Source organism: Labrus mixtus, chromosome 3 (genome assembly GCF_963584025.1).
Source record: "Labrus mixtus chromosome 3, fLabMix1.1, whole genome shotgun sequence".
Classification (NCBI taxonomy): domain Eukaryota; kingdom Metazoa; phylum Chordata; class Actinopteri; order Labriformes; family Labridae; genus Labrus; species Labrus mixtus.
In genome coordinates this window covers 13973413-14117591 of record NC_083614.1, presented here as the reverse complement: position 1 = coordinate 14117591, position 144179 = coordinate 13973413, and the positions used below count along the sequence as shown (strand labels likewise).

Genomic DNA, 144179 nt, shown 5'->3' with positions numbered 1-144179 from the left:
ACCTGAGAGAGAGCTGGAAAGAGCAAGTGAGGAGAGAGGGAGAGAGAGAGAGAGAGAGAGAGAGAGAGAGACCAACTTATTTGTATTCTGGCCCGGCACATAAGTCTCCATTTGAACATGCAGCCGTGGTGATCAATATGATTTAAGCAACAGAATTAGACTTGGAGAGTTTGCTTTACCTAATTGGCCTCACTGAAAAATGAGCTCCTGTGGTTTTCTTAGAGCGAGGATCTTGGACCTAAGGAGGGTATGCTTGTGTTGGTCACTGTGCGTGCTTTGTGTGTGTGTGTGTGTGTTTATTTGAGATAAAGTAAAGGGTTGCAAGTTTGAGGGATGCTCTTGTTTTCTGAACAGTGTCCCATCAATCAAGCTTTACAGACTGTTTGCAGGTTACTCTGATTTGAGTGTGAGAGTCCTCGGTCTCTGATCAAACATCCATGCTGTTCCTCTTTGCTCACACATCCAGGGAAACACACACACACACACACACATAGACACACAGCAGTCGACATATATCTATAATACGCCTGCAAGTCATTATAGAGCTGAGGTCTAAAGGTTATGAGTTCTGAATCCTCTCACATTATTTATTTAGTAAGAAACAGATTGAAGTGTGTGTTAACTAACGGTTTGAACTAAAACCCTGTGAAGACATCATACTTCATGTCATTAATCTAACTGAAATGAATCAATGCTGTTGAATGCTAAGTCATGCCTTCAAACTTTTGCAGTTGCAGTTCAAAGTATGCTGCTTGTGAGTAATCTTGTGCTTGTATTTGCAGGGCCGGGCTCTCCTGCACTGGGCCTGTGACAGAGGACATAAAGAGCTGGTGTCGGTATTACTGCAGCACAAAGCAGACATCAACAGTCAGGTAGCATTTCTCTCTCTTTTTGTCCCTTGAATTTGTCCTCCTTAGGCCAATTTTCATCCAACAACTGCTGTGGAAAATCTAATTTGGGCAACCGAAGATTAAAACAACAATTGTGTTTTCATATTGAACAACTACAACTTGAGTAAGAGTTTGGTATGTGTGATATGGATTTGAAACAACAAAATTATGTTTCAGCTTTTACAAAAACTTCAAGAAAGTAGCGCATGGAAAAAAATTATTGTTAAAACAAGGTAAAATGGAGCAGGCTTAAATCTCTGTTACGTCAGATTCCAACTCTAATTGCTTAAATTGGTAAACTTCAGAGTTGAAGTCAGGGACAGTTTTTTTCCAATGAGATGGAAGAACATAAACACACTTTTTAACTCAGTCTAAATACTTTGCCCCCCCTGGAAAGATATTCAGGTTCTCATTTTAGTTGAATGCGTGTGAGACTTTTTCCTACATCAGGGCAGTGGTGGACTATCTGCTATTTATTTGTAAGTCTGTACAGCAAGTGGAGGTGTGTGTTTGAGTGTATAAAAGATGGAATTTAGAAGAGGATGAGAGAAAAGTCACTGCTCTGCACACACATGAACCCAAAGCAAATAGTGACATCTCCGACATCCCCATAGCACTCCTGTCTTCTGCCTCCATCCCTTCCAGAAGGTCACCTTTAATTCACTTTGTGCCGCAGACAAATCCCTCAGGGCTTTAGCAGACTGAGTTAGCTGGTAGCTTGCCTGGTGTTTAGTCTCCCTGAGGTTTCAGCAGCATCCAGGAGGCTTTAGCTTTGGCGGTAAGCTGGCTCAGCTGCACATCGGAGAAATTACTCCTCTCCTCTGCCCAGCAGCACGACACGGTGCAGTTCAGTGCGCCGCACACTGAGGCTTTAACTGTAAGGCCGAATCAATTGGAAGTAATCAGGCAAATTGTTTTATGTTGCACAACCCACATAATCAGGACATTTCACAAATGACTTTCTCTTTTGTGGTCATGCGTGGCCTCTTTTGTTTTGAATGTTGGGGGGGATTGTTCATAAAAGACTTAACAGTGGGATAACTACGAAACACTTCACTAATGAGTTAGAGCCATATCCAGATAATGACAGCGCAGGAGGATTGTTGTGTGGATGGAGGCCTTTGTCCTTTTGCAAGATGCATCATATTTGCAGTGATGTATCTATCCTTAAAATATAAAGTGATATCAGCATGTGCATTTCTTAGGTCAAAGAAGGAAACATGACATCTTTGGACAGGTAGTGATAATGGAAGTCTGGGCAAGTGCAGACTTTTAGTTATTGACCTGACCTTGTCCTGACTTTTTTCTGACTTTAAAACTTCTGTACACAGAGAGGAAAATGTGTTTTTATTAAACCATTTGTAATCGAGCTAACACAGAGATGATCATGGTAATCTGGAGATTTAGGATTTAAATTGTTTAAAATTGTGTTTTCTTTAAAACTGTAATGTTTGATCAAATTTGTGTACGCCACAAAATGTAATCATACGATAATGTTTCAGTTTAAAATGTTTCAAATCAAAAGTGCAGACATTCATGCATTGAGGGCATCTGGATGTTCACCTGCTTGTCTCTCAGGTGTCAGAGGAAGCATGCCGTGGACGGGAGTGAATGTTACAGACACTGGATCTGTGCAGCATAGCTACTGGGAGCAGATTTATGAGGTGGCCAAGAGGTGGCTAGGAGAAAAATATAGTCAGCTAAATCATACCACTCTGTCGCAATGCCAAATTATCTCACTTTGCAAAGCTTACAGAGCGATATGCTTCTCATTAGAACCTGCTCGAACATCCTTTTGTTTTGTCTGCTGCTCCGGGGTGAGGTCAGCGAGGAAAGGGAGAAAAGAAGCAAAGGAAAGGAGATGAGTTTTTTTGTTGCACTGCAGAAGAAAAAAAATCCTGTGCCTCATAAAACAAAGAGTCAGGGAGGTTGTGTGTGTTCATGAGAGGAATGTTTGGGATGTTTGCAGGCTATTAGAGCGCCCAGTAATCTCTCTTGACCTCCACCAACTGCCAGCAACCAGTAAATAAAGATCAAACATGATTAATGCTTAATTTGTTGATTAAAAAGGGGAGGGGGATTTGAGAGTTTAAACAAAAGGTATTATTATTTGCCTTGCAGTGGAGGAAAATCGTTTGATATTAATCAACTGATTGTTTTAGTGAATTGTTCCCCAACCCATGGTAACCTGCATTAAGGGCTCGTTTGATAGTTAATCCTGGATGAAGGCTGCGAGGGACTACAATAGGTAGAGCTCTGTGTGTGTGTGTGTTTGTGTGTGTGTGCGTGAATACACAGATCACAGCTGTGCCACCTGCCAATTGTAGCTCAGGCCCTTATGATATATCAGCTAATACACAAAGAGAAAGTAGGACACAGCAGAACTGTGGGAAAGATGACAGCAATGGTGGAAATGAAGGCTTAAACAGTGGACTTACAGTCTGTGTGCCAGAATGTGTTTAAGAGCATTAATGAGGCATTAGCTTAAGTTGAGCACATTCCATCATATCACAACAGCACCAATGACAGATCACAGTGTGCCAATTTAACACTAGTTAGGGCTTAGATTTCTTTTGGCAACTACATGTATGAGTTTAATTATTTGAGTCAATAAGACGAGATAGACTTTTAAATTGTGCGTACCTGAGCACTGAACGCTCGCCTTGGCCTGATAGAAGTTTGGCTTTTGCTTTAAAAAGATGAAGATTTAAAAAGACTTAAATCCTTATTTATAAGAGTTCCACACCTACATTATATATACTGCATCCAAAAGTCTCCTTTAAAATGCAGAAATTGTTACATCTAACAGACTTGTATGAGTGAGTAAATGTTTTTTTTAAAAACTCTGTCAATGGGAAAAATGACAGAATATGGAAGGCGAGTGAGAAAATGATGAATAATAGTATCATGTACAATCATTTACAATCCAGACACAGATGAATGCAAACACAAAGACCAGTAGAATATAAAGTTAATGCATTTAGAAAGGTTTGGTAGTGACGATTTCATGACACTCATACTTTCAGGAAAAGCAGTACAGTCTCCTATAAAGATAAATAATAAAATTCAAATAAAATAACTGTATCTGGCTAAAAATAAACTCACTCGTATGTTTTAAAGAAAAAAGGAATTCAAAAACGAACAAACAAAAATAAACACAACTTGTTCACACATAAAATACACCCAATATCTGAAATGTATCTCTTGTGTACCTCTTGTATTTATGTGCTGGGTTATTTATTGGCAAGAAAGGGATGCCAGGCAACAGGTGAAGTAACCACAACAATATAACTCTCAACCAAAACATAATGGCTGTAGCTTCATATATTTACCGTAAATTAAGAGTGTAACCAATCCTCAAATCTAAATTATTCCTCTAAGTAAAATAAACAGGTATATGATCCAAAAAGTGAACTGTTCCTATAGAAAGATTTAATCCACACAGAATGAGATGACCTGAAAGTTGTAGTTTTTAAATGATAAATAGTCTTCAAATGGACCCTTTTAGAGGTTTAGTCGTGTGTTTGTGTGTGTCCACTCTCCCTGTGGTCCTTCTCTGTCCAGACGCTGTAATCCCACACCTTCAGCTAATCCTCATCCCACACACATACAACTTTTACTTTCATCCCAAACCTTCCTCTTCCCCTCCCAACAAGCTGTAGTGTTACCATGGAGATATACATTCACAGAGAGGATAGCTTCGTTCAGGAGAAATTGGAGTCGAAGAGGAAAGGTTTTGTTGTTGAGAGGGTCTGCAGACTACAACAAAGGTCAAGAATGGCCCACAGTACGATGTCTGACACTGGGTGATTACTGAGCGGGTGAGAGACAGGGGTGGGATTAGACTGACAAAGAGGAAGGACAGGTGAGACACAGGTTACCACAACACAAACACAAAGCCAGGAAGGAAACATTGTGTGGGTTTAAGGAGGTGAATTTGGGAAAAAGCATCGCGGCTTTTAAGCACATTGTAGTTTCTCACTAAACTCATGCCTATTTTTTTTTCATTCTGTCTCCCCATTTTTACCCTCTCCTCATCCCTCTCCACTTCCCCCTCCAACCCTCGTCCCCCTTCACTCCATCCCTCCCTCAGCTCTCCAGCGCCTCTACTTTGTATTAAAACAACATGATCCATGAGGCGGGGAGAGCGACTCGCAGCACCAGTAATTCTAATTAATCCAGCGTGGTAGCACAGACGCAGCAGGCCCTAGGCGCTCCCAGTCTATCAGATAGAAATTCATAACTTAATTGAGGTCAGAGCCTCGAGCCGGCTGAACAAAAGTCTCCAGCCAGGACCAGCTAGATCAATAGTAATAAATATCTGACTGGGCGGCCCACAATTGGTAGCAAGAGAGCACACAACAAGTCTGGTACATGTTGTGTGTAGAAGCTGCAGGGACGTCCATATGCAGTGTGAGGCTTTCTGTTTGTGTTGAAGAGGTAAGCCTTCAGGACTCACAGACCGGCATGTCTCTTTAAGATATACACAATTTAACTTTTCTTAAAGGTACTGTTCTTATATTTAAGGCAAGTTTTAGACTTTTACACGGTTCTCTCTCAGTTGTTTTTATTTTGTATGTATGAATGTTAGTAGTGTGGATGGACTCACACTGTGGATTGAATGATATGAGGGAGTAAAACACGTTGCACTGTAGGTAATCAACTCGAATAATACAGGCTCAAAGTTATAAAGAACTTAGGAAATCAGAGATAAGCGATATACAGATAAGTGATTACGTTATGTTCCGTGTATAGTGAAACTCAAGTCCTAGTCCAGTAGGCAGAGCCCTTATGTCCTCCATTCTTTTAAGATGTCAGTGTTAGAAGACATTGTGGGTGATAAGTTATAAGACGTTGTAGTACAGGATGAGTAGACATTCAAAGTTAAATTTAATCTTTAATATAAAGTTTGTTCAAAGGAGCATCAACAACATATCTTTATTACCGTTTTCACACTAGCAGAAATCTCCTGAAAAACTCAGGATAATACCTGGAGGAGCTGTAGGCTATATGTGAACGTAAACAGCCAAATGTTTTTGCTCAGACTTTACCCGGAGTTTCTCCTAGCAGACCCCTAGTAATTTTTTCTGCAGCAAGTCTGAGTAGGCTGATGTGAGAACGCCGCAGGATATTCTCCGGAAATTCAGCTCGAGCCCATAAGAAGGGGAGTGACATTTATATTTTGTTACTGCTGCGCGTGAGTGTCTGCACACGACCACTACGATCTCAGTGCACGTAGTTAAACGGCTGCATTACATTTTCTGTTTGCCAGTTTGTTGTTCTCAGCTCTTTTGTGGATGTTGTCATTCCGTTGGAGTATTGATATAGCATTGATGTAAAGGCAAATATTGTCATTATAGCGTCGTGTAGTGGACTCTGTTGCTTTGTCTGCTGCTTCCGTTGTTTATTTACGTCACGTCTTGCCTCAGGAGCATAGACGGATTATGAGATAATGGGCACGTGGACTCTACAGTCCCCCCCTTACTCCTCTAGACAGAGATGGGCTACTGTGTTCATGTTGTTTTGCTTTGCACTTGTATTACTCCCCTAATTGAGGGGCCCATGATAAGAGGCTTATATTCAGGCTATTCCTTTAGTATTTTTGGTAGGAATTTTGGACCCTGCTATTGACATGAATTACTGAGCCCTTTGACTATGCAACATTGAAAGTAACATGGACTTCACACAGAAGCTGTTTTGTCTGACAGGAATAGTTTCCAGCTGTGAGGAGCATATGTGAACAGCCAGGTCGGAAGAATCTCCAGAGCAGTCCTCCTGTAAATATCTAGATATTATCCGGAGTCAGAGTGCATATGTGAAAACAGTTTATACGTATCATCCAACACTGCACTGTGTTTGTCACAACTCCTTGGTACCCTGATATTAAATTCAGGTAAATCCATGCTTCTGAGGCCAGTATGCAAGGCATACACCAGGCTGAAAACCAGATTTAGTTTCATTATTGATTCATCTATGAGCTGGTTCAGTGCGATATTGGGTTTATAACCTAAAACACTCTGAGCTATTGAGAGAACAAGGTGTGCATACACCTTTGGAAGCTCTTGGCTCACGTTGTTTTTTTTCTTTCTGCAAACGCATATGACGTCACGATCCCAGGGGAATTCAGCGATTTTTTTAATCTGCAATAAAAAAAATTGTGAATCGATACTTTTATACTCCCAGTTTGGAGGTGTTCACATGATAGAGTTCACCTTCTTTATTCGTTAAATAATCCAGTGCTATGACAAAGTTGCAGATGTATTGTAAGTTAAACTGGAAAGGCTGCTGTATAAATGTGGACTACTTTAATAATCAAATAACACAAGGCTGTCTCTTTTTCCTCCCAGGGAAACATGTTTGGGACAGGGTCCTAAATGAAGGTTTTTAGGTTTGTGCCAAATCTCTGCCTCACAAATCAGCAAACAAGGCATCGAAGGAAATTTATTATTTTCAAACTGAACTGAATTGTGAGCATTAGCATCCGTTCATGCACATTTTTCATCAAAAGCATAGTAAAACTGTGTCATTATTTATAACCTTTCAAACTGAGGAGGCAAGCGAAAAAAAATCAATCATTCAGCAAAAACGAAGCATTACCACCTTCTTTTGTGCAGCTCTACTGTGAGAGTTTTAAAGCTTGTCCTGCTGTAGCAAACAAAGAACACTGAACCCTTTCATCTGTGTCCTCTACTGTGGTGTCAACTACTTGTGTGAAAAAATTGGTAATCACATACAGGCACACACACACACACACACACACACTCAATGGTGGTTGATTGAAATTCTTCTGGTGAAGGCATTATTACACGTTCGTAACCCTCCCCTTTCCCAGCACAGCCTCCTATAACTAATGGCTCAGTCAGGCCAGTCATAACAAATATCCAGCCAGATTCGTCATAATTGTGTGCGCCCATGTATGTTTACGCGCTTGTGTGCGGTTGTAATTGTGCATTCTATCCCCCAGAATGTATAGGGTCTTAAAAAAAGAGTAGGCAGCAAGGTGGGAATATAAGACGGCAGAATTTATCGAATAATCAAGGAATGAAAATGAAGAAGAAAACAGGATGGAGAAGAAATGGAGCAAAAACACATTATTAATTTGTTTGAGATAATCCCGGACTTTTCATACCACAGCTTGTGTCTCTTTCACCTCTCTGTGTGTATTAAGGCATTGTTGACTGTGTTGCATATAAAATAACATACACTGTGTTACAGAATGTATTCATATAGCTCAAGAGACGAGTAGAGAGAGGGCAAGAAGACAGCATGATTATATACATGCATGTGTCCTCAACTTGCAATATGAGAGTGGGTCCTATTTAGCTGTCAAGTAGAGGGGGGAGGGCAAGGTTTCTTTGCGCTTTCCTTCAGAAGTTTATTGTTTTTAAAGATGAACACATGTTCAATGGATAGAGGAGAATCTGTCAAAGAAAAGGTTGTATAAAAGTTTACAATTTCCAAGCAGGAAGGATTCAGAGCACACATAAAAGCCAAACACACACCTTGACATTTTACAAGCCTTACTCTTATGGGACGGGTATTTAGTACTCTCTGCACATTAGCTCGTCCTGCTGAAATGAAAGCCGTTGCAGTGCGGTGTTAAAAGGGCCTATCGCACACAGATACAGTTATGAATCTATAATACGAGCACTCAGAAAAGAGCCAGCGACTTGACAGTAATAGTGCGGCCTAAAGAGCCATTCCAGCAGGTAACAGTCCTCTTTGCCATCATCAGCTGTTGTTTCTTTCTTATTGGCCACTCTCTGGGCCTTGCCTACACTCAACTATTTGATTTCCATCGTTCTTAACCATCCACATAAATTGTCAGGAGCATTAAAGCTGTCCTCAACCGTTTCAGACAGAGAGGGGGGGGGGGGGGTATGAGAGTGAGAGAGTGAGAGTTGGATACAGACAGTGAGGGAAGGGGTGGGGACGGGGGGTGAGGAGAGAGAATAAACAAAGTAAGTGTTTTGCCTTCCATCAGTCTCCCCCGCAGTACTCAGCTTTATGAGTCCCTCACTCCAAATGCCTCAGCCGCAGCCCCTGAGCTGCCTGCCCATTGATTTTCATATTACACTCTTTTATGTATTTATTTATTTCATATATTTCTTTTTAAACATCATCGATGAGCCGCAGGAGGACAGACAGAGGGGCCCTCTGGCAATGTGGAGTCTCAGTCTTAACCTTACCCTCCTCCCTGATGGCTTTAATGGAGGCTAAGGTGTCCCACGGGAACAAGCAAGCAAGACGACATTGGGAAGGGGGGAGGAGGAGGAAGATGTGCAGGAAGAAGGCAAGGGTTTAAGGGAATGGAGATTAAGAGAAAAGAAGACCTTTCTTTGGTATGGTGTGATGGAGGCAGACATGAAAATCAGCCTTTTGTGGTTAAAGATACGTTTCAAATTTTTAAGGAGCTTATCACATGTAGGACATGGATGGAGTTGTACATATAGCAGTCTCAGTAAAATACAGGATCAGGTACTGACCAGTTCACGAGTCTATGATCTGATTCAGCATCATCATTTTCCTCCTATGAAAAGATTCAGCAGTATTGTTCTTCCTTTGCTACCACATCCTACACTCTAAGAAGCACTGTGCTACCAGCATTGCTGTATTAAGGCTAGCACCAGTAACTACTAATGTATAGCAGCAAATAAGAACTGCTTTAGGTAATTTTACAACCACAATGTAGTATCGAGGACAATTACATTTCAATCCTGGTAGGGCTAAAAGCTTAGCTGCTACCCTTAGCTCTTCTTGTTTGAAGTCACTTTACTTGTTTATGGTCTGGTTTAATTTTTTTACCAATCATTATTCCTGAGGTTTGGTATTTGCCTAACTCTGTGTGTAACATTTGGTCTGTAAGCCATTTCCCAATATTTAGCAATTGATCTTTCGGCGTGAAGAAGACCCACATTTATCATTATTCCTAGATGTGTTCATTTGTATGTTTCTTGGTTATAACAAACTTTAAAGATCATCATTTCTCATTTCTTCTCTAAGTCAAGGGAGTGGAAGTTAAGTTTCAGCCAATATGCAAATTCTGTATCAGAAATGGTGTCAGAAAAACAATGGCAACCTGAAAACCAAGTTTCAGACAAACTGAACTTGTTTTTGACTGATTGTCCTCTTCTGACGTAAGGTACGTCACTCTTTGTGGCCGCCAGACAACTCTTACACAATACGTAGCTATAATCCCTGTCATCCTCCAGGACCTCCGTCAGCTCCGGACCTGTAAACCCCCGACTGTATAGTTGCTGATGGAAGCTTGAGGAGTGTGTGAGTGTGTGGGGGGGGGGGGGATCACAGGGGCACCTGAAGGACACTCAGGAGGTGTGAAGGGCAGTGAGTTTTGTGTCGGGCTAATTTGACCGGGTGGCAGTGCTCACGCGCTGAGTGGCAAGGTTACCTCTCCCTACGTAGAGAGGAGACCCAGATTCAATTAGGGACGCCCTCGGTCTGCAGATCCTTTTAACATGGTGGGCCTTCCCAATGCACGCACATAAAAACACACACACACACACACATCTGAGGGAAACAAACACAGCACACACAGGGCAAACTCATATTCATGCACAGGCCTCTACACACATTTTAAATCACATCTTACTGTATCAATGGATTTCAGAGAAGATTCTACGATACTATTCATTACTAATATTATTTTTTCTTCATTACAACAATGTATATCCCAGGTGGCTTTACGTCCCACCTTTAAGATAGATTTATTGAGATGAATACATCACAGTACACATTCTCTACTATGAAGTCATCATGGCGAGTGATTATCTCTATGAATACAGAATCAGTAGGCAATGCACAAGATTTTCTGAATTGCAAATGTTCCAGCAGGAGTTTGTAATAAAGGGTGTTACTGATCTCGATTAAGCGGGCTTTGTGTGCATGCAGGTAAAAAAGTCTGTGAGGAGAGCAAAAGAGGCAGACCGCATTGTGGATATGCAGTGTTTACACGGCTGTCTCCTGACGAAGATGAAGCTTTTAATACTCTTTTTTAATTTATCTTCATAACTATGCAGTATGCGTCGTGTCTCAACTCAAACTAGATTCTTGTATCTAAAGTTGCTATTTCGACTGTAAAGAATGACCAGAAGAAATTTCATTGATGTCTGTTCCAGCTCACTTTGGAATTCTGAGATGTTAGATCATTTTCATAGCAAGAACAAGGTAGAATAGCTTTCACATCCTATTAATAAAACTGTCTTTTTTAGTGTACCTACATCAGGCAGGTTCCCAACATCCCACAAATTGACTCAATAAAACATGTCATACACCTTACCAAAGTCAAAACCAAGGGAGGTATTATTAACAGAAAAGTGCATTTAGCGCTGATGTTGGTTCTGTTTGGTCCATGACAATGGCACTGCAGTAGCTGCTCTTCTTACAAATGGACCCGGTGGCGGAGGCTCCTCCTCCTCCATCTCAGATCTGTGTTCTTCTCTCTGATTAATGGCACCTGCCCATCATAATGATATCTGCTTGAATCTGCATACCAATGATCCCAGTCGCCTATCGATTCCCCCCTCATCTTTACCACACACACCCTGGAGACTGATATACATACACACACACATCCCCCCCTCTGTTCTCCTCCCCCTCTCCCAACCACTGTCATTATAAAAGTCAGCAGCTGCTGCATGCATTGATCATAAATCATAATTGCTTGTCCATTTTTCCCCACTTGTTTAATGTTGCTGTCAGGGACAGTAGGGGGGGAGAAAAGGGGGGAGGCAGGGACAGGGAGAGAAGAAGAAAAGGGAGTAGAAGTTTACTGAGATACAGAAAGAAACGATAGGAACAGGGGATGGTGGATAAGTAGAGAGAGAAAGGTGGAAAAGGAGGATATGAAATTATATTTAAGGATAGTCTTAATGTGTACTTCCATCATAGACTGTGTAAAAGGAGCCCACAAAGGACGCTTCACATCGTCTCAACATGGTTTGTAAACCATTTCTGAAGCAGCAAGTTTGTCATTTTTGTTGTCACCATCTCATATTTGGAAACGGAAGTGGCCAATTTCTGTGTTGTACTCTTCAATTTGGAGGGTGAACGTGCAAAACGAAGGAGTAGGGCTAAGTGGTGAAATGGGACTGAGCTGAAGTATCTTGTTTTGTGACAGACTCAATATGGTTGCTAATCTTGGCAAAGGTCTTTAATTTATTATTTTATTGTTGCTACATTTAGAATGGAAAAAGTCGTACTTTGAAAGGGCATGCACAATATATTTACTCTTTTGAAAGTGGAAAAAATTAAAAAAAGTGAAAAGTGAAGGAAAAACTAAAAATCCTCATAGCTGCCTCTAGATCACCCATACTTTCTGCAATATTAAAACACGCACACACAAACAGGCACACACACTTGGATTTCTTCAGTCCCATATGCTGTACCAACTACACAGCTGGCAGTGGTTTTGTCTGACCTTTCCCCTCTACCCACAATCCCTCTTCGAATCTCCAAACAGACAAACATGAAATGCAGACAGACTCAAATCTAGTTTCAAGTAGTGATGGACTCACTTGTTGTGTGTTCTATTTTTATCTCTGCCTGTGTTAAGTTTCTGCCTCTGCTTTGCCCTTGATCCTCTCACTTAATGCTGGTAAAAAAAAAAACAGCTGTGTTAAATGTTTGAAGTATTCTTGTCCTCTAGAGCCCGGTCTGTAACAGCAGACGGAGAGAACAAATTAAAAACTGTCTGGAAAGAGCACAACATCTGTGACAGTATCTGTGCGTTCTCTGCATATAAACAGAGTTACAGACAAGGTTTTTTATATCCTAGTTGGTCTGTCATCGTCAGGTCATTCCTCCTGACCTGACCTCACAGAGGATAAGCTGTCTGAAAAAGACACAAATATTAACAAACAGTCCCATGTCCTCTGTCTACATTTCTTTTTCTTATTTTCTTTTTTTACTTTTGAGACATAAAAGAAACACGACTGTGCTCTTATGTCTTTCCACTATTTGACTTGCCATCCTTCTTTTTCATCCATCTTGCTTCACATCATTCATGTGGTAAAAATGATAGATTGGTGTAACTTAAATTCAGCAAAAAAAACCTGCAGTTGTACTAATAGATCAATCCCTATCCATACTGCTCCTAAGCATATTGCTGCACCCCATTAGGGTGATACGCTCCACAGTGCTGGGTCTGGTATTGTGCAAGCAGCTGCTTTTATTGAGCACTCTGCTGACATCCAGCCTGGCATTTCTGCACCGCAAGGGGAAACTTTGGATGACATGTAAAAGCAGGGGGTTCAGCGCGACATGCCTCCGTAATGGGATGGGAACAGGGGTGCACCAGAGAGAGCAAGGGGGAGGGGGGAGGTGTACTACGGTAGGCTTACTGCAGGTACATGAGGGCAGTGGTGGGATTGGGAGGGTAGGGGGAGGGAGTGTCTCATCCAGGCTGCTTCAAAAGCAAATGGAAGACAATCCAATTTCCTGTGATTCCATCAAGCTGCATCCTGGATGCAGGGGCATTAGGGAAGGCTGAGAGGACAGGCCGCTGACCCCTCACATGAACATGCAGGAAGCATGTACGCTGCACACACACACACACACACACACACACACACTGGTATGCTTGATGTATATTCCTCACAACATGCAGGTATCTGCACTGTATATCTGTTTTTGCTTTATACTGTTAGTCTCCCTTAGTGTTTCCCTTTCTCTTTATTACTCCCCTCTCTTTTAATGACTGGCCTTTAGATTGCTTTAAAATGCATTGTTACAGTAGAAAGCGGTGCTGTTCTTCTCAGCTCATGAAAAATTTCATTTTTAGAGGCCAATGTTTCACCCTGCACAGTGACACTGTTGGTTTTCATATTGCTATCTGGCAATATAAAAAGTATTAAGGCAGCTGTTATAATAATCCAAATGCATTCAAATATATTAGTGGAAGTATTTTATTGCACAATGAATACTTTAAATACTTTGGTCTTTACTTATGTCAAGATCAGAATACTACTTCTTCCTCCACTAGGATATTGATGTGATTGATCACAGTATGACTCTTTTCATACACCTGTAGTCTAATAGTTTGACTTATATTGTGAAATTTACTCAGGTCCCCTACTCTTCAAACAATACAACAGATAGTTCTTAAATGCATCATTTGGCTTCAGCTACACTCTCTCTCCTCCTTAATATTTTTTTGTTTGTGAAATATCAGCCATTCATTCATTGTGTTGCTTTTGAACAACAAACAGCAGTCTGGCGCTGGTGTGTTTATGCTCACCAAAGTCTTTTACTTTGCCTTGACTGTAAACATCACACCACAAGAGTGGCTCTTTCGTTGTGCAATGTGTGTATGCTTTTTTCAGTGTTTATGTGTGTGCAGCTTGCTGTAAAACGGGGAATTCAGTTAAAAATATCAACAATTCTGAAATATCAACATCATCGTGAGAGACAGACACAATGTCCGTAATCCATCACAGGTTGGGATTTGACTCGCAGACAGACAGCATTGTTGTCCTGGGTTAACTATGGCACGCTTTCCACGCTGGTGGTGATTTGCATCTGTGCTCTGTGATCCGCCCAGAGGGAATAGAAAGCTCTAATCCAATCAGCAGGTCCCTGAAGTGCTGCCCGAGAGAGAGAGAGCGAGAGAGAGAGAGAGAGAGAGAGAGAGAGAGAGAGAGAACATCAGTCTGTACTGGACCCAGCTAGAGAGGGAAGAGCGGAAAAAGGAGAAGGAATGGAAAGGAGGGATGAACAGGATTAAGATTGAGGAGGAGACTGAAAGGGAAAGAAGGGAAGGTGGGGCTTGAGTGACCAGGGGAGAGGTAATGAAAGAAAAGAGATCAGTGAGGTGTTGTTTGGAGGGAGACAGAAGAGAGAGGGAGAGAGAGAGAGTGAGAAGAGGAGGAGGAGGAGGAAGAATCGGGAGAGAATGGGTGAAGGCTATGGAGGTAACCGAAACGGGAAGGTGTATGAGCGGATGTGCTGTTAGAAGGGCAGAGGTGGAGACACTAATGAATAATTTCATCAGGACAGTTTTAGTCATTTGGAAGTATTTCCCCTGCCGTGACATTTTTGGACACAGCAGGAAATGTCAGTGTGTCTGCTGGCTTTTAATCTGTCTCCGAGTGTTTGAAACTATTGTACTTGGCTCTTGTTCTGAGACTGGAGGCAACAGTTTGACCATTTATCATCATTATGAGCTGCAAAGGCAGGCTGCAACAGTGATTAAGAACTGAATCTTCTGTTGATGAGGCCTGTCATATATTGTGTCTTATTATACCTACACACACACATGCACACACACGCACACACACACACACACACACACACACACACACACATTCACAGACACACTTTCCCATCTTTGTGCCCAATCCACAGTTCTTAGAAGAGTTATTTCTCTACCATTGACCCTCTGACCCAAAGTATCATTTTTACTGTTCAAAAGACACACGCCCACAAATCCACACACACACACACACACAATGCGCCAGACACACGACCACACACTCTTCACACTCCCACACCCTCACACACCACCACTGATTTTCTGGTCACCCTTTGACACTCATTCCCCCTCATCTCTCCCTTGTCCCTGAGCTGCTGTGTGTCAGGGTCAAAAGCGTCCATGTTTGATTTGTTTAAAGGACAAGGCTGTAAATATGTGTATTTCTTTTAAACGTTAAAAAAAAAAACAGCATCGACTTGCTCTGCTAACAAATTTTAAGGTAAAGCCTACTCCTCTCTGACATTGACCTCTATTAAAAAAACATGTGAGTGATGACATCATAATAATAGATGACACATTCACTGTCCTGCATCTGTGAAATCTCACTAAAAATAACTGGAATATCAGAATCAGCTTCATTTTCCATGTATCACACATAAGGAATATGACTCTGGTTTACTTTTCTCTCTATGTAAAGCATTAAACATTTTAAACAAATATTTACAAGACTGCTCAAGACAATAGTCCTGTGGTGGTTAGTGCAAAAAATGCTGAAATATAAAAAAATGTAATCAAGCAACAGACGGTTTCATTTTGATGATGTAGTAAGTTGTTTCTTTTTTTACAGTACTTATTATATAGTATAAAAAACAGTGTTTTCATGTCAGATGATGGGATGTTAACATGATTAAATGTGTGTCAATAAAATGAACATGGATCATTTATTTAAAGGCACAGTGGGTGTTATTCATCTTCAATAATGTTTGTTCAATACAATAATACACGTCACAAGTGTTTGAGAAAATAATTGAGTCTCTTTAAAATAAGAAATAGTACATTTCTAAGACTTTCATAGTATGAGTGTCACAGTAAGGGATAATAAATCCAGAGACTGACGAATGCTGTACTCATGTTATATTGCTCTGATCATCATTACAGCGTCAAGCTGGAAAAGCTGCTTTATTCAGCCTTCAAATAGTGATTTCATTTGGAAATATATGACAACTTCAAAATCTGCCACTTAGCTCAAAGAAAAGTAGAAGTGTGAGCAAACTCTGAAACGTGTCTGCAACGCCACATGTCTGAAGTTTGATATCAACACTAAAGAGTTGTACATTTTATATCTTTTTAGTCACCAAATAATTACATTTGCACAACAGTGAAAGTAGTTGAGTTGTACTGTTTTCAAAAAGGCATGAACACTCCCAAGTCACATTATTAAAATCATACCAGACTTATTATTTAAGACTTCTTGTTTTACGGGCGCCGGTGGACCAGTGGTTAGTCCAAGTGCCCAATTTGTCATTCCCCACTATCTCTCTCCCCAGTTCCCAACTCGATCATCTGTCTTGTCTCTGAAATAAAGGCTAAAAGCCCCAAAAAACATCTTAAGTAAATCTTTTGTAAAAATACTTCAAAATCATGTGTGTTAGCAGGTTACTGGGTCTCCATCCATTTTTCAGGAGAAACCTGCTCAGTAATATGTTGAGGTTCAGGTGAATGCACACCTGCATGTTAAAACATTTGCAGATCAAGTGTTTATAAAAATATCAATACCTCATCTTCTCATTTAACCCCTTTGATACAATTACAACATGTTGCCCTGTGTCCTCAGACAATTGCTAGGAGGTAATTGGAAATTTTACTGTTTAATTTGCAGTTTCACTTGCCCCAGCTGCTGGTGATTTACATTTTGTTCTTTTTTTCCAGCTGATATTATTCTTTGAATTTGCTCCCTCTGGGGTGTTGTATTCTTCCCTGAAGGCTTGTTTTTCTCTTACAGGACAATGAAGGACAGACAGCACTACATTATGGTAAGAACAGTCCAGAATGTTGTACTAACACTTGAAAATGAAACTCTCTGAGATTCTGTTTGTGTTGTTTTGCTTAATAGCTATTTATGTTTGTCTGTTTTTGAAAGTTGGAGACACACCTTCTCTTTCCACCTGCTAGAATTTGTTGTCTGTTTCTCCTCTTTTCCTAATTTTTCATCACTTTGATACCTGTCTGCTTTTTGTTCTGTGTGTGTGTGTGTGTGTGTGTGTGTGTGCGCATGGGTGTGTGTTTGTGTGTGCACGTGGGTGTGTGTCTGTGTGTGTGTGTAATAATCAGCCCTAATAGTAAGCCCTCCCAAAGGAAATCAGCACTGGTCCTCAGACTCCCCTGACCCTCGCATGCCCCAACACACACGTCCCAGAAGGGCGGTTCCCGTGTGTGTGTGTGTGTGTGTGTGTGTGTGTGTGTGTGTGTGTGTGTGTGTGTGTGTGTGTGTGTGTGTGTGTGTGTGTGTGTGTGTGTGTGTGTGTGTGTGTGTGTGTGTGTGTGTGTGTGTGTGTGTGTGTGTGTGTGTGTGTGTGTGTGTGTGTGTGTGTGTGTGTGTGTGTGTGTGTGTGTGTTGCACCATCTGTCCCCCAGCTTCGTGGCGTTGTGGTGGGCATGTTGCATCACCCACTATAGGTGTGCACACACACAAAAACAGAGTGAGTGGAGGAAGCCCTGAGGATGGGGCATAAAAAGATGACTAATAAACATAAGCGATGAACTCCTGGAGACAAATAGCAGAGAATGAAAATTCATTCCCACCTCTCTTTGCACAGGGCCACAGCGGCTGGCAAGTGATTAATTGAGGGTTTACTGCTCACCATAAATTGTTCTCCTCCTCTACAGCTCCCCTGAGGGCTGGCCACTTTTTACAGCTCAAGGCCCAGGCGAGACACCTACCACGCGCACACAAACTCACACACACACACACACACACACACACACACACACACACACACACACACACACGCACAGGGCTGGCTAAATAAAATACTGTTTAGAGCAACAAGAGGAGGACTGCAAGTGTAGCTGGAAAAATAAGCCAAGCTTTGTTATTCTGATTTGGCTGAAAGATAAGTGGTTCTTGAAGCATGTGACACCTACACACCACATACTACTCATAAACACATCTTGAGTGTGCACATACACTTTCACACGTGCTCACATGCATTCCAATGTATCATCTTATCTCATGCACACACACACCTGCCAGCCTGCCTGCCGGCCAGCCACCCCTGTGCTGGAGGTTAAAAGGCCTGGCTGTCAATCACTGCGGCTGCTGACATCAGCGATCACAGGCTCAGCACAGAGTCTGCTCTTTAAGAGGAGCGAGCCATTGACACCGACAGAGAAGAGCACTCAGAACAAGAGAGGGAGAGCGAGGGAGAGTGCGGGGGTGAGGTGCCAGAGGGGGGTGAGAGGTACATCAGGAAAGAGGGGAACCCACTAACTTGGTTAGAAGAGTGCACCCCACCCTCCTCCCCCCTTGTAGCGGGAGGGAGAGAAGACCCTTTTAGTGGGGCAGAAATTGCCAATGGGGCAGAAATGAAGTGTTTGAGAAGAGCACAGGTCCAACCCGGTGTCAGTGCTGGACCTGCAGATGGGCTTTTCATTAACTCCAGCTCTGTACATAGTGTATTAAAGTACACTGAGCAAGAAAGGAAAGACTCATATTTATCTAAACCTGCCTCACAACATCATAACAGATGCGAGTGAGCTGCAGTGATTCTTAAAATTCCCCATGATGATAATTGTCCATGTTAGGATCTCCCCTTATTTCATGCTCAAGCAAAGCTGTGCTGCTAAGCTAATTGTTCGCTCTATGGCAATGTGAACACCTTGATGTTCGATTGGTGTAAGTTTACAATTTTTACTCTTCCAAAGTTGAGGCTTGAGTCCTAAAGGAGACAATACTTTTGCTATCAGGGACCCTCTGCTTAGGAACAATCTGCCTGAGGAGATCAGGCATGCAAAATCAGAGACATCTTTTAAAGCACGTCTTTTAAAACTCACCTCTGTGGACTTGCTTTTGTCTGATGTCATGTGATGGGATGAGACCGATCCAGTGAAATATCCACAGGATGTCAAGCAATCACAAGTCACAGAGACTTTACTGGAATTCTTCCTCTGAGGGCCATGAATGAATACAAGATTGACCTTAATATTTGCATTTCTTCTTCTGCTTATTTCATGTCTCTTCTTCGCTGCATCATTTTCTTCCTAACACCACCCATTATTTTCCTCTATTTTCTTAGCATCGGCGTGCGAGTTTGCAGAAATTGTGGAGCTCCTGCTGAACGCTGGAGCCGACCCGTCCATCAAAGACATGGAGGGCTCTCTTCCTGAGGAGGTCACTGAATCCAGTGCCATCTCCTCTCTCTTGCGTCAGTACAACGCTCCAAAAGGCTAGACCACCCACCTGCCACCACCCGCTCCCCACCCCCATCCATGTCTCCCTCTGTTCATCCCCAGCAGTTAGTAAACCTGGATTTCAAAGGTTTTATTCAACTTTATTTCCAAATACATGAGGTGAGTTTGATTTTGTTCGGTTAGCTCTTTTGAGGCGCGTGGTGTAAAATGAGCCCTTTCATTTGATAAACCACATGAAATGAAGCACACCACATGTGTTTTTATTGATATAAATACTCTATATTGACTTTATTGGCCTAGCAAGGTTGAGTGATATGGAAATCAAAGAGATGTTTCCACTGGTTGAGATTTGTCTGAGGTAGCTGGACCTGAAATACCTCGTGTTGAATTACATTATTGCAGAAAATGTTTCAAATCTATCAGCAGGACTGCTTATCGGCAATAGTGCAGTAAGAGCATTACCATATCAACAGTTACGAGTATCTGAATGTGTAAGGAAATCAATTCACTGGTGGAACCAAAAACTGACATTCCCACCCACTTATTTAATTTAACAATGGTTTCTTGTTTGTTTAAAGTCTTGTTGCAAGCACCTTATGTGGTCATTGCAATTTAAGACTGCGTACTGTAATAGAAGACTTTAAACATACCACCCACTCCTGACAACCAGCCAGGCCTTCAGGTCTGGGTCAGCCCTCTCCGACCGTTTGTTCATGAATCAGTTGTGTTAAGGAATGCTTTAATCATCTGTTCTTATCACATTAAAGTCTTCAACAAATCCAGTCCCTGTGCTTGTTTTCTGTGTAACGTGGAGTTAGAAAAGTTCAAATGCTCATGAATGAATCAAGTAATGGTTGGAGCTTTAATACAAAGACATACTGCAAGCATACTATGTGTACATCATTTCTCTCCCTTATGTTCCCACATTAAACCTAAATCTAGTTCAAAGTTTGAACTAACTTAGTCAATTTACTGATGTGCCACCAGTTTGGTAATTCAATACTGTAAATATGGATAATTTATGATAAACTTCATCTGAATAAATTTAGCATTTTGTTCAGGTGTAATATAATTTCAAAAAAACAATGATAAAAAAGTGAAGACATGCTAGCATCCCCTACAAAGCAGACAACGGTACAAAAAGAACCTAACCACATTTTAAGCAGGAAAAACAAACAACTGTGGGAGGAAAACAAACAAAAGGTCTGTTACTTCATCAGACTATATAGAGACCAACTAAACTAAATATAGAGTCATATCTGTTCCAACTAAGAGTCACCAATATCACAAATGTATGGTGGCCAACAAAGGAACTGCAATGGCCCAGAAGATTCCCATGAGGAGAAACAGGCTGCAAATTCATACACTATAGAAAGCTCCATAAACACATGGTAAAGTCCATAACATATATACCATCGCTGACAGGATTCATAAAGAAACAAGTGCTACACAAAAACAGAAAAGAATACACACAAAGAAATTAAAGTAAAAAGAAACACAGCAAACAAAAGCAACAGAAACAAATCTGCAAATCCAGTCATCACAAGAGAAGTGCTACCATCACAATGATCGCAGACTGCCAGTAAATGCTGCAAGATATGGAAACACGATAAGACTGGCCAAAAATATTCAATTAAGATTTTGTGTACATGGCATGCATACAAACACTCTTATTCTTAGTGGAGCTAGTTGGTGTTAACCAACCCAACTCGACTCCATCAACCACACACAATACGCTCAGTTTTCTTTACATACTACCCTGGTCTATACAATAACCGACACATGGTCGGAGTCCAAATCTGCTTTACTCATGCTCGAGCCCCTCTGATCAGCACATTCTCTCTGCCCCAGACCACACACACATATACACATACACACACATACACAATCCATTAGATGAAAAACTAAATCTGGATCCTGGATCTTAACCACAGCTTCATGAAGATGCACATTTTGTACACAACAAAGCTTAATCGGTTGATCTCTGACATGCTCCCTCTCTCCACGCCTGTCCTCATCCCCCGGTGTTTGACTTAAATCCGCCCCAACACAAGGCGTTAGATAACCGTCTCAACATGTCTGCTCGCAGCCTGTCACTCACTCACAGAGCTTTGACGGCTGTGGACTGTATACACAGCATTGGTAGTCGTCACAAGAGACACCACTTCAATCTTTGTCCTGACAGCTGTTGTACAGTGGCTTGAGTGAATTGAAATGCTACTGAGCGAAGCTGAACTTGAGCTGAATTAAAATCTCTCAACATAATGTTGATATCTGCACCCATGTCTTGTCCTCCCTTTAAGAATAGTAAAACTAAAGAGGCCTAAAAGTCTCATCTTTCACTTTGGTAGAGTCCATCCATAGAGCCTCCCTCCATGTCTGCACGTCCCCTCATGAATTCTGAGGGGGACCTCTACTCGAGCTGAGAAGAAACCTTTTGAGTATTCAACTTGAGTCTGAGACACGACGCGCTACTATCCCACAAAGAGACAAGCAGCGGCCATCTGTTTGTTATGAATTCCATCCACATGCAGCTATTAGGCCGTCGGTATGTCTCTAAAGCTTGTTTGGGGCCCGCTCTTGTCTCCTCGTTGGTTTTGTAACCCCGTTATGCTGCCTTGAGGTAAGAGAGGGTGACGGCAGGCTTGCTTCGCCCCCAGATCGTCTGCGAGACTCTGACACTAAGCCCATTATGCTTCCATTATGGGGCTTCAATTTTCCTCTGTGCGTTTCACTTTTGACACTGCAAGCTGCTCCCCCTTCCAAACCGCAGACTCACACACACACAGCCCCAATACTGTTAAGCTGTTCTGAATATTTATACATTTTTTGGAGGTGAAAGTAATACGCTCAAGAAGTTATCAGAAGTACAGTTCTTAGGTACCAGCACTTTGCTATAGTACTTTTACTCCCCTATATTTGAAAATATGTAATAACTGTTTATTGTCTGACAACTTTCTACGGTGACACCGAGACATGGAACACAGAGAAGCAAATAAAGCATCCAGCACATTTCTGATGACAAATGAACACAAACGTATACGATGTGAGATCACAACACACTCCTTGATTTCCTTATAATTTCAAGTTTCTTAGTTTCTTTTCTTGTATTGAAACCATTTCTACAGGATTCACTCCAAATAATTTTAGGAACCAATTCCCGGTTAAGTTCAGGGTTCAGTCTCATCCTTGAGGACATTTAACAGTAAGTCTGTTTATTATAAGTTCAATCAGTATTAATTAAGGGTGGACTAGGGAATACTTTTCATGTGTACAAGTCATTTGGTTATGATAAGGTGTTTCACCTAATTCTGGTTTCAGAAACAACACTCATCCTGGTTTTGAGTAACCTGGACGTGCTAGATAGAGTACATCATCTCAGTACAGTGGTATGTAGTTACATTTAAACTCTTCGACTTGGTTCCTGATCACTCTCTTCCAAATCCATTCATTTATGGGATGAGGATAACAGATCCCCAATAATAGTCAATTTGTCATCTGATTCCACATGCTTCAGACTTTGCTCAGTGTTTGATGGGTAATCTATCTATGATGGATGTGTTTGTGTTTATGTGTGTCTTAATTGATTCCTTTGATTCTCGTTCTCATCCCTCTCATCACTCCTCTTTCCATCATTTTCTCAGCCCCATTCTGCACACTAGCTCTTCCCTCGTTTACCTCTCTACTCCTCTTCTACTCTGTAAAAGCAATAACATGTTGTTGCTTGGCCTGCAGTTCTTAAAGCAACCATTTACCAGCACCACACCCTATCCCACCCCTGCTTCCATCTTCACACACACACACACACACACACACACACACACACACACACACACACACACACACACACACACCTACACACCCACATTTAGCAGGGTGGCTGGGAACCCAACAGTAAGCAGAAATCCCTCACTGAAACGCTTTACACTCAGAGGCTCATTCACTGCTGTCCAGGACTAGATATGCTTGTGTGTAAGTCATTGTGTAGTTTTTAACTATAGTGTTACTACTATATTATTTAACACTGGAGACCTGAGCTGTCAGATTGAAGATGAACCAACAAATAGTAAGGTGTCTGGTCGGCACTCTGAAAGCATCGACTGTATGTCATATGAACGTAAACCAGTAGAAAACTACAGTGAAGATAAAGACCGTAAATCCAGCCAACCTCAATAAATCCATTTTTTTAAAAATGTATACACACAGCCCCAAATCATTAAAGTCATTTCATGACACTACAAATATAGCAGGTCTAGACTGCATTCTTCATTATATTATTTAAAGAGAACCAACATTAATCCCCCATGAGCTGAGCAGGAGCTGGACCAAAAAGCAGAAACCTGAGCAGAACCAGAGCCATTGGTGAACGGCCGTCTGCAGATAAAAGAGAGATAGATTAAAAAAAGACAAAAGAGAGAAATGGATGAACAAACAGGGGCAGGTACATGCTGCAACAAACATAACCATTTATTTCAGATGATCAACTATTATTTGCTTTGCGACTCCGTCAAATAAACATGCCTAATATTAGCAAAAACAACTATTGATGATGTTATAGAAGCTTGACTGATAAGAATAATTGTAGAAGTGAAAGTTTAGCATTTCCAAAGATAAATCATCACAGCAGTATTTGTCACGGTTCCCTCTGGCTCATGGACCCTCCTCCTCTGGTTACCTGTCCAATATGAGCGGCAGGATAATTATAAAGAGGAAAAGACCTGGTTTCACATTAAAACAGCATTGAGCTCACAACCTTGAGGGTGTCATTGAGAGGCCTCTGTTTGACTCCAGCCCCGCTTTAAGACTCACTCAGTCATCCTGTGGATCATTGTTCAGTGCAGGCCCGATGGAGTCGTTTGGGGAGAAAAATGCCCTGTCTCCAAGCTGCAAGATTGACTTTCAGCGCAAAACAAATCCCGTCTATTTTGCATGTTAATTTATTCTGTTTTGCTCCAGACGAGTGAACAAAAAACAGTTTCCTTCAGGAAGTTTGTAATAAAAGCCTGGCGATCAATGATAATGGCATTTGTGCTTGTGTTTGTCATCTTCGCAAAAGCAACAGTGGTGGAGTTTCCACAGATTTATTTGTATACTAGTGCTGTAAGTGGCGTGTAAATTATCCTAACTGTCCATGTGGCTTTTTATCTTTGTAAGGCAGTACTATTAGAGCCTATCCATTATTGCCCATAGCCCAGCCAATCAATGCTTATATAAAAATCGGCTCAATTTGTAGCATTTTATGCAAACGTGCAAACTCCAACGAGGCTGACTCTCTGCTTTTTGTTTTTATAATGAAACAGGAATAGCTAAAACAGAAAGGAATCGATAACACTTAAGTTTGGGTAACATTTGCGTGCTCTTAGACAAGTGCTGCACGTTGCTGCATACAAATGAGTTTGATACAAATGTACTCTGTGGTGTAATTTCATTATAATTCTATGCATAGTTAGCCAACACAATAGTTAAAGGGAATAAATCCACTGTAACCTGAGAGGTTTTTTCAATAAAGACACAGCATTCAGAACAATATCTATTTATGGAGCTGGGTTCTTGTGATGTCAAGGTTCATTATATTGGTCAGATTTTTTGTATGGGTTCTTTTGCTCCTTTTTTGTTGTTGTTGTTGATTGGCTTCTTTTGTGTTTGGGTTCTCATGTATACCACCACATGTCTGTCAAAGCACTTTGTGAACCCCTATCTTTAAATGTTCTATACAAATAAAGCTATTATTATTATTTGACGCACACATTTGATCAGAGCCATAGCTGGAATTTAGACCGATGAGGTCAAACCTTTTGTTACACTCACTAATTCTAGACTTTTGAGGATTTTGCAGGTAAGATATTTAGTTTCACTAATGTCTTTGAATTATTTGAGTGTTGTTTGCCTTTATTGAAAAGACAACAATAGAGAGAAGGCAGAAAATAAGGAGATAGAGAAATGCAACTAAGGCGCCCAGCTGTGATATTGAGGTTCATGGTCTGTGCTTCTAACTCTTATCCCATCTGTTCAACTGTATTTCTGAAGCCCTGGTACTGGTGTAATGTAATCGATTGTCTGCTTGTTGGTCAGCCCACCACTTTGTGACCAGCACAAAAATACAAAAAATCTAAATCACCATGAAGTCTGGTATAGTTTCTAATGATATCTTTAGACATGCACAAGCATGGCTATAGACTCATGTTTAGATTGAGTCTTATCCACAACCATAAGAATGTAATACAAATATAATGTCAACTCTGACCTAATTGACACCAGAAAAATAAATCCAGGGCCACAGGTTGCCTTAAACCCATCCACTATGCAGAACGAAATCTCTAGAAAGAAAATATTGCTTGTGAAGAAAAGTTCTTAATTCTGTAGTGTGTATTAGGGAAATGTGACCTATGATCTCAGTGGTTTCAAGTCTTGGCTACAACCCTGATTATAGACCACCCAGATATATTGACATATAAGCTAACTGTTGGCATATGGGCCATATTCCCTCTCTGCCTAACCACAAAGCATATTTGACCATATTTCACAAAGCACTCCACAATTAGTTAACAGAACAGGGATTAAGGAGAGATTTGACAGCACAGCGCTGCAATCTGCTGCTGTGTGTCTTTAGCACTGAGAGGATCAGTGAATCCAGGCGGAATCTGTTTCTCCTCTTGTTTTTCTCTGTTTCTCCTCCCTGCTCATGCATCTCTCTTGTCACCCCCCACTCTGAGAGCGAGAGAGGAAAGCAGCATCAATCACTGTTAACTGACTGACCACTGTCTGTTGGTGGTACTAAATGGATCTCCACAATTGAATAGAGGTCTAAGTGTGTGGTAAATGCTCTGAATGGGTAAATTAATTTGAGGGTTAACTCGCTTTAAGAGCGCTTCGATAAGGCAAAATAATAAAAACACCTAAAGAGGATATTTTTCTTTTGATATATTGATAACAAAGCTCAGCTGAAAATCTTAACTCTCACATTCATCACTGCAGGCCCAGGCTATTAAAGAGAAAAGCACTCGAGGGTAACCCAAAGACAATTCAGCTTTATTTTCCTCATATAGATTTGACTGTACACGGTTCATACCATTACACAGAAGGCATAAATGAATAAAGTCAGTGCTCTCTTTTACATCTTTTTCAAAGACACATGGCAATAATAAATAGCACTCATGAAACAAGACGATCAACATGTTTTCAAACTGTACAAAATTTACAACAATTAAGATGCAAACTTCTGAGGCAACACAGACTTAACATAATCATCCTGCTCGTGTGTTCGTGTATGATCTTCACCTAACACTTCAGATAAAAGCCCACAAATGACACGGTATTTATTTTGTGCAAAGGAGGTATAAATCAAAATATCTGCTGCATTGTGAGTATGTATACTCTCAGTACTTTTTAAATGACTTTACACACTACATAATTTAAACCCTTTTAGAGTACCTTCATTTTAAAAATACACTCTACCACAACTAATTCTTTGCATTATCAACACTGTTACCCTAATTATAAATGTGTTGTCGTTTATTAATTAAACTTAATGTAATCCATGATTACTACAAAGATATTTAGTCATTCAAAAATGTGTAATTTAAAGAATGAGAGTGGGAAATCCTTCTTAAACACATACCTGCTTGGATTTAATCTGAACATGAGTGATGGTAGATATTAAGTGGATAGTTATGCTGAAATTTGTAGGCTTTAATCTAAAGTATTACCTGATTTTCATTATGATATCACTTTCTGATTTTGGACTCTTAAGTAGAATGCGCAATTAAAAAGGACTTGACAAATTTCAGAAGAATAGATGACCACATGGATGAGATTTGTTTTTCTTAAATTGACTGGTTTGACATGCTCAACAGGTAAACCTATCATCTGAAAGAGAGGTTGCATTTCCACAGAAACAGAAACAACAGTAGTTCTCTCAGTGTCAGACGAGCTTTAAGATGAAACTGTTGAGGCCTGAACAGTAAGTTCAGCTCAGCAGTCACGCCTGCAGTGAAGCTACAGCAGAGAATCAGCTCTGATAGTGGGGGGCTCTGTGGTAATCCCTCTGACATGGAGGCCAGGCAGGGGAGAGAACAGACTGACAATACATCTGGGGTCAGTAAGTAGGTTGATCGCAAGCAAATCTGGAACTCTGCTGGACTGAGTAGATTACTAAGAGAAGCTCTGATCAGACTGCAAAGCTAACACAAAGCACATCTTTATCAGTGCTCCTGCTAATACTCGTTGGTGGATTGAATGTGTGTGACCAATATTACTGTGACACCAATCTGTGACAATCTCTAAAATGTGCATTAAAAAAAATAAATTAATCATTTAGATGTGTGATATATTACGGGAAAAACCAAAGTTACATTTCTCCAAACCCTCAATTTCTTGACTCTCCTCCAACACATTATCTTTGATCCCTTTTGAGTCCAGACAGAGATAACTCAATACTGACAGATGTCTGCTCAGACAGCTTTTTAAACAGACAAGAACAAGTCAAGCAACTATAAATATAGAAGAGACCAGCTGTGTGCGCTTCATTCAAACAGAGGAGACATCAGTTACTACTGACAGAGGGACGGACAGACCACCTACTTCCTAATAACGTGTAAGCTTCTGCAATTCATAAAAAAACATCAGCATGGTTCAAAAATCACACTTGTGCCACTCTTCTTGTAAATTTCTCTCCCAATGAAACACTGTGATTTTGCCTTGTGCATATGTCTCTCCTCTTTCTTGCTCCTCCTCTCTCTGCATTTCTGTCCAAACGTGTAGAAAAAGAGGAGGAGAGTAAAGTGCATCGCCAATGTAAAGGCTCTGATATGGACGGACTGCAGTCTTACTCATCAACAATCAGAAGCATGCAGGTGCCTCCTGGTTCTCATAGGGACGGAGATCAAGATTGTAACCCTAAAGTCGTAGCCGTTAGACAATGAGGGTGTATTATGGGGCCTCCCTGTAAGAAAAATCCTTTGACTGATTTGAAATCCAGTCTCTATTTCAGAGCAAGTGAACAAAATAAAGTCAGCTGATGACAGAAGATTGTATGATACAGGTTTGAGATTGAACATTCAGCCGTGTGGAGGGGTTTTACACGGCTTTTGTCCAGACTACACATCCCGACCAGTCTCGCTGGTTGATAGAAAGAAAAGTCAAGAGCGATGTGGGTCTGTTTTGTTGTATCCTCACAGCGATCTTCTTCCAGGTTAAACACTCAAAATTGGGAATGGTCCATCTCGTCCAGCCATGAGGCGGGGCTGGTGGGAAAGTCGGGATATCCTGTACTGCTGCCTGTGGAGAGGTCCGAGGTAGGGCCCCCCACCATGGCCCTCAGCGCCTGTCCCACACCACCCGGGCCGCCCTGCACTACCAGACTGTCCATGCTGAAGCCCAGGTTGTTGAGGAGGGGGGTGTGGCCGGGCAGAGAGGTGATGGAGGAGGGCGACTGAGGGAGGCCGTAGGGACTTCCTGCTCTGATGTCGTGGTACGGCTGTCCCGCCGCGTCGACGGAGAAGCCGCCGTTCAACACCCCGCTGTTGGTCACGTCACCAACACTCCCGTAAAGGCCGTTGGTGTGTCCGAGATCTGACAGGACCTGGTCATCTGTGGAGGAGAGATCATCACTAAGCATGAAGGGGAGTAAAAACTTAAACACATCTTCAGTGCTGTCAGCTGCAGGAGCATTATATAGCTGTTATATTTCAATACAGTTAAGTGCTTTTATGAGGGAGATTTAATGTGACAACATCATGTGGATTAAAAGAAGGAACAGTAAGCGGACCACTGTGCTGCAGAAATATTTAACAAGCATTTGTCAGTGAGAAATGATGCATTCCTCTCAGAAAAGGAGGTCTATGTATGTGCAATTACTGCAGCACCAAACATTTGTTTCCATCCCTTCCTGAGTAGATTCAATAACAACAAAGCCTCACAGTACTTTCTCTCTAATTGGCTAAAAGCCTCACAGGCTTTATAGAGTTTCTGTCACCATGTTTTCATTTCTCATAAAAATGGTCTTCTTTTTAAAAGTGGCTTGAAGACTTTTATGACGATCCAAAACGGGCTCTGTGAACATTAAATAACATAGGGATGTCTAAAACGTCGTTTGCATCCCACTAAGGGCCCTCTCTCTTTTCCAATAAGCTCCATCACAGCGACAAACTGAGGCAGCAGGATGCGTCACACGGTGGATGTGTGAGGGGAATGTAAATTGAGAATGCCCTTTTAAATAACTGAAAGGGAACACAAAAGCAGCTTAAATGACACAAAACACATTCAAGTGCTGCTGCGTTTATAACTGTGTCATACAGCTGCTTGTAGGCTCCTTTAATTCCATTAGCACCACAGCAAGACTGACAACACCCTTTCAGAAATCTCTTTCATCCATAACCGTAAGGTTGGTTGAAGTACCCCACCCCAGTGCGTACCTCTGAAGCTCAGCTCGCTGTCACTGAGTCCTGCGTCGTCGGCCGAGCTTTCCTTCTCCACTTTCGTCCCTCCTCGGTTGCGTTTAACACTTTTATAAAACTGAGTCCAGCGATGTCGCCCTGCGTCTTTTTTTAGACGCTTCTCTTTCGCTCGCCGGTTCTGGAACCAAACCTGACAGAGACAAGACAATTTAGCATCCCTACAAATTAGAATGAATGTTGTCATTATTAGAAACAACTAAATATTACTTTAGATAATCACCATAAACAACAACCTTTTTTTTCTTTAATCTAGTTTATTCAATATTAATATTTCAGATGCTAAGCCTTTCAAATCATTTTGTTTGAAAACTGTTTCCTAAATTGTTTGCACTTTAACAAATAGGGTTGAATTCACATCCTCTGACATGCAAGTATAAAACGTACATAAAGAGCATGACCATCTTGGTCTACTTGTCCTTATAATGTTTATTATCATTATATAGTCAAAAAGACTGTTCAAACTTGTTTGCAAAAAGGTTCACTATTCAGTAATAATTCAAATTTCAAAAAGAAAGAAAGGTTAGGCTGACGATATAAAGACCTTCCAGTAAAGTCAATATATAAACAAGTTTTAAATGGTGAGTTACTGTTTCCTCTTTTCAATTTAAGAATTCTTCTCCAAAATCTGAAAATGCTGATAATACAGGCCTGAGCGCTTGCTTAACAATAATGAGGAAGCTTAATAATTAAAAGCTCATTTTAAAGATGCAGAGATCAGCATTGAACTTCTGTATTTAAAACATGTTTAGGTTCAAAGGCACTTGCAGTCACCTGAGCTAAGAAAAAGAAAAAAACTCTGTACCTGCACCACTCTCATGTCCAGCCCCGTCTCCGAGGACAGCTGCTCTCTGACATGGCGCGCCGGCTTGGGGGAGTTTTTGTAGGCACTTTTGAGGGTCTCTAGCTGCTTGGCCGTGATTGTGGTCCTTGGCCGTTTGGTCCCCGCCTCGGAGTCGTCTGCAAACACCAATAAAAGAGTGAGTGACTCCTTCTTACATTTGTCACAGTGCCTTAACAGGTAGTGCCCCCTTGGCCTATATGTGTGTTAAATGAAGTGAATGGTCATGTATGGAAGCGTATTATTGTCCTTGTGCATCTGTCCCGCTCCCACAGCAGAGGACATAAATCTACCCAGTCAGAGTGCCAGAGGAGCGGAGTTATTGGGGACGCATAGTATAAGAGCATTGCTCCGCTTTACATAATCAATCAGAGATGCATGGAAATCTCAATAGACAGGGGGGAGAGAGGCAGCATCACTACCCAGATGACAAACAACATAGATCTACAGTCAGGAGTCATTTCTCTACATTATGCAGTTCAGAGAGCTGTGGATCTGATGGAGCTAGAGATCACCCAGCCGGCCTCTGACTGCATGGATGAAACAAGTCATGATTATTCAAAAAAACCTTCTTCTTTTATGTTAAATCAACAAAAAAGCAAGAAATATTTAGGCTGATCGACTTTAAGGTACTGAAAGACAATAACGTCCTTCCATTAAAGTACATATATAAATTGGTTTAAAGAGGTATTTGTTGCAATCTTGAGCACCTTTATTAACGTTAAATAAAATTTCAAGAAAAAGCATAGCACACAATCACACTACCATGGATGTATGCATGGACAAAGACGATCATTTTTGTTGGAGCAGATATTTCCAGTACAGTTTTAACATGTGTTTTTCTTTGTAAACAGATTGTTTTCTTTCTGATTTATTTTTCCTTTCAAACTGACTGGGTTTTACAGATTTTACAGGCACACAGACATACCGTTTTGTTTGGCCGTCTCATAATCCACCTTGCACACCAGCCTCCCGTCCTCCATGAGGTAAAACTCGTCCCCTGTGGCCAGCTGTCGGCTGCACATTATGCAGGCAAAACAATGCAGGTGATACACAAAGTCCTGTGCCTTCCGCACAACCTGCGTGGGAGGGATCCCCTGCTGGCACGACGCACATTTTGTTCCAAAACGTCTGCAGGAGAAAAAGAGGACAAGAGCTGCCATTAGAACGTTTAATGCTAACACCAGCAACACCAGACTGACATCCCTCTCCTCTATATACCCATTTTACAGGCTGATGGAGATGATGACACCAGCTGAGATTAAAATTTCACAGGCTAGACAGCTATTTCTTCAGCTGCAGCCAAGAATGATGGCCCAGTGTCTGCATTAATAGTCTCAGCTCCAGCTGTTGTAGCGGGTAAAATCAGCACTGGAATGCATTTCTGTTAATGATGGACCTGTCTGAGGCTGATGGATAGAAAGGATCAATGCACTGGGTGTGTGTGCACATCTGTGAGTATGTGAGCATGTTTGCATGTTTATGTGTTTGCAGATGAAGTACTGAGAACTAAAAAGGAGGAGGAAGAGAAAGAGGAAGAGGAGGAGGAGGGGTGCCCGCAGTAAACACACCCTGAGGAGATCCAATAAAACACTGACTCAGGAGGGGCTTTAAATCACACAACCAACCCACTGAAATAAAAAAAGAGCAAGGTGAGGCCTTCAAATCGCTGCTGGTAAGCACACCACTGTGTCTGTGTGTCTGTCTGTTTCTATGTTGAAGCATGTGTTTGTTCCAGACATACTGGTCCCCCACCACAGTTTAAACAGACACTCCCCTTCCCACTCCCCATCTGTCCCCTGGGTCACCTAACACAGTTAGACCCCAGTGAGACTACAGACCTCTTTAGGTCCCATTCAAGCTTTGAGCATTAAAACCTTTCAAACATGATTTAAGAAAAAGCCCAGATCTGCTGATCCTGTTTTTGGATAAAAGTCAAACTCAATTTTCTTCTGTAATGCCTGAGAACCAAATTTAAGAAAGAGAGAAAGAAGGAGTTACAAAATGGTAGAAAAGAAAACGGTACAATGGATCAAAATGTTGATTTATTTAAAAAAGAAAAAGGTATTAAAAGCATTTTTTTCCTCATATGTCAGTGAGATGTGAAGAGTGAAACGTGAATAATTATTATGAATAGCAATTCAGTATATTAATTCAAAAATAAATAAACAAATCTAGCTTGAAAAGGAAATGTGAAATGTGTTAACAATTGACAAAATGATTGATAAATGCAATCCAAACAATCATTACTCGTCTTACTATTAATTGACTAACTCGCATATCTTAACACAAACAGAACTACCGACGACTTTCATCAACCTTTCATAAAATACAAAGGGAACTGTAAAAACTCTGGACAAAGATAATAATAAAAAAGATCAAATTAAATAAATACCAAGCAGAAACGCTTGACTTGTGCTGAATACAAATTCGAAATGATTCAGCTGAAGAACTATTTCAGCATCACGTTGTTTGCAAATTTTACCAGATGGAATTATGAACTATAGCCTTATTAGCTTTTTTAAAATAGAAAACGTCGATTGTACAATGGCTTTAAGATATTCCCGCCTCACAGACCCTACATTAGAGAGTAAATGGAACAAAATGTCGATGTATTTTTGATGGTATCGAACAAAACGTGGGACATTACTCATTTTCCCTGTTCGCTCTGAAAACGGTGAAATAACAAACGCAGTAAAACATTTTTTAAAAAGACAGACAGAGAGAACAGAGGATGAAAGGATATTGAACTGTTGATAAAACGGGTCAGTAGGACAAGAGAAATTAGAAGGCGAAGCAGAAAATGTGCACTAACTTGAAGAAATCCTCCTTGCAGTAGACGTTTCCGGCTCGGGAGAAACATTTGTCCGCCAGTGGAGTCTGACAGTCGGCGCACTTGAGGCACTTGGAGTGCCAGTGTCTGTCCAGCACCTTCAGGATGAACTTGTCCAGGATGTGCTGACTGCAGCCGGCACACTGAGGGATCTCTGCTGGGACAGACAGAGGAGCACCAGGTCAAACATGAGTCATTAACAAGCCTGATAACCATGGATATACGAGTTTCAATCTCGGGTTCACTCTTGATCAACGTTTAAAAATAACAAAGAAGAAAACATACATTAGCCTACTACAGTTGTTAAGGGAATGTGTTGGATCACACTTTGTGTGCATGAGCTTGTTCCAGACACAAAAACAAAGATGTTAAACAACATCACGCAACAGTTTGCAGGTCTATCTAAAAAAGAACAACATACCAGAGCAGAAAGGATGGCAACACGTTTTCTTTGTTGTACGCTATCTGAATGATATTAGTTAATTTATTATTCAACTTTAAGCCATTTAAAGGTACGAGATGATGCTGTAGAAATGGCTACCAGTAGCTTAATCTGCAGGCTATTCCTTCAGCTGCCTCTAAAGCACTTTGACTTATTTCATCGAAGTCCAATTTGTGTTTAAATATTTTTACCCTGTTCCTTTTTTTATTTCATCATTTTATGATTCAGTTATCCAGAGTCAATCCAGAGTATTTTTTTTATTTTTTTTAGCTTTGCTATATTTATGAAGGGTAAAACATACAAAACCATGTTTAAATAAGTAGCCTACCTTGAAGTCTACTTTTGTGTAAGAGGCGCTTTTGTGTTTCCGTCACTGTCCGTGGTGCTGAACTGAGATGTTTACAGAGTTTTACTGACAGTCACTATGATTGTTCTTTTTCTTTATTTTAGTTGTTGTGTTTCTCTGAAGCCCTCTAAAAAAATAAATAGCTTATTTTTTTCCAATAACAAACACTACAGTAAAATGCAGATGAAAAAACAATCATGAATCAACGAGAAAAAAAAACTGTCGGTATAGAGTTTGACCTTTAATAACCCAAAATCTGATTATTCAAACTCTTATAATTAATTGTGTGCAAAATCTGCGTTATTGAGATGTAAAAGGTTGTTCCTTAACATAGAACTGATGCGTGATCAATGTTAAATGAAATGTCTCGTCCTAGCATCTAAAAACCAACAAAACGTGTGATTGTTTTTGGATTTAATCTTCCACAAATATTCTGTAAATGTGGGGCAATTTTACTCAATTTTCTTTGGCAGCGTCTCTTCATCAAACATACACATGATATCCGATAATGAAAAATCAATATATAAGAGACGTGGATGGAGCAAAACACTACACACGTGTGCGCACACACACACACACACACACACACACACACTACAAATACTATCTATAGTGATGCTAAATTAAAATAGAAAAAGAATAATCCTTCAAGAAGCAACCAAAGGCGTAAGAGCCTAAAAAACACAGCTTCCGGTGTATTCTACATCGAAGTCAGTGCAGACTCTGAACACAACGTAGTCACGCTGCTTACAATTTTGAAACAAACGATTCAATTTAAAAAATGTTGGCGATGTGAAATCATACATCCATTGAGTTTCATTCGCGTGAAATTAAATACGTTTAACACACCAATAATGTCAGAGAAATGTACAGATAGCTATTGTCACTATTAGCCTACTATAAAAGGATAGAGACGCATTAAACGTGGGCTATAGCTACATTCCTGCGCGTACGCACACACACACACACACACACACACACACACAGTCAGGGGAAGGTTTCTATGGATGGTTATTTTGCGTCACCAAAGTGAATCCGTGCAGGAATTATAACTAAAAAGAGGAAACTTTTAGGAAAGAATTTCACCGTGTTTCTTATTTCTTATCGACAGCGATTTCAATAATAGTTGGAGGTGTGTGTGTGTGTGTGTGTGTGTGTGTGTGTGTGTGTGTGTGTGTGTGGACGAAGCTGAGGAAGAAGTGGTGCTGAAAGGAAAGCAGCACGAGCTTGGCAACGACCGAGCCGAACGTGCATCGTCCAGCTTGTGTGTGTGTGTGTGTGTGTGTGTGTGTGTGTGTGTGTGTGAGAGAGAGAGAGAGAGAGAGAGAGAGAGGAGGGGGGGTGGGGGGGGGGGTCGACCTCGTGCTTCATATCTGTGTATCTGTTACCACTCTTCCACTCTTCACTACATTCAGTCTCATCACCTCCGTCATTTCAGGCTGGAAGTGAAACACATTTGCTTTTTAGATTTTTTTTTTTTTTCTTTTCAGTAGAAGAAGAATTGCAGTCTGGCAGCCTCTCGCACTTCCAATTGTTCAATGATTTGTGGTAATTAAATGTGAAGTAAACACTTTGTCTCGTGGACTAATAGCCTTCAGGTTATGGTTTGGATGTAATTGCCCTGAGTCAGCAGAGAACTCTGTCCAAGATATTAAAATATGTTTAGATGAATTATCAGTTGATTTTATTCCTGGAATAATCCAGATTTAAATCCAGTCTGAATGCTGTAATTGAAGGGAGGGCTGAGTGGCAGGATCTTTTATTCAATCTTTTAATCTGTCTCTTTTTTTTTTTTTTAAACACCAAAGAGCATAAGCCGAGCACATATAGGCCCTAGTCCCGTTTTTCCCCATTTAGTCGAGTTTACCGTAAATGACAGTAACGACATCACATTTTTTTATGTTTTACGTGTGCTTTGTTTGCAGTTGAATTCGGTAAAGATAAACCACCTTTTGCGTTTTGAGTATAGTGGGGTAATAACTTGAAAGAAATTAACAAATGTATTTCACTTTATAATTTGGAAGCTGTTGTTTTGAAGCAAACGTGCAATCCAGTTAGTACTGATCCTACTCGACTCTCCCACTTTTCTGTGGATTATTTGTTTTTGTTTTGGGGTATGGCTTATTATAGTAAATCCATCTGTACATTTTTTACCAACTCGCATGTGAATAATTAGGTCAGAGCTGAGATGTATCCGTTGCACTACCAGATTATAAAGGGCCTGCCACAGATTAACACGCGAGGATGAACAGATGTAGGGAGATTCTCGCCTTTGATGTGGGAATAAAAACTGTGATAATTATTTGGTCTTATCTTCAAGAGATAATAAGCCTGAACGAGCTGCAACATTGAAATCAACTTAATTAATATAAAAATAAAGACATTGACTGACATCTATAGGCCTTAAATCAGAGTCAGAAACGAAACATGTAGTCTGTTTGGAATTTCTTGGAGTCGGTAATGAGTGCCAATCAAAGTCAGAGTGAGTTTGTCTGATGGGTGATGACAACTGCGTCTGATCTCTTGACCACGATGCTCGTTTACAAATTAACAGCTGCTGAAGGCGCACTGTATATGACCAACAACCTGACGGAGGATGCATCAAAGTTTTAGCCAAACCCGGAAAAAATGGATACTGTTTCTTTAAATAATATCAATTATCTTCTATTATCGTGTCAATTATTAATTGTATTATTATTGTTATTATTATTCTTTTAAGGCTATGAAGAATAACCAAAATTGCCATCCTTTGCGCTATAAAGGATAACATCCTATTGCTCTTTTAGAAAGATTTAATGTAGCCTACATCTTCTGCTTTCAGACCAAATATCAGAATAATTTAAGGCGTCTTTTTGTTCTTTGAAATAGCCTATATAAGCAGCATGACACATCACTGGCCTGTACGTGACAATCTAAGAATGAGAGCTCCATCCTCCTTTCCTCTATTCTTCCTACTCAAACCCCCCACAGAGAAACCCCGCAGCACAGGATGCCCGCGCCAACCTGTTTTCACATTGATAAACGATAGAACATTAGGGTTAAAACGATGTCTTACGTTGCAGTGGCACTCCGAGAATCTCCGGTAAACTCTTAACAGGACTCTCTGTCGTTAGGACCGCCGCACTTTGCATCATCGTGATCCAAACCGGGAGACAAACGCACGCGCATACACCCGAAACACGGTGGGCGCACTCCCCCGTCCCGTCTCGTGTAGAAAAAGTAGTGTGGTGGTACTGATGTTGAGGCCTCTCTTTCCTCCCTGCAGCAGCTCCCCTCTATCCCTGTAATGTCTTTATTCCCGGGGTGATGTCCGTGCCGTGCTGAGCAGGTTTGGAGTGAATCTGACAGGCTGCTTGGTCCATTCAGCGCTGCAGGGGTGGCAGGGTCTGACGTCACCACGGCAGAAGCGCGCAGGAGGCCAATACGAGCGCAGGAAGAGGAGGCCCCCAGAGACGGAAAGCATCCTCCATAGGTGTACACGAGAGGAAGAGAAAGAAAAGGAGGAGAAGCGAGGAGGAGGCGTCTGATACGGTTTATGAAAAAGTCTCAGGAGAGGCGGGACCTGGTTCATGTGGACACCATAAATAGCTCACTGCAGTGGCTCCCGGAGGATCCCAGGGACAGCAGGAGGAGGTTTCACTGAAAATCAGGAAATGTGTCATTTTTATTTCAGATATTCGTCATAAGCGTGTTTTCAAAGAGAGGATGACGGCTGGCCAGACCTATAGGCCTACACACAACCACTATGAGTGTTGATGGTATTTATTTTCCACACACTTCCGATTGTTTTGGATATGCAACTAACAGTTGAGATTTTACACATGAGCGGCTCTGTCTTATGAAACAAATTGTTTGTTTCTTCATCGTTTAAAGATGAATGTAGGCTGACAGGCGGTTGTGACACGTGAATCGAACCAGGAATAAACCAAAGTATTCCCCCAAATCATTTGGAATGAAAAATAGGCCTATATGATATAACGGAGTTACTCCATAAAAAACGCGAAATGACAATATGCCATTGACATGCTACGAGCTGAAAAGTGATCCCACCACTAATGTGAGATTATTGGCCTCATGTCTGAATGAAATCCAGCGCACCTTTCCCTTCTGACTTGCAGACTTCTTCCCGACAGGCAGCACCCATGCAGCTGTTTCTCTCAATGACAGGTAGGATTAGGAATCTGGGCGCAGTCCTCCTGACAATGTTCATTTCAGAGCCCATCGTCTGTGAGGTTGCTCTCTTGGTTAAGATATTCCCTCTGGAGGGCCGCTAGTTCAAGCTAGATGAACTCAATCTTCGCTTCCAATTTTCCTCAAGCGAGGAAAGAAAACAACGCAGTGTGTTTCCATCAACACTGAGTCCGTGCGCCAGGCCCAGGGCACAGCACATCTGCACAAGAGCAGTCCAAAATATCAAAACAACTTATATCTCATTTTCAAAAGGATTTTATTATTTAGTAATATTGATCATTTTATAATATATATTAATAGAGATTTGTTTATACTTGAATATCAACGTATCAATCCGCCGCGGGTTCTATTGCATAATAATTAAGGTCAAAATCATGATAAACAGAGGCCCTATATTTTGTGTTAAAGGTTTATAATACTTGTGTGTCGTGGTAAATATTTCCATATAATATCAAAATAACACAGAAGTTTGTAATTCAATTGCAGAGAGTCTGTAGGCTGTATACAGATGACAAAAAAGTGCGTTGCTGCGAAGTCTGTCACGCGCTTCGGGAAAATAAATGAGACTTTGAGTTTGTCCAATTCAAATTAGAAACACAAAGCAGCCAACATTTTCTCTGTTTCATCATGCTGATTTATCCTCCCGTCTATTCCCGTATTTCCAACAACGCACTGTTTATTCTATTGTTGCTCACCGCTAATACACCGAAGGGACCAGAAATCCCATAATCCTCTGCTCAGTGTGGGTAATGTTTCAAATGTAATTTAGTAAAATGAAAACGCACATCAAGCTGATTAAAAAAGGAGGCCGGGATATTACAGGAACTTTATACAACCGATACGAGGCTGCAGTCTGTTGGCCAAGTGTCCCATCCATCCATCCATCCATCCATCCATCCATCCATCCATCCATCCATCCATGTGTGCCCAAATAATCATCTGCTCCCACTTTTTTTCATTATACACTTTTCCCCTCAAGATCATTCAATTTATTCAACTATTCAATTACTCTGATTGTTGGAATTGAGAGCCTTTAGCTGCCCTGGAAAACAATGCAGATAAAAATGCTCTTAACCTGTCACTAAAGGGCAACACAATTAGAATAATTGAAGGATGCAAAATGCAGAAAGTGGAAAGAAGTGAGCTCGCACATCTGGTTCAGCGGGGCATTGAATGGTGTGCTGTGATTTTACACAGCTATTTTAGATTGCAGAAAATAAGTTGAATTCATTCATTTCACGCCTTTGTCCTCTTCATATGTATACTAGGATACACGTAAAAATATAAACTGTTCGATGGTGTTTGAAAACTAGGCGGTAATGACATATTTGAAAACATAAATATTACGCACAATTGCCTCAGCGCCTTTGCATGCGAAAATTCAAATTTAATCTAATACCAAAACCACATTTTAAATCCTCTAACAATGCATTCAAATACAATAAGAGATAATAAGAAAAATGAGATAACATTTATTATCAAATAATAATAATATTATTATTACTCTTTCAGAGTCGGGTAAAATGACTGACTGTTGTCCATAAGAAGGTATTACTGTATGGAAAAAGCTCCAGAGGAAACAGCTTTCCGGCAATAATTCAAGTAAAGGGCGACTCCTTTGCCACCGCGGTGACCCAGCCACCTCTAATTAGATCTAATATTTCAGTGCACGAGCTCACTGACATCTGAGATTCACAGATCCATCTTACAGAGCAAGGATTCACAAATACAGAAACACATCCATCTATTGAGGATGGACTGGCTTTAATGGGGTATAATGCATCACAGCATCACATATCTACTGCACTACTCGCTTTATAATGAACACCATTTAATGCATTACTTTGATTATTCTAATGTCTTCCAATACAGAATTTATGCGTTCATTTTTTTAACAATATTTAAACTTTTTGAAGAGGTCAATCACACCCACACAAACAAAATTGGTCAATAGAACAATTGCATCTTACATATGGTGACAACACTAAACACGAATGACGTCAAAATACGTTCATTTTATGTGCAGATGGCTGCAGAGCAAACCTTGATATCCACTGATGTGATCATTAAAAACTAAAAGCATTATATCCCTGTGTCTGCATGAAAGTTCATTTTCTGCAGCTTTGACGAGCAGCGGTCAGACCTACCGAATCACCTCAGCTGAAGCGGATGTCTCCTTCCTCTCTCCCCTCTTCCTCCTCCTCCTTCTCTTTTCATCCATGCTGCTCGGCTTTTTTTTTTTTTTTTTTTAGGTCAGCAGTATGAATCGAAGTTCACAGAGACAAACAGCAGCAGTCAGTCCACACTTTCTCCGACATCCATTGACAAAAACAACACGAGGTAGCAGAGGCACCGTGTCCCTCAGCATTTGGTCCGACAGAGGAGCAGAGAGAGGGAGAGAGGCAGAAACCTGAGCAGGGAGCACGGAGGAGAAAATTAAATTGCACTTGGGGGGCAAATTCTATTAGGGAATAGTTATTGTCTCCTGACAGCTCCTGTCCATTTGGGTAATTAGTAGAAGAGATTGGTTGAACAAACCAAATCTATTCCCGTCAGAAATGATATTTTCCAATTCCCCTGATTGAACCTGGCCTTGTGCTGCAAGCACGAGGCGGTAATAAGCAACTCGTTCTCATCCCAGGTCGTCAAACAGCGACGCGTTGTCACGGCCTTTAGCTGTAATGGGCTCATTTGAATCGAATAACTATAGGCATAGATACACGACGAAAGACTTGATTTAGGCTACAACTGTCTCTATAAATACACTTAAAATTAGTTCCATAACATTTAGAAATGAAATCCATTCAGCACACTTAATAGAAACAAATGGGAACCTCTATGAAACGCAAGAACATGATTCAGGTGTATAATCCAGTTTAACTTCCTGCATGATGCATATTGCACACTGGGATAAAATGACCTGCATCTTTAAGAGTTGGAAAACAAATAGGCTAATGTAATTAATACAAATATTAAAACTTTGCATGGTAGGTTGTGGTGATGACTCATTCTGATGTAAGGAGCTATCAGTTTAAATGCCATGTTGTAGAGTGATCAAAAAGGCTGTACAAAATATTGTCTGCATGTGACTGAAGAATGTACAACAGATGTCTCTTAAAGAGTAGCCTATACAATTTAATAAGTTCCTTTATATAAGCACAGATATGAATCAAAGGATATATGGTCTTTTAAAGCTTTTCCTCCTTAATTTTTGGAGTATATGTTGCTAATCGAGTTTGCATATACTTTTAAAAGGACAGATCATTCAGCACATTTTAAAACATGTGTGCCTTGATCAGGCTATTTTTAAAGTCCTATGAGAGGGAATAAACAACTCAAATTTTGTTTAATTTGTGTATTCCTCTGGTCTATATTTTGCTATTTCCCTTTAAGATAAGTATTTAAGTAAAATGACCTGAAGCACCTTTTATAACTAGCAAAACCTTACAAAAGCCCCTTGACATGAACTCAAGATTCTTTAGTGTTAGTGAGCTGTGAATCTTCTCACTTCACTGACAGCAGAATGTCAGCTGAGTGAATTAAAACAATGCGAGTGACAAGTGCTGGATCTTCTCCAGATTACTAAACACACACTTCCTGTAAGCTCTGTGCTAACAGCCGAACATAAAGGAGCATGAAACAGAAGAAGAAGAAGAAGAAGTTAAAGGTCTGTTGAAGAGTGCTTATGATCGAGGTTTAAATGCAGTTCATATAGGAGAGTATTGATCTCTGGGTCTTTCACGTCTTGCTGTTTTCTGCATGCTCTGCTGTGTACAGAAGAACTATAAAGACAACAAATATGCCAAAATCAATTCATACAAATGAAACAATAGGCCTACAGAAAACACTAGCAGACGCAATGATGGAGAGATGAGATGTTTGGGAGATCAGCAGATGAGCGTGCACATGAAAAGGGGGGGATGGGCTGCAGCAGTAATGAGATGGATCTGACCCTACTTGACTCCTTCCTTTAAAAGGCTGAATGTTTAAAACCAAAAGGGGATCTGGCTTAGTTTGGAAGTGATATATACAAATACCATATATTAACGTGTTGTATAATTTATTCAACCCCCTCCAGAGCAGGAAGCTTTGGTGAGAGAGATGACAGAAAAATGCATTGAGCCCCTCTTGCATTTTAATATCAATAGCAGAGAGGTAATAAACATGGAGGCAGAGAGCATGCAGGAGAAGAGCGACTATAAAACTCCACATTGTCTAATTTATGGACGACAACAACGGGGCAGCAAGGTGAGGATTTTACCCTTCAGTCCATGCTTTCATAACGCAACAATATTTTGTTTGCAGTGAATGGGAACAAGAAAAAAGTTTATAGAAGGTAATCTGCGTCTGAAAAGTAAAATACTTTAATAAAATGTGCTCAAAGGCTCAAATAAGATTGAAGCACCTCACAGTGCCATACATTCAGATGTACCTATTTTTTCTTCTTGAAAAGACAATTTCCAACACACTTTCGTTGTTATATTTGAGAACAAGATCATATTGACTGGCCTCTTTTATCTACTACCCCCCCCCCCCCCCCCCCCCCCAAAACAAAACCCAAAAACCAACAACTTATAATCAGTAATATGTTTTAAACCATAAGTTAAATTCCTGCACATTGTCATTTAACTTGATAAAACCCAAATCATGCTCCTTAATTCGGGCAATTAAAGACCACAATCTCCCCTGAGTGTGTGTTGATTTAGATTTGAAGCCTGTGCCCTCAGTGTGAACGGCTCACCTCCACCTTGGGCTGGCAAAGCTGCAAACAGATATTACATTTCTGCCAACTTCTTCATTAACCATCGTTAGTCTGATCCAGCATAACACTAGCAGCACACTGAGGCTCCACGGTGCGTTATAAAGGGCTTCTGTACAGTAAGCAGCACAGAGCAACGGCTGACTCCAATCCTATAACAAACAGTTAAACAGATTAACAGATCAGAGGTGTGAGAGAGAGGCACCGAGACCAGACATCAAGTCATGATTTAAAAAATAGAAAAAGAGATCATTAAATGTAAAACTCTTACAAAAACACACAAAGTTTTAAAAAATGAATTCCACCCCGATGTTAAAAATTGAGAGAGGATACATCTGACAAATAAAATATTTTTCTCATGACAAACTATCCATTTCACATCCATTTTGACAATCATGATGTGTCATTGAGGGTCTAACTCAAAGTACAGAGAGTCTGATTAAGTCACAAACACAGCTTGTCATCCTCGATGCTCCTCCGCTTTAATGTAGTGCTGCCTATTGTGTGTGTGTGTGTGTGTGTGTGTGTGTGTGTGTGTGTGTGTGTGTGTGTGTGTGTGTGTGTGTGTGTGTGTGTGTGTGTGTGTGTGTGTGTGTGTGTGTGTGTGTGTGTGTGTGTGTGTGTGTGTGTGTGTGTGTGTGTGTGTGTGTGTGTGTGTGTGTGTGTGTGTGTGTGTATTCATGTGTGTGTGAGAAAAATCGACTGCCTTAACTTAACTAATTCACCATCAAAACCTGTCATAGTGCTGATGCTTTGGTTGAAGGGATGGAGTGGGATTTTGAGTGAGATCAGTGTGTTTACTTGTGTGTGTGTGTGTGTTATGTGTATGTGTGACAAGTTGGGGGTGAAGGTAAGGGGCAGGAGTCAGGGGAATTCAAGGCATCGTTCCAGGAAACTCAAAGCTCAAGATCAAGCATCGGTTGTCCTTCAGATGGGCTTGATGTAATCCGCACGACATCAAACCCTCGTCCTCCACCCATCCTTTTATCTGTGTTCTCTCTCAGAGGGTCCCTCCCAAACCTCCCCCATGGAGCCCACCTCCAAGTGTGTGAGGGAAGAAGCCCCAACAAAAGCCGATTGCGTTTTAATAAAGTTTATTATCTGCAGGGAGCTAATCCTCAAGGGTAATCTCTCCCTCTAGTCCTAAAGGAAAGCTGGATTACTCACTTGCTATAATCCCAATGAAATTGTCAGGATTTAGCTTGCGCTGCACAGCAGATGGCAACAGGCTTTTTCCTTCAACCTTGGATGCTTTAACCCCCTCCATTTCTACATGTAACACCCTGGTCCTCCTAACCTCTTGTCCTGTAGTCCGGGTTTAAAAAACGAAAAATACAAACAGATAATTATCTGCAAAATTAAACATCTACACAATACAGACCGCTTCAAAGTTTACCTCATCCCTCAAACTTACTTTTATAAAGATAAAGTAGGTATAACTTCTAGGCTTTTAATCAAACTACCTCAACCAATGATACAACTCGCTGACAGATCAGTGAAAAGAATAAACAATGCATACTTATCAAAAATAATTTTATTGATTCAGACAGAAACAAACAGAAAACAGTGTCTTTGAGATTGAGAAAGCGAACATTTAACATTGTTAACACAAGCCAAAAACAAATCCTGCTTATTCTAAAACCTGGTCCGCTGTGAACATGTGTCGCTCCACAACACCTCATAAAGAACCAGAGTAGCTGTTCTGTGAACTCAGCAGTATGATGTCATATTCAATGACTCATGTAGTGTTTGGGGAGCCACCTGAAAAAGAGCCAGGACGAGAGGAGGGGATCTGGTCCTCTCTGGTGGAATTTAGTGTTGAACTGCCTGTCCATTCACAGCATTGGACACATTAATACACCTGTCAGACTTCAAGTTAATAAAACAAACAAAAAATGTAGGGACTATTTTTTTTACTACCACTATCTATCTGATTAATAAATGAAAAACTCAATCAACAACAAGTTAATCTGCAATTTCAGATACAACAGAACAAATTTTCTTGAATCACTTAATGATCATCGATGTGATGTTGATTGTATTTATAAAATAATTTGAATTCAAGTGTTTTTTTGGTCAAAGTACACATGGTAGCAGTGGAGGATGTCTTCACTCTTCCATGAGATATATATATATATTTAAAAGAAATCTCAGGAGCCTTCTATAAATGACATTGATGTCAGTAAAGCAACAAATACTACTTAGTAAAAAAAGAATGAAATTAGTTGCATTGACTTCATACCAATGAAACTCCATGTCATATTAGGTCTAATCCTTCATAAGTGGTCAATCAGAATAAAGCATGATTCATTATCCCAAACTCAGGCAAAACCCCCAAACAACAAGTCACTCATGGAAGTATAGATCTATATGCACACACAGATTTTACACAGCTTAGGTGCTGCCTGAAAAGCCCAGGTCAGATTTAGTGTAAGGTTGAATAACTGAGGTGATTTGTTAAAGATTTGAAGGCATCGCTTTCATTTTCCCTCCTCTCCAGTCAGAAACACTTCTACAGTATCAAGGCTAAAGCAAGCAGTCGCCTACCTCTGCCGCAGGTAACAGTTAAGTGGACGTCCTAAGATGGCACTAATCTTGACACATCCCCTTAGCCTGAATCTTAGCCTACATGACCCTAATGAATGTTAATCATTGTCCACTCAGGTCAAAATCTAGGTGCCCTTTGGTTCAGGGTGAGACTACCTTTGACCGCCTAAGCCTGAGGCGGTTTTTAAAGAAAAGGTACATGGCCAAAAGACACATGCAGGACAGGAAATAAAGAATGACACACAGGCTGATGTCCAGTCTGGAGAATCCGATGCTCAGCACTGACATCATCCAGCGTCTCCTGTGGTTCAGCTCATCCTCCTCATCAAAGTACTGGCCTGTCAGGTCTCGTTTCCGTGGTTGCTTTCTCTGGTTGAGCTCAAAGTCTTCATATATTGGCTGCAGGCCGACCATACCGAGCCCCACGTCCAGATCCATGCCGAGCCCGAACACAACCCCGGGCTCCTGCTCCTCTTTGCGCTGCAGGGTGCGTTGTTTTACCCTGGTGGCGGCCAATCGCAGCGCCCTGGCCTTGTAGTGCTGGTTGACAAAAGAATCGAGATCCACAATGTCCTCCGGCAGCTCTCGCATCTTCATTCCAACAATGCTTGGCTTCACGTGTGCCCGCCGCCGGCCCGACTCTATTCCTGTTTTGGTGTTAGAGGTTGGCTTGGCCTCCATCTCTGCTGCTTCCCCACCTTCCACCGCCTGATCAGCCACTATTTCCTCCTGAGTACCCTCTTCCTCTTCCTCCTCCTCCTCCTCCTCCTCCTGTACAGAGGGCTGTGGAGGTGCAAGAGTCATGGAGTCCATGGCCTCCCTGGTTTTCCGTTCATGTTTCTGAGCCTCTAAAGCTTGCTGCCGACTCGCATGTTTTTGCTTTTGTTTTGCAAGGATCTGACTTTCACTCTCCAGGTAATCTGACAAGGCGGGGAAAAGAAGGAAACATTTCATTATTTCTTAAGTCATAGCCTCACATTCTTACCCTCCTCTTAAAATAGCTAAACCTAAAATTTAAACACAGCTATCATCTATAATCAATAACTTCCCTTTTGAATAGGTTTGACATGATTTAGAGAATTAATTTAATAAAATGTGGCCAAATTTGTTCTTTGTTTTTTTCCAGTACTCCTGTTTCCACAGATAGCTACTTTGGCCTTTTAATAATTAAACCAACTAACCACCTAAATGTATTTAGCTGCTCAGTAGACATATATTCAAAGGGAAAATGCACAGGTCTATTTCAAGGTCAGTCAGATAGGTGAGATGAATTATATTTCTGTAGTCATTCAGATTCCTTTAATTTACGACACATGACCCCTCCAGAAACAAAACTTCAGTGCGTACCTGTAAGGATACTGCTGGAGGAGAAGTAGGACATGAGGAAGGGGAGAACCTGCACGTAGTTCCACCTGTGCTCCCCGTTATCCGTCACTGAGTGGCAGGATGGACACATTTTTGGAGACGGCCACTGGATCTTTGGGAAGTCAGGGTCTTCGCTCAAATCACCTACAAAGATCAACACAGAAGTATTGTTATTGTGTCGTCTAACAGGCTCCTCATCACACCAGTACGGGGAGCGGATTGAGCAACATTTATAATAGGGCAAAAAGATTAATTATGAAAAATAAAAGGGGATCTTTATAGATGAGATTAAAAATCCTGTATAGTTTTAAGCTCATGCCTTTTTCTTTTAATCTGCTTTCTTCATACATAACATGCTTTTCATACAGCTGTTAATTAATTTGCATATCAGCAGAATCAGAATGGGGTTAATTGCAAAGAAAGTTTAAACATAAAACATATTTGTGCAAGTGCTCTAGGTGCATAACAGTAAATATAGACATTGAAAATGTGAACAAGAAACAAAGTTAAATGATGTACTTCTACAGTAGAGACATGTTTAAAAGAATCAACTGAACTACATTAACTTCCTAAATGCCTAGTGTACTGTCCAGCACTTTCTTCTGTAAGCATCTGTACATCTTACAGTGGATGTTCTACAGTTACAAATGCTTTTTATATACAATTTAAGAACATTTACTTCTTATAAACTTGTTTTTGATTGACACCTTGAGGCCAACTTCCTTCACTTCTGCAGCTTTGTCAAAGTATTTCTCACACTGACAAACTAATGAAGGCTTTAGTGACTTTAAGTTTAAGATATACAAGGTAAGAAAACACAGCATGGATCCAGATTCATTGCCACATACAGGAAACAAACAACATAAAGCACCCAGTCGGCCGCCTCATCCATTGTTGTTTCTTTTATTCTCCTTGTTGCTGCGTCGACTTGAAGATGTAAGTGCTTTGACGACTGGATGCAATCTGTGCTGAGCCCATTTGATCTTGTCACAATGCTCGTAAAAAACTAAGTGCCCATATGCATATGTGTATGTATGTGTTTTAAGTGTGTATATGTAAATCATCTGTCAGTGTGTGCATGTAATCTAGGGATTGATATTTTGCCTGTATGTGTGTCTATGTGTGTGTGCATGACAGGGTCTAACAATGATCAATGGGCTTCTGGGATGTCCCAGTGGGAGGGGTGGCGAGATAATAGATGTGGCCAGAGTGGACAGCTTCCCCATGTGTAAACACACACACACACACACACACACACACACACACACACACACACACACACACAATCCTTGTTTTCAGGCAGCAGACCTCAGTGCACCTGTCTTGTCCCCTCAAACCCCTTGTGAAGCGAAGTCCAATCTCCAAATTGAACATGAGAGGGGAGCTGCCCTTCTAATGAATTGAAAACTCTCTCCTTTAACATGTTTGCCCACTCACACCTCCTGCAACTCACACATAGACACACATGCTCACACACACTGCAGCTATGCAAAGAGACTGGCAGAGGAACGGGCATACACATACACACTCTGCACACATGCCCACAAGAACACAAACACAGGGCAGCATCTAGTAATAAATTGCTTGTTGTCACCCACCTTTGTGTGTGTTTATGTGTATGTATATATGTGTCTGAAAAGAGGGGGGAAAAAGCAGAGCAGCAGCAGGTCTGTCACTTTACCACACTGTCAATTTACATCCTCCACCACCTCCATCCTGGCTCCCTCCTCCAGCGCTCCAGCGTTCAAGATTAATCTCAGTCATATGCATGTGGGTATGTACTCTTCATACAGTACTTTACATAAAGGATACATCAATTTTACGCTGTCCTGGATGGGCTGAAACCTATGAGTGTGTGTGATGGGGGGCTTTTATACATTTCAGCAGGTGAGAGAACACACACACACACATACACACATACACCCAAGATGCCTCAGATCTCGTTTCTTATTCTAATCAGCTTGCCACGTTTGCAGACAGGGTGACTTTAGCCATAGCAGCCAGATTGAGAATGCCACAAAGGCCTGTCGCAGAGATGTCATCACCGCCGCTCATACATATTCATCAGGTATAAATATGTATTGTTCAGCACGTCAAACTAGCTTCCTCAGCACTAATTCTGTAAGTGAGGATCAGCTGCAATGTGTGGCATACTGAGCCATCATGGCTGCAGATGATGTCAGACATATTACACTCGTTTTAATTACAGGGATGAAAAAATCCTGATCCACAAATTCTGATTATTGGCTGACAGATCTAACGCTTAGGTTGGATGGACAAAACAGAAAAACAAACAAACAGGCCAAAGGGGCGCTAACAAAAGGGAAAGCAGAGGTAGAACACATTTGACCTACACTTTTCTTTGGGTCCATTCAAACATGGATTGCCTGACACAAAGCTTGTTCTCCAAATTCTAGGAGAGCAGAACATATCGATACAGATTTATGTGACATTGGGATAAACATATGAAAGAGTCCTGTTCTAATTATTCTGCTCCTGTGGTGCCGATATACAAGCTCGTTGAAAGCAGTTATATTCAAGAAGTTCAAGAACACAATTGGAGTATTAAAAGGACGACACGACAAACCAGCTCAAACAAACTGAAATCACAACAACTGACATAATGACACAATTAGAAGACAAATAAAATGCTTTGGGTCAATTTGCAGTTGATAAAAGTAAAAATAAACTGTTACAAAGTAGTTTCATCCTTAGTTTTTTACTTCAAAGACCATTATCACAAAAAACTCAATATCATTATAATAACCTATTAAATATATCATTTAGAACCAAAATGGAAACAAATGCAAGGCTGCTTAGTCTTAACATCGAAAGGTTGTTACTATCCTGCATCAACAATGCACATACACTGAGAGCAGTCCTGGATGAAGCCCTGCCTGCTGCAGCCCGGAGCGGTTTTGTCTGTAGAAATGTGAATCAGTCTCCGCCTGTTGACAAGCAGCAACAGGACTGAGCTGCCGCGCTCTTAATTCAGCTGCTGCGAGGAAGCAGAGGGCCCTGGGGCCTCTTTGTTGCCAGCTAAATTAATTGTTCGGCTGCTTTACAAATAGCTGCAGTTTCATGCATGAATGCTACTGAAAGGAGGGGCGGGGAGGCCTGCTATAGAGCTCCACTTTAGGCAAAAGGGGAGAGGAGGGGGTTATTGGATGAAGTGAGTCTCCTAAGGGAGATGGCGACGCTCATTGCTACAAATGCAGCCAAACACTCAACTCCTCCCTTTCTTTCCTTCTGATTCACCCGACTGATCCCCTGTGGACCCGACTCACCCTCCACCATGACTAACTCCCCCTGCCACACGCCACAACTTGACCCATGCTTGGAAAGGCTGTGCGTGTGTGATTGAGAGGAGGGGAGGAAAAACAGGGGGGGGCACGTGTGTGGCTTGTGTCGTGGTGTTTGCCACCTGCTGTCACACAATACCTTGGGAATTGTGTGTGTTTGTGTGTGTGTGGGCAGAGAGGGCTGGTTCCAGGGGGACCCATCCTGTGAGGATGCTTTGCTATTACTTGTCAAGCGAAGGATATGAGTCCCTGGGGATGGTGAGTGGAAAGAGAGAAGGACTGCCACAGGAACAGAGGAAGAGAGAGAAGACGGATGGATGAGGGTGGAGGGTTGAATAGTGTTTAAGTGTCTGGGGAGCAGACACACACGAGGACGGGTGTCCTCCTGGCCCCTGCTGTTCAGGACACAAGCTGTCCTTGAGATAGAAGAGGGGGGCAGTCAACACAAACAAAAGATAGTGATTTAACAAAGTGGGCTGTTAATGACAGCCCCATGCCTAATAAAATCATACAAACACAGAAAGGGAGGAGGGATGCTGCCGAGCTGTTTAACGCTCTTGAGGGTGGTGTGCAGAAGTAATATGCTGATATGGCAGGGTGAAAACAGAGAGACAACTTTTGTTTACATGTTACAAGGCAAGAAAAGACAGTAGTCTTGACTGAGGGTCAGAGGTAAAAATAAAACATATATCCTGATGCACACTAAAAAGTCTAAAGATTCTTATTTCTGTGTGACCCACTAAAAGTCAATATATTTAAATAATTGTGTTTAATCTAACTGCACTCCTCAAATATGCAGATTCTGAAGCGGAGTAAACGGTCATGGTACAAGTCTACGGGAGGAAGGTGCAACAGCAGCATTTAGGGGAATAAATCAAAAGAATATATGAATAAGGATGTTCAATGACTTGAAGTTATGTTGGGGGGGCAGTATGTTTTAAGTGAAGGATGATAAGGGTGCGAGAAGGATGAGGGTAGCAGAGGGGGTCAGGAGAAAAAGGGCGAGGCAGAAGCAGATGATACTTGGAGGACTAAGACGGGGTGACAGCTGGTGTCTGATCTGAGGATCCTTCTTTCTCCTCCCCTCACCCTCTAAGTCGTATTACAAAGACTAACTGACAATAAGAGGAAACTGGATCTAAAAGATCCCCTCTGAAGTTTGGTATGCTAGGATCTAAAATTGTGGATGTTGGTAAGTAGAGGGGAGGGTCAAAAGAGCAAAGGATGTAGTGGAAAAGGAGGAGGACTCGGTAGCTTAGCACACTAAGGTGTGTAACATAAACCTACAATAAGATCGACTTAAGCTTCAAAATTTCTGTCAGTCAAACACTAGACAGAAAGACTACGACTATGTCACTGAGAGACTGAACCTAGAGAAATGTTGGTGTTCATAAACTACTGAAAGAATGATCGATTTTCTGACTTCCACTTTGAAGTTTACAAAACAGGCTGAGTAATTCTCCTAACAAACAGGTCTATATACTGTAAGATGGGGCAGAGACAAAATCTGGATCTTAGTTTTAGTCCTTTGAATACGTTTATGAAATGATCAAGTTATTTTTGTCATGTCTGATGCTTAGTATGACCTCCAAAACAAAAGCAAGTTTCCACACCCTCTTCGTAGCAGATGGCAGCCAGATTTTTAAGAAACATGGTGTCCTATCTTGCAGTGTCACAGGTAGTGTTTGTCATTTTCACAAAATAGCGCACACAGGTTGTGAAGGAGAAAATGCACCTGCGGCCATCTGTGAGACAACTGGGGAGTTGGTCTTACAATGTTGTGTCAGGCATCTTGTTGGCACATTGCTGTCTCAAGGTAACAGACAGTGATAGTGGATTAAACTAATATTTAAACGGTGCATTATTAAGATATGAAATCTGTATATTCACAAAACACTTTCCCTCTGCATGTTGAACACAGTTAAAAATCAGTGCATTAACTCAATGTAGATGGGACAGAGAACTCAGAGGCAGAAATCATTTGTTTGACCTGTCTCAGAGACATGGGAGTAAGTCACACATGTACAAGTCACAAGCAAGTCTCAAGTCTCAACCTTCAAGTCTCAAGCAAGTCAAGTCAAGTCAAGTCAAGTCAAGTCAAGTCAAGTCATTGCTCAGGTCAAGCATACAAAATTCTGATTCAGTTAAGTCATACAAATTCTGATAACCCAGTTTCCAAATTTAAATCAGTTAAGACAGCGGTCATCTTTAAGTTGTTTTCCTTAATATTAGCTTAATAATGTGGTACACCTGATACCCTTCTGTTTATTGTACTACAATTTCAGAGATTATAATAAAACTAACAATTTATCAATTTTTCCTGTCATTACAACTAATGTTGTCAGGAGGTGCGACCAGGTAAAACAGTAAAGACAAGGTTAAAGTGAACAAACAGTTGCTCATTATGATGTGAATATCTATTGTACCATATATATATATATATATATATATATTTATATATATATATGTATATATTTGTACATTTGTAGCATTCTTTTTTTGACTATAAATCGAATGCTAAAGCCTCTAAAAAACAGTGTCTCCTGACATTACTATAACCCTTATGGCGTTGTGAGGTCATTCTACACACGCCAAAACTCCAGCCTAAACAAGCTCTTACTCCAACAGACACATACACACAGGCATGTCAGCTAGTCTGTCTTTGTGTTTGCAAAGAAGAATTTTATTTTTGTTTAATGTCAAAGGTGACAATATATTTCTTATGACTGGTAATTAACTTTGGGCATAAACTGTAGCTAAAATATAAACTCCTATGTGATATAAAGTGTAGAGACTGTTAGCTTGCAGGGCATAGAAGCTACACCCTGTGGATTCTCAACCTGTGCAGCTACTGTAGCAAAAGTTATCTTGAGTCAAGGATGTGTTTGGATGTCACTCTTCAAGAACTCTGCGTTATTGTTAATTCATCATCACTTACAAGTGACCGCATCCCTTCTTTTAATTATAAATGGTGATTGGACTTGAGGTTGTATAGCACCTTTCCAGTCTTCTGACTACTCAAAGCACTTTTACACCGCATGTCACACCTGCCCATTCACACCCATTCACACCCTGATGGCAGTGGTTGCTATATAGGGAGACCATCAGTAGTAACTCATCCCATTCATACACGTTCATACACCGCTGACAAAGCAGTGTGAGCAATTTGGGGTTAAGTGTCTTCTTGCCCAAGGACACATCGGACATGTTGCTGCAGGAGCTGGGGAGTCTCATTGTTTCAGTCATATATATGTCACATTATGAACTCTAAACCTGATAAAACAGCTCTTTTATCAGCAATATCAATACATTACAAAAAGTGTTTCCCAACTGTCATCTAAAGAAAAAACATAAGAAACTAGAGAAAGAATGAGATACCTTTATTGTTTGCCCCATTTTGCAAATTAGCTACAGATGATTGTGCTGATTCCTACCTGCCAGTCTGTTGTTGACACGATTGTGTCTTGACCAAAGCCACAGGATGGTTGATGAAACTGTGTTCACCTCTACCAGACTCTCCTTTGCCATGTTCTCAAAGTGCTCAGCACAATGCCTGCATCCAAAGAAGTTGTAGATGTAGTTTCTCATCGCACTCAGCACCTCCTGGGAATCTTGAACGGAAAATGACAATAAACCAATTAATTGTAAAGCCAGTAATCTGATTCAAATGAGAAATATGATGCTGTGCATAAAACATCACTATTTTCTTCCTTAGATCACCTCAAACACTTTGGTCTGTGTCCTGTAACTTCTAACAAGATAATTAGCAGACTAAGTTTGAATGCAAAATCTCATAGATGACCTTCTCTCAACATACACAAGTCATTGTTCCCTGGATAAAGCTCCCACCAGTCACCTGCCCCTTGTAAAGCCAGTGGTCTCTATACATTATAAAATGTGCTGTGGCCTGAAAGCTTGCTAATGGAGGTGCAGGTCCACAGCTTCCTGGATTCCCACGGTTATGTGGGCCAGGAGTCACAGAGAGCTGGGTTAACCATTATTACGATGAATGCTCTATACGAATGGGATAACCCAATCTAGAGATTAAAGGCCGTTAAAACCTCTGTGTGAATGGTGGCCAGGCTGTTGTCTCAGGACTTCAACAGTCCATAAACATATTTTCCTGAACCTGTATGCTTTTGTTCTCAGCTTAGCTAGACCTTTAGATGAACCAAACGGACAGTGGGAGTGGGATTGGGAGTGTGTGTGTGTGCGCTTTTTTCTGAAAATAATGCACATAATTGTATTATTGTATTATTTGCTGGTTCAAACTTTGGCTAATTTGTTCCTAACTATAATAATCCAAAATGTACTTGTATAAATGAATGCCGTTTTATGTAATGGCCAAAACTGTACAGTATGTGTGTGTTTACCCATTAAGCTGGTGGTCTGTGGGGGGCCATATGGACACCCCTTTTGGCCAGTCCATCTGCAGGTCACATGATGGTCCGTAAACCTCGGGATTAACCTCTGCGGATGTGTGTGTGTGTGTGTGTGTGTGTGTGTGTGTGTGTGTGTGTGTGTGTGTGTGTGTGTGTGTGTGTGTGTTTCATTCCACTAATCTAACATAATCCCTTTTCACACAGTCACAATTAGGCTCAATTTTAGCAGTGACAAAATGACAAAGCATAGGACAAAAACAAAAAACAATTCTGGCCAAGTTCATAACGATGTATGTTTATATATATTTTTTTGTGCTAGGTATTTTCTTTGCAAAGTGTTAAATAGAGTAAGTGTAAAAACAAAAAAACTGTAAACAATTTCTTTCTGAAATGTTTTGTGGACTAAGCCTCACAAAGCCCTTGTCCTCAGTCCTACCCCATCTTCACGAAAGCTCATTGGCCCTTTTCATAAATACAATCTTATTGTGTGTGTGTGTGTACCTGTACTTCCACTGGTCTTGGCCTGGACAGTAAGAACATGGAAGAGAGTCCACAGCCCACATGGGTAACGCCTCAGGTGGGATTGTGAACTCTGACAGCCCACCCAACGCACGCCTTCAGGCAACGCAGTGTCTGAAGACTGAAAGAAAACAAACAAGCCGACACACAGATATTACATACAAATAAGAAGAATAAAATAAAATAAAGCCTATGTTATAAGTGTACCTATTTTTTTATGAATAATTCTAATTTTCAACAAATCCCAGGAGAATGAAATCAAACAGACCTACAAGTATTGTATTTTTAATTACGCCTGATAAAGCGTACTTCCTATACTGACTTAAAACTGTTAAAAGACACTTCTTTTTTGTTCTTGTATTTTTTTTAAATGTTTATGATAAATTGATTTTTGGGTCTTATTTACCTGTTTATTGATCTTATAATAGTGTTATTATTTGTTGAATTGTGTATTTGTTTACTAGTTTGCCTTGTTTGGGGCCTACTGTTTCAACCATATTCATTTTTCCTAACTAGTACATATTTTTATTCAGCTGACGTTTCAACAATTTATTACTTTAGCTAGCAACTGTTTTTGCTTTACTTAAGCTAGCCATAACAAGCTAGCTATTCATTGTTTATTTAATAATTAAGCAGGTGTTTTCAAGTGTCAGTTTTTAACTATTTAGTCATTGATTTTTCTAGCCATTTGAATTGTTTATGAATTTGAATTTCATAACTAATTAAGCTGTTTGTTTTGTTTTAGCTAGCTTGGTCAACAGTTAGTTCATTACTCTAACTTGATATTATAACTGTTCATACATTACTTTAGCTAGATATTTCTACTTTTGAAGCATTATGTGAAACTATTTTACCTGTCTATCGCTTGATTTGAGCTAACCACTTTAAACTGTTTGTTACTTTAACTGAACACAGACATGTGCTAACAATTTTCCCCCAATTGTTACTTTTAGCACAACCAATTGCAATAGTGTTTGGCATGACAGCTAGCTTAATATGTGAATATGAAGGTTTTCAATCAACCATAATTCACATTTTATCTATAAGTTGAGAAATCAATCATCTGTCCATGTAAAATGCATTAGTTGAGGAAATACGATGCCAGTTTGTTTGAGGAAATGTGTCCCTTTAAAAAAAGTGAAAAAGAATATACACTACCCTTATCTGAAATGTCCTGAGCAGGAGTGAATGTGCTTAGGTGCAAGTGTCACAGAGTAGGTCATAAAAGACTGAGAGTGTTAACAGAAATAACACTGACAGTTTTACATTTTCATCATTATTAAGGGTTAACAGCTCGCTGAATGAGGTATTCCCTAAATCCCAGAGACTCTCTGAAAAAGTATTCTCCACAACATCACTGAACCTGTGTAACTTAATGAAAGCTGTTCCGTGTAGTTTCCTTGATCAATAGGAAGTCAATCTCAGGTTAATGGCTAAGCCCTCCACTAATGAACAGAAGCAATCCAGATCTCTAACCACCAGCCACAGTTGGATCCAATAACATATTTTCTTTGACATAAAGTCGTTTCTCTCGCCACACTGCATTGCCATCACTTGTGTGATTGACAGGGTTACTCACATGTCAATAGTAAAGATTTTCTGCAGCCTATGTGTATGCGTGTGTGTACAGAGTCCATTTCCTCCCAGCCGAAGTCTATTCATACCTCCCCATTGATTCATTGATCAATTGATTTGCCTGCTAAAAGCTAATGATGTAAGTAAGTGACTCTTTCAATTTGCATGGGGGGCGTATACTGAAGGCATGCAGGCTTCATTCCAAAAACAGCAGCACATAGCTCCTCAGTTGTATGCACTGGCACAGAGACGAGGACAAAATAAATATTGATATACCTGGATATTATTTTATCTCCACATACCGTGTGATTTTTATCCAAATTTTTAAGATCACATCAGTCTGGGTGCATTTTGTGAGGCCCTGCGCTCTTTTCTCTCTGCAACAGCTTATCTGTCTGTCTGCTGGGCCTTCCTTTCCTTTTGGAAACCCAAAGTCTGTTATATTGAAAATTACAATTTGCATTCATGTATCTCTCTCTGTTTGTGCAATATGTAATGGATGGACCACTTCTGAGTCCAATGAAAACCAAAAATATATGAAAGAGAAAAAGTTAAATAACAAAAGGGCTATACATATATTGGCTTTACCTACAAAAACATCAAGAAGCAAAAGGAAGTTCATCAAAAAGATGCAAAAGGTCTTTGACATTTGTCTTTACTCACCTGAGCTGTGTTATCCAGTAACTCTCTGAGTGCCTCATAAGAAATCTCATCACCTGCCTGGTTGAGCCAAGAGTTTACTGATTTCAAAAGGTTCATCACGATTGGACGGCCTGGAAGGTACTGCAGATTAAAAAACAACAGAGAGTAAGATGTTACTAGGTATAATACAATATCTGAAAAATATGAAGAAATGTAAATTTCTTATTCAGTAATTTATCTTCACTAACATAGTAAAGTTTGTACCAACATGGTTTGTAGTCAACAAAACAGAATTCTCTCAACTTCATAGAAGCTTTATATTTTAGTAAGATAATCATTCTTTCTCACATAAAAGTTGCAATACTTTTAGGACTTCATCAACATCGGTTTGATTACCGGAATAACAGATCAACAGAAGATGAGATTATAACAGCACTTCACACAGCCATCACCCATTTAGACCATAAGAACACATGTGAGGATGCTGTTTGTTGAGTTTAGTTTGTTTTCAATACCATCATTCAACATAAATTGATGTAAAAATTGAGCGAACTGGCCTTAAGCAGTTGCTTGTGTATGTGGATATTGGACCCCAAAGTGTGAGGATGTGAGACCACACCTCGTCCACTCTGGTCCTGAACTCAGTCCCGTCCTCTACTCTCTCTTCCCCTATTCACTCCACCAACACTATTGTCATGTTTGTCAATGACGCCCCCATAGTAGAACTGATAACCCATAACAGAGACAGCTTACAACATCTGGTACAATGGTGTTCCCATAACAACCTGGACTTAAACACAACCAAATAAATGATAGTGAACTTCAGGAAATCAAGGCATACTGAACACTCTGCCCTCTCGATATGTGGGGAGGAGGTAGAGAGGGTAGAGGGTTCAAGTTCCTCAGGGTTCACATCTCATCTCATATCGGCCTACTGCTGCACAGCAGAGGACAGGAGGCACCTACAGCAGCTGGTGAGGGCAGCAGAGCGGGTGATTTTGGACCAAACTACCAAACCTCAGTGATGTATATACTGGCTGGCTCGTAGGAAAGCCAGCTGTGTTCTACAAGACCCCACCCACCTGGGACTCCCCCCTCCCCTCTGGACAGAGATACAGGACAGTTATAACAAACACTAACAGACTGAGAAACATTTTCTTTCTACGGGCTCTAAAATGTATCTCCCCCCACCCTCCCCCACCCTAAGAGAGACTGAGGACATAAGTTGCTGAGCTTAGCAGCCCCCCCCAAACCAACAACCAGCACTTTTATACTATTTATCACTGTTAATTGATGTTATAACTGCTTTACACTATTTGACACTTTCTTTGTTTGAGAGCTTTTAGACTACAGTGCATTTCACTATTGTTTTAATATTGTTATTTTAATGTTATCTGTGATTTTTTTAAATTCATATTTCTGTTTTATCTGTGCTGCCACTCACTAAGATCTAATGACAATAAAAATCTATTCTATTTAGGGGAAAATGTAGTGTCAGGATTATCAGCAGGCGACTCATCCTAAACAATATTTGTTCCCACACTTTAGCTGCTGCAAAAAAATGGTGGTCTGCGTGTTTTTCCTCTCAGCCCCTCCAAAGAAAGTGAGTAAATGAGTGAGCAGTTGAGCTTAAGCTTCTTCCTCTTTTAAGATCCATTTCCTAAGCCACTAACAACCACGTAGTTACCTGAGTACTCAATGCTTTCCCCTGCTCTGTTTTTACGTCTTTACAAAGTACCATGGTAGCAACCACAATTGGGATGAAACACAACACTGTAGCTAGCAGCGTGGGCAACCTGAGGAGAAAGAGGAAATCCAGCTGATGTATGTCTGAGACCAGTGATGACAGAGTAAAGACAGACACAGACAAACATGTCTTTACTGACAAAAGAAACTAATGATTTCCGTAGTGTTCAGACGATAAAAGAGAGAAGAGTGCTTAAAAACATTTCATCTAAATGTGTTTTCTATTCTCACTTTAAGCCTCATGGTTGATAATAACGGTCCTATTCCCAGAAATACACAATGCAGAGGGATACACTTTTTTTCCAAGACGTAAACAAACAGCAAAAAGACCTCTTCCACGGTAACTTTTGCCTAGGCCTGCAGGTATAGTTTTGTATTTCATCATCGATTGGTCAGCTGATTTTTTTTATTTTAAATAATTGATTAAAATCTAGTCTAGTTATGCTTTCCCAGACACAAAGATGACAACTTCAAACATCTTATTTTTGTCAAACCAACTTTCTACAAGAAACACATACACAGTTTTGATCTTTTAGGTTAAAAAGAAAGCATAACAGTCTCATATCAAGAAACTGGCTGCAGCATATTTAGGCTTTATTGCCAAAATAAAAAAAGACATATTTAAGCCATACACCAACAAAGTAAATGGCAAATCATTTACTGGTGGTCAATTCATTTTCTGTAATTCTGTGTATTGCTTTTTGGCTTGACATGGCAGTATGGTTTGTCATCTTTAATACTTTTAACAACGAGGTAAAAGCATCATTCCACTTTTCCTTTGGCCAGTGTGCATCTAAGACAATTCCTAAAAAAAGAGAGAAAACCGGACACACAGATTGTCATGCGACATGTGGACATATTGAACAATTGTCTTCCACCATTTGTCCTTCTCAATACGTCTCAACACAATGGTGAACTTTCTCACACTAACACACAGACACAACACATCCACAGAAACACACACACCTCTCAGGCTCTGGCTCAGCCGTCTATTCATCACTTTTAACAGGATCAGTGTGTTACACCCTGACCACTTAACCAGACCCCAAGTGATTTGCTAAGACCTCCTGGTCCAAGGCTAACAGTCCCGCTCTGTTTGTGACCCGTCATGTACACCAGAGTACTCCGCCAGGAATCTTTCACCCTCCATCAACTTGGCCGGCAGAAAAATGTGTGATAAAAACCTGAATTTCCACATTTCTGTATTTTGACATACAAGTTTAAACCACTGGATGATCTAACTTCATTACCTGAAAATGTGCTATTCTTGTGTGAGACTTGACTGATCCAGTGAAAACAAGGGCACAAAGATGGCTCCCTTACAGAACTAAGAATCAAAAGTACGAGTCATTTAAAAAAACCAGAGCGGATTAAACTATGCATATTATATACACTATACTATACATACTATAACAGATATCAATACAATATTTCCTCCACAACATTAAAGGAGAAGCAGACAAAGGCCTGCAACATGTGCAGCTCACTGCTGGGAGAGTGATATAATAGGTTTAGGTCTGGATCGGAGGTCTAGATGCCAACCAGTCAGAAAAGCTCATTAAACAGTCATATGAATTTAAGCAGAAGAGAAAACGCAGGTGTTTCCCACTAATGGGTTTAACTCAGCATCACCAAAGCAACACTATTCATGAGCTCCTCGGGCCTGCTGATCGCCCTTTAACACAAAGGTTGTTGAACCACACTGAAGTCTACAAAGAGTCTGTTAGGACTCAGATATCAGTCAGTGTCATGTTGCTCTGCTTTTATCACACTTTGTCTTACCTTACATTTATTTCTCTTACTCTGTACCTCCCTGTCAGACTCTGACTTTAATCTTTGATGATACACAAAGTAAATCAGCCTGCCAAACGTAATATATATGTAAAAAGTCAATTTAAAGAGCAAAACAGTGACAAGCATTGTAAGATCATGTCCTACACTGTGTTGAATATTCATATCGAGTAGTAAGTTTAAATCATCTCAAGTGGTCATGAAAAAGGGGAGGTCAGAAAAGTGTCACAAAAAACTATTTTCACCATTTAAATGAACTTACAGTACACTTACCTCTGTAAATAATGCTGAGGTTAGGCATTAGGGTTACACTATGCTATGGCAGCAGTGTCAGTGTTAAGGAGTTCAATGATACCTTTCAGATGACGCATTAGGAACAAACTGTTCCTATTTTAAAATAGACACTTTATAAATATAATAAGAAAAACACAATGTGAATTTTTGTACAGGAAATAGTTACATTTGAATATATTATATTCTGAAATTATTTTTAATTATAATGAGACATTACAATCCATATTTGTACAATAAGTATTTATATATTTGAATCACAGATATATTTTATTGTCTCATGTGTGACTTTTAGTTCAAACTTATAATAATATTTTAACTTATTTATTTTTTTAATTTGCCGTAATGATTTTATGATTAGTGTTAGATGTGATGTCCTGGTGGAACAAAGAAATGTCCTTTAAAACATCATATATCTAACACCCAAACTGTTTTAATTCCAGTGATGATTCTGATCATCCACTGTGGTATTGTCTAGTGGTGTTGCCTCTATCTTGAGAAAACAAACAAAAAAACAAAACACACACACACACACACACACCCACACACACACACACACACACACACACACACACACACACACACACACACACACACACACACACACACACACACACACACACACACAGTCCCTCGTCTAACCCTATGTCCCTCCTGCCCCGTCCCAGTTGGACCATGACAATCCCCTTCACCCCGGCAATATGTCATCCCTGATCCGATTAGTATCAGCAGCACTTGAGAAACCACAAGCTCCTTGTGGTGAGGGTCCCGAGAGGGAGGCATCTGTTGGCTTCAGCAGGGCAGACCAGGCCCTGTGTACACGTGCCACATAGTAGAAACGAGGCAAACCTTGTTTTTGTTTTTTACTGTCACTGACTGTAAACTACTGCTTAAAAAAGCCAAATGAATCAACATTTGTTAGAAGGATCTGATTATGAAATGTGTTTTAACATCCATGATTACATGTACAGTTGGACTCACTAAAAACAGTTAGCATGTTTGGTAATAAGCAAACATTTTAGACTGAGCTCTGGCATGAGAAGTGCCAAGGCTGTGTCCCTTTAGACTACCCGCCCCCCCTTAATTCTTTGTTTTATTCCTCGGCCCCTCCGGGCTGAAGGGCTCCTTCAAGAAAAGCAGGATAGAGGTGTAATCCTTAAAAACCTTGCTGTAATGCTCTCATGCTTCACAAGATCCACTTTTTTAATCCTCATATGTAGAGGATTCATAAATCCGGCTTCAGCCTGACAAGACAGTCAATCTAGTAATATAACGGCTGGGTGCAAAGGAGGGAAAAAAAAGGAAAACCAAACAATTCTTCTGTTTACATGTTTGGATTGAGATGCAGGATATGAAAAGGAAGGAATTACAATTCTTAGACAAAACAGAGAATCACTAAATATTACAACACAAGGAGATTAATATAAACTAATCCATACATGGACTTTTCCTGTATCCAGATTATTTGCGATTCACTGTTTTGATTCATTCGTACTCAAAGCTAGTGAAGATTTGAACAAACAAGCCTCTCAAATGTGAGTATTTGTGCTTTTTCCCTCCTTTCTACAATAGAGAAGCAAATATCTGTCTGACAATTTAAAAATTATCTGGAGAATATCCAATTGTAGCAAAAAAATAAACGTTATTAGTATCCAATAAAGGGAATAATCCTCAAATGAATTGATAATGAACATAATAACGAGCAGCAGCCCCGACAATTTAGAGCAGTGTCATGTACATACACACCTTTATTTACCCAAATAAAAAGCACTTATTATTTTATTTGTCCAGAACGAAAAAGTGCGTCATGAGTTGGGAAATGTGTCACCAGTGTTTAGTGATGACAGTCGCACTGAGGTAACAGTGTTATGACTCACTTTCTCTCTCTAATCTAATTTAATCAAACGACTCGGTGGTTTAGTGTGTCACTTTTTACATAATGTGTCAGTTATCAGGAAGACAGAACGTTTTTACAGCCAGTACATTTCTTCATTGAACCCATTTTTGAATGATCAAAAACTAAAAAAAGAAAACAAATTACATTTTCAGCATTTTAACTACAATTGCAGACACTTGATTTGAGAGGATCAAGAAGAGTCTCATAAGCATTTCCTATTACCATGAGTATTGCCTACGAGTCTTCAGTTTCAGCTTGCTTCTAATACATGAAGTGTCTCTAACAAGCCGACTGACTGAAAGGATTCAGCCTCTTTGTACTGAGATCGCTCAGTCAAACGACAACGAGGACTGTCACAAGTCAGCCCCAACAATGACGGCCTCCTCAGCTACACAAAGCCCTACTGAGCGCCTGGGCCATTTTGGTAGGGGTGCAGGCTAAAAATACCACAGGGACCTGCTGCTATTGACTAAACAAGCTGGAGCTAATGGGAGACCACTGTGCTCTGCCTCCCCCCCCCCACACACACACACACAAACACACTTACAGGCTCATACACACTCCAGCACTGACACACGCTTGCTACAATGCCTCCCTAGAGAGTGAGATATAATCAGAGAGATTGGTGGCAGACTCGGGCAGCGAGACAGCCTGGTGTGTCGCCAATAGGGACAGGGCTAGCAGGTCAGGCCTCATCATCACAACATGTTTGCATGGCTGGCACACTTCAGCGAGACAGGATGAAAAGAGGGAACAAGGAGAGCATGTGATAAGTAGTGTAAGAAAGCATGAAGCAGGTAAACTATGGAAGCTGATCCATCAAAGAAATATAAACCCAGTGGAAACATTTAAAAAGAAAGCAAAATGAAATGGAAAAGTGAGACATAGCAGTGGTTGGAAAAGGTTCGAGAGGTTTAAAGAGGATTCAGGTGGTTGGGTGTTTAGGAATAGAGGGCTGTCACATTCACAAGTCTTTACAGAGATTCATTCGGAAATCATACACAGAAATATTGTACAAAAAAGAAGGAAGGTGTTGGGGTTCTGTTATCCAAGGCTTGCTAGTTATCAGTCTGTGTAAAGCCTATGTGCAGCGAGTGGTTGGCAGCCACGCTTCAATCCCCCTGGGAGCCAACATCAAGAGGGTCAACAATACCCAAGAGAGTCTTTGTGCTCCTGCACAAGTCAATGGCGTCCGCTCTGGCTTTCAGTGATCTGAATAAGCGTGCATGGGTTTGTCGGTGGAAAACAAAGTGCATCTGTCCAAACAATTGAATGGTTAACTTTGCCTAATGATGCGAATAGATTTGATGGTATATCTTTTATGAAGAAGGAACTTTAAGCCACAGGCAGAAAACAGCAGCTCCAATGTGCTGCGTTAACACACATTCTGCTGTCTCACTCTCCACCTGCTGTCCACACGCTGTTACTACACATTGTGCTGCTGCCTGTGGTTGTTCATGCTTTCTTTGGAGCAAAGGGTTCTACAATTTTATCCTCTGACTAATTTCTACTAAGTAAAAAACTTAGCGATCTATTCTTTCCTAATAAAGTAAAGAGTAAGATAGGGAAAAATAAAAGAGCTGCTCATTATGCACAAAGGGAAAATAAGTATTTACCTAATCCAAAATGATGGCGTGTTTTTTATTAGATGTTTTTTGTGGATTTTGTATTGCTGATTGTGTTATCTATTTTAATCATTTTGCTTTATCTCTAAAATCTCAAATAAACACTGAGAAACACAATATGTATTTTTTTTAATTAAACAATGAGCCGTAAAATATGTATATCATTTGTGTGTGTGTGTGTGTGTGTGTGTGTGCAGTGTGTCTGTAGACAGTGCTCTCCATTGTGGCTTTACCTTAACCAGGACAGAGATGTAGTTCTTTAGAGAAATCAGGGTCTCTCCTTTGATGACAGAATGAGCAGCTAGCTCCAGACGCAAAGAGTGGTGCAGCGTGGACTCCAGGTCTGCCATGTACACCCTGGACCTGAGCACAATAGCAAACTTCATGTGAGCAAACTACAAGACTGAGCAGAGAAAGCTAGTTTAGTATTTGCATTTACTTGTTAAAGGGTCTCCAGGACTCCTGTGTGGTGTTGGTGCGGACGTCTGTAAGGACTGGTGGAGGCTTCCCTGATCTCACCACTCCAGGAAGCCTCTGGAGGGCGTAAGAGTAGAAAGTACGAGCCTCGATGTTGCTGAGGGAGAGAAAGACAAGTAAGATAGATCCTTTGAGCATTTGAAATTACATTTATTATAAACTATATACCAAAGTATCATTTAGTTTTCAACAGGTGGTTCCAATTTATTTAAAGCTGAACGCAAAACCGACATTTTCACCCAACATCATGGAAACACTTTAACGCTGTTGTGTCTGAATGGGACCACATCTCTGCAGCAAGGTCACAAAAACGTGTATGTGTCGCAGAATACCGACATGTTTTGTTATCACATGTAAACATTGTTTGGCTTTCCAAAACATTCTGTTACACTGTGTGCATGTAGTTTGTACACTTAATTGTCAAGGGCTTGCTTTAAACCAGCAAGAACCTCATACAAAGACCCTTTTTTAATCCCACATTTTGTTTCAGCTGTAAGCAGCTCTTAAAACAAATGTTTTATGACCAGTGATTTTCAGCCGTATATTTTACACACTTACGGGAATGCATTTCAAATACTGAGCAGATGGTGCCAGAGTATCGTGGAACTGAGAGTGAGAGATTGCCGATCATTAAGTCGTGTGATAACACTGCAACTGGAGTCACTGCTCTCTCTTTCTCTCTCCCTCTCTCTCTTTCTATGCCCTTCCACCTCTCACATCCTCCTCTCATTTGCTTTCCCCACTTGTCAGGGGAAGAGAGAGAGAGAGAAAGGGTGGGCATCGTAAAAACTGGAGCAGGAATGGTAATAAGGAGGATGGATACTCCGGGCTCACGCTCACTCACACCAGCCTGGGACTCAATTACACCTGTGTGTCTGGTGGGAGTGTACAGATGTGGAGGGAGAGCCATTCATCCAGCGATCCCAGGGGCTGGCGGGCAGGCAAGCAGGCATCAGGGTGGGCTGGGAGGGAATGCATTCACCTGGGACCAGCACACATTACATGCATGACGGATATGAGACGCCCCTGTACACTCTCAACCACACACACACACACGCACACACACACATGCACGCACCCCCTGCTCTCCCAGGATCAATCAGACATTCAGCGATGATGGGAGGCCATCTGTCGCCGTGTGTGGTTGGGGGCTTGTTTGGCAGGTGAAGCCAGAAAAGCAATGGCATTGTTTTCATGCAAGAAATTAAAAAACCTCCTCTCTGTACAGTGATGGAGATGAGGGGGGTTGGAAGGGGAGAGATGGAGGGTGAATAAATAAATCAGCAATAAATCATTCCCTTTTTGCATTTGTCAACTAAAAAGAGTCCTCTTTGCATGCCAAGTTATTGAAACAGCCAAACAAAGAGGTAGAGAACAGCAGATGAATTTGCAGGCTGAGAAATGATCAGAGATGCTTTATGAAAGTGAATAATAGGAGCGATTTTGATGCTCTGATCCCATTAAGAGTCCAGATGTTTAAAAGTATTCTCATGAATAGGGTTTAGATAATGAAGGTTTTCTGTGGAAAGCAAAGTCGTCACCTCTGGAACAATAGAAACAAAGGAAGATACACTTGGTGTTTGTGTATTTCTGATCAAGCTAAATGGAAATTACTGTAAAAAGTTTGACATGTTGGTACGATGTATACAAAATTATATAATACATTCCTTATACCTTCCAATCCCATTCTCCTGTTTGATATAAAAGAAAACGGTTTGAAACCTCTTTGGATTCTTAGAGCCTTCTGTATCCGTTTATTTGAAAAACTAAGGCTGGAAAAAGTATCATTTCCTAAACGTACATATATAAATGCAAACAATAATGTTGAACATCTTGCAGTAAAAGCTTTGTGCACTATTCAAACAAACCTATGCTGTGTGTTGCTCTCAGACCGTGCTGGAAGGAGAAATACAAGACAAACAGTAGCATTACTGTTCTTCATTGTACTTTGAACCATTGTGCTGTCTTGCACATTACAGAGCACAAATTCAATTCTGCACGTTGTTAAGTGAAGATAAATGGCATTGTTTCATCCTGTTGGAGGTGGTGCTTGTTACTGCTCAGCCAAATGTTCATGTCCCTATCTGCCCTCTGATATTTGCATGTTTACATAGAAAGTTTGTCGTGTGAAGAACCATCCCAAAGCAGCTGCTGCGCAAAGAAGTGTTCTAATAAACTTTCAGATAGAGACTCTTCACGGGCACTGACTGAATCCTCCTGTAATCCTCATTAGCAGCACAACACCACAAAATGTAGCACAATCCTTCACTGCATTACACAAACTGCTGTTTTTTATTGTGTTTAAAAAACACAGACTGTAGTAAAGTTAAAATGCACCCACCCACACAGTTGTTTAAAATTTCGGACTAAAAGAGAAACACCCATGCTTGGGGGAAAGTTTGCCAGAGTTCCACATAGAAATTAATTGGGAAGGAATTTTGGTCTGACAGTGAGCTTTAAGGTTTAAAACAAATGTGATATAAGGGTCAGACAGATGTCACTCATGCAAAGTCCATACACACCTACACGATCGCTGAACTATGCCTTGTGAGGCTAATAAGTGAAAACACAGGGAAGCATGGGTGAGCAGAGTTATTTTTTAAATTGTGTCTAATTAAAAAAAGGACATCTCTCTAAAAGAATGGTAAAGCTAAGTGTGGCTGTGGTGACAGATTTTCAAATGTTAAGGCCATGGTGGAGAAAGGCCGATGTATCCCACAATTTAACACGTCTTCAACATCGTCTACACGAAAAAAAAACACAACTTGCATCAGCTGTTTTATAATTGTAGTGTAAACTAACACAGCACACCCTTTAACAGAGAAGTAGGCCGGGCGGATGTTTGTAAAAGCAGTCGTAGAAGCTTTAATGAACTTGTTTGACAAATCAAGGTCCATGGAGATTGTTATGTAAGCATTCAGGATTTTCCGCAGTTGAAGGGCACAGATACTCACACTTTGAGTCGGGTGAAGTTGCCTCCAGGAAAGTAAAGGTAGCAGGATGGAAACTCAGTCACTCCCAGTTTGGACACCAGTCCTGCCTCAGTGCTCAGGACTCTCCGCACAGCTACGTTCTCAAACTGCAATAGGTCCAGGGTGACCTTTAGAAATGTAATGGTAACACACAATAAAATAAAGATTCACGTCATGTTAACTTTCATGTTATTTACTTATAATGTCCTGTTTGTCTTTGAAATTTAATTATTTCCAATCACAGAGCACCAGGGAAATTATTCTTTCAAACAATCGATACATCAGCTTATTTTGACACACACAAAAAATCACTTCTTCGTTAAAGTCAAAAATGTCAGAGGGAAGTTTTTTTTTTTACTTGTGTGATGCTACCTGGACATGGATGGAGTGAAATGTATTCAGTCATTTTAAAACTATGTCTCTTCTGCTGACTATAATAAAACATATTCCACAGAAGTAAGAAACACAGAGCTCAGGCTGAAGGAACTGGACTGATACCTCTCGGCCGATAAAGGATCCAGCTTTCTCAAAGATCAGAGCGAGGTGTTGAACGTTGTTGGTCTCAAAGAAGCTGACAAGCTCCACTTCGCTGGAGAAAGAGAAGCACAAAGAAAGTCCAAGTTGCTGAGTCAAACATTTACTGTCATGTTGTTTTACTACTGTACAGATTCCCCACCTGAAAAGGAATGATTATTCTACCCAACAGATGACTGGATTCCACTCAAACACAAACATTTTCCTTTTGACTCCTTTTATTTTGAGAGGTAATTTGTCAGCAGTTAAAAAGAAAAATAGAACAGAAATAAATATATGTATACCTGTGCCTAATGTTGTCACAGCCTTTAAGGATCATTGATCCTTTCAAAAAACAGCTTCAATAAGGAATATCTGACTTGATGCAGGAAAACTGGCTGGTTCTCTCATTATCTCATAAATCATGTTATATATAAATCATGTTAGCCATGAGTCTTTCACAGACCAAAAAAAAAAAACTGCAACAAAGGATAAAGGAAAAAAATAATCTAACCATAAAACTGAAATACACAAAGTTTGGCATTATATGAATAAAAGGAAAAAATGTGTATGGCATTTTGGTAGTCCATGTTAAGCTTGCAGTGACAATATTTTTTACAGGCTGGTTCAACAGGATGCCAAGTATAGTGATAGGAATAATCAGAGCCAATGCCTTGTGTACAGACATGTAGAACGCCCCACCTGTCACTTAAAGTGACAATAACCCAAATCATGTGTAACTATAAGCATTAATATGTTTTAAAACAGAAGTTGTATAAATCATTTGGCCCCTTACAGTTCTGATGAAGAAATTTGTGAAAGCGATCAGAACACTTTGTTGTCGCAGATTGTAAACAGGTAATGTCTGCTGTATTTGAACATCAAGCTTTATAAGTGGTTCACTTACATTTGGAGCTAGCCTCAAGTGGACATCTGGAAAACTGCAGATTAAGGCACTTCTGTTTTTGGCATTGTTTTTGAGCGAAGTACTTTAAAAGGCAAGGCAAGTTTATTTATATAGCACATTTCAACAACAAGGCAATTGAAAGTGCTTCACACAAGACATCAAAAGCATCATGACAGAGGAAAGAAAAGAAACATTAAAATAGAAAATGTAAAAAACATTGAAATTATTAAATCTGAACATATGTTCAAATAAAAATAATTCAAATGAAATTAATTATAAAGTTAAAATATAAAAAGAGTTCAATGTTACAGTGCAGAGTTCAAATTTAAAATCTTATTAAAGCTGTTTAATGAAAGGCAGCTGTAAACAGGTGTGTCTTCAACCTCGATTTAAAAGAGCTGAGTCTCAGCAGACGTGCAGTTTTCTGGGAATTTGTTCCAGATATAAGGAGCATAGAAACTGAATGCTGCTTCTCCGTTTTTGGTTCTGACTCTGGGGACAGAGAGCAGACCTGTCCCAGACAACCTGAGCAGTCTGGATGGTTCGTAAGTAATCAGGAGGTCACTAATGTATTTTGGCCCTAAACCTTTAAGCGCTTTATAAACCATGCAGCAGGATTTTAAAGTCTATTCTCTGACAGACTGGGAGCCAGTGAAAGGACCGCAGAACTAGACTGATGTGATCCATTTTCTTGGTTTTGGTGAGGACTCTAGCAGCAGCGTTCTGGATCAGCTGCAGTTGTCTGACTGATTTTTTAGGCAGACCTGTAAAGACACTGTTGCAGTAATCAAGACGACTGAAGATAAAAGCATGGACAAGTTTTTCCAAGTCCTGCTGGGACATAAATCCTCTAATTCTTGATATGTTCTTCAGGTGATAGTAGGCTGATTTTGTAATTGTCTTAATGTGGCTTTTAAAATTGAGGTCTGAGTCCATCACTACACCCAGATTTCTTGCCTGGTCTGTGGTTTTAAGTCTTACTGACTGAAGCTGATTGCTTACTCTTAGTCGCTCCTCCTTTGCTCCAAAAACAACCTCAGTTTTGTCTTTGTTTAGCTGGAGAAAGTTTTTGCACATCCACTCATTGATTTGCTCTATGCATTTACCCAGTGCTTCTATTGGACCATGGTTGCCTGGCGACATTGTAATATATATTTGTGTGTCGTCTGCATAGTTATGATAACTTATTTTATTGTTTTTTATAATCTGAGCTAGTGGGAGCATGTAGAGGTTAAACAGAAGAGGCCCCAGGATGGAACCTTGGGGAACTCCACAAGTAATTTTTGTTTGCTCAGATTTTAAGTTACCTATAGACACAAAGAAGTCCCTGTCCTTTAAGTAGGATTCAAACCAGTTTAGTACTGTGCCAGAAACTCCCACCAAGTTTTCCAGTCGGTCGAGTAATATATTGTGGTCAACTGTGTCGAACGCAGCACTGAGATCAAGTAAAACTAAGACTGAGGTTCTGCCACTGTCTTTGTTTAAACGGATGTCATTAAACTCTTTAACCAGAGCTGTCTCAGTGCTGTGATTTTGTCTAAAACCTGACTGGAAGACATCGAAACAGTCGCTCAATGTCAAGAAGTTATTTAACTGTTGAAAAACAGCTTTTTCGATTATTTTACTTAAAAAACGAAGATTTGATATAGGCCTGTAACTGTTCATTATTGACTTGTCTAGATTGTTCTTTTTTAATAGTGGCTTGATGACTGCTGTTTTCGGGGTCTGTGGGAAGACACCTGAGAGATGAGACAGGTTTACAATTTGTAACAGATCTGGAGCCATGACTTGGGAAACTTTTTTGAAAAAACCTGTTTGCAGAATATCAAGACAGCAGGAGGAGGAATTTAATTGTTGTATAATGTCCTCCAGGCTTTTAAGGTTGATTTGATTAAATTGTGTCATGGTGCTTAGGTTGGTTTTAAATGGACACAGCACATATCCTGATCCTGATGATGAGTTACTGACAGTTTGTCTAATTTTCTGGATTTTTTCAGTAAAGAAGGTGGAAAATGTATTACAGGCCCTGGTAGAATGAAATTCAGATGCTATTGACACAGGAGGGTTTGTTAGCCTGTCGACAGTAGCAAACAGGGCACGAGCATTATTATTGTTTCTGGTGATGATGTCAGAGAAGAAAGATTGCCTTGCATTCCTCAGTTGTGAATTATAAATCTGAAGTCTCTCTTTGTAGATGTCATAATGAATCTGGAGATTAGCTTTACGCTACTTGTGTTCAGCTTTTCGACAATCTCTTTTTCCGTTTCTTACCAGTGTCGAATTTCTCCATGGAGATTTTTTCTAACCTGAGACAACCTTCACCTTAGTGGAAGCAATGCAATCAATAACATTTGTGATTTTAGAATTGAAGTTATCTACCAACTCACTGACTGAGCCCCAGGACAGGGCACCTGTGGAAGAGAAAACCTGGTTAAAGATTTCACTGGTGTTTTCAGTGATACACCGTTTTGTGATCACTTTTGTTTGAATACTTTTGTACACTGACATAGTACTCTCGTATGTGTGGGCTCTGTCACGTGCTGAGTCAGCCCAAAGCTATCAAGAGTGTGAAACAGTTCTTTAGGCCATCTGTCCTGGGGGTTATCAACATGTTAAAATCACCAACAATAATAACACAGTCAAAGTCAATACAGATCACAGACAGCAGTTCAATGAAATCATCGAAAAAGTTTGCACAGTATTTAGGTGGCCTGTAAATATGTAGGAACATGGCTCTGGGGCTGGACTGAAGGGCCACATATTCAAAAGAAGCAAAATTTCAAAAAGCAAAAAGATAATTACTTACATTGGAAGGAGTCATTAAACAAAACTGCAACTCCTCCTCCTCTCTTATGCACTCTAGCCTCGCTTACAAAACTGAAGTTGGGAGGGGTTGACTCGATAAGAACAGCTGCACTGTTATTTTGATCTAATCAAGTTTCAGTTAAAAACATAAAATCAAGCTTGTGCTCAACAATAAAATCATTGATTAAAAATGATTTCCCTGCCAGTGATCTAATGTTTAGTAGAGCCAGCTTTAGGGTCCTACAGGCTTCATCTGCTAACGTTTTTGGGACAGGTTGTGGCTCAAAAGGAATGGATGCTAAGTTTGACAAGTTTGCAAAATCACATAACTGCCTTTTGTTTCTTGGCAGAGTCCCCTTTATTCTTCTATTACCTATCATCACAGAGATTTTGGAACCTACTGACGTGCAGGGCCCCGGCTTATCCTGGAGAGAGTCATGACTGCTGATATCCTTGCAGCCTGGACCCAAAACACATCAGTTTGACCTCTGAACGTTCTGCATTTCATCCTTATCAAGCTGAGGAGACAAAACATGACGCACCCGCGGAGGGACGGGGGGGTGAGAGCCGTGTCGGAACGGGTGATGGTGGGCGACGTCGGGTGTTTATGGAAGAGAAAAAGGGAGAAGGGCGTGGGGTACTTTTTAATCCAGCATTGACCAGCTCCTTCATCCTTCACAGGTGTTGGTGTTGGTGAGGGGGTCGATGGAGACCCCTCCTCTTGGTTCCGATGTCTCTCCTCTTTAGGTCTCTCCTCAGATACTGGCAGACATGATTCTTAACGAAGGTTTCCATCATGCTGTGTTTTGTCTTTCTTGAAAGCTGTTTTCTTTTGTCTCTTGTCCTTGGCAGAGAGAACTGATGGTTGAGGCAGGGAGTAAAATAGGTTAGAGGTGAACAGTTTCACCCCTGACATGTTCAGGCAAAATCCATCTGCCTTAAAAAGATGTCTGCATTCCCAGAACATTTTTAAATTGTTAATAACATTCACTGAATGGGCATTACATGCAGTTGTAAGCCAGTTATTCAGTGCCAACAACCTGCTGAATCTCTCCTCTGCTCTTCTGACTGGTGGTATAGGGCTGCTGATAAACACATCCACATCCAAGGGGCTGACCATCCTCAGCAGACCAGTGAAGTCCTGCTTCCCTGTAGCCTTTTACTTTTTGATATGTTTTCAGTCTTTACCCTGGTGTCTGAGGATGGAGAACCAGATGAAGACCCAGGGCTCTGCAACAGAGGGGAATATCTGTTCTGTAGTTCCACATTCATTTGTGGGGGAGGTTTGTTCCTAACCTTCCCTTTCGCAGCTGTCCACGGCTGTGCCCCTCTTGATACAGGGGTTGAAGAGGCACTTTGCAGGGGAGGTAGTGCAGGCCAGCCGGTCTCATCACATATCTCAGCTCGCTGTGCTCTGCCTGTTATCCGTCGTCCCATTTCCCAGAGGAATTATTTCTTCTTTGGCTTAGCACCAAGACAGTTCCAAGGAGGACTACCATTGGTAGACAAAACAGAGCCCACCTTTGTCATTGTAGAGGTCTCTGTGCTCCTTTGCCGTGTGTTAGCTTGCTCTTGTCCACTAGTCTGAGTTAGTGGTAATGTGGTGTCATTCCCGCACAGTCCGTCCACTTCCACATCCACTTCTAGACGATTCATCTTTGTCTCCAGCACTGCAATTTTCTGAAGAAGTTTGTGGTAATCGTCCTTGGAGAAGGGAGGCATCTTGTTGCTGATTAGCTTTAGCTGTGTACAGCGTTTCAAAGTACTGCAGCACAGGCTTGTGCTCGTCAGGCCACAGTCGTGTAGCGATGCAGAGGTCAAAATAATGTTAAAAATATGGCTAAAGACCTCCTGTATCTATCAAAAAATACAGTCCTGAGGGTTTGGAAATGTCCAGGACCGGCTGTCGATTAAATTAGGTTTAGAAAAAAGAAGATATCAGCAAAAGAATAGAAGCAAAGCAGAGAGCAAGAAGAAAAGCGTCTGCACTGTAAAAAAAGAAAGTCTTCTAAAGACTGATTTAACAAAAGATATGTGTGTGTGTGTTTTACCTGGTGGGCTCCAGTGGGGGGCAGGCTGGGGGCCAGGGCTCCTCATGGGTTTCCAGTTTGTCTATGACCTTCTGACGGAGCCGCCTAACATCGCGATGTGCAACTGGAGGTCAAAGACAAACACTCATGACGACCTGGGTGTAAGTACTAATAATTGCCATTTTAGTATCTAATGATGCACAAGCTGAATCCTGAAACTGCACATTCTATATGAAATGTAATTTAATATGAGGGCTTCTTTATTTATATTAGAACTCAATAGATTCCATGTGTTTAGTAGTGGCAGCAGTAGAAGTGGTACCTCCGAAGCGTTGTCCTGTAGCACCAGCATTTGAATACGCATGGAAGAACTATAGGGAGAAAGAGACAGTTTCGGTTACAGAGAATGGAGAGAGAGAGGGAGAAGAGAGATCCGATAAGACGACCCTCATACTGCCATGAATGAACCAAAGCCATGTTGTCTAATGTTTGGTAGTGGGGGGGCAGCTTTCCCTGTGCCTGCCCTGACCCCTAAATCCTTCCTGGTTTAAATGAGTCGCAGATGTTGAAGCTTCATCCTGAGTTGAATCAGAAGGAGCTCTTTGTTTCAACGGCTTTCGCTGGAAGACAGCGAGGAGTGACAAGGAATGTGAGCAGAGCAAACACACACACACACACACACACACACACACACACACACACACACACACACACACACACACACACACACACACACACACACACACACACACACACACACACACTCACACACACACACACACACACACACACACACACAACTAATGACTGATCATAGAAGAGGCCTTCACAGTGTGGATGCTGATCATGCAAATGCTAACTAGATTGGGGACAAACTCTTGGACCGGCATTATCATGTTTTCATGTACAGCTCTAGATATGCATAATCACTTTAAAATAGGGAGCAAGACTCCTACCAATAATGACACAGGATTATACTCTAATTATACAACTGACACAGGGATAAACAAATATAATACTTTTACTCAGAGGATTCTACAGATTTTGAAGTTTCCAAATGAAAATGCCTCCAAAAGGTGATTTTTATTCATTCAATCCACACATTACATTTTTAAAATACAAAAAAATATTAAAAATAACAGTATTTGTACAGTACGGTTTGATGCATGCAGTCGTAAGGCGAATACGTCTGAGTGGAGAAGACAGGCAATCATACAATCCAGGTGGCATTAATGCTCCTGAATGTTTGCTGAATGCTTTTTTTTAACAAATAAATTAGAAGAAGATGCAGATGAAACAAAACACGGAAGAAAAAGAGGAATATAGGAGGATGACACTGCAGAGCTAGATGATTCTATAAATCAGTTGTGTGGGGAAACTTTGGGTTCACAGTGTGGTATGTCATGGGAAAAACATCAAACATGCTAATGAATATCACCCAGAGGTGCCAATCACTGGAGCTCAACAAAGGACGACAGGTGTCCAACAAGTTCTCTCTGCTGTTTTTAAAAAAAAACCTCTGGATGTGAAAGCAGAGAGGGTCAAAGACATTACCGAAGCGAACACATTTAAGGTTGTAGACAAAAACGGCTTCAAGTATTTATTAAAAGTACCCAAACCTAGCTACAATGTCCCATCCTGGTGAGTACTTTTTGTTTCTTGTCCATGTTGAACCAAAGTTGTACGAGACTGTGGTCCGAAAACAGAGGTACCAACTGAACCATGACCTTTGTGACCAGTTAAATCCCTAGACTGGAGGGACAAGAAATAAGATGTATCTTAATGTAGACTAGTCTACTTTTAAAGTAATCTTGCAAACAAACATCTCATCTAATTAGGGCGGACATAAAGTTGGGGAAATTGACTGGGTCATTTTATGTAAAATTCCTGACAGAATTTGGAATACAATAGTCCAAAACAGAGAATAACATCACTGTGGAGAAAAAGTGGCTTTAACAGCTTTGTAATACCTTTAAAGTGGGATACCCTGTTATTCCAAATCTTACACAGAGCTTCATGTTGACCTCTGTAGCACAGTCCAAAGCTGCCAGGTCCACAGCTGGCTTCCACTCTGCAGAGACATCAAATAAAGAGAGAGAGAGAGAGAGAGAGAGAGGGAGAGAGAGAGAGAGACTTGCTGATGGGGTCTTGACATTTTGCCATGTGTGCCAATGAGCATTACACCAGAGCCATTTTATAATAAACAGCAGTTTGACTTCTATATTATAAATAATCTGTAATCAGGGCTTCATTTCAACCCTCCACATAATTTACGTGTGAACTAACTAATGACAACAGACACTTATCAGGACAACATTTGAACCTGCCATTTTACACAATCATGATCAACAGGTTAACCGTACCAGACCAAGGCACTACAAGAGATGATTTGGAGCTGACTGTTCGGGTCAGGATTAAAAACCATAGGACTGAAATAATCCCATGACTAAGGCCTGATTGACCATGATCCCATTTGTATTTATTACAATGGCTGTGTGTGATATTTATTTTGTCCCATGAGCTACAGCAACAGAAACTTAGCTGGAGGATGTGATATGGAGCCACATTGCTGAGCAGAATAAAAACACTCATTAGATCATATGCTCCAATTAACAGATAAAAAACAACAGCTTGGTCTATGCAGTTGCTCAAATACAGTGTAATACCAATGTAATATAAAGGCTAAAATGACTTATGGAGCATTCGTCCCTCATTGTAGAACCATTTTAACAACGCAGTGGACATTATGTATCATACCTGTGTACACCTTTAGTTATGTGACATGTTGCACTTACGTACCATTTATATCTCGAGCCAGGCTTTTGTAATACGGAGAAAAGTTGACACAGTGTCCACACCATGAAGCGTAAAACTCCACAACCAAAGCTGCTGAAGAGTTCACTAAAACCGAGTCCACATTCTCCGGACTCAACACGATGACCTGGTCAGAAGCCGTGTACAGTCCAGCATCCGCGATAGAGGGAAAAACCAGACAGAAACACAACCCAACTGCAAATGTTATCATCTTTCTGGGGCATATTTGTATTTCATGAGTAAACCGAGACGTGGCACGTCCGAAGCTCCGCGCCATCTTCGTCAGTCCGAGTCTGCTGCAGCTGACGACGGCGAGTTTCAACCTCCGTGCCTCAAAAGTTGACACAACTTTTTGCTTTTTCTCCCGTCTCCTTTTCCAGGCCAGCGGCAGACTTCACGGGTCCTCCCCCCCCTCCTCCTCCCGACCAGTTAGTGCCTGACCAAAATACAACGCTCAATAAAGACACACCCTCCCACATGCGTTCATCCCACTCATTAACCTGTTTCATATAATCAAGAAAGTGATGTGAGGCGATCTCAGTGACGCGTGAGTGTTGTCCCTTCACGGCTCTCATATAGAAAATACAACGATAATAATAATAATAATAATAGAATTACAAAATAAAAACTATGACTACTACCAAAAGTGTACTCTTGCCAGGAGCAAGGGTTTGAATGAAAAAGGATACCTAAGAAGAGTCCCCCTTGGATCTTCATCACACGCATCCATCCGTCAGTGAATTAAGTTATCTCCATGACAACCAACGAGCGTCACCCACTGGGCAACATCATCAGATCTTTCAATCGAGCCTTTAACTAAAACATTTTCCTCATAACCTCCAACGTTACCAACATAATAATCTTTACTTTGGTCAAATAAGGTCCATGTCTTTGTATCAGAAGATCTGTCTTTTAAAACATCTCTAGGATTTTAGGACTACTGAAATATCACCAATAAAATTAAATACAAAATTCCCAGAAAAGCCAACCTGTAGCATCTTCATCAGCCACAAAATAAATAAATAAATAAATGAATCATATACAAAAACAAGTTATTTCCATAAACGTATCGTATCCTGAATTGAATTCCTGTACATTATTGTATTTTTGTCACATTTAAATATTGTTGTTTAAATAAAGTTGAAGTTGGATCAGAATTATGCATTTCCTCCCAAACGTGCAGAAGGTATTGTGCTTTCACTATTGTCCACCACACAGTTCTATAAACCCTTTGACAATTTCATGATTTTCATCTGTGCTCATTGTTCTTAAATTGCAGTTCCAAAGAAAGCAGCTGTCAAATCCCGACACAAACAGAAACATAAAGAGCAGATTTGTTGTGCTGCTGCATCTAGAATTGAAGTGCAAGCACTGAAAGAAATAAGTAGACATTTCAAGTCTGCTTTCTTTGAGAAACAATGAAAGCTTTATTTACAATTCCGTACAAGTTCATTTAGTTAACCAATATATACTATGCACATATTTGCAAAGTAAACAGTGTTTATTTTAAAACAATCATTTAGGTTACAGTAACAGTGGATCAGAAAGGATAGACAATATATTTACACCAATAAAGGAGTTGTACAAGTCTTCAAGTGCATTCAGCGCACTCTAACAGCACATTATTATAAATATTCATCAACATCTTAAAAGATGAAGAGGGGAAAATGTAGCCCCACAGGGTTAATTTAGATGATCAAATCACTTGTGCTAACTTTATTAAATCAGATATTTGCACTCTTTAATCAGGTCATTTGTCTCAGATAGAAGCAGCTCCATCCTACAACAAACAGCTTCAAGCGTCCTGAAGACTTGTTAGATCTACAGACTACAACAAGAGTCTAACCTGTTTGGTCCATACATACAAAGCAATGCATACGACCAAGTACTGCATAGTTACAGAAGGGAACTCAACATCGTTCACATACAATCAAGTCAGGAGGAAAATCCAAGGTCTGCAATAAAACCTTGCAGAAAGTGTTTCTAAGGTACTAATCATCGCACAATTACAGTTACATATGCCTAAGGACCAGACATACAGGTAAGACAGTATGGAGAGGGTTGGTGTGAAATGTTTTTGGTCATTTTATACAATGTATTAATTACAGTTTGAAGATACATATGAAGCTATAAGACAGAAACACTGACAGTAGAAGAAAGACCATGTACTCAGTTTAAGGTCACTTCAGCTGCAGACTGTCCGTGAAGATGAACAAACTATAGTCAGTTTGTTAGATCAGAAAGCAGCGCTGACAGTGAGGACCAAATTTAGCCCTTTGTTACATACAGCCTGCCGTGCTCTGCCTCGTCACCTCAATGACTCACACTGTGCAGCCTGTGTGCGTGGAGTGTCCACAAACTCCTTCCTGATACAGTTCATCAATAAAATGACTCAACTGTGTCAATATGCACCATGAACAAGAAGCAGATGACATTTACAGTAATTCGCTTACAAACAATTGCCAAAAGGCTGGGGCAGAGGAGAAAAAGAGACGGGTTTCAAAAACACCCTCAGCAGCTATGCTACGCTAGAGAAGGACTGATAAGGCAGAAACTGAAGGATTGGTAAAGTGGATAGAGAGAAGAGCAGTCACTTAAGGATCATTCACAAAGTGATGGTACACAGCAGTTGAAAGAGACATTCAAAGTAAATAGGTCCAAAGGATGTTGAGACATCAACAAGTCTGTTATAAATCTACAACTCTACTACAAGAGGCACTTGAACAATGTAGAGAAACAATACCTTGATCGTCTGACTACATAACTGGGCTACATTCTGACAGCTGGTTGGAACTGGCTGATCATCATTAAGCATTGTTTCCAAAGCAGAAAGGGGAAAAATAGATCCATGCCGCTACAGAAAAAAAGACAACAGGTGTATTCTCAGGTCAAATAATGTAGAAGGACTGGAGGATAATGAAGGTTCAAGTCCAGCATGTCAGCACTGTCCTATGATTTGATTCTAAAAGCCTGAAATCAGGCCGACTGACGGTCTTGTGTGTCTTACTTGCATACTAAATACTCAGTGTGTTTAGACCCAAAAGAGAAAAGGATTGTGTGAAACCTTAAAAAATAAAATAGCAGTATGGGAACTAAGACGACTGGCTCTTTGAGCATGAGTGGAAATGTTTTTTTCCTGTGATGCTAACATGAAACATTAATAGTTAAACGATGACAAACGATGTTGACTGAGATGTAGATTAAAGAACAAAGTAAATGGCAAATCATTGGCAGGCATTTCTTTGTATAAGCTGTTTGAAACCTTTAAAAATGAGTACATCCATAAGAGGGAATACCTTCTAGATATAAACATGACATACAGATGTGGGATACATTTCATTGTGTTGACTAAGTGGACAGTTGTTGCCATGAAAAAGTCATTAAGAACAGAAGAGATACACGTCCAAAAATTAAATAATAATACAGTTTTCCCCCCTGACGGGCTACCTCTGGATTGAATCGAATTCTTCAAACCTCCTACATAAATTATTGCCAAGTTCACATTCACATTTCTGTTTGTGCTTTCTACAGTTTCATTTGATGTTCAAAACCTGTTCTTTACATGTTAACAATGTCATTTACAATTCAATATGTTCCACATGCCTCATCAAACATTTTTTACACTCTAAATATATTAATGAAGGAAATGTTTTATACAATATCTGATGTCATAGATGATTTTACACAGCACAGTCTGACAACATGTGATCAATGACAAAGTGACACATTTCTAGTTTGTTTATTTCAGCTCAAGCTAACTGATGTCTGTGAGTCATAGAATCAAATTCACAGCCCCATGTTGAAACTCATTCTAGTGGATTCATTTTAAGGAGCTGGTTAACTCGGCCAACCCATATCACGTCACTGTCAAATCACTCATGGACAAATTATCTCGTTTATATCTGCTACTCTTTTACAATTTTTGAATCCATACATATATTTACTTTAAGGTTTGGTACAAAATATAGCAACCGGTTTTTGTCCCAGCATTTTTTTCCATATATATTAAAATCCTTAGCAGCATAGATGGACTTGAAATGCTAACAAATGGCACAGTCAATCCTATCAAATAATCTTCCCACTCTCCAACTGGTGTTTACAAAAGGACCAGTCTAGGAGGAGAGATCTGAAGCTAGTTAGTTTAAAGGTTTTGTGTGTAGAACAAATAGAACAAACACAACATTAGCTGAAGCACATTCAGCAAGTTTTATAACACAAAAATAAATTGGAGTCGTTAAGTCGTTTAGAGGTAATGCTGGGACTGAAGGCATCTGAGGGTTGCTGTTGGCACATCAGCTGGTGGAAGACAGAGCAGCGGTTAAGTTACCTGGAGTTCACTGGGGTGAGGGGAGATGGGGGTTGAGCTAGAGGTTGTAGTTCAAAAATCTTAAGTAGGAAAGCTGTCAGGAGAGGGTGTCTACGTTTGCCCTTTTCTCACAGATTAGCGTTAGCACGTTAGCAGTGTCCTTCAGCAAAGCATCAAAGATGCTGTCTGCCAGCTGCATCTTGACAAACAGCTCATCTTCGTCATAGTTGACCCACTGGGCCTCCTCCTCGTGGAGTTCTTGAACCTGAGAGACAAACAAGGTTAAGTCCTGCACAGTGACAAACACGAGGTGATGAAGCTGCAGCAGAACAGCGGAAAAGTCAAACACTTCAAAGATTAAACATCAGCATCTCAAGTATAAAACTATTCTGCTAAAAGGTTTAATAAACTCTAGTTCACTTATACAACATTACAGGTTGTAATGATACATTTAAATATGCCAAGCTGAAAACTTTTAGATAAACTGATATTATCTCCAAGAATTGGCTTCAGATTGTCCAAAGGAAAAGAGAATCAAGAAAAAATAAATAGACTAAGAATTACATGAAGAGACAAAGTAGGTTTGAAACTTGTGATTATTAGAAACGGCTGCTTTTTAAATAATCTATGGAACCTACCAGTATGTGATCGACTCTGTCCCGTTTTTTTCTGCCAAATTTAAGCATCTTCTGCCAGTCAGTCTTCTGGCACTGATCTTTCGTCAGACTGTACAGCTGTAGTACTTCTGTTGTGATGAATTCCTGGTACACACACACACACAAAAAAACATCACTTTAGTAAGAGGAATGGTGCCACATCTAAATATGTGTCACAAGGAAAGGCTGTGACTTCTTGCTAGAAATGTTAAAGCTAAATTAGGAGCTCTCTGAGCGTATTCTCAGAGTATTTGTGATTACTGCCCGGTAGTTTAGGACCAAGAAAGTAATGAGAGTATTACTATTTATTGAGATGGTGGTTATTATCATGCCGTGCTCTACCTGGACTTTGGCGATCTCTCCAGCTGTCCTTACTCTATGGAAGAAGGATGACTTGATACGGCGTGGTTTGACCCACTGAGGCTGATCAGTGTTGGAGTCCTCAGCATAGATCTCCTGCAGCATCTCCCATGTCAGGTCATAAACAGCCTAGAGATGGACAGAGGATAGAAGGGGGAAGAATTCTTTAAGAAGTGAAAATATAAGAAAAATGAGCTGTTGGTTGAACCTATACGTGTCAAACTGTTAGCAACATTCACAGTTCAATAGCACATGGGTTTGTATTAAAAACAAAGTACCTGACCATTTGAGAAACTGAAGTCAAAGACACTGAAACAGGAAAGTATATTTGACATCAAGCCCTCAAGCCATCCAGCCCTGGCATACACCTTCAGTAAACTCACTCAGTAAGTGATGACCTTATGGCTACACAGGACAGTTGTGTTTGTATTTTATAGAGCGAGATTGACAGGTGATGAAAAAGTAGTAAAGGATGCCTGTAGGCATTGTATGATATTTGTATTACACACAAGCGTTACTTCTTTTTTGATGTTTCTGAGAGTTCTCCTATTTACCTTTCTGTAGCTGCGGATGGAGAGGGCCTCCTGGTCCTGGCTGTCTGCCTTTTTACCCAGATACTCTTGTGAAGGTTGGGGGTTTGGCAGCTGGGAGAGGGTCAGAGCTCCCTCCTTACCAAGACCACAAGTCTCCCAAATCTCTTGAATGGCAGCATGGACCATCTTCTCCACCTCAGTGGCTGAGTGGGGCACCACCATGGCGGGCTGCTCAGGGAGTTTGGGCGGCAGGTGAAGAGGTAGCTCAGGCCTAGGCGGGGTTTTAACTTGCTGTTCCCCACCTGGTGAAGAGACGAGCCCCCCCAGGGCTGCTCCGGCTGATGCGCCTGACCTCCCCAGCCTCTCCTCTTCCTCCTCCTCTCTCTGTTTCTGTTTGAGTCTCTGCTGTTCTCTGCGGGAGCTCAGTCCATAGTCCTCATCAAACCAGTCCTGATCTTCACCCAGCTCGTCGAGCAGTTCGCGGCTCAGTTCCAGCTCTGCTAGTCTCTTGGCTAGCTCCTCTTGCCCGCTGGCCCCCAACACAGGGCTCTCCTGTTGTGAAAGGAATACAGGAATAAGTGAACTTCATGCTAACATACAGTTTGACATATGTAACATATTAAGTCACAATATTAATCAAAGATTTACACTTTTGATCTTGCCTGAAAGTTTTCTTTCTTTCTGATGTTTCAGACACAGAAATGTTTTCAGAAAAGTGGACCACAATCAATAAAGTCTGTCAACATCATGTTGGACTTTGGCTTTACAAACACTCCAAATGAAGATTCACCAGGTCAAGTCAACAAGTAGTGATAGTCAGATATTTGATTATATCATTTCCCCACAGTAAGAATTCCCAAATTGAGCCATGGAGAGCACTAAAACACTTTTAATAGTTCCACTGAATTTCCTCAAACGTTGGTTAACAGGTTATTAGAGGACCAGAAACTCACTCACCATTCGGTTACACAGCTCTGGAGAAGACAGCTCTTCTTTTTCTGCAGAGAGGAAGAATGGCAGACCGTCTTTTTGTTCCACTGAGGGTAACCATTCTTCTTCTTCTTCAGCATGCTCACTGAACAGCTCTCCGTTCAGCTGGTTGGCAGCTTGAATCTTCTTTTCTTTAGCCTTTTTGATTACAGCAAACTGCTCCACAGCGTCCTTCACAAAGCTGTTGAGGAGCTTGTCTGCACACATGTCGAGTGAGTATTCATCCTTCTCTTTGTCCTTATCTTGTATGATGTCTGAGGAAAGGTCTGCAGGAGTGAACTGGCAGGGTGAGTCTACATCTTCTCTCTCAAAAGAGGTAGTAATCTTCTGACTCTGCTTTGTCAGACCCATTTTGTCCATGTCAGAGATGAGGAGTGTGGTAGGTGCATCTTCTAAATCCAGCATAATGTACCCCGTGTTGCCATTAGGAATGAGCTGCTCTGATTCTTTGTTATTCTGTGAATTGAGGTTGGATTCAACTTTGTGAACTAACTCATCTGTAACCTTTTTATCTCCAGAGGCAGAGACCTTCAGATTTCTTTCTTCTTTTTTGTTCTTCAAATTTTGAGTTTTGTCCCGACTTGTTTTGTGTTTATCCCCACTTTTATCTGACAGATCATCAAAAAATGAGTCCTCATCCTCTGTGGTGTCAGTGTAAATCTCAAACTTGTCTGGCAGGTGTGTGATCTTGTCTGGAGGAGCAAAGATGCCATGGCTCTCATTACATTCAAAGTATACGACGCCCTCGTAAGTACCGTTGTTGCTCCCCTCAGACTTGTCCAGTTCCACGCCAGCCCAGAAGCCATGAGCAAAGCTGGTTGGACCTTTAAATCTCAGAGTGCCAGGCTGAACACCACTGACAAGAACACGATCGCCGGTGTTAAAACTTGGCATTTCATCTCTAACAAGAGGGGACATGGAATGTGAGAGGCTAGAATTAACTTTGTCCTTGTTGTCGTTTTGGGAGTCTTTTTTGCAAGTGCCAAGATCTAGCAGTCTTCCAGATTGGTTGCTAGCAACACTAGTCCCTGATTGGTGACTCACATCTTCAGCTATCTCCTCCTCTACCTCCTCAGACTGGCTGTTATACTGAGTGGCTCTGCTAGGGGAGTCTTTTCCCAAGGCCTTGATTTCTGAGATTTGAGGGAGAGCTCCTCGGGGCGAAGAATCCACTGATGACTCAAAGTCATCATGATAGCCATCCGCTATGGGAGATGAGGCCTCGACATCCTTTATGGGTACATCCTTCTTTGAAGTAAATTCAACTGAGTCAGGGGAACAGGAGTGATTGCTGGATGTGGAGCGGGGGCTCAGATGTGCTGTGGTTTTGAGGTCCATTGTAGCTGAAGGTGACTTACTAGAGGCGATAATGTTAGATTGTTCAGCTTCAGATGTTTCCCTCGACTTTGTTTGATTATCTTGTTCTACAGTCACAGATGGGGAATACAGCTTTTCTTCACTAATAGAAGAGGATTTGGCTTTAGACAGTTTCCACTGAGAGTCCATGCTGTCTTGCTTTTCTTGTTGGTGAAGTTCAGAATGCTGATCCTCAAACTGTAAGCTCACTTTGCCAGCTCTTTGATAAAGGTCAATGTTCTCTCCTCCAGCCTCATTCAGCTGTGCCTGGGCTTCCTTGGGGGAAGGTGTTATAAGACTTTTGTCTGTGGAGAAACGGCTCCTTGATTGTAAAGTTGGACACTCTGGGCTGCCATGAACCGGGGTTGGAGTGACCGTTGGTGGGTCTTCATCAGACAACTCTTCAGGCACTGAAGTCGATCTACTATCATCAGGTTGAGGAAGGTAATCTGGCACAAGAGAAGAAAAAAATAATTACCATTGTAAAAATCCTTTTAATAAACAGTTAACATAATGTTCATATTGGTTTAGTTAGTTTATCACCCACTGTTTTCAAATGAAGCTTCAATTCGCCTTCTTTCAGAACCGGAGATGTTGCTGGTTTCAGAGCTGAGGGAGAAGGACTCACTTTTAATTAAACAGCAATCTTTAAGACTCATACTATAGTAAAGGTGTTGTTGTGTTGTGGTATGTTTACAGCTGTTAAGCACCTGTGAGCAGCTGCTTTAATACTTGACTGCTCTGCAACTGAAGCAGAGTCTTTGATCTGGGAGTTTGAACCCAGTGTTGAGTCTGGCTCCTTGTTCAGTTCTGCCTTAGTTTTCTCGATGAAGTTGTCATAGCTCTGTTAGGAAAACAGGATTTAAATAATTAATATCAAAATAAATGTATTTCCATTTTAAACATCATGGATACATGTAGCACATGCACACACACACACCTCCAGCTGCTTCAGTAGGCTGGCCTCCTTTGCCTTCAGACGCTCCTTGTTCCTCTTCTTCTGCTCTTTCTTCAGTTGGTTGGCCATAGACTTTCGTTTTCGGAGTTCTTCCGTCAAGGCCTTGATACGGGTCTCTATGTCGCTCTGGTCCGAAATGAGTTCTGGGGGTACATTTAGAAAATCGCTGTTATAATGTGAAACCTGTGCCAGGCCTCTGATTAGCAAAGAGTAATCCAACTCTGTGCCCACTTGAACTCATACCCAATTCTTCTGGAGATTAGTGTACACTTTCTCAATAAGAGTGTGTTGAGTTCATTTTTATGCATGATGTGGGCTGCTTCTATGCAATGAACAATTAGGATTAAAGGACTGAATATGTATAAAACACACTTAGATACTAGACCAGATACTAGGCCAGCAGCACTGTTGGTGCTTTTGCAATAACTTTGCGCAATGCATAGTCTTCTCTACCTCTATCACACAGCTAATCCGGTTAGGTATCAGGGAAGTGCTTGCATAATGTATTCCTGGCAACATTATGCCTGACTACACAGGGCAAGCATTACAGCTGCATTATGTCCAGTCGCTCTGCTTTCCATCTTCTCTAAGAACTATCACAAACTGTTATACATATACAAAGTATTACGTACCATTTAAAAAAAAAAAAAGTCCCTGGTCACTCACCTGTCTGTGGGGCCATGGGGGATTCAGATTGCTGAGTGCAGGCCTGGTTTGGGGTCTGGGAGGAGGAGCGGAGCTGCATCCTGGTTTTGCTGCTGCCATCTGAAGGAGAGGAAGCAGGGCTGTGGCTGCCTTTGAATGGAGTCTGGGCCGACTGAAAAAAGGAAGAGGAGGAGGGGAGGAGAATGGAGTATTACTTAAGGATATAACAACTCAGTCAGATGGACTAATGGAGGTACGTCCGGATTAGTATTTCACATGTACAGTACAATAACAAATCTGTGGATACTCCCTTGCAGGGATTGAACACAACATTAAGCTTTTTGTTTTTCAATATATATTAATATTTGTGGTATTTTATTAACTGTATTAGTTGGAAATTAATTAGCTGAAACCTGCACACAATAGCAAACATTTCTCTGTCAGATACGTGAGGTCAGTTTTGGTGAAGCAGCATCTATCTAGACTCAAAAATAGCGTATCTACTAATAAATGTGTAGAACCTAATACTGATGGGAAAAAAAGGATGGAAAACCAAATGTATACATACTTGTCTGTGAGGGGAGTGTGAAGCTGAGGTAAAGTCCTGGGTGTAATTTGCATGGCTGCTTTGGATGGAAGCCAAAGGTGTTTCAGAGGCTGACAGAGGTTGTACTAAAGATGGACTTCCTGATTGCTCGGATCCAGGTCCCTCTGTGTGTATACTGGACTCTGGTGTTACTGAGGAAATGTCGCCCTCACTCACATACTCTGAAATATGTAAACAAACAAACAAACAAACATGAAGATAGCTTAATTTTCCAGATTTATGTAGACATTATTCCACAAGAATAAGATATCTTGTTCTTCACTTTGCCTTCATGCTGCATCTTTTCTAAAAACCTGGCAGAATATAAGCTGGCTTTCTGTCTCTTCACCTTTCTCACTGTCGGTTCTTGGCTCTGAGCTTTGATGCTGTCTGGGGCTAATGTCCAACATCTCGTCCTTCTCGCTCTTGAGTGTGTTTCTGTCCCATACAGCCATGGCCTCCTTTTCCATTCTACGGACCTCTGCCTCCTCCTGGTCTAGCCGCTGTTTCCACTTTAGCAGCTCCTCGGCATGGTGACGCCTCTGCATCAGCTGCTGCTCCCTCTTTGTCAGGAACCTGGGGAGGGGTTGGTAAGTATACATGGGAAGAAGAAAGAGGGAGAGATGGAGAGGAAGAGGAAGAAAGATAGAAAAGGATCATAGAAGATTGGTAAGAAGAAAGGTGAAGAAAATGAAAAATGGGGAAAGGGACATGAGGAAGGTGTAGGGTGAGGGAAAAAGTAAGGTGGCAGTGATGAGGGAGAGAAGAGAAGTAAAACCAAGACAATTAGATAAAGCAAGTTAAAACATGACCTCAAAGAAAGCCAACCCAAATCACCTCGCCATCCATTTACCACTGCGAACTTACCTTTCACAAATTCAGAGAAGCAAACACACACACAAACCCACCCAAAACATGCTTTACCAATTTCTATTCCTGGAGTAATCGTCCAAACAAGGAAGCAAACAAGCACCCATTATATATGCAAGCAGAAAGTGGTGACAGTTCAATCAGGAGAAAAAAAGAGAGAAGGAAAATAACAGTGAAGATGTAAGGTTCATGCATCAGACTTAAAACTCAGGACACTGATTGGGTGCAGTGACACACACCTCAAACATTGTTTATCCCGAAACCGATGACAATTTGGAGATTTAAATACTGTCCCGGAAAGCCAACCGAATCTGTAATTCTAAACCCCCCTTTTAACAGGCTTCCTACACATATACATCTCTGCAAATGCCTATCAAAATGAAGTGCATTCCTCTATAGTTGTTGTGTAATGTGGTCTCCCACAGCTATGGGTGCCATTACAGTGCAGTATTATTTAGCATTAATCTAATCTAAAGGCTTTTCTCTTGACCTAATGTATACTGATGACAGGGCCAGATACTGACGCACCACAGTGGGGGTTTCTTTTAGTGCCTTCCCAAACTCTATTACAGCCGATAGTCGTTTGTACTTATTATTCAATTCTATGCAACAGTTACCTAATAAAGACGGCTAGTTAAGATTTACTGGGCTCATTAGAGAGAAAGACCACTCCATCTATGGGCTTTTCTCTGCAAAAGTCCTTTGCTTCCATGCCATAGTGTGGTTTGATCTCAAAACATTTTCTATCAATAACTGGGTGGGAGCAGCTTCAATTTTAATGACATTGAAGAGTTGCACTGCATCACTCTGTCCAACAGGCAAGAAAGAAACAGTCACATATTTAACAGGGTATTAATCAGGGTAACCCCAACTCAGGGGCTGGTTTTCTGATTCAACAAGGAAGACTCCGATTAAAATAAACCTAACCTTCAGACTTCACAGTTTTCAACACTAGTGCCAAAATAGTTAGCATCTGGCTGACGGATGAAATAATTGAACGCTGACATCAAAATGGGATTTATCAAAGTGAAGTTGTTGAAAGATTAGTTTATTTTAGGAAGGCAGCTTTTCTTGAGCACTCTTGAGTTTTCACTCAACCTTCTCCCCCCACCAAATCCCCCCCTCCCATGAAATAAAGAAAACCAAAAACAAACCAATGCATCCAATCACTCATCATTCACCAACCCACCCCTACAAGGTCCCAGTGCCAGTAGATGAACACAAGCATGTTCCATGGGGTTTAGGTGGGGTGAGGCAGGGTAGGGCTAGGTGGGAGTTGCTGGGGAAAAGGTAGAGAGGGCTGTACAGTACCTGACCAACTGGTTGTAGATAAAGAGCTGGAATTTAGGGTGTAGTTTGGGAAGACAGACACTGAGGGAGGCCCAGTGGTGGGCCGTGAACACAGAGAAGAAGCAGTGGACAGGAGAACAGTGTCTACAAACACACAAGCACGCAACAGACAAAACGTCATAAGTGTCACACAAACATGGGAATGGAAACAAACAACCACACAAATGCACACGATGTAAAAGATGAAAATATTAAAACACATGAAGGGAAAACACACAGAGAGAAAAGGAGAGAGAAGAGCCATGTGAGCATATGTGATTAAATGCATCAGTTTTGTCAGGAATATCAGCGATTTGATTACTTTGAACTGTGATCAACACTTCAACTAGTTTGTGGGCATTAAGTGCTGAGGGCAGTAATGCTGCGAATAACAGCGCAAGGTAAGAACAAGAGCATTAGAGAAGACGAGAAGTGTTGTGTTAGTGTGTTATGTCAAAAAGAGACTATGATAGCTTATTTTAAAGGATAACTGAACCAAGCATCAACCAATAAATGTCTGATCAGAAACTGTTACACTGTTTACATTTTTAAAAATCTAAAAAATGCCTTTAGTAAAGATAATCGGTTTTACAGTGAAGCTATAAATCCTAAACCCAGAACAATTAACCCAATTGTTAGAGCTACCCGGTCATGAGAAGCTCTACAGTCACCTGACCAAAGCTGTTAGCCAAGTCTAAGATCTTTAAAGACCTACAGAAAGTCCAGGCCAATATCCTTACTTGCCAAAATGAGAGAAAGTACGAGTATTCAAAATAATAGATTGAACCAGCTACATTTGTCTAAACTAAAAGTCACATTAATTAATTACATTCTATTTTGGAAGAGGGAACTTGAGCGGGGGAACTGTGGCAGAGAGTTTAGATTCTTGTCTCTTTGAAAGGGAGAACAACATGGAGCATGCTTATCTTCATGTCCTCACATTCACACAGTCACAGCTTGTTTGAGACAACAAAGGAGAGATGGCAGATGGTTAGTGGTCAGTGGTTAGTATCTTACGAAAGCAAAGAATTCAAATGAATTTGGGACTTGTATGACTCATCATTGTGGAATGAAAGAAAAGAAAGACACTATGAAGAGGACCGAGCATCACTCAGTGCAAGTTTAAAACACATCTTAGTTGCTTTACCAATTTCAAATAAAGCCGTGCTTTAGCCGGTGTATAAACTGCGATTCAATGGTTTGCAAAATATACAATAAAGTCTGTATCACACAAAATTCATGTGAAATAACTAAGATCAGGAGCGAAAAAAAGTAGAAATGAAAAAGGGAATCAGAATTCCTCCTTCTTGGTGGAATATTTCTTTAAGAAGAAAAGCAGTAACGAGGCTCAGCAGCATAAGCACTGTTCAGAATACTGATAAAGATTCACGACTTCAGCAGTGATAAAAAATAAAATGGAAGTCTTTACTTTTCATCCGTGTGAGAGCGCATCTTCTTGAGCTTCTGCATGATGCTGCTGGTCTCACTTCCAGAGATGGAGAGCGGAGGAGAAGGGCTGCGGCCATCTTCAGCAAGTCTGATGTTAGCGGAGGCTGCCTCAGACAGAGGGGTTTCTGACACGGGGGTCTCCTAAGGGATACATTCATGGAAGACAGGTTGAGAATAAGTCAAACCGGTAATGAAATGCAAAAGATGAACATGCAGCATGTTCCACAGTTATAATCACATATCCTTTCTTTCTTTATTCTCCTGGAGACAAACATTATTGAAAGTCTATCTATGGTTTTCAGTACAGGCTTTAAATGTGACAAGTAACTGTTGCATTACTTACAGGTGGTGCTTCACCCCCGGCACACTTGAGACGCTCCTTCAGTCGGAGTGTGGAGTTTCTCATGCGTTCAATCTCCTTCTGCTGCTTCAGCAAAAGCTGCCTCTCCTTCCTGGCTGCTTTGTTGGCCTCCTGGAGTCGTTTGATCTCAGCCTGCAAAGTTGGATAGTGAGTGATGATAAAGCTAAATGATATCCTAATGTCCATTTATCACTTAATTGGGCTTCCTGTCACTAAGCTTCCTTTCAAAAATACCTGCTCTTGTTGTAGTTTCAACAAAAGGCCCCTCTGCTTCTTCCTAATGGGCGGCATTTTGTCATCCTCTCCCTTGTCCCTCAGCCTCCTTTTCTGGTGCTCAAGCCAGGCCAGCTCAGTCTTGGTCTTCTCTTTGAGAGCTTTCTGGCGGAGATGTAGCAAGGAGCTCTGGTGTTGCAGTCTTACCTCCTCATCCTTCATGTACTGACGGACCATATCCATTGTGAACTGTGAAAAGCTGTCCTGTCCACCCGAGAAGGCCATGTTGGCATCCTGAAGGGGAACAGGGAGGCAAAAGTGTGAGGACACAATGGGCTGACACAACAGAAGATGAGTTAAAGGGGGGAGATTAAAAGGAAGCACAAAGAAAAACAGAAGGACAGCAAGGTTATGAGAACAAGAATATCTGAAAGTACAAAATAAGGACTTGAACTTCTTGCTCAATCAAAAAGCACTTAAGGCACTGGCTCCCTGCCAGTGGTCACACACCTGCCTCCCACTAAGAGTGCAACGGATCACAAATCTCACAGTGTGGATAAGATGGTTGTTGAGATACATTATATCATCAACAAATCAAGATCAAATAAGCCTATACGCTCACAAATCACTTAGAATATGGAGTAAACTTCAAAGTGAGTAAGGTTATTTAAGTGTCTTTATAAAGCGTACTGCTGATGAATATTATTAAGAGAGCAGAAACACACAAATACTGTACTTATGGATGAGGCAGGGCGGGACAAGCCACTGTGTGTATCAAGAGAAGAGAGGTGCAGGAGTGTGTGTGTGTGTGTGTGTGTGTAGATAATAGAATGAAAGGGAAGCAAGATGACCAGCTTTAAGTTTGTTTGTTACACAAACAGCCCATGTATTTAATATATTTAACAAACTGATATTAACCTAACCTAATAAAAATAAATAGGGTAAGTTATTTTAAGTACATTTATTTTTATAAACCGTGGCGGGGTGTCCATATGGATCACAGATTAGAAGAGATCTGTATCACTGATTCCTCCGACTGACTAATTAGTAGTATCACATTTTTTTTATGACAAAGTTGCACTCTCACCTTTAAGATATTGTGTTCTCCTGAAATCAGTGTCTTGCTGTGATTGGCTCCATCATCCTCCGATTCCTCGTGGTGCTGGGACTTCTTCTCCTTCGTTCCACGCCTGTGCGCCTCTGACGGCAGCAGAGAGCGGAAGGAGCGCTCCTCTATCTCGTCCTCCGTCATGGACTCATCAAACTTTAGAGAGTACTCTGTTGCTACTGAAGTACTGTCTCCTAGAGGGATAAAAGTAAGAACAGCTCAAATCAACTGTATTCATTTCTTGGATATTGTTGCAAATGTGTGGCATAGTGCTTACAATACTTTCTACCATTTAAGGAGAGCTTTATGTGTCAGCATGTTAACTTTGAACAAGGAGCCATTCTTGCAATCACATACCTTTTTCATTTACAGAGTGGATGCTGTCACTGCAGAGGGAATCATTAGCTGCTGTAAGAACTTCCTCTTCTATGGAGCTACTGGCTGCTTCCCTCTCTTCAGCTCCCCTCTGTCTCTGTTTCCCCTCTACTGCTCCTTTTTTCATCCTTTCTGTCTGGTCTGAGGAGCCGTGCGATAGGCTTTGGTGGCAGCTAGAGTCGGCTCCACTGAGGAGAGAGAAAGAACACAGATTAAATATTCTGTTGAATTTTTCCCAGATTCAATTCATTTTTTTAAAGGTGTTGGGGGACAGGTACCTGAGGTGGGGTCTTTTAAAGGATAGCGAGTCAGAGTGACTAAGGCTGTTCAGTGGAGACAGGGATTCCTCTGGTCCTGATTTTCTGCTTGACACCTGACTCTGAAAGCTGTAGGGGATTATGCAATAGAGAGCAAATTATTTCCAAAATCTTTTTTTATCGTCTCAAATCACAAACAGTCTAACTTTCCAATAGTCAAAAACTGTGTCTTAACGGTGTTTAAGTTCACCTGTCAGATTCATCCTGTCGGTGCTGAGAGGGGCTCTGCTGTTCTTTCTTTGAGGAATTTGTGACAACAGGAGGGACAACCAAAGCTCCTGCTATCTGTGACCGGGCCATTTCTGTCATCTGACAAAGAAGAACACATTTCACATACCAAATGTGAACAGAACAGAATATGAAGCTTCCTTTTGTCAGCCTTTATTGTTACATATTTACTGGAACTGAACAGTAAATCAGCTTTAAATACAAAACGAAGACACCAAGTGTTTTCCAGGCAAAGAGGAAAGTAGTGATTACTTACCTCCTTGATGTGTCGGGCGGTTTCGGCTGTGTACCGTGCTGCCTCAGCCTGTTGACTCATCATCTTTGTTGTTGCCTCCTGGAGGCCCTCCAAGGTATCTTTTTGAGCTCCAGCCAAGCTTTCCTGCAGCTCTATGTGAGCCTGGATAAAAAAACAAACAAGCATGGATATTAAAATCACTGAAAAATAAAAATACTCAAACCCCTTACCATTCGAAAGATGAGTTTGTGTGTGTGTGTGTAGCTGTACCCTAGCTGCTCTCTGCCTGTTTTCCTCCAGATGCAGCTGTGCCTCTAGGGCTTCCCTCTCAGCCTTGATCTTCAGCTCGTAGAGGTCATGCTCATGGCTCTGCTGCTTGGCCTGCAGCGTCAAAAGTCAGAGAGCAGGTCAATACTGAGTATCAATACAGTCATTAGTGAGGCAGTAAGTCACATACATTTATGGGGGTTGAAAAAGCTACTAGAAGACTTGTCATGTAAATGTTATGCAACATCAATAATCAGTTCTACTCCCTGGTAAGTACAATTATTGATAATTACTTTACTCACTGTAAGTCACATATATACAGACATTAGGTCAAGTACATTTTTTTTACTGCTTACAACACAAAATATAACTGCTATTTCAAAACCATCAAAATATTAAGTTATGTATCAAATTACAAATTATTACTCTTTGAAAAGAGTAACACAACTTCTGATTTAAATAACTCTAGAGCTTCTACAAAACACTTTTCTCTCGCCTTTAGCATCTGGGCCAATGACACGCTCTCCTGCTGAGCCATGGACACTCCCATCAGCCTCTCCATGTCATTGAGGTGTCGGACTGACTCCTCTATGGACTCCAGGTAGTGGAGCTCTGCGGCCATGCGCTGCTGCAAGACAGCTGGGGAATATTGCAGTTGACCTTAGTGTAAGGAAATTAAGCCAGAGTTAGAGAGAGAGAGAGAGAGAGAGAGAGAGAGAGAGAGAATAAAGGGTTAACAGGGAATATTGAGAAGAAAATGATTCACACATAAATATAATAAAAAGTTAGGTTTTTACTTTACTAATTGTTTTTTTTATTCCTTAGACTTGTGTGAGTTTCATTTACCTGTGGTCCTCGTCTCTGCTCTACTGCTGTGAGTTTTGGTGCCTGTGTTTGGGTTATTTGCCCCCAGAGAGCCACTTCTCACAGCCTCACTGGGAGAGTTAGCTCCACTCGGAGAAGAAGAATCTGGAGAGCTGCGTGGAGAAGCGTGTTTTGGCGCAGCTGCTGAGGACTTCTTACCGTCAACTTCCAAACTAGAAATAAAATGTAGTAAAAGAGGGAAAGAAAAACGCTTAGATACATAGTTTAAGAAAGATCAAATAGTAGTGTGAAGAAATATATTCTCTAAAGTGAATTCATATTAAGCATTAAGGTCGATGGGATTTAGTGGACTGGGATCAGCTGTAAATGATCCCTTCAAAGCAAAACATTGAATATAATGCAGCACAGATTTTAATGTTTTCAAACAGTTGTAAAATAACAACAAACTCACACACAGGGAAGTGTGAGATGACAGACGCATAGATAAAGAAAGAAGGGGCCCCTGGTCATGCCAACCTCAGATTGCCTGAGGCAGCATAACCGGCTGACAGAGGCCCAGACTATGAATGGATATATTGTGCTGCTCAGAGATCAAGGTCAATGTCTTAAAGGATCAGAATTCACTTTACCATTTAGGGAAGTAGACAGTAGCATCTTTTATCCAAGGATAACAGTCGGACATAATAAAATATTGAAATACAACAAAAAAAGCCATTATCTCAATGCTTAACCAGTTAGCTGTCAACTGCAGAGAAAGAGACATGAATAAAGTATGTAACACAGTTACAGAATCATTGATACACTTAGTCACCACCAGTAAAAGAAAACAACAATCAGCTTTATTTATGGTGCTTAAAGGGATACACTCCATCTGAATGTCTTTTCTTTCTTCAGGAAGATACACAAGCTCCACAAAGTGGGAGGAATCTGCCACCTGGGCTTCAGAGTACCATTAGAGTTCTCAAATGTCAATACTGGGCACTGAGAGTAAGAAGAAAAGGGAAAAAACTCTCTCCTTTCCTTTGGCAGCAAGCCCGAGCTGTGGGGAAGCTGGCTGACCCGACAAACCACCCTGCAGGCCCCCCAACACAAGACAGCCAGTGTGTTTTTCCCTTGGACACCTCCTGCACTGAGCACTACACCACTGCTTAAAACCCTCAGGCCTTCAACAGAGCAGCAAGCCACAAGTCTGTTTGTACTGGCAGCCTTAACTACGACTCTCTAAGCATACTTAAGTTATTTGTCATGCCCAGATAAATTAACCTTAGGGTTAAAACAGTTTATACCAAGTGGAGGATTTGGAGGTTGGAAAAGAAACAACTGAGATATTGGAAAACTGAGAAGATCCCATTTATCTCAAAATGCCCTTTCCATTTCAGTTTAGCTTGGAAGTACAGGAAGAAACTGTTTGGCTTAACAGGCTCATTTTAAATATAACTTTGAATAGATTAAATTGTATCCACGGGAAACAAAAGCTTCAATTACAAACATTAACCGCCTAACAAATGAACTACAGGATTTACATGCTTTTAATTGAAAAACACCATGAGACTTTACAAGACAAACTTTTTTCTTCCTTTTCCAAGAGTATCAAACCTCCCATTTATGGTAGTGTGCTGATGATCATTACCTTTGTTGAAAGGTTTCCCCTAAAGTGTCATTATGGTGGACACTCCTGGCCTGGCTGTGGGCAGAGCTTTTGTCTGAGCCCCTCTTCCTAGAGTCAGAGGATAATGCATCAGAGGGGGGCGAGCAGGAGCTCCTCTGCTCTCCCACCAAGGTGCCATCACTCTGGTCTGATGCTGTGCCTGCAGAGGATTTAAGACGTTTATTTAACACAGAACAGAAATGTATTTTTGAGTCACATTTCCACATAGAGAACATTTCTTAATTTATTTTAAATAATGTCAGCTATGAATACAAAATCATATCTGTCATACAGAGGAGTGAATATAGCTTTTAAGTTTTACCTCTTTTTTTGGAGGAGTGCTTAGAGAAGGGTGAGGAGATAGATGCTGAACCAGAGGAAAGATGTGGCGAGTGATTCGATGAGTGGAAGGATGAATGGTTGGAATTGATGCCTCCCGTGTTTTTTTCATAAGGAGACCTCCTCATCAGCTCCTCAAAATGAGTGTTCACACTAGCAGAGAGGGGAGAAAAATGTCTCATCTCATCATCTTCAATAACTTTTTTAATCTGTGACAGAACACATCAGCACGCATAAAACATCATGGCTGTGGGGTCAATCTGTCTATGAACTCAAGAATACAGAGTGGGGGTTGCTGTCTGAAAGGGCTTCATGAGCTTTCTATTTGTGTGACATGAATGCCACCCAGTGGCCGTTTTTAAAATTGTAAATGTATGTACCTGTGTGAATTGGAGCCTCTTTTTAACTGGCCACTGTGTCCGCTGCTATGTGATGATGACACAAAGTCATCTTCATAGACCACTGCATCTACAGAGCCATTTCCAAGGTGCAAAGCCTGGGCAGAGGGAGATGTCCTCTCAGAGTTCCTCCCCATCACTGTAGGACAAGAAGAACAGAAACGAGTCGAATATTTAAGATCTAACCTTGGACTTGGAACTTGAGATCATTCAAATAACGATAAATCATTTTTTTAAAGTTTACTAAGGGTTAATACATCACAATCTCACTATATCTTTTTTTCCCTCAGTATTGGGTAGTTGGAAAACATGTACACTGACAGAAGAAAAAAAACTTGTTAGCTTTGCTGAGTGGAGAGGTTCTCATACATGAACTTACCGTTAGGCTGGCTATGAAGGTTCTTGGTGTAAATATTGATGACACTTAGAGGGCTCCCTTTGTTCAGCTCCTCCCAGGCTGCTTTGCTGCCCTCATGCTGCACAAAAGGTGAGCTGAGGGCCAAGCAACTTGCTGCCTCCCTCTGAAACTCAGATATCCGCTTGAAATCCTTTCTTTGACCCACACAGTAGTCCACTGCTGTCAGGCGATCTGCCGGTTTGGGTACACCATTGTTGGAGGGTCGAGGAGGGCTGGTCTCATCCTCAGAAAAGCTTCCTTCACTCAGAAGAGGACCCTCACTGATGGAACCTGCACTTGAGTCATGAAGGTCTGTCCGATTCTTATCCTCCATCAAACCATATCCTCTCCTTTGTGCAGTTTTATCCTTTCTCTCTACCTCCTCAAAGCCGTTCACCAGCTTCCTCCTTTCATGTGTATAACTGTTAAGAATGGGCCCTGTAAAATCAGCTGATGTTGTGTTTGGTTTAGTCGGATTGGTATGTGCACCCATAGTTTGTTTCTGTCCCCCAAGGGTGTGCAGATTGCCTGCTCCCGGAAAGACTGTGCCGTCGTATGAACTTCGGCCTGTGCTAGTCAAAATCCTCTGAAACCTCAACCCTACATCATTATTTTCTGTGGCAGCTGTTTCCGCCCAGCATCCGTCATCAACATAAGCTGTAGAGGGCCTCAGAGCCAGAACAGTGTCACCTTCCATTGAAGTTGCTGCACCGTAGTTGATCCCCTCCCCAGCAAGCTTTCTTGCTTCACTCTCTATACGGTTGGAAAGGGAGGCAGCTGTGGCCTTGAGAGCCTCAATGCGGAACAACTTGGACCGTGGCCTGATGGAGGGTGCTGTGGCCGGTTGTTGGGCGGGCAGTCTGTCACTAGCTGCCACGGCAGACTCCAGCTTTAGAAGCTGAGAGAGGAGAGGGCCACCAAAAGGGGTTTGCATACTACTGCTGCTGGGCCCAGTGTTAGGACGAAAAGCGGGATTCAAACGGTCAGACTGAAGCAAAGATGCAACTCCGACATCCAGATCAGTCCTGCAAGAAGGAGAGCAACAAAGGAGACGTTAAAAGAAGAGCGAAAGAGAGACAGTCTGACAGTTAAAACAGATCTGGCTTTGAACAGCTATCAAAAGAAGCACGTAAACATTATTATCACTCTTTCTACTGAAGAAAGTAAACTATAGAACTTTTATTGCCCGTACTCAGAACGGGAGGAGCTGTGTTTATAGCAATTTTCCTTATTTGAAGCACTTTAAAAACATTTATTTACATTTTGTTTTCAACAGTCTTTTGCAAAAGCAAATGTTTCTAAAGCAGCATATTGTTTCACAGCTTAAGCTCTCTGATCAAAGGATTAACTACCCGGATAAATAAAGAATATGGTTGTCAAGTTTATACACTAGAATTGTGTGTAAGATCACATATTCAGAATATTTATAACCACTTAATATAAACACAGAGATACTTGTTATATCTCACAAGCAAAAACATTTTAGGTCCTTTCTTAGTTTCCAGTCAGTTCCCTCAAATGTTCTTTCATGCATCTGCCCTAGAGCAGATTCTTTATTCCTGTACCAAATTCAGAGCAAAAAGGCTTCTGTGGCATTTAGGGGTGTTCATAAAAGAAAAAAAGAGTCCAGGAATAGACTGTTTCTCTGTTTGCTACAGTCAGGGGATTTCCTAGTAATTATTGCCCAAATGTTATTTCCAGGAGGAACAGTGATATGTGAACTGTGCTGAGTTTAAGAGGTTTGTTTTTCTGGGAGCTTTTGGGTCATGTGTTTACCTGGACAAAGGAGGAGCTGGCTGATCATTCAAAGATCGGTCACTGCTTGAAGGACTCTGTGGTGCCTCAAGCCTTTTGTTTTCTTTGTCCGACTCTCCCGAGGGCTGGTACATCGGTCTCTGTGGCAATACAAACATTAACACATTATTGTACCTCATAAAGCTTGAATATCTATAAAAACAGGATGACTTTGTTTTATAGGTATGAACAATACCATTTGAATAGCTGGAGCAGCAGGTAGCGTGTGTGTGGCCTCCTCGCCCAGTTGCACCTCTTCCATCAGTTTGTTGTAGGTCTCCTGTAGTCGCTGTTGTACAGAGGCCACAGGAACCTCACTAGCAAGGGCCACTGTTTTGGCTACTTCTCTTTGTTTCCGGTAGAGCTCCTGCAGTCTCTGGTTTCTCCTCTCGCCTTCCTCCCTTAGTGCCCGCTTCTCTTCTGCCTGACGTCTCTTTCTCTCCTCCTGTTGCTTTAAAATATACTGGCGGACCGTATCTGCATCGTAGTGTCGCTTTTTGTGCGCCATGTCAGCCGAGTTAGAAGTATGAGGTCTGTGTGAAGTTGGGCTTGCGCTGCGGCATCCTCTCGAGGGGGAACCTTTTATCACAGTAGTTCCCCAAGCAGAGACTGGAGTTCTTGTTTGTGGCCCTGATCCACCTCGGCCTCTTCTACCACCACTTCCAGCCCGGGATCTCTGCCGGGCCCTCTCAGCTTCTCTGCACTCCAGCTGAAGGTCATCAAGTATCCCCTGAATGTCTGCTGACAACAGCTCTGCACCTACAACCTCTGGGGCCCTTTCTCGATCTGCAGATGAGGGGGTAGATGTGGTAGTGGAGCGGTTTTTGGGTTGCCCCTGGAAACCATTATGAGGCCTCTCTCTGCTGCTTGGGCGAGACCTTGATTTTTCTTCTGAGCGCGGGTCTGAACTGGAGCGGTGCCGCGAAGCTGATAAACAAGTGAAAAAATTAAAATATTAAAATTGAAGAAAAAACGAGTAGTATTACTTAATAAATTCTATATTTAAGAAGCAATTAAAGTGTAATTCACTATTCATACATCTACAAAGAAGTGTGTAGGGAAGGGTGGCACTTTAAATTGATTTAGCGATGATATCAGGATTCTGCACCCATAAAAATCCCCCCCACCTCAAAGAACTCCTCACCCCACAACCCTCCATACAAAGCCTCCGCTCCTCCATCCCCCCAGAAATAAACTCCACACCATGGGAGATGTCACAGTCAGTGGAATGCTCTACCTGACCACCTGAGGGCACCACAGTCTGTGGACGCTTTTAAAAGGGCCCTTAAAACCCACCTCTTTAACGGAGCCTTTCGCTTGTGTTTTTAGTTTCCTCAGCTGCCTTCCTCTTTTTATTCCCATGATTTTTTTTATTGACGCATTTTTTTTCCAAAAATGTAAAGTGTGTTACAAATAAAATGCATTATTATTATTATTATTATTATTATTATTATTATTAATAATAGTATTATTATTATTGTTGTGCACTCACAAATAACACCAGCAGATTTTCATTTTCTCTAACTTATCTACAACAAAATTCCATATGATGTTGAAAGTTCCCGCTGTACATTTCCTATTCTTAGTGTCCCTTTCACCTTCCGCTGTGTTGTTACTGAATCAAATGATTACACATTGAGGTTCACCTGGGGGGTGTACTACGAAGCAGGATTTTCAGGGATCGAGGTAACTTCAGGGTTAACTGTGTTTTCAGTACTACGAATGTGGTTCTCTCCTTACCGGGGTAGATCACCATGGTTACTTATGCTGAACCTGATCCGGGGCAGGTTATGCTCAGGATAAGAGATCAAGTATGGAACTCTGCCGAGTGCCTACTGACCAATCAGATATCTTTATCGTTGAGCTCTGAGAGCTGATTGAGAGAGGGGAGAAGGGGCTGAGGGGAAAAGTATGATTTAACATCAATGTGTAAGTTAATTAGCCTAAAGTAATTAAATGTTATTTACTGACATCACAGATACACCCTCCCAATGGATCCTTGTAGTTGTGTGTGTAAGATGACTTTAAATTATATTTTCATATTAATCTTTCTTAGCTCCATACCGTTCTTATTTTACCATCGAGGCTGCAGCTGAAATATTACATCAAACTGTCATTCAGGCCACAAGAAAAAAAATCTGTGCCATAAATTATTTCAAGGGAAGAAACATGAGTTACCGTAGTATAGTCAGAGCTAAGGTGCAGTATAGACGAGAAAGAAATATAATAAACCTTAATTTGACCCCCCCCAGCATTTGTTTCTGCAGCTGTGTTGATTAGTCTGTAGAAGTCTTTGTGTTTAACTTCTTTAAAAATATTTTATTTAGTTTGCTCAAGATTAAGGTTATATGATTTAGTTAGTAATCTCTTGGTTTTTACTTCTATTTTTGGATAATTGATTATCCTATAGGAGCGCCTTAGGGTGGGGCATGACATTAAACATAACAAATAGCAATGTGTTTGCAGAGGGACTATGTTGTATTCCTGTAAACGTGAATGTAACAGGGCTTGTGTTAAGATTCATGATGTGTAGATGCTTGAGGCAAGGCGATTTTTTGTGGAAATACTGGCACCTCATTTAGGTAATGATTAGAGGTTAAAGAGTTCCTGTCACTGTGCTGGTCAGAGTCCAGATACTTTGACAGTGTAACTCATCAGCTGCACAGTGAGGTCAGTCTATATTTCCTAAGGCAAATTCAGCATACAGTTTCACATTGTTACAAATGTTAGATTACATGTAAATATGTGCAAACAAGTGACTGCCAAAGATAAAGCACTAGACTCAGACATAGAAACTAAATGAGGCCCGGAGGCCGGCTTGGCATGGCAACTCTAATCTGGGCCAAACTGAAAATTCCCATCTTGATTTTACAGTGTCTAATCCAAATCGTGTTTTTTCTGAACACGGCTGCTGTGAGTCTCTATCTCATATCCCCCCCCAAATGAGTGTACACGCAGCCTGCACTGGGGGCAACCCCTGGAAATGAGGCCATGTCTAATTGTGCATCCAACCAGAACAGCATGTCAATCTCTATTCCTTCCGGTCAGTGGTGCCCAGGAAAGATGCAGCTAGCAAAGATAGAGGTTGACCATGGTAGTGTGCTGTTTGGAGGAATTACAGACAAAGCCTATGACTGTGTGTGTGTGTGTGTGTGTGTGTGTGTGTGTGTGTGTGTGTGTGTGTGTGTGTGTGTGTGTGTGTGTGTGTGTGTGTGTGTGTGTGTGTGTGTGTGTGTGTGTGTGTGTGTGTGTGTGTGTGTGTGTGTGTGTGTGTGTAAAGAAGCCGCCAAATGCTCTTTATTTATTGATATTCTTTGGCTGCCTCTGTTGTCTGTCTTGCTTGACTGTGTGGCTCAGACATGCAAAACAACTTGATATAATAACACATTTAACTGCACCATAATGCCATCACCGGTTACATGTTCAAAGTTCAACAGTAACTTTTGAAATCAGATCAAGGCAGAATGGGCCAAGAGTTTGAAAGAAGAGAAGGGAGAGAGTCAAAAGTAAAACTAATTTGCACTTAGGTGACAAAGTTTTCTCTTACTTGCCGCCAGACCTTAATAATGCAAAGAAGACATTTTTGTCATGGAGCTAACACAATCTGATTGTCTCTTAACCCCCAACAGAAATCTTAGAATAGTATGTTAGAGGTCAGAACACAGTTACATAAGGCAGGAGTGTATGGCATGGATAGAAGGTTAAGACTCTATAGGCCCACCTGTTCTGTTCAGTCCGTCAGCTGGCTGGGGTCTGTCCTCCCTTAAAGGCTTGGGAACTGGACCCAGCACCATCTTTACAAGCTTTTGGCCCTCTCTCCATGATGCAGGACTTATCACTGCAGAGGCAAAGACAATTTGCACCTTAGCATTGCAATTCAATATAGTTCATGTTGACCACATGGAGCATCAGCATGCACAGTATATGTAGATGTGACACCACCACCTGGTGACAGAGTTGAAGATGAAGACACACACAGCTTGGAGAAAGGGAAAAATACAAGTAATGCATTTGCTTAGTAAGTCTATTTCCTGATTTTAAAATTGCTTTTATGAAGTTACTAAGGTTGTTTGGTAGCAGAGGTGGTGTGACAAAACAACTTGGTTATTGCAGTTTTTCCTAATTCCCTCATATTTATTTTCCTCCATCAGTTACCATCCAGTAGAGCTTTATTATATCATTTTTCACTGTGCTCCCTGCCAGTCTTTGCGGCTGCTTAGTTTTCTGTTACTGGCCTGGTATAAAGTGTCTATAGAAATCATTTGGTGTTCAGACCTTAATGACATCTTTATTTGAAATGATCTCCAGTGAACTTTTCACTTTGACACTGCTCTGATCATCAGAAGAGAAGTTTCTATTAATCAAATTGTACATTCACTAACCAAGAAGCTGTTTGTGACCGTGTGGATGTGCCAATTGAACCTGGCCACAGATTTCAGAGGGCTATTTATAGTGCTGCACCAGCATGACACAGGGATCCGGCAGACTTGTCAGACAACATAAATTAAGTTATTGAGAAACATATTTTCTTGTCTGCTTTCAGCTTATTCAGACCCCATCTGTTTAGTTCTGTATCGTATATTTGTATTTTCTGGCCAAAGCATTAATATCTGTTTTTACCTGCACTGACACAGACATGAAGTCACCTTTTATTATGTTTATTTGTTTGTCTCTGAAGCCTCTTTTAGTGAGGAGGAAGAAGAACGTTTCCCAGGTGTAAAGCCCAAGTTACGGCAGTATGTGTCTTTAATTCCTCAATGTGGCTGTCTGTACGCTACTACACAAATGCATGTCACACATATTGGAAATTTCTTCGGGGATTTAAGACTTAGAAGCCACACACACACACACACACACACACACACACACACACACACAGGACAATGGACAACATGGAAAGAACACACTGAGTATCTGAACACTGGTTCCTGCCCGTTAGTCTGAGGAATTTCTAACATTCAGTCATTCAGATTTAACCATATAACATACTTGTACAACTAGTTGTGCTTAATAAGGCTTGCATGTATACAAAGTTGATATAACGGTATTGTGTATACAGTCTCCAAAAAAGGATAATAGAAGATAACCGCCATTTAGCAGCAAAAATTATTCATAAAATGTCCTAAGCCTGAGCATTTGTGCACAGTAAAGTAACACCAAAATATGCTTGAAAATTAATAAATGTATAAAAGCAATAAAGACACATCTGTAGCTTAACGTTTGAGGCTCCTGGTTTTGGGACCATGTGCATGTCCATGACAAAATCCTGCCAGACTGTTTCACATACTTCGCTTCCTTACTGTCACGTATTAAAAATAGATGAGAGGGTGGGTTGGCCCTCACATGAAAGAGGATTATTATACCTGGTTTTGCATTTAGGTCAGAAGAAGGGGCTGCTCTGTGGACCTTCCTGACCGGCTTGGGAGGCCTCCTCTCTTTGGACCGGTCAGCTCTCTGGTCTCTCAGCTGCTGATTCCTGGATCTAGTGGTCTCTGTAAACAGAAGACAAATGCCCAAATCAGCCATTAAAAGAAACATCAAAAGACCAAGATTTGTAAATTCATCAGGTGTCGGCTAATTAAAAAACAACTCCCTTCCTTGCATCACAGCAACAAGCCCAGACAAAAACAGAAATCCATTTAGAAAAGGTTGTATGTTTACCAGCAAACTGTCGAGACAGGTCTCTGTATATTTCTCTGCTGAGGTTATGAAACTCCTCCTCGTTCCAAACTTTCCCATCAGGAGTTCGGATCTTCGTCTCAGTACTGTTGAAACCTGTTGAAGAGTTGAAGGACGGAATATATAAACTGTAGCACTTACTGGCTCTCTATTACCAAACCCTGGAAGTTCAAAGAAAATATTCAAAAAATATTTTACAATGTGCAATACATCCTACATATATGGTACCTTTGTAAATAGGTGCAGGCGGTGCAGCTGCTACTTTCCGTATTTTGGCTGTGGGCATGTTGCTAGTACCGGTGTTGTTGCTCTCCACAGCTGCCATAATGGGCTGCTCCAGATAACCCAGCAGTTTCTCTCTTTCTGCAGCCTCCTCCAGATGTTGTCTCTGCCTGCGAATACGCTCTTTGAGCTTCTCCAGCTTATCATCAGGCTGATGTCTCCTTAAATTCTCCAGCCGCTGGGAAGCTGAGCCAGGGCTGCTGGAGGGGGTGCTGTCCCCTCTGTGATTGGAGACTGGGGCCGGTGCTCCACATGGGTTTGATTCTTGGCTCTCCATTCCAGGTTGTGCTTTGGGAGTTCTGTCCTCCTCAATCGTCCCTACATCTGTGGGTCGTGAATGGTTCCCAATACTCCTCAGCATAACTAGGGCAGGCTGGTCATTGAGGTAGCGGACCTCTGTGCTCTCCAGAGCCGAGGAGTGTGTGCTGTCCAGGTCCTTGTCTGTCTGTTTGTCCCTGGTGTCTCTCTGATAGACCAGCTGGCTTAGAAGAGGATCTGAGGAAGGAGGAGAGGAGGGGTGCGAAGACCCTGGCACCGACTGCAGACTGTAGGCCTCCAGCTGAGAGGAGGGATGTGGTGGAGGGGTGGCCTCTCTGTACACAAACCAGATTACATGGGATCAGGAAGGGGATCAAGATTTACGCTTGATTCAAAACACACTGAGTGTATAGAAGAGCACATTTATGGTCAAATGGCCTTTTCTTGCTTTAACTTCTAATAACTGATTGTGAGGCCACTTCAGGGCACAGAAAAACAAGTTGATATGGCTAACTTGTAAGCCAATAGTTTCATATTTTTTACAACAAGCAGCTACAGAGAAACTTTCATTCCTTTGGTATCATGCTGTTATCCACCCTTGCAAAGTATGAACAGTATTAACTCTTCTATGACAACTGCAGTTGGTATCCACCAGCTCCTAATAGAAATATGTGTCTTTTTATCTGCTAAATGCCGCTGCGTAATCACCAGCTCGTTGCCTTCACTGCACTAGTCTGCTGTTTGGTACTTATCAGATAGTGAACAGTGGGGTTTCTGAAAAAAGCAGCCTGCTGTAGTAAGAATCAACACTTGCAGAGCACTGAGAGTGAAACAACTCTTTGATTGGACTTTAGATTTTTTGTTCAACTAGTAGATGTTAGTTTTAGATTTCATCCATAAGGTATCCTGCATTTCTGATATTTTTTAATTATCTAAACTAAAATTTTTTAGGTTATAAGAAAATGATTAGAGTTTCTTAAGGATACTGGGATTTTGTAAAACAGAATCAAAATCACAGTGGTGTGTCAAATGGATGTCGAGTTCTACATCATCCATAGAAATGTTTAACTATAACACGTACGTGTAAATTAAAATAGGTTTCAAAGTCGGACAGTAAGCAAAATGTCTCAGCATTGTAAATGATTCAGACAGAATATCTTTAAAAGAAGCCAATAGAATATGGTATGAGAAATGGAAACAGCTGTATCTAATTCAGGTAAGAGGTTCAACCAAATTCATAACCAGGCGCTGCTTTAGAGAGAAACCATAAAAGAGATGTTTCATTCAGTATGACTAGTCAAAGACCAAAACTCACCCTGTGCTCAGTGCTCAGGACAGCGAAATGCATATAAAAGTTGCTCGTTATTGCTCTGCTGAAATAAAAATGAGTGCACATAAATGACTCAACAAGAATAAAAAATATCTTCTTTTGGAGGGGCAGGAGGTGGCGGCCACCACTCCAATGAATGGGAGGCGAAACACAGAGCATTGTATAGTTGTTACAGATTCAAAATGAAGCCTCGAAGCAAGCATTTTGGAAGAGAAAATATTAGGGGGCAGCACTACACAACAGTAAAGCTGTGGGCTTGAAGGCTGAACAAGGAACAGAAATCTCTCTTTAAAGCTCTGTGAGTATTAGGTGGCCTTCTAGTAAAGGGGATATTTCTTGTAACATTACAAGCAATCGGTCATACATTTTTTTTTCATTACTTTCCTTTCATAAGTTATCATAATAAAATAAACAATAAGACACTTTTAAGGGCCATACCAAAGGAGAGTACTATTTTTGATGGTTATAAAACCTTTAACATAAATAACTGTGAATGTGCTGCATATCCAGATTAGAAATCCAGTCATTCTGTTACACTGAAACTCTGAGTTTTGCAGTTTCACTGAAAATACTGGAGTCCTGGGCAACCTAGAAATCTGAGAGCTTGTCAGCTAAAAGCTTTTCAGAAAACATGTCAAGAACATATGGTGTCTGAATAGAAGCCCTGAGTAGCAGCGAGAGTAGGGGAGGAGCTGTTTGTCCATTGAAAGAGCTCTTTGCTGTTTCACGCTAAAACAGTAAGGTAACACAATATTTGGCATTTAAATACTGTATCTCAGCCCAGATGCAGAATTAATAATCACTCAAATCTTACTATGTTGTCTCTGCAGAACTTACACACAAAGTATTAAGATTCATAATATATAATCAGTCTTTATATCATTTAAAAAGTAATAATAATTTTGCTTTGGCGTGTAAATTAAGGCCGTACTCAGAAGCACAAAAAGGACAGAAATCAAGTCCTAAAGGTTAAAGTATAAACTCCTATCCAACTGAACAATAGACTGAGACAGAGAAAGTTGAGGCTGTTTTGTGAATGTGTTTAAGTACACATTTTGTACCTGAAGGAGGTCAGGGGTTCCCTGAACTCCACACTGTTGTTCCTGAGGACATTACTGTCCTGGGTGGTATTTCTTAGAGGGCTGCGGGAGCTGCTTTTTTCTGGACTTTGCTGACTACGCCCCCTGCGCTTAGAAGACCCTCCACTGGCATCAGCTTGTTGTCCACCTGTAAAAGAAGGACCTATTAAATGAAGTTATGGTTTTAACAGAATCTAAATCAAAATGAAACTATTTTGCAAAATGTAGCTAGATGTTTGACAATAACTGACCCCTGTGGCGAACCGTCTTGGAGGATTTCTTCTTGGGAGGGTCCATGACAGACTCCAGCAGAACCCCTGTCCCTGGAGTTGCCTCTAGGCGGTTTTCTATGTGCCGCAACTACAGAGGCAGAAAAGGTAGACGCTTTAGGTTATGTGAAAATGAAAGGGGGTCATCTTTGTCATCATATTTCTTGCTGTATTGCTTTTATGAAGTGAAAAGCAGAAGCTGACAAAAACAGTCAGTCAGCAAAAACCTGTGCCAGGTGTACTTACAGCAGCTTTGGACTGGGACAAACTTTTCCATGCAGTTGTCAGCTCTGACAGAGAGAATAAAAGTTATTTCAACATCTGATGCACTGAACACTACTTATGACACATACTTATCATAAATGTCAGAATATTAATGAGTGATTGTGATTAAACTGAATTAACTGAAAAGGACACACACACAACTATATAAAATCCCAATATTGACTATTAGAGGTGGGGGAAAAAATCGAGAATTAAGTTAAAAATTACTTTTTAATTGTGTCTTTTTACTTTAAAAAAAATACTTTTTCTGGGGGGTGGGGCTAATCATTCACTCCATGCTAAGTGCTAAGGTTAGCACTTTAGCTCAGTAGAATGCCAAATAGAGCAACAAGAAATTCAGCCAGTCTCACAGATGACTGGAGTAGATCCTGAAGCACTAACTCAAAAATAGACTTTGAATCCATGGATCAATTAATCCACAATCATTTTGAATCAAAAATTGATTCTGAATCAAATCGTGACCCCAGAAATTGAAAACGGATTGAGTCAAATCGAGAGACACCCAAAGATTCCCAGACCTATTGTCTATACCATAACTTGTTTTTAAACGAACCTGTGCTAAGGCTGTGATCGGCGAGCTGTTGAGCAGAGCTTTTCAGAGAAACCTCCGTCCTCCTGCTGCTCCTCATCGCTCACCTGCAGCCAAAACAATAGAGGAGCAAATAATAATAATAAGTACGTACTCAAATGAAATCAACACAGAAAGTATTTACCATGGGCCCTTGTCTTATAACATGCACGATAGAAACAAATCTGCACAAAGGAATATAAGGCAAGAAGTAATACACATAAAAAATAAAACACGAACAGAGTTCAGACAGACACATAAAGTCTGCATGTAACCCTGCTTAATTACTTAATCAATAACGTGTGTTCATCTAATTCATTTCTAAAATACCATACACATTTTGAAAGCTTCTCAACAGCTTAACATTAAATCAGCCTGCCATTTAAAACCAGTTTGACAGCAGCACATTCCTCAAAAGATTTCCATGAGGGACAGCAAGAAAAACTGTCACATGTCAGCAGTGTGATGTTTACCTAAAACACGTCACCTGTAAGGCCTGAGTAAAGGTGTTGGGTCTTACTACTCTCTTTAGTCAACTAAAAAAAATGTTTGATGGGTTTGTTTGAGATTCAGGAAACTCCTTCCTAACACAGCTGAGGTTTAAAAGTGTTGACAACTTTCCTCAGTATACTGCTCTGTTGGCGACAGGACAAACCCAGCTTTGAGTTATTCTGAGTTCTTCAGCAGTAATGCATTTTACTCATAACAATCACGTGACACTGCCTGAGGTGTTGAAGTCAGAAGAAGAGAGCAAACAGGAGGAAAATGAATTCCCCTCTTATACTTGAACAGAATGTAGTCCTCCCAAAAAAACATACGGCCATAAACCAATTCATATTTTATACACAGAATTTCACATGAAAACAGTGTGAATTAAATGTTAACTACACCAGTTTACAGACAGTAAGTGCATGTTTGCTTTTAAAAGCAAATACACATATGATATTTAATTCCAATCTTGGTGAGCCAAGAGCAGCTCATACCATATAACTTTAGTTAGTAATGAAAATAACATTGTCAGGGGATGACCTCGACTAGTGACACTATCCTACTTTTATAAATGAGACGTTGCTTTAACACCCCAGCATTGAATGAATCATGGAGCAGACCATAACCAGTTGAATAATTCAAGACATCAGCCAAACTGTCTCAAACACCAGTCTGGATCCAGACATTAGAACAGCTCTATTGCTGTCTCAGTGAAGGCATCACATTCAGGCATTAAGAGTGTATTGACAAAAGTTTGTTGAAATAGTAAAATGGTCGGAAGGAAGCTGACCCCATCATTGACCTTTCATGAATAGTAAAGTCTGTGTCGGGCAAGCGTTAAGTGACATCATCATAATTTCCCCGCATGCAGTGCGGTTGATTTCCATTAAAGCAAACACAACCCCATGTCAAAGTCAAGATAGCAAAACACCACCAGCAGCAGCGTTGTTAAGGAGGAGGCGACCTTTCACCTATCAATGGCAGCTGCGTTACAGGAGCACTAATGTACGGGTGATTTATTGTTGCAATACAGCTTTCCAACACTAAGGTCACCACTACACCGACGGCAGCATAGAAACGCCCCAACCATAGGACGAGGAAGACATAAACTTTAATCTCACTCACACCATCGGGTTGAGTCGTCTTTCTACCTGTGTGTACATCTACTTGTCACATAATTGGTGTCTGACTTGATGTTACTTTTCATTCAAAGGCCTCATGTTTTTACATTATATTGTTGCACCCCGACAGCCTGAAACATCAGGATTTACATTGATATTAGTACAAGTATTATTGTATTCAAACATTAACTATAGTTGGCCTTTACGAAATAAAAAAGTCTACAGCAAACATGCAAACACAAGTTAAGTCAACTTGTAGTGGAGAAACGGTGTCAGAGGTACAAACACTGTAAAACTACAGTCTGTGAAACCTCCCCAGGAAATACACAAAACACAACCCGTCGTTTATCTACTTTCCTGTAAGAACTACAAATCCACTGTTTCACTCTTTCAGCCGAGATGTTTACACAATAATCCCAACATTCAGCAATTATTATAACTTTCCTAGTACAATAGTTGTAAGTCCACAGGATAATGTCTGTAACTTGTTGTATCGTGTGTTTTGGGGGTGTTTGTTTATAAAAGTCTTCGCTCCAGAGAGTAGTCTGAGCCGCTCACTAAACAGAGTTTATGTTGACGCTAGCTGACAGGAAAGTCTTCACTTCTCTTAACACTAACAATCACATTCAAACATACCTTGTGGGAAACGATCCGACGTGTCTAGATATCCACATTAATCCTGATGTCCTGGTGATAAAAAAAAATCCAAACTTATCCAGACTTCTCCTTCAGTTCCGACCGGCTGTCTGCTAGCTAACGTTAGCCAGCTAACGTTAGCTAGCAGTTGAGCCAACTAAGCTAGCAACTTTTTCTAGCGGCATGCACTCATTGTTTTTGCTTCAATGTTTTTCCAAGCAACGAGATACGACGGTCAGTTGTGAGATTCCCAGAAAGAAATGTCGCTACCCGCCTCTAAGGTTTCTTTCCCGGGTTACTATGTTGATGTTGCTCAACGGTGGTGGAAACTAGAGTATCCAAGACGGGTAGGTAACGTTAACTGAGACCCAAATATCGCGAGAGTTGGAGCACGTCAAACATGTTGGGATGTTCTCTTCTAGCGTTTCACACATAATACATCCCGATGGCTTTGACATACATAGGCTACTTTTTGATCTCAACAAAGGCGAAAATAATAAATTTTTACTTATATTTTGTTTAGATTTGAATCTGTACTGAACATTAGTTTGTTGGTCCAGTCCCCTCGATTAAAAAGTAATTAAAGATAAAAGATAAAGATAAAGATAAACTTTATTGATCCCCGTGGCGGAAATTTGTGCATTACAGCAGCTCAAGAAAACAGGGGACTATTAAAAATAAAAAAATAGAAGTTAAAAATCAAATCAAACATATTTACATCAGTTAAATAAAAAAATACAATAATGTAAAATTACACAGTAACTACACTGGAAAGAGTTATTGTTATTAAAAAAAACACACACAGTGTGTAGCATGAGGTGGTGATGTTGTTAAAGAGTCTGATTAAACAGTCTGACTGCAGATGGGATGAAAGACCTGCGGTAGCGCTCTGTCTTGCAGGGTGGGTGTCTCAGTCTGCTGCTGAAGGAGCTGCTCAGGGCAAATTAGGCTAAAATACAAAAATGAGACACTTGCTATAAAAAGTATTGTTGATCCGTGTCCAACCTTTAAAAAGTGAAACCTTTAAAAAGTAAACTGTGTTTGTACTTCACATTCACTGTTAACCACTTTAAGGTTAGATGACAATATGTAAAATAATAGCCCATTTAAAGGTGGGCTACATTTTTTTTTGGCAAACTCGCAAATGTTTGAATTAAATAGAGACGCTTAGAAATCATAAACCTATTTTTAAGGAATATTATAAAACAAATTTCTGAACAAGAAAATTATTTATTTAGGCTATTATTTATACTGCAATAAAATCAACCGAAATGAATAAACTACAGGTAGGTTAAATACAGGCCTACAGGTTTAACTTTCTTTGGTGATTTTAGTCAAGAACTTTCCTGATAAATTGTTGAGATATTTACATAACCTTACAATAAGGTTTTATGAAAAATAATTATGGAACTCAATACATTGTAATGTAGTAGGCTATATGGGCCAGACAAGACTAAGAAGAATAGGCTTGCTTTATAATACAGCATGCGTTTACTGCCACCCAGCGGCCATAGTGTGTATCACCCAAAGAGACAGTCACACAAACAACCAAACTCTGCTGTAGCACATCAACTCGAATGCTCGAACTATTACAAAAAGGGTGAAAGAAGTCAGGGCTTCAGCCCCTAACCCAGACTTCAGTCAATTTAAGTCACTGACGCATGTCCTTTTTTCCACTCGTCTGATTTTATTGTGGGTCAGTAGGAGCCGCATTTATTGGTTCCCGTGGCAACAAATGGAGTGCACGCTGTAAAACTGAGTGAAACAGTTCGTTGATACGATGTGTGCACACTGCAAACAGGTGAGTCATAAATATATAAACTGCATTGAAGCCTGTCATAGGGGGAGATAGGCCTATAGATGTTTCAGCTTATGGCTGCTAGTAAGCTATGTAAGACAACAAGTGGCTTACTACTCTGAGCAGCCTTAACTTTAGAATCAGAATCAGCAATAGGCTAGCCTACTTTATTAATCCCAGTGGGAAATTCGGTGTTTTCGGTTTATGTTCATTTTCATGTGTATTAAAGCAAATGGTAAGATGGTATTTTATTTAAAAAATAAAATAGTCTAAAACATTTTCTTGGGCGTTATGTCAATACAAGGTGGTTGTAAGTGGTAGCTGCTCAATTTCCCCGACTCCCCCATTGCCAATAACCTGGTGAGGCACTCTCTTTCTCTCCCCATGTCTCTTTCCCTTTCCTTGTCTCTCTCTTTTCTCCGTCTCTCTCTCTTTCAGGGCTGGCATTGGGGATAGTACAGCGGACGTGCTCGTTTCTGCTGCCACATTTTCATTTTCTGTGGAAAGGTGAGCGAAATGGAAAGGAGTTCTCTCTTTATAGGTAAGAAATTCCGTCTGATTCGTTTTACTGCATGCCTGATTCATATTTGCCAACAGGTGTTAGTTAGAAAAACAGGGATGAAGCCATTAAGCTTCATCGGACAACTAAAGCTTTTTGGAAGAGGGTATGACAGTGTGCCACCCAGAGGAACAGGGTGCAGAAATCCATAAATGATTAGCCTTCCATCAATCTATTGATGCTGCTGATCACTGAAATAGATGGATACAGGATTGTGAAGATGTTTTGAGAGTAAAGATATACAAAAAAAAACATGCAGATTTGTGATTTAACATAAGATACATTTATTTAAATTCGGTATTTTGACATTACTTTTTTGCTCTCTGCCCTCTGTAACTAAGATGGTTTATAGATCAGATGCATGTTTTTTTCTTCTTCGTGTTTGGTCCTGACAAGAAGCTGTTTTTTTTAACTCCACTCACCCTGGCTTGATGCATAGGCCTACTTAATTAGCCAACAGAACATGATCAAATTATCAATATGCTAAGGCTATGACAAAGCACTAATTTCTGTTCACTTTGGCTTTTAACGGTGCAACAGGATAAAACAGGTGGTTAGTGACACCAGAAGAGTCACATTTTCTGTTAATCTGGGTGCTAGTGTGTTTGACATGGCTGGTGTATATAAAGTTATGTGCAGGCAGACTTGGAGATCATTACTTCAAGGAGGGAGGAATTAATTAAAGATTAAACAGAAAGGAAGTTGGCCTGAGAAGTTGTTGATAGAATTTTCAAATACTAAAATGCCATAATTCACTTGTTGTTGATATTATCCTCATTTTCTTTGCCCTTGTTTGTCTATGACCCAGCTCTTTATCAGATGTTTTGTGTTAGGTTATTATGTTGATGAAATATGATCCAAGCCACTAATCCATTAGAAGTGACATAACAGCCTGTGCTCTCAAGTCAAAGGACTTTGACAAATAAAGGAAAAGGCCATTTGAATAATCAGTGTTTGTGTAGTAGACGACAGGCTAGTGGAGGTAAAAACCCTGTGCTATTAGAGGACTTCATCACTTAACAATCATCCTTTTATCTGAATTAAAGCATTCAAACTGCATCCATGCAATCACCTGGATACTATGTAGTTGTTCAAAAGGCTGGTGATCAGCTTTGTGCGAGAATCAATCGAATGATCTCCTTTTGAATGAGGGCCAATGGACTGTTACTTGGATCAATCGTGCTCCTCCAGGCTGTCTCCTTAATTACTTCATCAAATTAACATTTATCTCTCAACTCCCTACAACTAGTTTAGCTATATCTTTTTTCCTGCTGTTGTCTCGTGGTAATCTTTTCTTGACAAGTGTTCTGATTGTCCCGGTTGAATAACACCACTCTTCTTGGAAAGGGTGCAAATTGGTTTTCATGGTGTATAAATTAGTGCCTCTCAAAGTGAAACCTGTTCTACCTCTTGAATTAAAACAAGCATTATGTTCCCTTGACCAATAATGATTAATTCTGATTCACCACTAAGATGATGATTCACCCTATCTATTAATAATTATAGCCTTAAGAAGCACACTACAGCAATGTTTACCGGTAATTGCCACATACTGTCAGTCTTCCTTTGAAACATCTCGCTAATGAAAAAGAAAGCCCACATTCTATCCATTGAAAACTAATGAACCCCTTTTAGGGTTTTAATTACACCAGAGCTGAGGGTCGTATATAATTCATGATGCGTAATCATTAGTTGAAGGAGACCCTCTGACACTGATAACACTTGTGCTAAATTTCAGACATACTCATTTAATCAACCAGTGGTATAAGGTTCTGGGGTCCAGATACCATTTGTGACTGTAAACAAGTTAGTTTGTTCAGATGTATATTTTTTCCCCCATACATATCGACCATAGGTGTCTGAATCAAAGCTGAAGTTATTGTCTGTTAGTACCAGTTAGTTGTCAAAGGGCAAATGCATTTCTTATATGGAGCAGAGAGTTTTTTTATTGCCCACTCTACCACTGCTTCTGCCATCTTGAACAAAACCTACCTTTCTCTAAAGTCTTGCTTGGTGCTACTTTTGACTGAAATCTTGGCTGGAGTTGGGTTAAACTATTTTGACAAAGTTCCCATAACCAGTCTTACCCTTTGCTGTATTCTTAATGTGGATTTGACTCAGATATAGTCAAATTTGATGTTGTTTGTTTCAAAGAATAATGTTTCAGAAGCTCAACCAGTTACAGGTAAAGTGCAATGTGGTTTTTTTTACGTTTTCATACTCAGCCTCCTGCTGGATCTTTACACCACAATAACTTATTTGTAGATGGTTTTTTTACATTTAAGTGTGACAAAAAATTTAAATGAACTTATACAAAGTCAGTGTTAATTAATTTAGAGGTTTTGTTGATACAGCGTTTTTATGTTATAAAGTTCAATATTGTTTCCTGTCAGCCTTGTAAAAGGGTACATGGACTTGTATAGCCTTCTAGTCTTATGAATACTCAAAATGCCTTTACCATAGACTGTAGAAAACGTGGACATAGTCAACGCAGGACAGACGAAGCATGAGAGTCCGCTATATATCACTGTAATGAAAATGTTTATTATATAAATGGTAAATGGACATGAGCTTATTTAGTGATTTTCTAGTCTTCTGACTACTCAAAGCGCTTTTACACCACAGGTCACAACTACCCATACACACTGATGGTAGAGGTTTCTATGTAAAGTGACCATCAGAAGAACATCAACTAATCCCATTCACACACATTCATATACCACTGTCGAAGCAGCAGGAGCAAATTGGTGTCTTGCCCAAGGACACATCAGACATGCTGACACGATCACAATAGCAATAAAAGAGCAGAGAGGAACACACTGGCTAAAAGAAAACATAAAGACACAATTTTGTTACAGGCATGGAGATCGCACCGGTCGCATGCATACAGTCTATGGTTGTGACCCAGGATATTAATGTCACCAAACTCTTCCTCTTGCTTTGTGAATTGTCCTGAGTGCTGCGCTCTCACATCAGCTCACGCAGACTTCACATGGAAAGATTACAAGGAGGCTGGCAAGAAAAATCCTGAGTAGAGTTGGCGTGGAAGTTCTGCTATTTGTGATCACACATGCACCTCACCCTGAGAACTTCAGGAAGTTTTCAGGAGTTTTGACCAAGTGTGAAAGCAGTAGAACTTTTGTTCAATCTAGTAACAGGCAAATAGCTGGAGCTGAGACGGGCCTTAAGCCTCCAGACAAACAGCTACAACTCGCCCGCCTGTCAATCTGATCAGCCACACGTCTTATTATGAATAACTCTTAAGATGTCATTAAAAACAATGAGTTGTATAATAATTCACTACCTGTACAGTGTATGCCGATAAAAGAGCTGTTCAGATCAAAACATTTTTGAACCAGGCTGTAAACATGTTTATATCTGCTGTAAAAAATGACTTTTTAATATAGAGCGTGTATGTGACTTCAGGGGCGGAGGAACTGAACATTTTTTGCACTTCAGCATTAATTGGCTTCATCTTTTAACATCGAAGTTTGCCGCTTGTCCTTTAACTACATGCCACGCAAAGTGCCCAACTGCCTAACAATACTATTCAAATCACACACAACCACACGCCACTGGTGTATAGATGATAAGTATCTTAACATTACTGAAGCTCTATGAAGCGTTCACACAAGGACGATTGCATTATACGATCAATTTTCCACCAGCCTTTTTCCACCAGTTTGTTTCTTGAAGTTAATTTTTCATAACATAGTTTGGGACCTAAAAACAAAAACAACAACTGGAATGATTGATGCCTTTAGCTGCTGTGCTGATAGTTTATTTTTCTACTTGAATGATTTTGCTTTATTACTTCAACTCATTCTCAATATGTTTAGGTCCCATGTCTTAAGCATATCTACTGCACAGGCTTTTTGAAAATGACATCTCAGCTTCCCGGCTGTCCTCATGAGGCTACTTTACCTCCCAATGATTGGAACATAACAGTCTGCTCTCCTATTAGCACTGTTGATCATTACAGAGGTGTTGTGTCATTTTGTTGGAAGGTCATCACAGCAGTGGGATCCCTTTCAGAAGTGTCTTTTCATTAACTGAAGGCTGCATGTCATGGTATGCCCGGGTGCGGCTGAAGACAAAAAGCCTGATTGCTGTTAAAAATCATGAAGGAAAATAAGCACAGGCAGAAAAAGAAGCTTATATTCTTAAAAGGAATGGTGCTTTTGGATTCTAACAGCTTCATAAAAGACATATACGCATGCCAACAAGCCACTGTGTTCACTGTTAAAGGCCAGTTATACACGCTTCCAACTAATTGATCTAATCAAATTGATCAAATCAAAGGTCATTCAGTATCTATGGCGATAAACTTACATAACATATGAAAGTTTAATCAACCAGGCAGGGAAACTGTATTACTGTGGTTGAAGAATAACACGTTATAGATACATCAAATAATCATAGAATTAAAATATAATTAAAGCAAATGGATGCCATAAATCATTCATTATGAATGAAAGCTATAAGACAAACTGGAACTTCTATACTGTACATGTACAGCAAGATATTGTAAAAAACAAAACAAAAAAAAAACAACAACATAATGAATGCAGAGAATTCAAAATTTGAAATTGATGATAGTGTTTTTGGAAAACACAAAAATATGAACAATAGTACAAGAATAGTACAGCTCAAATTCACTAAGTGGGAGATGAGTGTTTCTACAATGTGCATAGAAATGTAGGTTGAGTTGAAAAAAAACCCTTTCCTGTATAGAATACATTAGTTTGTTTTTTTAGATACAGAGGAGACGAAGTGACGATATAGAGACAACAATAGAACCAGAGGAACATGACTGTGGGTGGAATAGACTGAGCTGGCAAAGTGCAGTGGGAAAAGTTTGTTGGTTTGGTTTTTCTTGTATTACTTTCTATAATTGTCTTGATGGAGGATATCCCGGTGAAGAAAGGAAATTTGAATGAGCAGTAGAAGAAGCTTGATTAGAACCTGTGTGTTACAATAGAAGGATCATTCTAATAATTTGATATTAGTCTGAAAATTCAGACTGACTTTTTCCCAACTCCACATCCCCCATTTCAAACCTGCAGTCCTTAGCGCTAACCAACACTGACTCATGTGACATCACTAAAGGCAATGTATGACAGTAACCCTGGAGCAGTATTACACCCTTTGAACATCCAACAGGCTCCAGAGAAGTATAGACTTCTGTATATTGTCTGCAGTGGCCTGCTCACTGTTATGCGCAGCACCAGACAAAGAAAGTTGTAAATTTAATGTTGCACTGCCCAGTGCACTCTGAATAATACAGAGTTTTAATTAGCCCTGGCTGTATTTTGAAGGAGTCATTCACATATGTCTATAGGCTACCAAAGTACAATAACCCACAGCATACAGCTTGACTACAAATCATTTATTACTCCATATTCAACACCCTTGAGTTGTGTGCGTTTGTTCTGTGCCCTTCATTCTCACTTCATTATGCTGGTTAACTCCACTTGGTTTTATTATCACACTAGCATAGAAAAGTCCTCTTTGAGTGCTGATGAAAAATGTATCTGTTAAGTCTGTGTTTAACCTGCAAGTCATTGCTACACTCTCATTTCCAAATTCAGAAAAAAATAACTGGAGATATTAGTGTTGCATTAAAAGACACTAAAACTTTATTATATACATATATGTATATATATATATATATATATATTTCATCGTGCCACATTTATCTATTTGAAGATTTTCAAATATTTATTTTGGGGCTTTTTCTGCCTTTGTTGTAGAGATAGGACAGTGGATCAAGTCAGGAATCAGGGAGAGGGAGAGTAGGGAATGACATGTGGGAAAGCAGCCAAAGGTCAGATTCAAACCCGGGCCATCCGTCAAAGCCTCCATACATGGGGCACACACACTAGCCACTAAGCTAGCGGCGCCCCTGTTTAAAAACAGCAAGACTTCCGGCATGAAATGTTTCCCCTTGATTTCCCTTTTGGACTCCAGAAACTGTCTTCAGGATTTGTTCACATCGTGACTGAATCGCCTGCACTTTGCTACACACATGTTTATTTTTAGCAATTGCAAATTGCACGCCTGTCTTCTTTTCAAACTCATTGCTCGTCGTTACTGTTCGATTAGGTGACATAGCTAATTCTTCCTGACATGTGTCTGGCTCTTCACCAGGTTGACGTCCATGTTGAGGGCAGGATGTGTTGGAATATGACGTGGGATCAGGCACTTGTGTGGGCTGGTGGGGGGCAGCAGGTGTTGGGCAGGTTGTTCGCCTGCCTGAGCCTCTCCTTCACTCCTCATTAGTAACCTCTTAGACACCTGGCTGTCCAACCCAGAGCGTAAAAGCAACTTGGCCCCTCTAATATTGGGATTCAGTCTTTGTCAAGGCTCACATTCTTTTGTCAGCTTTTTTCCCTGACACACAGGGACCACACAGCTGCGTGTAACACGTTAGATGTTTGTGAACAGATAATGGCAGCTAATTAGCAGAGTTATATCAAACCACAGTCAGTTTTCTTGGGAGTGTTAGTTTTTCAAGCTTGTAAGAAGAAACCACACGAAGTGGACTGCAGAGGGGGGAGCTGAGGCTTGATGTTTTTCTGTCTTGGCAAAGCAGTGTGGGTGTTTTTTAGAGCTCTGGGGTAAAGGTCTGTGTTAGTACATGTTGTATGGGTATGGTTGGACTAATGGTTCTGATAAATGGTTTGAAACAGTGGGAAACAGCTAGCCTGGCCCTGTCCAAAGGAAAACACTTTAACGCTCAATGTTCAAGACTGGTATCAATCTTCTTCTCTAACTCTCGTCGACAAAGTAATAATGCAAAATTTACAAAAATAACAATTACTCCCAATTTAATTGAAGATTTTACGAACCATTTCTGTCTAAAAGAGGTATTTCTTCTTCTCTTCAAGTCGGGTTTTTAAACAAACCCGATGTAAACTATGTATTTCTGTTGTTTGTGATCATGGTTACTTACTGGGTCCTGTTTGTTTTTGTTGTTTTATTCCTCCACATGTGGCTCATGCTTTTCTGGGACTATATCACCACAGTCAAACTGTCCGAACTCAACATCCCAATATATCAGCCAATCACATTGGCACTCCTGTTCAGCCAGTTTGGAAACATAATTTACAAAATGGATTCAGTCAGCACAGGATCAATAGGAGTCCTCTTACATTTCTGAGACAGAGCCTGCCCTGCCAGGAACCACACAATGTGCAATTCTATGGACAAATTCACATACATCATGTATATATTACTGGCCTTCTGTGAATGAGTCTCACGCAATGGACATCATTTTTGTGCAAACAACAAAGCTGGTGAGGGCAGAGCTTGGCTGCAACAGCTGTAAATTGACTCAGTTGGAAGCTCATATTCATTAAAGGGTAACTAAACCCCAAATTTTCCGTTGTAGTGCTCAGGTGTAGGGTTTAGTTACTCTTTAAATATCTACAATTAAAGCAGTTTTACCCATAGTCTCTGGTCTCGAGAGGAGCAGGAATATCATAACAGCAACTCTTTTGAGGTGGAGGAATTTAAGTGTGTCAAATAAGCAAAAGTAGCAAAGTCTACTGATGAAATAGGCCATTACTGATCATTTGCACTAAAACATCTAAAATTGTACTTCAAAATGATTCAATTCGATTTCAATTCTTTGGGTCACGATTCGATATCGATTCAAATCAATATTGATCAATATGCTTTGATATCATTAATGATACATACAGATGACAAGATTACCCTTATAACTCATCACAGTACCTTCTGATATTTGTTTAATAATTGTGTGTGCATTGTTTTTATAGACTCAAAAATGTATTTTATCATTACATTATTGTTGTCAACAAATAATAAAACATTCAAGTATAGTATGATCTAAAGTGCACATTTGTGCCTGAGCTGAATTTGTAGCAAAATCGTAATAAACATAACAGTGCTATAATGGCATGGACAAAAACTATGTGTAAAGTGATGATGATGACAGTTAATCAGTTAATTCCATGAAAGATTAATTGAAGTTAACATTAACTTAATCTAAAAACAAACAAAATGTTCAGCACTCTGCAGTGTCAACAGAGTCGAGTTCTTCACAGGCCATGATGACTAAGAAAACTCAAAATGACATGTCTGTATTGAAAATCTACATATAAGATCAACTTTCTGGATATATCTGTCTGCAGTCTAGTGGTGCTACAAGTGACTTTATGGAAGTCAGGCAGCACTTCACAGTAAAAGCACCGAGGCAGAGATTGGAATTTGGCTCACTATTCAATAAGATCTCTGATGTTTGACGTTAACGGAAACTAAATGTATCTTACTTAAAGGTTACAATTTAAATTGCACGTTGAGAATTAATTACAAGGATTAGCGCTGATAATTAGTGATTAATCTCTTTACAAGAAAGAACAATGCTACAGAATTTAAAGCAGTTCAAACCTCCTGATCAGCTGTTTACAAACGGAGGATTCAAGGAAGCAAGTCCTTGACTTCTTTGGTCGATTGGCTCCAGATGAAAATGGGTTTACCCGACAATATTGTTCACTGGTACAGACGGCCAAGATTAGGTTGAAGCCACGTCCAGTGATCAGGGCCAGCTCTAGACATAAGTGATTGGCGGTCCCATGGGGAAGGCGTTCCCAAACTTTTTAGCTTGCGACCCCCGAAACCAATGGTGCCAGAGGGTTGGGGACCCCACTGTCCCTGGAGGTGACACCATTGTACGCATTCTTCTACCTTTTGACCTCAAATGATGGAATATATGTTGAGTTAAACTATAATTTCATCATTGAATGTAAACATTTTATTGTGAATTCCAGACTTGACAAATATAACATTGTTAGTTTTATGATGGTCAATTTCATATTCACAAATGTCAGATGAGAAAATGGGTTCACTGCTTGTCTTTAGTGTTTCCTGTTTTATTTTGTAGTTCTTGTCCCTAGTGTTTCTTGTCTTGTCTTACTTCCTCCCTTTGTCTGGTTGCCCTCCATTTTGATTGCCCTGATTGACTTCACCTGTGTCTGCTTACCTCAGTGTCTATTTATTCTCAGTATATAAGTACGCACCCTCTTGTTGTCAGTTTATACGTCTAAGTTGAGTTCTTGTCTCCCGTGGTCTACAGTTTCCTGTGGCTGTTTTCTCCTGGTGTATTTTGAAATTTTTTGATTTTGTTTTAAGGTGGTTAGTTTTTGTTTGCCTTTTGTTTCAATACATATTTTTTGGGTTAGATTGTGCAATAGGGTCCACCTTTATTTTTTTCTTAATAAACCTGACAGGTAGCCCATACAGTCGCTTTCTCCACAGCGACTTGTCCCTTAAACAAGATGTGAACAACTTGTAAGCCTTAAAACAAAAACTATCAGTTGAAGAGTGGTAAAAGAGAGACTACAGTCTTCCAATTTATTTAAAACCCAATCAGCTAAGCCAGTTAGCCTTGTTAGGAAAAGATCTTATGATAATATATTTATTTTCTTGCTAACACTTGTTCATTTTTTGTCACATAAAATACATATTTTTTATTCTTCTCAATGAATATAATAAATCAGATTGTGGCTGCTTATTTATGTTCTCATTTATTTCAGTTTGAGCTAAAATGTTGATATGTAGAGGTGCAAGAACAGGCCTCTTCAAATCAGTGCGGGGCAGCTCCTTATAAGTGATATAATCATCATTATCATCATCATGGAGAGTCTCTGGTCATTAGCACCTCATTCATAGCAGCTGTCCACTTATTGACAGCTTTCTAATGAATAGCTCTCTGGATGTTTAAGCAGTCTGATGGATTTTAAGCAGACGCTCACGACTGTTTTATAGCTTTCACTCTTTTACTTTGTCTCCTCTACAGCTCTAGCTACACAACATCCTCATTTTACTGCTCAATATCTTCACCACACAAGTTATTAAGTGTAGAGCATTTTCTCTCAGAAGGACTGTAAAACCAGAAATATATTATTGGCTCATCTTAAATGGTGAAGGCTCTATAAGGATATTGCAGGAGCAGCAGCATGGAAGCTTTGGCAGTGTTACAGGTAGTAAGATGTGCATGCCTGAATTAACACACACCAAAACAACCGACAACTCCTCAGTGTTTCTAACAAATTACGAAGAAGCTAAATTAATAAATCTCCTCTCCCTGTCTTTCCCCTCTCTCTTTCTAATTGTACCATCAAGCACAGTGCTGGTAGTTTTATATGATTATTTGTTTTGAGGGACGCGTTACAGCTTATCTAATTGGCTTTATGCTCACAGGACAAGTTATATTCTAAACGTGTGAGGATGGTAAGAGATATTGGGCCATTGGCAAATTGCCTCAGAGGCTTAGCTGAACAAATTCATACCAGCACAGAAGCTAAATGTCTTCAAGCTTTTGACTGATATTCCCATAATCAAGCATACTGGCTGGATGTCTGCTCGTGTGGAAGTTTGAATCACATTGCTTTATCAAGTCTGCACTGTGAGTGTTAAATACGCGTGTATCTGTAGCTCTTTATTTCTAGTACATTGGTAGAAGTTATGGGAAATCAGCTTCTACCCAATTTTCTATGTTGGATTGTTTTTTACTGCCAATTCCACATCTTATTGGGAATCCACAGAAATGCTATTTTTCCTTTAGTGCACATAAACTTTGACCTTCACTGGGGCTTCTTTGTCAGCACGACCAGTTTTCTTATCCTGTCCTGTCTTCACTGGACTGAATGACAGCTGAATCTAACTATGATGAAACTGGAAAGCTCATAGCAACCCTGAGGATGTTGATCAGTCATCACTGATTCAATTGAAAAAAGCACACTGGAAAAACAAAGACACCCCCCCCCCCCTCCCAAAACAAACACCCAAAAGTTAATAACAGGTGCGTCCTGTGGAGACATGGTTTTATATAATGTAATTCTGCTATGTATACATATGGTAGTCTTCTCTGAACATATATAGTATGATGATGATTTTAGGTGAATCTTTGAATTCAATTAACTGTTTTTGAAGATGTTTCTGATGTTTATTAAGATTTATTTTGTACATTAATATTAAGTCTCTCTTACTTTTTCTCCCTTTATATTCCTTGCTCCCTCTCCTTCCTGCAGCACTATGCTGAGATCCCGGGTAGCCTTCCCACCATGCTGGAACTGGGCTCATATTCCGTCAGCTCTCGGTCTCTGACAGAGGACCACAATGCTTTGGGCCTACGTCAAGCCCCAACAGGGCCGGAGTGTAGTCTGGGCATGGGGACGATGTGTGGTAGCAGCACCCCTAGGCACCACATACTTCCTTCGTCCCCAGCGGACTGTGAGGACTGGCAGAAGCATCGTGCAGGACTGGCTGGTGTGTCCGGCCTGTTCCCTGAGTCCCTCCTGGAGCCCCAAACTCTTTCAACCAGCTATGACACCCTCTACCTCCCACAAATGTCAAGCCACACGCCCCCTCAACACCCCAATCGTCTGGGCCTGTCTCTGGATGTGGCCTCCACTTTTGATGTTGGAGGGGGACTTCTGGGAGTGGATGGAGACTTGGCGGTCAGTCCCAACGTGATCAAGAGACGGAGGGGAGGCCTTATTGAGCAGAGGGACATTGTCAAAGCCCACCAGGCTCACAAGATCCAGAGCACACCACAGGCGCGGCGCAAGGAGTGGGAGTGAGTATGATGCTAACCTAGGGAACCCTGGCTGTGATTTCTTACCTGCTAAATACCTGAGCTTTATCCTAAACATAGTTTATATCACCAGAGGTTTATTTAGGTTTTTTTTTTCCACAAGTGACCAAATGAGCAGACTGTGATATAGTAATTTTACAAGCAAATTCATTAATATCGATTGTCAATATGTCTTTCAACTACCTTCATCTACCTTCAGATTTTGCGATATAATATTAACATGTTATGTCATTAGTAGTGTCAGTGATAACAGAAGATTGACCTTGAAACATTTCCAAATATTCTATTTTACTGGTTTGTGTGTATCCACATTGTTCTTTAGAGTGGTTTAAAGATTTTCAAAGAAATAGGTTGACATTTTGAAGAAAATAAACGTTTTGGTTAAAAAAAAAAGAAAAAAAAAAGGATACAATGTGGATAAGGTGAATGAGACTTCTCCTTGTTTCTATAAATGCAGCAGCCAGTTGGCATACCATAAAGGCTGGATACAAGGGGAAACAGCTAGCCGTTCTTTGCCCAATAGTTTAAAAAAAAAAAAAAAACACCTACCAGAATACTGTTGATGTTCTTTCTTTCAAACATTATGTGAGTAAGAAAACAAGAGAGCTTTAGACGTGTTGGTTGATGGCTTCCTTTGCTGTTCCAGCTGTTTCACAGTATTTTTGTTAAGCTTAATTAATTTGCTGTTTGGAGTGACTTTCATAATGTAGCCTGCAATAATTACACAAATATGTTATCAATAATCTTGCCAACTCTCCATAAGAAAGCAAACAAATAAGAATCACAATCTTAGAAAATGTCCAAACAAATATGAACAAAATGTTTGGTTGATCCTGCTAACATTGCATTTTAATAAGGTGACTACTATCCAAGCAGCAACCTCTGGTGTTGAATGATGAAGCCGTTGCAGTAGTTAAAAATCCTGCAGTTTGTTGAATGTCTGCTTGAGGTTGGCTCTAGGAATCCTGGAACTCACATACACACAACAGGCAAAAAAGTCAGTTTTTACAGCAGAAATGAATATGTTTACAGCCTGGTACGAAAACGAAATAGGTCTGATGAGTTTGCTGTCATCTTGGGCACACATTGTACGGGTATGATTTTTTTTTTTTTATACGGCTCCATTTGGATTTTATGAATGATACGTGTTATCCATAGTGATTGACAGGTGGGCGCGATGTAACGGTTCGTCAAGAGGCTTAAAACCCGCCTCAGCTCCAGCTCTCAGCCTGTCGTTAGGTTGACTGGCAGTGAGGTTTAAAGACAGGATTTCCAGCGTGGCGGCTGCCGATGAGCCTCCGGAGCCCCCTGTCATAACAGATGGCTGACGTCACATATATATGTTTACAGTCTATGCTACTGTCGTGTAGTTTAATATTTATTCATTCATTATCTGCATACTTCAAAAAAATAATAATTTTGTGTGCTAATTCACGTTTATGCCACGTGCATGTGTGTGTGTATGTGTGTATTGGCTTCCTGCCCCATGGTGCTGTTGAATTTCTTGGTGATTATAGCTGTGATGCCCCCCTCTGCTTCCCCATTAAAGCTTTGGCTTCATCTCGAGTGGTGCTGGCCCCCTCTGTGCCCCCCACCATCTATCCTCACCACAGGTACAGGATGCAACATCTCATGCTGGGTTATGTCTTTAGCTAAAGACAAAGGCCTTGAGAATGTGACAGCAGAGAGAAAGTAAGCAGGTAGATGGGATGTGGAGAAGAGATTGATGACATACAATAAATGCTGCCATGAGGAGAGAGTAGATAAAATGTGGATTCAAAATGTTTTGCAGAATGAGAAGTCTCTCTGCTGTAATTTGCTCTTGATATTTAAGGCCATGTGATAGTAGTATTGATGTGGTCGATTACTGGATCACCAGGCCTGTTGAGGTGCTTGAACATGGACTAGATAACTATTCTCAGCCCTGCCTAACATAATTATTACAATACTACATGACAGATCTCCACCTCTGTTGCTGATAGGACAATGACCAGAGTGAGTCAGGATGCATTACAACATTGCACATCCACCTCTCAGGCCCACTTAGAGGCAAACCCCCAAACACCTGACAAGAGGATGGAAACTGAGATGTTGCACCTGAGCAAAAGTGTGCACCTGCTGTTTTTTCTTAATGGAAATTAGTAGGATTTCAGGCTGAGCTGGAACACTGTCATGGAAAAGAATAACCGTTTTTGCCTGGAAACGCTTTGGGCTATAGGGAATGGTATTGTCATTTAGTCCAGTATTATGTTTGTCCCTTACTCTAGCAAGATGGCTTCACAACTACTGGTCTCATTCATGGTCCCTACCTGCAGCGTTTGAAAATGCTAATCCCTTACATATCACATCACCATCACATTCCAATTTGCAGGCACACTTCTAACAAGGATCTTAAAATCTGGGATTCACTGGCTTTCCTAAAATTTCACATTACCTTGAATATGATTGTTTAAAGTCTCAGTTGTTCCCAGATAATCTCTCACTTGCTGTCGATATTGTGATTTGCAAGGAGGATAAACACTCTCTTGAATGCCACTGTGGCAGTTTCAGAGACCATGGTCAAGGTGTGGGGGATAATCACTCATTTTCCCCTGAAACTAACAAAAAGTTTTGCCCTTGATTTCCCCACTATATCGAGAGGATTATTCCACAAAACAGAAATATAAACAAGAATTCTAATGATCATTTTTTTTTATATATTGGGCAATGTTTTCATTTCATTACATTTTGTTTCTTAAAGCTAACACTCTCTTACATCCCCTCTTTAGTTTATAGTTTGTAAATTGAAACCTCAAACCCTTATTTCAGTAGTTATTTGCAATCATCCCTTTATTTCTCTACCACAGTGATATCTGCCTTCTGCGACGTCATGTGCATATCCTTCTTTTGTTTAGTTTAATATGAAATTCAACCTCTTAGAGTTCCTTTATGTTGGAAAAAGTCTGAAAGACTTGTGTAACGAACAGAACTCTATTTAAAAGAAATGCTGGAAAAGCCAACCATGCTTTGTAACTAAAGCAAAAAAAGCCTTCAAGCGCTTTAGCAGTTTGTGTGTATTTGTCAATGAATGGGAAACAGTGTACATTTGTAGCGTTTAACACGTGTTGCTCTGGATAAGAAGTCATCCTTTCGGAAGAGATTGAAGAAATAACAGTGTTTAGAGTTGGTGTTAACATGGCACTAATGACAGTAATCAGCCTGAATCAATCAGGCATTTCCATGGCATCAGCAGTCAACCATGGTCACAAATAGATCGGAGCACTACAAATGTTTTGGTCTCTGTTTGGCCTATTCTGTGTGGGGTTTTGTGGACCCGTTTTTCTGTTTCTATTCATGAAATTAAAGATGTCTTAAAAAAGAGAGAAGACATTGCAAAAATGACGGATAGGCTTAAGCTGATGCATCAACTTAAAGACCGTGATTTTTGCACATTTTTCACTAGATTTTGACCCGATATGAGAAAATGGGATCTTGGGAAAAAACAGCAGCATAGTATAGCTACAGTTGAAGATAAATGTTGGAAGATTTATTCCCAACTTGGTTACAGTTCTTGGTGCCCTATGCTCATTCTTGTTTCATAGTGGCCTGATGGTTGAAGCTCTTCCTGAGCCTCACACTTCAGAACTGCTGTATCCAGTAGCTTCTTCTCGGCTTCAGCAGGACAGAGGGCCATTATCAAGGCGATTATCCATAATAATCACACAGAGGAGGTTTTTTCCAGTGTGCATGTTTTGTGAGGTTGTGCAGGACTAAAATCATCTGTTAAAGTCAAGACAGAAACAGTCAAAAACAGCTGCTGGCTGTGTGGGAGTATGGGTAAATTAAAATATTGCAAGTCAGCATACGCTTAATCCACGAGTCATTAACTCAATTTTCAAATTGGGAGAGAGCAGACTCTTGGAAAAAGGCTTTCTAGCATAAACATAAGGCCTGTTTTCTCTTGATAGCACTTTGAAAGAGACTTTACGTACAGTACAGTGGGAGTGGCTGTGGCTCAGTTGGTCGAGTCGTCGCCTCTCAACTGAAAGGTTGAGGGTTCAACCCCGCATTGCTCCCGCTGCTTCCGTGGCGGTGTATGAATGGTATTCATGGAACAACAGGTCATCATTTGGCAACAAGATTGAACAAGAACAAGATTGTGTGTGTATCTGTGTATGTGTGAGTGTGTTTAAAGGGAGAGGGCCTAATGTCAACTCTTGAATTAGTCCCTTAATTTGATCCGATTTACATTATCTGAGATACGATGTCAAACCTGCATTTGTACGCTTGTCATCTTCAGCCCTGAATAATTTATCTGTCTGAGGGCTCTTACACACTGCTCAACTCTGCTGCCGCACATTTACTGCAAGGGGAAGAGGGATTCATGAGACTAAAGTGGCTGAGTGCAGACAGGATACAGAAGCGGTCCTTCACAATCTCTGGTCAAGCCAGTTGAACAGTAATGACTTCAGGGTCTGCTATAAAAGAGATATCATCAAGGAGACACTTTTTTCTCTCTCTTCACAAACGCAAAAAATATACTTCACTGTTTATTTAAAATAACTGGATAAAGTCAAAGGTCATTTAATTCTTAACATATTTTGACAATGGAGAATGACTGACGATGTAAAAGAAAAATGCATTGTGTGGTTTGTTTAAAATTGCCAACTTGTCATTGGACCAAGCTCTTGTAGTGTAATGAAACCAGCTAAAGATCCAATCCGAAAAATGATCAACTCTTTCTGTTTTCTTCAAAATAATTATTATCAGTGGAGCGCTGATAGCATAGTAGTTAGGTCACGCCCCATGTACGTAGGATAAAGTCCTCCAAGCGGGTGACCCGGGTTCAAGTCTGAGCTGGTACTCCTTTCCTGCATGTCATTCCCCACTATCTCTCTCTCTCCCAATATCCTACTCTATCCACTGTCCTATTGAAATAAAGACAAAAAGCCAATAAATACATGTTTAAAATGATTGTGGAAAAATAACCATTTTTAAGTTCAGTCATTAATGGTTTCACTTCTCTCCAGAGGCAGATGACTTTGCTGTTATCACATGAATTCAACTTTTTTTCATGGTCTGACATACCATGTGTCGATGTAGCAATTTGGTTGCCATGCTGACTAGCAAAACACGCATATGAACACTCCCCCCCACACACACAAACACACACACACACATATAAAATACTGCACACTAAAGCCATATATCGAGACATGTCGAATCAACAATTCATGTTATACCTCACGGATGATTTGTTCTGTAAATGCAGCGGACCAAGACGACAGCACATCATCATCGCTGCAGCCATTTCTGTGTGTGTATATGTCTGTGTTTGCATTGTGTATGCGATGGTTATCTTTGCAAAGCTGACGTCCCGACAGGGCAGTGTCTGTTCTCGGCGTGTTTACAGACTTGGACACACTGTGTGTTCTTCATTTCTTCTGATCACAAACTGATTGAAACACTACCTCATGCTGCTGGCCATCCATAAAGTGTCTGCCTGGCTCCATCGCTCACAGCTGCAGCTGGACAATTGCCTGTTTACAGTCGTGTCAGTGTTTTCACTCCTTACACACCAAGTCGAAGCATCATTATTTATCCAGCAATAACAGCAACAGGGAAATTGGCTGTTTTTTTTAGTTCAGGGTTTTTCTTTTGGTTGAAAAATTGTAGCAGGGTAGTGAAACGGGGCTGTAACTATATGAAATAAATATGAATATATATGAAATAATTGAAAAACTCATGACATTCCCATCAGAATCACTTTGTGTTAGTGCTATTAGCAAATGCTAAATGCTGAACTGATAAACTTTAATGAATATTTGGAAGGAAGGTATTTGAAGGGGATAGCCCTACATTAGTATCAGCACCAATGTGTCAAAGTACTGTACACACTCTCATTCATCTTCACCCCCCCACCCCCCAAAGTATAGAGGCAGCATTTATAATTCCACAAAGAGGCTTAACTCGAGGTACGTTTTTATAAACTTGGTAAGATACTAGCTCGAAGGTGAATTCAAATCCAAAATCCATAATCTTGTCAATTTCTCTTTTTTTATTAAGAAAAAATGTTTTAGTAATTACTTATTAAAGCATTATAGAAATGCTTTTAATTTGTTACATTTTATTTTTTTTTTAATAAAAAGACTATATCTGCACCTTTTGATTCATGCAATATGTTACTTCCATGCCAGTCTATCTTTCAAAACAATTGTAGTGTTTTGCAAAAGGCGACTCTGCAGAGTGAAGATTCAACATTCTAGTCAGAAATACTGCTGACAATACCTCTGGTTTAAAACTGTCAGCTTCATTATTAAGACCACAAAGCATTAGTTCTGAAAGAGTGTCTGTACCCTGCTGTCCTCAGAGTGTCTCACACATTGGTTTCTATTCTCAACCTGTTGAGCTGTGGGACAGACACAGATTTATAAAGTTAGTCCCGCTGAGTCTATTCCTACATGCTTTAGCCACATTTGTCTCTTGAAAAACAGAGGGAGTGTGTGTTTGATGTTTCAGAATTAAATGGAAAGTTATGCAATTTAAATGTCATGGAAACCATTTTGCTCGTGCAAACTCAACTCAGTCACTAGACACTATATTAGACTCTTTCTAATTTCATCACTACTCAACTGAGAATCTTTCTCTCTGTGTATCATTCTCCTTCTCCCTCATTATTGTCTCACTGTCAGTGTCAGCCAGACACCCAATGCACTGTAAATGTCAGAGCTGTTTGTCATAAGTAAATTATTAATGATGACATGCTGAAAAGCCGTTTTCTGCGCCACAAAACCACGAGTCTGTCAAGCAATACGCAGAATGGAAAGGCAGTGTCATTGAGCGTGTGTGTGTCAGGGGCTCAGTGGAGAAGCAATTGTTCACTTGCACACTCTAAACAAAATGTTTTCATTTAATTCAAGCAGGCAAATTTGTTTAATGACAGAGATGCATTTGTTTCTGCTGAGTTTATGGCTGAGAGCATTCGTTAAATGATAGAAAGAGATACTGCTGCATTCAGCCTCTCTATTCAGTTTCTTTCTCTGAACTATCTCCTCTTGTCTGTCTCCCTGTGTTTGGATTGCAAAGTATTGTGACTAAATCAATGACCATCACAAGATGGAAAAAGATCACAAGTTACAGAGATGTGAGATGTGTCAGTGGATGATGGCGTCCAACTTTGACTATATGTCGCTCTGGGGAACGAAGAGCAGACAGTGACGGGATGGTGGAGAGGAGTTCAGCAAAGAGGAGAGAGGAAGGATACTGAAGGGAGTTGAAAATGCTGTGTCATCTGTGGTGGTGTTAGTTCATAGATCATGTAGTGCACATTAAGATAAGCTCCATGAATTACAGCACACTAAAATAAGAGCGATACAGAGCATCTAATATGAGCAAAATAAAGAGTTTAAAGGAAGAATGTGCGGCATTTTACACATTAATACAGCAGAAATCACGTATATCCTCTGTAAATCTCTCTGAGTCATGACTGTCTACAAAGAGTGACCCGCCAGCTGTACTGTTGTCGGAGCCGTGTTTACATCATGTTTACATGGACAGGACGGCCTTGTGTATAAAGCTGTTTTAGTCAAGGACTAGAGAAAAGAAGAACAACATAGCCTGCTATCTGCTTATTTGGATGTAACGTAAGCATTTTTAGATCTTTCATTCTGTGTCAATTTATGTGAAGCTATGAGTTAACCAAAGCGTGCTAACAAAACAACGCAGGACACTGGCAATTGCAGCTCAAGCAAAAGAAAATTTTGTCCGCCGCTTGAGCTTAATGGTGCTTAATTATGGTGCGTTCGAATTGATAACTCTTGAACTCTCGAACACTAATGGAGAGGGATCGGAGATGTGCCGCTGGAGGAGAGCAGAAGCTTCAGAAGAGCGGAGGGGTCGTCATACAGCAGTTTGTTTTGGTTTAATTCTGGTGCTCAAGGGCGACATCTACTGGATCAAAAAGTTGCACATTCTTCCTTTAAGGGTTAGTTACAAAGTAAACATAAAGTAACCCAATAAAGTAACAAAAAAAGTATGTAGAAATTAAAAAATATAGTTAGGCTAAACATAAAATGTGTTATAGCAATTACATTGACCTTCATATTGTAAGTGATAATAAGATAATAAAAAATGTATATTTCAACAAGTACTGAATGTAAAGATAACTGATGTTAAAGGTTCTGTGAGGAACCTTTGGGTTAATTTTGGTGCCCCCTTCAGAAAAAAGTGAGCCATCTATAAAAACATCCTTCTCAATTTGAAATTAACTAACATGAATAATCCCCTAGCATTAAACCTCCTCTGCGGCAGGGATGACAGGTTAATAAAATTAGTTTGTGGAAATAATTTTCTCTCTGAGGGTCTTGTTTGCTTCTACAGCTCACATAGAGGCATAAGTATTCATTTGAGTCTGTTTCATAACCAAGTCGCATCCTCCGGTTTTGAAAAATGAAGCCGTTGCGGAAGTTCAACACACACTGTACATGGTTGAATGTTTTTATAACACATCAATTTTCATTTTTTGAACGACACGTGTTATACCTAGTTAGACGCGTAGCTGTTCTGATTGAGAGGTGGGCGCAATGTAACGGTTCATCAGGAGGCTTTACATGTAAACCGGCCTCAGCTCCAGCTCTTAGCCTGTTGTTAGCTTGACTGAAAGTTAGGTTGAGACAGCATTTCCAGCTGAACCTCAGGCAGCAGCGTTACTGTTAATGTAACAACGTCACTGTTAACAGTCTATGTTCATAACCAGTTCAAAAGTCCTCACAGGAGCTTTAAATAAAACCTTCTGCTAAAAAGATGGGAAAAAAATATTGCCAATGACTTTATTGAGCACATGAATGTAAAAGTAATATCGCACACACTACAAAGTATTCACATGGGCTACAGTTGGATTATGGTGTGGATGTTTTTTATCATAAGTTTATCGACAATCTGGTTTATGACAAAATTATTTCAACATTTAACGATTAGTCGTTGCTTGTTCTCTTTGTTTGTCCTGGTAGGGTTTGGAGGAAAGGGGGAGTAACAGGTCCAGGAACAGGCTTTTGTAATCTTTGGAGAATGACCAGAGGAGGTGTGATAGTTGATGAATGTACAGAGGAGGGGTGGAGTCTTGTGATTTAACAGAAGTCCATTCAAGTGGTACAAGCGACCGCTTGGTAGTTAAGTTCTATTAAAACTACTAATGTAGTTTCTAAAGGTAGTCTAAGGACAAAACAATCATCTTCTTTCAAAGCCAGATTGTTGATGACTATCACAGAGATGCAGGACCATCGTGAGTTATCAGGCTTTTTGAGCTGTCAGTGGATGATGGCAACACAGTTTGACTAAATGATGCTCTGGGGTGCAAAGAGGAGACAGTGAAGGGATAGGAGTTATTATAGGACTGCAGCCAATATAAGTAAGAAGGTATAGAGGGAGGAGTTTAAACAGTTTGTCTATTTTCTATTGATTTTATTTACACTGTTGATAAATAGGATTGACCTTCTAGAATTTCAAATGGCTAAAGTGAGGCATAACAGCCTGTTACATAACATCCTCTTATTACCTTTCCATCACAGTTTACAAATAAAACAAATCATTATCAGAATGGAAAGCACACAAAAAGGCGAACTGAAGAGCAACACACATACAATGACACTAGAGTTAATGAGAAAACATGAACTGAAAAGTATTTTCTGTAAAGTAAAAAAAACGATCTAAAAACAAAAGAAAGCTGACAATGCTCCGCCCACAAGCTACTGGAAACGGTTGTTGTATTTACTGCGTCATTTTAACAGATTCAATAAATAAATCAAGCATTTTAAATGACTCATCAAAGGTATTATTGTCCTTTTATTCAATATAATGGCCTGTCTGTAATACAAGCCTGGTGGAAGTAAATAGAGGCCCTGATAGTATATGAGGATGTACGTTGTGTCACTTATTTGATTTAGACTATGTGTTTATTGAACATCCCTCTTTCACCCCCATCTGTAAATTGTTCTGTGTTCTTCTTCTCTCTTATGAAATGCATGCATGTGTGTGGTGCGTGTGTGCATGACTGGTTGATCTGTATTTTACTGTTGCCATCATCTTCTCAGGCCTCTTTTCTCTTCTGAGACTAATGTTATTTTATACACTGTCCCTGATTCTAATAAACTAAACTAAACTAAACCAGAATGCTTATCTGCTACAGTTTAAGCTGGGATAGGAAACTTTGACAGTATTCATTGTCTTCGGCTCTACCCTCAAACTCACACACATTCACCACAGCACTCACTGTGCTGGATAAGAACTACTGGTGAGGGTTGTAGAGGGGAGTGCAGTTATCATCTCTAACTGAGCAAAACTAACTTTATCTGCCATTCTTGTATGACTAGCTCACTAGCATTTCAGAGCATTTGATAGTAAGTAATTGCTGTCAAATTGTTTAGAGAATTTCAATGAATATAATATACCCCGCTTGATAAAATATATTGTGTTGCATGTCCACTGACTTACTTATTAGCGTTCTAATATTGGCTTAAAATCCACCAGCAAACTAACCACAAATATACTGTACACTGACCAACACAAGGATATTACTTTTTAAATTTAACTCAATAGTGACATTACTTCAGATCTCAACACCCCCACATAGTCTTTTTTTAGGTTTTACTTTAAACAGAGGAGCCCCTGCCCCTGTTTCCTGTCCTGCCTTGCTCCACTAATACAGCCTAAATGTTGCTACCATGAATCTCGGAGCTCTTGCCCTGCTTTACCACTAACACCAGCTTGGTCTCCTGGGGAGCTCTCTATGAAATATGGTCTCTGGTTCTCCCCAGCCAACACCACACCATGGCAGCTTTTTTCTTCCATGTTTTATTGCATGAAAATGTGAATGCATGCTGAAACAACACGCTGTGCAGCTGTCAGTCTGAATGCATTTGGCTAGCAGGCACTTGTGTTGATCAACATTTATTATCTGTTAAATATTTTAAGACCCTAGATGTGCTCACAACTCGCTTGATACAAGACTTGTAATAAATAACTGTTTGTAGGCTTGGTAATAGGTGTAATTCTATTTCATTTCACATCTCATTTTGAGTGAGTGAGTGCACTTAGAGAAGTGTAGCTGTCTTAACTGTAACCCTGGAAAATAAACCAGAAAACTGCTCTGGGAAAAAAAGAATCAGAGGAACTCATCTAAACACTTGATTAAGAAATCTATTATTAATTGATTCACAGATAGCTTCTGTTAGCCCCTGTAAAAAAAAAAAACATACTTGGAAATCATTTTGACTGGCAGAAGGCTTTATCTGCTTGAGAACTACATCTTTGTGAGCGGCTTTTTCTGCTGAACAGATTCTGCTGAAAAGTGCAGCACTTTGTGTTGACCTCTTGCACTGCTCCTGTGATATGAGACCATTAAGTACAGGAAGCAACCGGCCCTATCAACCTGTTCCATTGTCATGTGCACATTCACACAGGCAAATAAAACACTCTTGTGTAATGATTTTTTGATAGAGATGTGACACTTCTTACCTGCCTTTAAAATAGAAACAGGCTATCGGCTGACTTGAGAGAGAGAGGAAGTGATACAGGTCTGGATTTTTCCAGCTGATTGCCAGGTTGCAAAGGTTATAAATAAAATCTAATTGAAAAATCTTCTCCAAAAATCAATATTCCTACTGAAGAAACCAAAGAAAGGTGTTATTAATATATGTACTGCAGGATAAAGCTTGATAAACATCCATTGAAATGGGATAGCAGCCCTCAGTGTGATTTCTTTTTTTATGCCTATGAGCTGCATTATGGATGACCTCCCCATTTTGACACACAGCTTTAATACTTATTCTATTTAAATACAAGTAGCTTTGTGTGAATGGGCAGGCTGTTTGATTTTTTTGCATAAATGTTGAAACATGCCAAACTGCCTTGTGTGTCTCTGGACATTAAAGTGCTGACACTATGAGGAGAATAAATGTGTGCCCCGTCAAACACCTTGAATTCTCTCCCGCCTGTTGATTCAAAGCTTCAGATTTAAATATCAAAGATCACTCTGCTGTGCTCTCAGTGTTCAATGCCGTTTGCTCATTGGAGCAAATAATACCTTTGTAGTGCAACAGGATTTCTCGCTTTTAAGCCAAGAGCAGAGAGCTCAAGCTGTGTCTAAATTGCCTGTGTTGGCCCTTATTTTAAAATTGGAATTCTGTAATAGGTTTGTAGTACGTGAAAAACATAAAGATCCACACATTAGCCAGTGTTAGAGACTTACACACAGGGAAAAAGTGTGTGTGTGTGTGTGTGTGTGTGTGTGTGTGTGTGTGTGTGTGTGTGCGTGCGTGCGTGCGTGCGTGCGTGCGTGCGTGCGCGCGTGTGAGAAAGTCATCACATCCATTTCCCTCCGAAACCAGAGGGAGTTGAAACGTTGCAGCTGCCTGACTTATTTTGCTCCAGGAGGGAGCAGGTCTGACAAATGGGGAGAAGGATGCTGGGTAAGCAAACTGAGCCATCATCAATATCCAACTAAAGCAGCAAAGTGCGACTCTGGCAGCATGTGTGCGACCCCTAGCGGAGCTGCTGTGAAGTGCTCAGACTGGCTCATGCAAACATTCATGACACTAATAAATGGAGTTTAGCCTGAAGTGAAGTAATCACTTGTTATTGCAAGATTTCATTTGGAATAAATGGGTCATGGAAAGAAGCTTCCAAGTTTTTTGAAGCGTCGATTTTTGCAATGGTGCAGATAGAAAGAAAATTACACCTTTTACATTTAAAACGTGTAATTAAGCTCCCGGCGCCATTTAACTGATAAAGAGATACATTTGCTAAGAACACAAAGAACTGAGAAATTCTTCATCTTCTCAAACCATAGTTTTATTTGATCCCGTCTGTGTTACATTTGTGGTGTTTTGCCCACCAGAGGGCATTCATTATGATTCACAGCAGCATCAGATGAGCTTTTCTGCACAGTATGTTTTACAGATCAGAGCATCTGCTACTTTAGAAGCTATTAGAGAATAATGTGGGGAAACACTATCATGTTGAGTAAAATTTCCGGCTCACCAGATCCAAAGCTGTTGGGACACATTTAATGGTATGTTTTAAAACAGAATCATGCAAAATTATGAAACTGATTAGCATGGATTCTGTCTTATTTCTGATGGCTCTGGGCCAAATTTGAGATTTGAATCTAAACATATCAAAGAGTTGCTTGATATTCATTTGGAGGTTTTGTTGGATCAGGAGTGTGAAGTGGTCAGGATGGGGAATTTGGAGTAGGTTCCTGTTTAAACCTCTTCCCTCTCCTCTTCTGCACTTTGCATGCACACATGTACACAACTGATTTTACTTCCTGGTTACCCACGAGCCAAACAGCCGTATGTTTATGACTAGAAGGTCCTTGCACACCTCTGTGGTAAATTTACAGCCTGCCCGTTGACGAAATTGATCTGTCTAGCTGCCAGTTTGGTTATTAACACTTTTCATTCACTCTAATTTTGAGCGGGCAAGATATATGGACTCCTGGATGGGTTATTCAAAACGCAAATGACTGCAGCACCACTGACCAAACCTAATTCATGGCTTTTTTTAAATGCCACCTGCCTCCTTTTTACTGTAATGTAATGACGGATTTCTCTCATTAAAAATGTGTGGACTAAAAAAAAACCTGGGTGTAATAGTAATAATAATCTGAAGGTTTGTATTGTGTTTTTATCATCCTAAACTACTTTCATATTTTTAATGTGATATTTGAAAAATGTATCTCTTCATATGGTGGCAGCCATGAACAATACATCTTGTTGCAGAAAAATTGCTTAACTCATCTTGTCTTACTTTAAGACATCAAAAAATAATTAATTTTTATGGTTATGCTTTTCTTATTATGGTTTATCAATTGGAAATAGCTTAAAGATATCCAGGAAATCTCAGATTATTCTGTGAATTACACTTGTCAGTTCAGCGTGTAATGTAAAGCATTGAAAGGTGTGAAATCACCCTCATATATACAAGCTAAGACAGTCTGTGAATAAAACTGACATTTTCCCTATCTGTTAAATAAGTGACCACATTTCTGAACCTGATCTTTGATATGATCCAAATGAAACCATGATGCAGTGCCTCCATTAGTCACTAGATGGAGATGATCATGCAGAAAACGTTGTTTCTAGCGTCTCAAAAAAGTACAAGGTTGGGCTGCATCGGACTAACATCTGTATGCATGATGTCATAGTAATGTTAATACACACGTTAATGAGGTTAGGATTGATGTAGATATATGTAGCTGAATAGAATAGAATAGAATAGAATTACTTTATTGATCCCAAACTGGGAAATTGTGGCAGTACAGCAGCAGGTTATCCAAACACACAATATGAGTAAAAAACACAATATTAGCAAATCTAAACACAATATAATATTAACTACAAAGTAAATAAGCACAAAAAATATAAAAACTAAGAATGGGAATATATACAACCAGGATTTAACTTAACATTACTAGTCTTAAATATGATAGATTAAATGTAAATGTGCAAAAACAGAGTCGTAAATGGACAGTATTGACATAGGGAGCTGTCCAGAGCCATGCAATCAGTGATACATAAGTTAAAGTGCATAAGTGTAGACATATTATCAGCAGAAACTATTCAATATAACGGCGAGTAGACAGACAAATGAAGTGAACATGAGTGCAGGGATAATTTGTAAATTTAACATGTGCAGAACAGATTACAGTAAGGAGAGACAGATATTATCATGATGACAGTTCTCTGCTCGCATGAGGTGAGCTGTTGTACAGAGTTATGGCCTTCAGTAAGAAAGATTTCCTGTGTCTGTCCTTGTGACAGCAGAGTTGGATCAGTCTGTTAGAGAAGCTGCTCTGCTGTTTGTCCAGTAGGGTGTGCAGAGGGTGATCAGGATTATTCATAATGGATAACAGTTTGTTCAGAGTCCTCCTCTCTGTCACCACTACAAAAGAGTCCAGCTTGCAGCCTATCACAGAGCAGCAGGCCTTCTTAATGAGTTTGTCCAGTCTCTTAGTGTCACCAGCTCCAATGCTGCTCCCCCAGCAGACCACAGCAGAGAACAGTGCACTGGCTACAACAGACTGATAAAAGATCTCCAACATCTTGCTGCACACGTTGAAGGATCTCAGCTTCCTCAGAAAGTAGAGTCGGCTCATCCCCTTCTTGTACACAGCCTGAGTGTTGGCCTTCCAGTTCAGTTTGTCGTCTATCTTGACACCCAGGTACTTGTACTCCTCCACCACACACACGTCCTCTCCCAGGATGCACAGCGGTGGTGGCTCTGTCCTCTTCCTTCTGAAGTCGATCACCATCTCCCTGGTCTTATCCAAGTTCAGAATCAGGTGATTTCTTCCTGTCCACTCCACAAAGTTATCCACCAGCTCTCTGTACTCCCCCTCTTGCCCATCACTTATACATCCAACCACCGCAGAGTCATCAGAAAACTTCTGCAAGTGGCATGACCTGGAGTTGTACTGAAAGTCAGAGGTGTACAAGGTGAAAAGGAAAGGAGACAGCTATTCTATTCTATTCTAATGTTTCCCAGAGCTCTCTGTACCATTTCTTACCCTTTAAATTATAATTTATTGTACTATAGGTAAACATTACATAACTAAACCACGTTTACGTTCTCCTTTTTTCCACAGGTTCATACTTATCAGTAATACTTATAAAGACACTTAAATAATGAGGCTATATTTCAGTGATCAACATTTGAGAATCATCCTCATAGTTAAATTTGAGCTACATGTCCTTTTAAACTGCAGTTAATATACACTGTATGTGAATATACTTGAACCTTGAATAATTAAACATATCTATCAGGCTTGTATTCATAGCTTTCAGTCATGAGACTGATGCAGAGCCCTGGAGGTCAATGAGTTTAGGAAAGTGACGGCCTCCATTGTGGGGCTGCAGCACCATCTCTTCTAAACGATGCATTTTTACAACACCTGACAACCTCAGCAAACCCCACACATCATGATAAACTGCTTTCGGTAGCCTGCAACCCTTACACAGCAGCACAACTCGGATCACTATTTCAATCGCTAAAAACAGCTTAGTCCTTCCCAGAACGTCACTTTGGTGATGTTTACATTGACCTACTTAAGCCTACTAAAGTTGCTGGGTCAATAATACTGCTGTTTTGGAAGTGAAGGGAAATTCATTCTTCATCAAATAAGCTAATTAGCTAGTAAGGTTACCTAACGTTAGCATCACTGTCAGTTATGGCAGGATTAGGAGGTGTTTGTTCTTTTGTATCCTACAGGAAGAACAGAGCGTCTCTTAGCATTTATCCACTATCTCCTCCTCTCTGGGTTTTATTCCTCAGAGGGGATTCTGAAGAAGTACCACCTTGGCTTGTCTATTCGTTGGTTTGTTTGTGAAAAACAAAAACTGCCTTTCATTTAAAAATTCAAAAATAAGACTAGATAAAACACAGAGGTTGCAACTGTCTCTAAGCGGCATCTTCTCCATAGCGTGCAGCGGTAATAATCCCCCAGGTGGTGGGCGTGCTCTATATGTGTGACGTCACGTGAAAGCTTTGAATAAATTCATAATTACAGTTTCTGGGGAAAAAAATTTCACCAATTTTTATAATTGCTGGATTGTTGTTACTCTATGGTCAGTAGTACAGTATCCTTTTCCTAGTCAATAAGTGAACTACAACAGATTCAGTACATGAAGGGTAAAAGAAAGCTTTCTTTAACTCTTTGTTAATCAAGCTTCTTAAATTGAAGAGCCTATGAATCAGACATATATATATATGTATATTGACAGTGTTTATGTTTACAGCAGTCACTGCCCACTGTTGCTGTATCCAACCCAAACCTGCAATATGTCAGAAACCAGGTTAACAACATGCTTGGTGACACAGTCGTTTGTCTTGACACAATGATAACTCAGGTCCCTGTAGGGAACGATGATTTATATGGCTTATTCTATAAAATGTAGGGTTACAGCTGCAGATTCACAGGGCTGAAAATAGGGGCCATGTCAGTTCAGTTGCTAGGAAACAAGTTGGAGGGATACAACAGTGAAAGGCAGGAATCTGGGTTGGTTAAAGAGAGACAGGCTGGGGGGGAGAGGGTGAGACAGCTGAGGAGATAGGGGAGAGTAAGACAGAGAAAGAGACAGGCAGAGAAATCGTGCCACAGGGTAAATATGTTTCATCATATTTCCTTTGGGTGCTGATCAAGGCGAGAAAGAAGATCAACACTGCTGCTATTTCCATGATGAGCTATTACAGAGAGATGACTATTGATTCTACGAAGCCCCACTTGTGATTATTATTCCTGTTTCTATGATCAAACACACTCGTCAGTTTACAAAGGGGGGTACTTGTTGTTTAACTTAACATAAAAAAAACACTGATGAATACAAAACCACACACACTCTCACACACATACAAACGAGTCCTGTCATGTTCCAACCATTACCATCTCAATAAAGCTAAATATAGTCCAATCCCTCAGCCCCTTCATCTCAGCACATCAGTAGGTCTAGCTTTGTTGTCCGTCTGTCCCTCTGTGTTAAGCCTGAGCGTTTTTTGTGTTGTGCAGAATTTGGGGGACTGATCCAGCATGAGGGACCTCGGTAGGTTTTTGGAGATTCTGGCATCACCTTTTAATATATGTCGTAGTTTATTTCGATGAGCATTTACATTTTCTCCCCGCCAAGAAAAATCACATATGAGTAATAAATAAATTACTAACAATACTCTGGGGGATAAACTGATCCAAATGGTGTAGATTCAGATTCAGATTCTTTATTGTCCCACACGGGAAAACACAGAAGACAAAAAACACAAGGACAGCATCACTGTAAAATCTAAATTAGAAAGTTAAAAAATCAGACAACACAACAAATATAAAAACAATATAAAACATTACGATAAAATCAGTCAAGAGCTCATGCCAAAATGGGAATTCCTACCATGTTTGTAAAGGTAGAAGGTTAAATTTGTCTTTATGACATACTGTTAGGCAAGTACTAAGTTAAAGTTACACCACAACAAAGATGACATGACTTTTTACCAACTAAAAAAATGAAGTTCCAAAGCATTTTGTACCAAACGAGCACAACAAGACACAATCAAGAGTTTCAATCTT

General features: G+C 40.5%; 4 protein-coding genes across 5 annotated transcripts in view; 1 reads left to right on the top strand and 3 right to left on the bottom strand.

The window, feature by feature from the left end:
- Positions 1–20291, top strand: part of acbd6 (acyl-CoA binding domain containing 6) — a 32481-nt gene extending 12190 nt beyond the window's left edge. Inside the window, exons 6-8 of the mRNA XM_061032670.1 lie at positions 783–872; positions 17102–17132; positions 19395–20291. Coding sequence (XP_060888653.1) covers positions 783–872; positions 17102–17132; positions 19395–19549 — 276 coding nt within the window. The 3' untranslated portion in view covers positions 19550–20291. The remainder of the gene's footprint in view (positions 1–782; positions 873–17101; positions 17133–19394) is intronic.
- A 6229-nt stretch (positions 20292–26520) lies between these two features.
- Positions 26521–37895, bottom strand: lhx4 (LIM homeobox 4). The gene is made up of 6 exons (XM_061032660.1): positions 37478–37895; positions 33617–33788; positions 31730–31932; positions 30766–30920; positions 29922–30093; positions 26521–29097 (listed from the first exon to the last, which is right to left on the bottom strand). Exons 1-6 carry the CDS (start codon positions 37554–37556, stop codon positions 28709–28711), a joined length of 1170 nt encoding a protein of 389 aa, XP_060888643.1. The 5' UTR covers positions 37557–37895; the 3' UTR covers positions 26521–28708.
- A 6993-nt stretch (positions 37896–44888) lies between these two features.
- qsox1 (quiescin Q6 sulfhydryl oxidase 1) lies at positions 44889–78007 on the bottom strand. The gene is made up of 13 exons (XM_061032645.1): positions 77558–78007; positions 76729–76829; positions 75081–75129; positions 74780–74882; positions 69002–69092; positions 68486–68631; positions 65494–65628; positions 65288–65417; positions 57726–57845; positions 55470–55608; positions 54021–54197; positions 47267–47428; positions 44889–46839 (listed from the first exon to the last, which is right to left on the bottom strand). Exons 1-13 carry the CDS (start codon positions 77847–77849, stop codon positions 46061–46063), a joined length of 2424 nt encoding a protein of 807 aa, XP_060888628.1. The 5' UTR covers positions 77850–78007; the 3' UTR covers positions 44889–46060.
- A 968-nt stretch (positions 78008–78975) lies between these two features.
- Positions 78976–112438, bottom strand: cep350 (centrosomal protein 350). Of its 2 annotated transcripts, XM_061032622.1 has the most exons (38): positions 112112–112438; positions 109851–109933; positions 109259–109302; positions 108995–109103; positions 108726–108891; positions 106023–106669; positions 105777–105890; positions 105479–105607; positions 103837–103953; positions 100312–101042; positions 100098–100216; positions 98304–99346; positions 97907–98063; positions 97510–97679; positions 97170–97347; positions 95561–95751; positions 95211–95374; positions 94718–94828; positions 94469–94609; positions 94175–94293; positions 93946–94053; positions 93650–93855; positions 93272–93486; positions 92206–92478; positions 91954–92103; positions 91591–91751; positions 90144–90266; positions 88312–88538; positions 87945–88144; positions 87398–87548; positions 86714–86874; positions 86484–86617; positions 86321–86382; positions 84385–86222; positions 83449–83979; positions 82877–83023; positions 82517–82639; positions 78976–82143 (listed from the first exon to the last, which is right to left on the bottom strand). In XM_061032622.1, exons 2-38 carry the CDS (start codon positions 109924–109926, stop codon positions 81976–81978), a joined length of 9504 nt encoding a protein of 3167 aa, XP_060888605.1. In that variant the 5' UTR covers positions 109927–109933; positions 112112–112438; the 3' UTR covers positions 78976–81975. The 2 variants fall into 2 exon arrangements, with proteins under 2 accessions (XP_060888605.1, XP_060888614.1); XM_061032631.1 differs by lacking the exon at positions 90144–90266.
- Between the last annotated feature and the right edge of the window lie 31741 nt (positions 112439–144179).

Excerpts from the sequence above, each read along its gene's own strand:
- lhx4 (XM_061032660.1), bottom strand. The coding sequence starts at position 37,556 with ATGATGCAAAGTGCGGCGGTCCTAACGACAGAGAGTCCTGTTAAGAGT. Across the intron at positions 33,789-37,477 it reads TCTCGGAGTGCCACTGCAAC|AGATCCCTCAGTGTGCCGGC; the intron begins GTAAGACATCGT and ends CTGTCCCAGCAG. Across the intron at positions 31,933-33,616 it reads TGCAAGGAGGATTTCTTCAA|ACGTTTTGGAACAAAATGTG; the intron begins GTTAGTGCACAT and ends TTTCTCCTGCAG.
- qsox1 (XM_061032645.1), bottom strand. The coding sequence starts at position 77,849 with ATGGCGCGGAGCTTCGGACGTGCCACGTCTCGGTTTACTCATGAAATA. Across the intron at positions 76,830-77,557 it reads CCTGGCTCGAGATATAAATG|AGTGGAAGCCAGCTGTGGAC; the intron begins GTACGTAAGTGC and ends ATGTCTCTGCAG. Across the intron at positions 57,846-65,287 it reads ACATCTCTGTCCTGGTTAAG|TACCTTCCAGGCCGTCCAAT; the intron begins GTAAAGCCACAA and ends TTTAATCTGCAG.
- cep350 (XM_061032622.1), bottom strand. The coding sequence starts at position 109,926 with ATGAGGAGCAGCAGGAGGACGGAGGTTTCTCTGAAAAGCTCTGCTCAA. Across the intron at positions 109,104-109,258 it reads TGTCCCAGTCCAAAGCTGCT|TTGCGGCACATAGAAAACCG; the intron begins GTAAGTACACCT and ends CTGCCTCTGTAG. Across the intron at positions 94,294-94,468 it reads CCGCCCGACACATCAAGGAG|ATGACAGAAATGGCCCGGTC; the intron begins GTAAGTAATCAC and ends CTTCTTTGTCAG.